A 122,736-nucleotide genomic window follows, 5' to 3' on the forward strand; every position below is an offset into this window, starting at 1 on the left:
TTCTTGAAGGTTCTTAGTTGCCAAGCTTCTATGAGTTAACACATGTAAAGCGCCTTAGAAGAGAGCTTGGCACACAGTAAATGCTCAGTAAATGGTAGCTATTATTATAATTAGGCTTCTATTTTCAAAGGAGCTTCAGTGCCAAGCTTCTGTGAATTAGTACTTCCCATCTCAGAGCAAGAGCCTGTGTTTCCACAAGGCGGTAATAAGCTCACCCTCTGTTCCCCTCTGACCTCATCCCTCCAGCTCTGCCATCCCTTATCCCTTCCAGCCACTCTTGCCTAATTGACATGTGGGGCAGGCTCCTGCCCCACCCCCCCTCGCCTAGATCGCTCTTCCCACCCGTGTGCCAGGCTCCCTCCCTCCCTTTCTCAGGTCTCTGCTTAGGTCTCTGTCACCTCCTCAGGGAGGACTACACTATTTAAAACTGCACCCTCTTCCAGAACTGTTCTCCCTTCTCTTCTCTATTTTTCTCCACAGCACTTACCACCATCCAGCATATGTTACATCCTTCTTGTTTACTTTTTGTTTACTATCTGTCCCCACCGGTGGCCCCTTCCCACCTCCATGTACGCTCCACGAGGACAAGGATTTTATTTTATTCACTGGTGTGTTCCCAATGCTTAGCACACAGCAAGTATTCAAAAGATATTTGTTAAATGAATTAATGGATGACGGTCCCTACCTCGCAGAGTTATTCTAAGGACCCGATGATCTCATGTAAATAAAATGCAGCACTCTGTAAGTGCTGGGAAAATGGCAGCTGTAATTATAATTAAAGTTCTATTTTTGTAAGTTCCTAGATGCACAACTTCTCTAAGTCAATATACATAAAGCTCTTGGACTGGCACTTGGCACCCGGGAAGCGCTCAGGAAGCAGAGCTATGATTATAATTAAAGTCCTCTTTGTGAAGGTTCTTGGATGAAGTGGCAGAGAGCACTAGCTGTCTTCCACAAACCGTTTTCTGGGCACTTGGCTAGACCGCCTTTCCCAGACTCCCTTGCCGCAGGCTGTGGCCATGTGACTAATCTCTCAGCAAAGGAACATAAGTGGAAGCACTGTGTGCCACCTCCAGGCTGGGGCCTCTAAGAGAACACGTGTACCTCTCCAGGCTCTCTTTCCTCTTCCTCTGGCAGAACCCAGGCCATGGACACCCAGCCATGACCATGTGAATGACAAAAGGCTTACAGGATGGCCTGGGTCCCCAAATCACCATATGGAGTTACCTGCCAACCTGAAACACCCATCCTGGACTATGATGTGAGCAAGAAAATTCTGTTGTGTTTGAGCCTGTGCATCACGGGGTCTATGATGAAATATATGGGAACCACACTGAACATATGCACTTAGTAAACGTTAATTATCTTGGCAACAACGATCCTTAGCTTTCCCCAAGGAGCCCAGGGATGGTGAGGTAAATGCCCAGGCACATGCCTTACACACTCGAGCTTACACACACACATACACACACACACACACAGACCTCAAATGCACACTCGGCCGACACACAGAATTTGGCTTTTATTCTGGCTTTCACACAACTACTGCTAAGACGACACAGATCGGTGGGACCCCATCCCTGTGACCACCGCGACCACCCCGATGTCCTCAGCCCCCTCCTCCCACCCCACCCGCCCCACCCCTCTGCCAAGCTCCCTAGGTCGGGGCGCTGCCTACACCTCACCCCGGGCATGCAGCATGAAGTGCCCGTGCAGCTCCCCGAGGTTGTCAAAGGAATCCTCGCACTCGGTACAGTGGTAGGCGCCGCCCTCCTCCTCCTCCTCCCCCTCCCCCTCCTCATCCTCCCCCTCCCCCTCCTCCCCCCTCCCAGCTGGTCGGCCCTCCCCAGCCCGAGGCGGCTCCTCCTCTTCCTCCCCGAGGGCCCTACTTTCAGGAGCTGGCGCTTCCTGGGGGGCTGTAGCGGGGCAGCAGAGCCGGCAAGGCGGGGTGCCCGGTGGGGCCTCCCCAAGGGCGGAGCGGCCACAGAGCTGGCAGGGCTGGGCTGGGGGGCCCGGGAGCTGGGCTGCACGGGGGGCCCGGCGGGATGGGCCCCCCCGGCCCCCCCCCAGGCGCTGCTTCACCTTGTAGCCGGGGTCATATTCGGGATCATCAGTGGTCTCCTCTTCCTCCTCCTCCTCATCTTCTTCCTCTTCGGAGTCCGGCTCTGAGAGAGTATATTCGGAGTCAGAGGAATGCTCGGGGCCTAGAGGGGGCGGAAGAGGAAAGACGGCGGCCTCAGGGGACAGAGGGCTGTGCCCGGCTGTCCGCTCCCTGAGCCCCGTTCAGACGCGCCACAGTATGGAGAGGGCGGCCCGGGCCCGACCCTGCTCTCCCCACAGATGGATCCGCATCGTGCCGAACAGGCCGTATCTGGGTGTCAAGCAAATGAACGTCTTGCAAGAACTGCACCTTAGGGGTTTAAAAAGAACAAAGTAGGAGACGTAGGAGTAATAAAAACAACAACGACAGCGTCCACTGCTATTTTAAGAACCTTGTTTTTTATATATTAACTCAACTAATCCTTACAACAACCCTGAGGGAGGTACTATTATCCCTAAGTGACAAGTGGGGAAACTGAGGCACAGAAAGGTTAGGCGACTCACTGGCCTCCAGTCACACAGCTAAACGGGGAAACAGCTAAATGTGGGTGATGGCCTACACTGGATCATTTTAGGGAGACAAACACTTGAACGGGTACTTTGGCAAATTAAAACATATACATACTCTGATATATGTGGTTTTATATATATATATATATATAAATATCTAGTTAAGTGAGTTAAAATATTTATTTATAAGTATAGATATATTACTGTGATTTCATGGCTATGGAGGACATGCCTAGGACAAGTTTAGGTTTAAAACAAAAAGAAAAAAGGGAAAGTCAATGTACAGGAAGGGTGACACCAACAACTGTTACGGGGGGTGTGGAGAGGGGAGCCCCCACTACGGTGGCAGCAAAATACCAGCTTCTACAGACGTGGTGGCAGGAGCCTGCCCAAAGCATCTCCTAGGACTGTGACAGCCTAGCCCTGAACCCACTGGCCCCCCTTCCTCAGTTTCCCCTGGCAGCGTACGGGAACCCCGTTCCCACTGAGCCGGCCCCACTGCCCCTTCACGTCCCTCAACTCCCCAGGCCGGCACCCACCTCAGGGCCTTTGCCACCCTTTCTGCAGGCGGACTAAGGCTTGATCCCTCCCCTCTGTCACATCTCTGCTCAAGTGTCACTTCAGTGAAACCCTGGTCAGTCTGTCTAACCAGCAATCCCTCCCTAGCACTCTCTACGCCCCTAACTCTGCTTTAGTTTTCTCCTCAAGGTATTGTATGCAACACCTGCTTATACATTTACTGCCTGTCCCTGAAAGCAGGGACTTCGTGTGGCTCATGACTGCGTCCCTAGCATCTAGAACACTTTCTTTGTGCCTGGCATTCAGTTTGACGGAGCTTTTCTGCGGCTTTCACACGTGACATTCCCTCTGCTGGGAATGTCTCCCGTTATCCTTTAAGGACCCAGAAGGAGGCCTTCCTCCCTGGTGAGGGCATCCCAGATCTCCTAACCCCAGGCAGCCGGTCACTTGTTTTTGCCCCCTGGCTGTCCTAGCCCCGAACCCTCAGCTCTGTGCCCGTCCAAAGTCCTTTCCCCACCAGACCAGCGGGCAGGCCTGCTCTGACTCATCGCTGGGTCCCCAGCATCACCCAGCTCAGAAGAACAAGTTATGTTTGCTGAGCGTCCGTCCTTCCCTGCAGCTCTCTCTGTCTCTTGTTCCTGCCTCTGTCCTGCTGTCTGTCTGCCACTTAACAAATGTTTCCCGAGGCCTTGGCGTGGGCTGGTCCCTCTGCCTGGAACACTGCTCCCCACTCTGTCTGCCTGGCGATCTCCTCCTCACCCTCCAGGGCCCAGCACAGGCTCTGTCCTCTGCGAAGTCACCACCCCCGACGACTTCAGGCAGAGGGTCTCTCCCCTGTTCCCTCCACCCTGGCTCCATCTCCCCTGTCGCTGTCCTAAAGGCTGTAGCCATCTGGGCCCCAGAATATCTCCTCCTTCAGGCTAGAAACCCCTCAGGGGCAGCTCTGACTCATCTGGGGTCCCCAACGGGACGTGTGGATTGAATGAACAAGGGTGGCCCGGCTCTCCCTCCTCCAGGCCTTCGCCTCTGCTCTTCTCCCACCTGGGGCGACCCTCTCCTTCTCGACTAGCCAACTCCTGCTCCTCTTTAAGGCTCCAGCTCCACGTCACCTCCTCTGTGAGGTCCTCCCTGACTGCCCAGGCGGTCAGTGCCTCTCTCGTCTGGGGTCGCCCTGCCCCCTAACACACACTGACAGCCTGGACAGTGACGGTCTGGGTCTGGAGACTGGAGACTCCTGGAAGGCAGGACCTGGGCCTGACCCATCTCTGTGTCCCTAGCAACGCTGAGCATAAGGCAGCCTGGGGAGGCATTTGCTGAACGGCTGCAAACCACAGACGAAACACCTCCAGCTTTGAGCTGGGGCCCCACCCCTCTTTCTCCTCCCACCCCTGACTTCACACCACCTCCCATCCAGAGTCTTCACTGCCCACTGTGACTTCATGAAGTTCGCCTGGGAAAGGCAATCAGGTGGTCACCCACGGCTACCAAGCCTTTTGTGTCCACCGTGACTTCCTGGACCATAAGCCCTTTCGCAGCCACCATGCCTTCTCCATCTGCGAGAGCTCGGAAGCCCAGCATGTCTCCGGCGTCCGTGGGACCCTCGATGCCCTCAGCGTCTCCCAATCCTCCTGCCTCCTTGAAGACCACCAAATCGGCAATGCCCAACAGCCCCTCAGTGTCCACCAAACCTGGGACCGCCCGTAACTCGGTCACGAGCCCGAGCAGTTCCGACTCTCCCAAATGGGCAAGTACAAAGGCAGCCCCTTGTAACCAGCCCAGCAGCAAGTCCCGAGCCCATGGCCAGGCCCGAACGCCTAGCAAAGCCAGCACTGACACCAGGGCCAGCAAAGCAGCAAGGCCAGCAGGGTAAGATGCCCCCGGCGCAGAGGCACCCACAGCCGAGGCAGAACTCCCGGCAGAAGGGGAGGCCGTAGCTCCAAGAGGTCAGCCAACAGGGCCAGCACTCCCAGCAGGATAAGAGCTAATGGTGCCAGACCAGGTATGCCCAGCAGGGTGAGAACTCCTACTTCCCAGCAAAAACAGAGTCGGGGGAAGAGTTACAGCCAGCTGAGAACCAACAACCGGGAAAGGAGTGACAGCCAGCCTAGAAATGTGAGCAGAAAGAGGAGCTACAGCCCCCCAGGAGCCTTGGATATGGAGAAGAGTTGCAGCCTGGCTGGAACCCCCGGTAGGGCAAAGAGTTATAGCCCCGCTAGAACTCCCTTTGAGGAGAAAGGTCACTGCCCATCTCCGTCATCATCGAGGAGGGTGAAGAGTTATAGTCAGAAGATCACCCCCAGCAGGGGATGGAGTTACAGCCCTACTGAAGTGTTCAGGAGGGTAGAGAGTTACAACCAAGGTAGTGCACCCAGCAGGCCCCAAAGTCACAGCCAGTCTAGCACCCCCAGCCAGCCCTGAAGTCGCAGCCGGTCTAGAACGCCCAGAAGGGCAAGAAGTCGCAGTAGGGAGAGGGCCCACAGCAGGGTGAGAAGTCACAGTTGGAAGAGAAATCATAGCAGGGCAAGAAGTCGTACCCAGTCAGATGGGAAGACATAGCCACTCTAGAATGTGCAGCAAGGGGAAAAGTTATAACCAATTTAGAACCCCCAAAAGGGAAAGATGTTACAGCGTCTAGAAGCCCCAGCACGGAGGGAGGTCACAGACGATCTAGAACCCACGGCAAGGAGAGAGGTCGCAGATGGTCTAGAAGCCCCAGCAAGGAGAGAGTCCACAGCCGATCTAGAACCCCCAGTAAGGAGAGCGGTCACAGCCACTCCAGAACCCCCAGCACGGAGAGAGATCACAGCCAAACTAGAATCTCCAGCTAGGAAAGAGATCACAGCCGATTTAGAACCTCCAGCTAGGAAAGAGATCACAGCCAATCTAGAACCCTCAGAAAGGAGAAAGATCACAGCCAAACTAGAACCTCCAGCAAGGAAAGATATTACAGTCGATCCAGAACCCCCAGAAAAGAGAGTGCTCTCAGACGATCTCGAACCTCCAGCAAGGGGAGAGATCTCAGCCAAACTAGAACTTCTAGCAAGGAGAATGATTACAGCCAATCTAGAACTCCCAGAAAGAAGAGAGACCACAGCCGATCCAGAACTTCCAGCAAAGAAAGCGATCACAAGAAGGAGAGCAATCCCAGCCGATCTATAACCCCCAGAAGTCTCAGCAGGAAGGGATCCCCTAGCAGGGCAGAGAGTCCTAATCAGAACAGAAAACCTAGCGAGATAAGGAGCCACTCCCCGTCAAGATTTCTCAGCGGAGCCCCAATCCCAAACCAGGAAGATAGTCAAGCCAACACCACCACCTCGAAGGCCATCTCACCTGGAGAGAGGTCCTCATCGTCTTCCTCCAGGCTGGCGTAGCCCCCAGTCTCAGCCGGCTCACGGGTTTCTGTCATGGCCAGGGGAGGGGACAGGAGACAGGAGCGAGCAGCAGCTGGGCAGTGTCCCTCCCTGGCCAGCTTTCCACAGCCACACGTCGGCCACAAGTCCTCTGAGGCAGGATGTCAGCAGGTAGAGAGGGATGCTGGACAGGGGAAGGAAAGGCCTGTGATGACTCAATAGACTTTTACATAGCATCTGCCTCCCCAGGACTCAGTGTGCTCAGTGTTGTGGGCAAGGAAAAGATGATCCCAACCCTGTCCTTGACTGCCTAAAGGGCCTTGACCGCCTACACAGCCTTCACTGCAGGCTCTGCCCCTCTGTAGGCCTTAATTTCCCCATCTGGTTCTCTTTCAATGGGGTGGGGAAGGGTAATATTCCAAATATTTAACAGCGAGTACCAACATGGGCACCAGTCAGAACTGAGAGGGGAACATGGGCCTACGGCAGGCATTAACCCTTTACTTGCTAGGCTGTGGGAAAGTCTGGGGCAGGGGGAAGAGTCCAAAGTGGCAGCTGGGGGTAGGGATTACTTGGAATAGTGGTGATATACCAACCAGTCTAGAAGTAGGTCCATATTTAAAAAACTAGTATGGTTGCACTGATTTGTGAATGTCAGCCCTAACTCTTTTTTTTCTTTTAATTTAGTTTTTATTTATTTTTGGCTGCACTGGGTCTTCGTTTCTGCACACGGGCTTTCTCTAACTGCGGCGAGCGGGGGCTACTCTTCCTTGTGGTGCACGGGCTTCTCATTGAGGTGGCTTCTCCTGTTGCGGAGCACAGGCTCTAGGCGCGCGGGCTCAGTAGTTGTGGCTCGCAGGCTCTAGAGCGCAGCAGTTGTGACGCACAGGCTTAGTCACTCCACAGCATGTGGGATCTTCCTGGACCAGGGCTCGAACCCGTGTCCCCTGCGTTGGCAGGCAGATTCTTAACCACTGCGCCACCAGGGAAGTCCCTGCCCTAATTCTTTATCAATTTACACCTTGGCAAGATGATGCCTAGGTTTGAGTCCTAAATCTGCCACATTCTAGCTGTGTAGCTTCAAACAAAGGACCTTTCTTCTCTAGCCTGTTTCCTTCTAGGTACAAAAAGGGCTTCTAGGGCTTAACTTACGTACTTGTAACCACATTGAGACATTATTATCTCCTTTGCACAGATGAGGAAATTGAGGCACAAAGAGAATTATCACACCAACTGGTAGGTGGGTGAACTACGATTTGAAGCCATGTCATCCTACCTCTCATAAAATGATCCTTTAGCGGAAAAGATTTTTTGAAGATTCAGTAGGCTCGTTGATATAAATTGGTGGTATGTGGCAGGTACTCCATGAGCAGTGGCTATTACCACCCGCAACCCCAACCCTCTATAAACCCCCACCATTCCAGACTTCTCACCTCTCCCTGTGCACAACAGGACTTTTCACATCTGTGGGTCTTAGTAAATCCTACAACTGCTGTCTGGAATGTGCTCCTTCCCCCATGTCTGCCTGGAGAACTCTTACTCTCTCTCCAAAGCCCACCTCAAACAGAAGAACCTCTATACTTCTCCTCAGCCGAACACCATCTCTGCCTCTTCCAAGAAGCCTTCTCTGACTCCTCTTTCTCTCCCTCTTCATCAATACTCCCTACACACACACACGCACACACACACGCACACAGCACTTCTTGTTCTCCCACTGCGCTCCCTGAGAGTAGAGAGCCAGACAGAGCAAGTTATGAAGGGGCTGGCAGCCTCAGCTGCACCTCTTATATACCAAGGCCTGTGCTGGGCACTGGCTAATATGGTGGAAAACGCATGATTCCCTTCAAACTCTAGGGGTCGAGTTTAATGCTGGGGACTAAAGAGAAAAAGATTAGGATTGAAGCCTGGAGGAGGCTGGGGCACGGGAAAGCTGGCATCAATGGCAGGTGAGCTTTCTAAAGACACTTGGATTGGGCTTTAAGGACAGAGAGGATTCATAACTGGCAGGATTGGGCTTTAAGGACAGAGAGGATTCATAACTGGCAGAGGAGAGTTCTCCTAATACCCTATTGCCTACAGGGCTCCATTTCATTTGGGAACTCTACTTTATGCCAGGACAGGTTGCCAGATTTAGTAAATAAAAGCATACAATACCCAGTTAAATTTGAATTCCAGATAGAGTCTTTTAGAAATGTACACCTCAAATACTGCATGGAACATGGGTATATTAAATAGTTCTTTGTTGTTAATCTGAAATTCAAATTTAACTGGGGGTTCTATATTTTAACCGGCAACCATACACCAGGGACAATCAGAACTTCCTATGGGATTAGCAGGAGACATTGCTCACCAGTGCAGCCTACCCTTCCCCAAGCCCACATCACACAAAGCCCATTCCAGAGTATTCCAGATATGATGTGGAGGCAGTCCTTGGTGCCTAAGTCCCATTCCTACAGTGAACATGGCGGCCAGACAGGCTTCTACGATCTTAGAGGGGCATAAATGAGGTTCTCTCACTACCATAACGCAAACAGTGCCGGAGACCCCACAGTGTCATGAGCCTACAGCAACCAACTCCCAAGATGCCGTGCGCGAACATAATAGGCACCCATTCCCACAACGCTAGGGAGAGGAGGCAAGAACAAAACCTTAGACAGGACCATAAGGCCCAGTCCCCACTGCTGCTGCAATTTTCCCCAGGATGCCTCGGGCCTATAATGACCACCTTCCAAGGCGCTCTTCGACGAAGCACTCCAGGCTTCCAGGATGCTCAGCGGAAGGTGTATGACAAAAGGCACGGTTCCCCACAAGAAGCTAGGATAATCCCAGAATGCACCAGGCCCATAACGACTAGCTGACAGACTCCCACAGTGCTTTAGGGCACGGCGTCCCATTTTCCCAGGATGCCCCAGGACGGCACGGAGAAGCGTTGGGGGAGAAAAGGGAACCTGGATTTCGCCCTCAAGCCATCACGGCCCAAGACTGCGGCCGGCTCCTCCGTGACGGGAGCCGTCACTCCCATCATGCAGCGGTGCCGTAGTGCCCGCTTCCCAGCATGCCCCGCGCACCTCCATCCCGGACACTCACCGGCGCTGGCGGCCCCAGCTCCGGCTCGGCGGTAGCGGCTGCACGCCCCGGCTTTGCGCCTGCGCTGCAAGTGGGGTAGGAGGGAGTGCGAGGGGCGTGAAGAGCCTAGGGCGCTTGCGCGGCGAGATAGACCATTCCTGTAGCATAGTGGGAAGAGGGGCTGAGTCGGGCCATCGACAAGGCTCGAGCAGGGGGTTCCGGGCCTTGCCCCTCGCTGTCCGGGTTTACTTGGTACAGTCCGCAGCCGGACGGAACGAGAAACTGCAAGGCTTGCGCGTGCGTGATCGATCATGAACGCGCCTTACAGAGAATGGGATGCGCTGGGGGTGGGGTGGGGTGGGGGTGCCAGCTCTGCCTGGATCCTGGACCTGAGGCCTGCTCATTTGCATAATCTTAGCGCGGGGACAATGGGAGGCCTCGGGCGATGGAAGAGCTGATTTGCATATTCCCCGGAGGGGCCATACTCCGGAGCGCATTGATTAGCATATGAGGGGCTTGGTGGGGGGGAATGGAAAACGCCGGGCAATAGCGCATGCGCACAGGGACTGCGGACTAGCGCGAAGCGGGCATCCTCAGTTCAGTCGGAATCAGTTTGCATCCGGAGAGGGGGCACAAGGGACAAGCCCCTTACCAACCCTCACAACCCTCTCCCCATAACCAGGATAAATATTTATTGCTCTCTTGTGTGTCAGGCCCTGTGCTAGAGGGCACTATGGTTTCCGCAGTGAACATAACCGGCCTCTATCCTGCTGGCCACCCAGTCAAAGGAAGGAGATTCACACATAATCAGAACCACAACCCGGAGTGGTCAGACTTGGGATGAGTAAAGCAGAGGAAGCTGTGGGAGCCACAGGAGGCGCCTGCCCCAGGGAGTCTTTCTGGCAGAGGGAACAGCAAGGGCAAAGGCCTAGGGGCAAAAAAAAATTGCTTGGTTGGAGGAAGTGAAAGCACTTTACTGTACCTGGAACAGAGTCAGAGAGGGGGAAGTCTCCTACAGGCGTCGTTAGGAGCTCAGTCTTTACGATGAAGGTATAGGAATCTATTGCAGAATTCCAGGCTTCCTGGACGTGACTCACATTCCAGTTTAAGATTCTCCAATGAGATCCCGTTACATTTAGAAAAAAATCCAAACCCTTTATCATGGCCCAGGAGCTATACACATGGTCTAACCCTGCTCACCTCTGACTTCAACCCCCATCCCCATCCAATCCTGTCTACTTCCACTTCCCCTCTAACACCCCAATCTCTTTACCATCTCAGGTCTTTGCCCTTGCTGTTCCCTCTGCCTGAAAATGCTTTTCCCTCTGATCTTCGGGTAGCTGCTCTTGTGCTCATCATTCATATCTTGGCACAGATGTCAATGTGACAGGCTTCCTCTGATCTTTTTAAGATAGCACCTCCAGATTGGCTTTAGAGAAGTGAGTGGGTTATGGATAAAGCAGGATTGGCTATGAGGTGATGGTTGTTGAAGCTGGGGTGACAGATGCATGGGGCTTCATTGTCCTGTTCTGTCTACTTCTGTATGTTTGATGTTTTCCATAATAACAAGTTAAAAGAAAACAGTACCCACATCCCCTTACTCTGTATTTTATATTAATAGTACTTATGGCAATCTGAAGTTAAGTTTTTGTTTTGTTTTGTTTTTTCCGTCCTTGCTGTAGTCTGGTTTCCTCATGAAGGCTTTGTGAAGCTAAGACCGGAGTCAACCTTTTTCACTTTGGGTTCTCAGTGCCTAGAACAGGATCAAGTTTGTGCTTAGTGCTAAGCTGTCTGGAACACCTAACATTTGCCTGTTTTATTCACCATGGCATCTCCAGCCCTTTGAGCAGCGATTGGCACTCAAGTAAGGTCAATATATTTCTGACTCAAAAATTAGAATCACTTGTCTAAAATGTAGATGAATGAATGAGGGGCCTGGAATGCCAGGCTAAGGGGCTTTGACTTGATCTAGAGATGAAGGGGAGCTAGGGAAAGACTTTTGAGCAGGGCAGGGACAGGTTTTGACAGGGCAAGATGTGAGTAATTGAAAGCTCCTCTGGAGATTGATGTTAGGGGTGGGGGTAAGCCAGGGGAAGGGTCCAGGCTATTGGGTGGGGATGGGGTAGCTCAGTGGCTACTGAAGAGACAAGACTTGGTGACTTTTGGCTGAAAGACTGACCAGAAAACAAACAGGTTTCTTGGAAGGGTGGAGGCGCCCTTGGAGAAGTAAGGACCCTCTCCTGGCCTACACCGTCCACCAGCAACCATCACCCTCCCTCCCTCCTCCCTCAGTTCAGCACCCCTCCCAACATGGTACAGCTCTGGGCAGAGGGACAGACACACAGCCACCCCAAACACTTGTTCTCTCCTCAGTTTAATGGTGGTTAGTGGGATTGCCAAACCCCCTCCCCGTTCCCCTCCCTGCCCCGTACAAAATGTGTGTGTGTTTATTTTTTTAAACAAGAAAAAGGGGGCAAAAGCCAGGAATGGGGGGGAGGGGGGCGCAATCTGATATTTTCATACAGATTTTTGATTTTTTTTAATATATTATATATAAAACCATAGAGAGCAACGCACCCTCCCCCCAGACTCCTTTCCCCCTCCCCGGGGGGCCTGGAGGAGAGATGGGGAAGGCCCCCCAAGGAGTGGGTGGACAGAGAGACAAATATGGAAGGGACAGATGTGGGGGAAGGAGGTGGAGGGAAGGAGAGCCCAGGAGCCTGGGGAAGCGGGGACTGGAGAAAGGTTGGGGCTGTCTCCCTCATCGCCCCCATCAACGTTATGACACAAAGACACAGAATCCCTGTTTCCACACCCTCCCCCCACCCTTACCCCCACCGTGCAAACATGGCTTTGCAAAGAGGTGCCCAGAGCTCTGTGGAACTCCTCCAATGGCTGGCATGGGGTCTGGGGCCCCCAAAGATATCTCTGTTCCCCTTCCCTGCCCACCCCACCCTTCCCAGAATCTGACCCCTCCCCACAAGACCTGGTTCTGCAGCCTAGGGGCCTTGGCCTTCCCCCAGTTATCTTCCCCCAACCCAATCCCTACCGCCCTCCCTGGACTTGGGGGTCTGGACCTTTGGCCCTTGCCCCCGTGGGGGACCCAGACCTCTGGGCCCTTGCTTCTGGCCCTTGCAGAGACCCAGGCATCCGACACCCCCATCCCTGCCCAAGCGTCTGAGGTGTTAGTGGTGGGGGGAGAAGCCCACCATCCCAGACTCTGGTAAATGTCTTTGCAGCTGGCAGTGGGGTGGACCCCAGCCCAGGCCCATGCCTGGGGTGGAGGTGGGGTCAGATGAAGAATTCTTCTTTCCTCTTGTGTCCATCGCTGCCATTGAGAAAGGCTTCTCTTGCTTCTCCCTGCTCATCCAGGCCACTGGCCTCATGGGTCAGATAGGAGCCTGAGGGGTGACAGACCCCGGGGCAGAGGCAACAGATAAGTGTGGACCCAAGAGTCAGACAGGGAGGCCGACAAGACATACCAGACGAAGGAAGAGAGAGAGACGGAACATACAGGGAGAGGGAATCAAGTCCAGGGAATAGCAAAACGGGGGCAGAGGAAGAGGTAAAAGCAGAATTAGGAAGACTCCAAAAGTTCACGGAAAGATCAACCCTTATCCGTTCTCTTGATAGTATCCCCTTGCTCCGCTCCCAACGAACTCAGCAATTAGAAATTCAAACGCATGGTCTTAATTCAGCTTCAACCCTTCACCTCTTTTAGGGTCCTGGACCAAAAGACCCGCCCCTTTTCGGGATCTGGGCCTCAGGTTTCAAATCCTGGATCTAGGTTCCTCGCCCTCCCGGCTCTACGCCCGCCCTCTTTCGAATCGGGTTTTAGGCCCCACCCCTTTCCGAACGCCACAACCAACCACACCCCTCGCTGAATTTGAGACCCCGCCCCCACTCACCCTTCTGCCGTACTGAGCACCAGACCATGCCCACCAGCACACAGATGATCAGAAACACCAGTAGCGCCAGGATGCCGCCCACAATGGCGTACGGCACCGACGTCTGAGCCTCTACCACCGCACCAGGGTCTGCCAAAGGGACAGGGGGCAGGCCCAGGTCATCAGAGGACGGTCCCAGCCCGGGCCAATCGCTGCCAATCTCTTAAACCATTCTGCACGCCAGGTCCAACCGCGCCCCCTTATGTGCCACGCCCCTCAAATCACTGCCACCTGGTGGCCCCTTCCCTTGGTGCCATTCTTAACGCTCCGCTTCCTCAAGGAATGCGTGTAGGTTTGTACAATGCCCGACCCGGCCCCCGAGTCATTTCGCTAACATCTACCTGCCTCCTCACCCCCCGCACCACCCCACCCCCCAGAGAACAGAAAGAACACATCCCTTTTCTTTTGACTTCAGGTCCAAGTCCCTCTCCATCTTGTCTGAAACGCTCCAGGTATTTAAAATGCTGAGCTAGGGCCCAACCACTCCAAAATTCCTGCCCCACCGTTATAGGAGCTAAACACATAACACTTATTTTGTGCTAGGGGCCTCCAACCGCTTTATATATTTAGCTCATATAGTCTTCACAACAACCCTATGAGGTAGGTGCTGTTGTTTATTTCCACTTTACCGATGAGGAAACTAAGGCACGAAGTTACCCGCAACAGGACGCTGCAGAACTGAATCTGAACCCAGACGATCAGTCTGGCCCCAGAACTATAAGAACTCTGTGGGCTTTTGACCCCCTGGAATCATTCTTTGTACAGGCCGGGGCCTCAAACACCATCCAATCCAGCCCGCCCGTTCCCAAGGCCCAGTCCCACACAGGACAGTGCGGACACCCCGGGAGGCCCCGTCCCTACCCTGAGCCCTGCCCCCAGGCCTGCCGCCGCGCGTCCTCACCGTAGACCACGAGCACATAGAGCGCCCTCGCGTGGCCGTGCTTGTTCGACGCCTCGCAGGTGTAGGTGCCATTATCCGCGGATACCAGGCCGGGCAGCGTAAGCGTCTCCCCGACTGCCTCGGCCCGCTCTGGCAAAGACTCATTACCGCGGTTCCAGCGGATCTGGTTTGGCCTGGGCGGGGGTATATAATGAGAGTTAGGGACGCAGGTGCCAGCACCCGATTCTGACGTCTCAGGAATCTAGACATGCCGCATCTCCAAATAAGAGGGTCCTTATTAGCCCTTTCCTTTCTAGAAAACCAACAGTCCTGGACCCAGCTTCCACCCATCACCAGGGTCTCAGGAATCCCAGCCTTTCCCCCAGCCCCTTCCACCCTGAGAATCCAGGAGTCCGGGACCCCACGGCCTCCTTCCTCACGATCTAGCTCCAGACCCCTCCTTTCTCAGGACTCAGAAGTCTGGGCCGCAGCCCCCCCTGTTAGCCCAGTCCCCTCTTTCCTGAGACACAGGTGTCCAGGTCCCCAGCCCTATTCTCCTCAGGACCCTGGAGTCTCAGGCCCTAGAGCTCACCTGGGGTTCCCCGTCACAGCACAGGTCAGCACCAGCGTGTCTCCCTCCCTCACCACGGCTTGGGAGGCATGGATCCGGGCCGTGGGGGAGTCTGTGGGCAGAAGTGAGATGAGAGAGTGGCTGTCCGGGTCATCATGCAGACTAGGAACTCCCCCGGCGACAGGCGGCGGGGGTTGGTACACTCCCTCCCCCGGATGCTGGCCCGCCAGGCACTTACACTGCACATCCAGCACGTACTGCGTCTGTTTGCTGTGTCCGGAGGGCAGCGCCTGGTTCTGCGCCTCGCAGATGACGATACCGCCGTCGTCCTTGCGGTCCACACGAAGCCGCACTGTGCTCGCCACGCTCCAGACCTTGCCATTTTCCTGGCTGCTGCTCACTCCTGCCAAGACCCGCCCATACACTGTCAGGTCGGGGGCGGGGGTTATGGCTCCGCCCACCGAAGGAGCACCCCACCCCCAAGCCAATCCCGAAGCAGGCTATTTGCCAAGCTCCGCCCCTTATCCACAGCCCTCGCCTCTACTTCTCCAAACCACGCCGTCCTCGAAAGAGGCCCACCACCCCACGTGGCTCTTCCCAAAGCTCACCCCTCTTTCACCCCACGCCCTCTCATCTATCAGTTCATTCAATAGCTATATATTGAGTGACTAGTGTCTTCTAAACCTGTGCACTCTTCTTCAGGCCCCGCCCACATATAAACCAGCCCTTCCCAAGCCATGCCTCCTGGAACCCCGCCTCTTCGTAAGTCCCGCCCTTCGCTGGCACCTCCCCCGCCCACCCCCATCCCTGACCCCAGGTAGTACCTTTCAGCTCCTTTCGGTCCCGGTACCAGCGCAGGACGGCGGCCGGGCGGGACCGTGGAACGAGGCAGCTGAGCTCCACCTCGCCGCCCTCCACCGCCTGTTCCCGGACCTCCACTATAGGATTCTCCGGGGCCACTGCCGCAGGGAGAAGGGGGCAAGGAGGAGGTCAAGGGAGGCACCAAGGTGGGCTCAAAGTAACCAGGCTGCGGGATTCCAGGGACCAAAGGGAACAAGGGTCCCAGATGGCAGGGGTCAAACAGAGGCCAGAGGTCAGGAAGGCCGGCCTTATTGACAGGGACCAGATGTCCAGGAGGTTAAGAACAGCCAGGGTCAGGTCTCAGGATAAGGGACAAGCAGAGGAGAAAGGAGAAGGGATGGGTCTGAGGAGGGGGAGGCCGTTACCCAGTACAGTGAGCGTGGCAATCTGGTGGTGGGTATCCTCCGTGTAGAGCTGGCAGAAGTAGCCCCCCTCGTCCTCCAGGCGCGCATCTGAGAGCCGGATCCGTACCCGGCGTGGGGAGAACTCCTCAAGCTGGAAACGCTCATCCTTCAGGGCTAGAGAGTGAACGACAAGAGTGAACTTGGGGCATCCTGACCTCAGAAGTCCCACCCTTTCTCCAGGAGCTTAGAGTGCAGCCCTCTGCCTCTTTTCTCCAACCATACGCATGCGTCTAAGGTGCCCACCTAGTTACTCCCTTGGGTACCCAGAACGTTTCATGCCCTCCCACCCACAGGACCAGGAGTCCAGGCCCCCGGCCCCCTCCTTCCTCAGACCCTGGAGTCCAGAGTCTCAGCTCTGTCCTCTGTCAGGCCCCAGCCCTCTCCTCCTTCAAGACTCAGGATTCCAGACCCCAGCACTCACCACGGGTACCATTGAAGAAGAGGGTCTGCCGGGCGGGGTTCTGAATGACAACTATAGATCCATCATACTGGTGCAGACGGCAGGTTATCTCGGCCACCCCACCCTCAGCCACTGTTACATTCTCTGTCTGTACTTCCTGGCCTGCCCCTGGACCAGCAGACAGAGAGACAGGATAGGAGACTCATTGAGGGGTGCAGTTCAGTCTTTGCTCTCTCCCTCTGTTCCTCGTCCATCCAAACCTCCAATCCCTCTCCTTTCCCTCTCACTCAGTTCATCACACCCAACACTTCCTGCAGGCTGGAGTTCGGGAGATGGAGAAAACCTGCCCCCTGCTCTAGAGGAGGTGCAGTCAAGATCCAGCGGAATATGCTCTAATGGGGGTAGCACAGGGCACGCTGGGAGCCCAGAGGAAGTGGAGACTAAGACCACCCAGGGAGAGGGGTGATCAGGGAAGGCTCTACAAGAAAGCTCCATTGGATCCACATTTTAAAGAGTGCACAGGGGTTCACCAGGTACGGGAAACTGCTATGTGTTCACCAAACCCCGTCTTTCACACCTGAGCACATGTTGTAACTTGTCTGTAGAGATGGCCACGATATTCTTCCCATCCCTGTATGTGCCCTTTGTGAGCTGGCTTTGCTGCTCTTCCCATTAACGAAGCACTCTGACCCTGCGAATCTGGGGAGGCCCTGTGACTTTCTTTGAAGTCAATATCACTTTGCTAGAAGTGATATTGTATGAGTTCTGGAACCTAGGTCTCAAGAGACCTTGCAGCTTCCGTGCATGCCCTCTTGCTGCCCTGACACTGTCAGGCGAACATGCCCGAACCAGCTTCCTTGAGGATGAGAGACCACATGGAGAGAGAAGCCCAGCCAGAAGCCAGCACCAACTGCCAGCCATGTGAGTGAGGCCATCCCAGACCACCCAGCCCCAGTGGCACCACCAGGTGACTGTAGCCACATGAGTGACTCCAGGTGAGACCAAGAGAAGAAATACCCGACTGATACAGTCCAAATTGCTGACCCCCAGAGTCATGAGCAAAAAGCATAATTGTTTAAAGACACTGTGTTTTGGAGGGTCTCTTAACACCGCTCAAGTTAACTGGTACCACACTCTATTAGGCTACATTTCCTAGGATCCCTTGTGCTTAGGTGGGGCCATGTGACTGATTTCTGGCCAATGGGCTGTAGGCAGAAGAGAGAAACCCCTCTTCCAGCCTGGCTCATTTCACTTGCAATCCTTCATACTGGCTGAATGCAGAGGACTCCCAAAAACCCAGAGGAGGACAGGATCACAAGCTAGAAGGAGCCCAGGGCCCTGACGTCCTGCCCCCTGTGACCTGCCTGCACAGGACTGTAGCATGAGTGAGAAATACACTTTTTTGTTAAGCCATTGAGATTTCAGGGCTGTTGTTATAGCAGTTAACTTACCCTGATTAATCCAACAGAGGGACGAGGTAAGGGGTTAGTGAGGGGGTGTTTCCAGCCAAGGAAACAGCATAAAGCTCAAAGCTGAGATTCATCAGCATCATCATTGTCACTGTCATCTTCAGAACAACAATAACCATGATAGCTTCTGTTTATTAGGCACTTCCTGTTCCAGGCTTTGTGCTAGGGGCATTACCTATACAATTTCCATTTAATCACCACAATACCTGAACAAGGGAGGCATTATTATCAATCCCCAGTTTTTTTTTTCCCCAGTTCCCATTTTATAGATGAGAAAATTGGTCCAGAGAGAGAAAATGACTTGGCCAACGTCACAGCCTGAGAGTGGCAGAGGCAGTGTCTGCCTCCAGATCTTTCTGATTCCGTAACCTGCATCCACATCCATTCCTGGTTCTCTGGGTGAAAAGTGTCCAGCATTGGTGAGGGGCTGTGGGATGTGCTTATGAAGGGCCTCAAATGCCAGGCTAGGAGATTAGCTTTTATCCTGAAGGTCAGTGGAGAAACTGAAGCAGGAAAGAGCCATGATCAGATCTGCTTATTTACCTTTAAATGCTGGACAACTAGCGCTTCATGTCTCTTACATACTGTCTCATTCATTCGAGCAGCGGGGAGGTTTTCAGGGGCTGGGTGCCCAGAGATGAGTCACATGAGGTCCCTGTCCTGCAAGGCCTTCAATATTTATGGGGAGGTAGACACAGATCACTGTAAAATCCCATCAGAAGTGTTACGGTCCCTGTAAGAGGGACAGGTAACCTGATTTTGGGGGCTGAGGGGCGGAGAAGATTAATTCTGGGGAGAGGAGGCAGAGACAGCTAGCTTCCTACCCAGCATCCATTCTTCCCTTTCTCTTTAGAAAAAGAACCCTGGTCGTATTTTACGGTTGCCCTATATCCAGCAGAAAGAGAAATTTCCCAGACTCCTTTGCAGCTAAGTGAGGCCATGTGATAAAATTTTGTCCGACTGGATATCAGGAGAAGTGTCATGTGATAATTTTGAGAGGACTTTCTAAAGAAAGGGGATAAGTCCTTTTTCCACTAGGTCACCTTTATGGAATTAGGATGTGATAGAATTCTGGAACCAAGAGCTGGAAGGTGCCTGGGTCTCTGGTGATGATATGGAGCTGCCATAAAAGGCCTGGATGCCTACTTCTGGCTTCTTTTACCTATGAATATAATCTTTGTGAATTTAAGCCACTATTAGGGGTTTATCTAGTCCTTCTCAGAGTATCAATTTTAACATGTCCAATCCTTGCCCCAAATATTTTCCTTCCCATGTTTTCTCAGTCTCGGTAAATGTCACAACCTGGTTGCTCAGACCAAAATACCTAGAAATCATCCAAGTTTTCACCCTTTCCCTCACCTCTAACATCAGCAAGATCTATCCATTCTATTTCCAAAATATATCCCAAACCTGTTCACCTTTGGCTACCTCACCTACCATCACCTAGTCCAAGGACACCATCTGTTACCTGGTCCTTCCAGAGCTATTCATGAGTCTCCCTTCTTCCCCACCTGCCTCCCCCCCAGGCCAGTCTCAACACAGCCAGAGTGTTTACAACACTCTGAAGGCTGTCCATTACACTTAGAATAAAATCTAGACCCCTTCCCTGGGTCTTCAAGGTGTTTGGTGGTGGCCCTTCTCTGACCACAGTTCCGACCACCCTCCTGCCACTCACTTCACTCTGGGCTCACTGGCCTTGATGTCCCTCAAACATGCTGAGCTTGTTCCCACCTCAGGGCCTTTGCACTGGCTCTTCCATCTGCCAGGAATGTTCTTCCCCCTTGATCATCCCAGGACTGCCTCCTGTTCTCATTCAGGCCTCTGTGCCTCAGATCAGAGAGGCCTTTGCTCACTCCCCGTGCCTTCCCCTCCAGAACACTTCCTGTTTCGTCACAACTGTTTTATTTCCTCTATGGAAATTTCAGTGAAATTATTTTATTAATTTGCATACTTGTTTGTTGTCTGTTTGTCCCTCATCACTCGAATATACACCCCATGAAGGCAGGGATGTAATCCCTTGGGTTTACTGCTGCACCCTAGTGCCTGGAAGTGTGCCTGGGGAGGCTGATGCAGGAATCGCACGAGTCAGGCAGGATCTCATTTCATCCTCACAACAACTTTGTGACATCACATTATTCTCATCTTAAATGCCTGGGTGGATCCCAGCTGGACCACTTGCCATCTGTGTGACCTGGGACAACTGGCTTAACCTTTCTGAGCCTCAGATGCCCTGTCTGTAAAGTGGGGATGATGCCAATGCCTGATTCACAAGGATTAGCCCAGGACCTGAGGCTCAGGGAGCCCTCTGTGCAAAGCTGCTGTTATTATAACCTCCGGAAACATGCCCATCCACCTGAAAACTGGCCCATCCACCTGAAAACTGGCCTGCCTGCACACTCTGGCACTTTAAAAAAAAAACCATCTTGAAGCCTATCCGTGGATCCTGGGCCTCAGGACTAGCCCAATGCTAGCCCCCCATTTTATAGATGTGGAAAACGAGGCTCAGGGGTCCCAGGCAAGTCAGTGGCAGAAACTCAACATCTCTTGGGAGCCCTCAGGACCTCTGGGTCTGCCCCCCCAAATGTATCCCCTGCTCTCTGCTTGAGGGTGCACATGGGGTGAGGGTGGGGGGCTTTTGTCTTATTCCCTCCCCCTCCTGAGGAGTCAGTAACCAACAGTGTCTGTGCCTGGAATATTAATGTCCTAGGATCTTTTGTTTCGGGGTTGGGGGGTGGTGAGGCAGGACTTTCTGGTTAGAGAGGGGCTGAGCTTGGGGACTGGGGCACTGGCCCTTTAAACTGTGTTGACAGCCTGGAGTCGTCATGGGGATGGTGCCTGGAAAAAGGGACTGGGGAGGGTTCGGGGAAGAGTGGCTGAACAGGTGATATGTAGAGACCCAGAATCCAGCACTCTTCTCCTTTAGACCTGGAAATCCAGCCCCCCCAGCTGCCTCCTCTCCCAGGATCCACGAGTCCTGGTTTCTAGTGCCCTCCTCCATCAGGATCAGGAATCGGGGTCCTCAGCATCTTCTTCCCTCAAATCCAGAAGTCCCAAGCCCTCAGCCTTCTCCCTCCTCAAATCCAGGATTCTGGGCCTCCAACCCCCTCCTCCTTCAGGACCCAGGAGTCTGGGGTCCAGACTACACAGCTGGTGGATGTTTCCACGGAGACTAAGCCGGGTGGGGGGAGTACTTCCTGGGTCCTGAGTCAGCAAATACCCAAGGGAGTCTCAAGGTCACAGTTCCGGGAAGGTCACAGCTACCACCTCCATATCCTCTCCCCAGGGGGCTTGTGGCATCATGCCTCCTTCCCCCACATCCTCCCCTAGGGAGATGGTACATCCCTGCATCCTGACCGAACCCCCCCTCAGCCCCCCATCAATGGCGGAGTCCGAACATCCTCGCACAAAGCATCAATTCTTCCCCAACTCAGCCTTGTGAAGGCGCCTGTATTCGCAGGACCTAGGCATCAGGGTCCCAGCCCCTCCTCCCTCAGAAACATGGACTGGGACCCCCAGCGCCTTCCTCTCTCAGGACTCAAGAGTCTGTACCCACCCCACCCTCCATCAAGACCTAGGAGTCTGGGACCCCAGCCCCCTTCTCCCTCTGGACCCAGGAGTTTAAGCTCCATTCCTCCCTCAGATCCAGGAGTCTAAGACCCCAGGCCCTCCTCCCTCAGACCCAGAGTCCAGGCCCCCCGCCCCTCTCCCCTCAGACCCAGAGTCCAGGCCCCCAGCCCCTCCCCGTTCAGACCCAGGATCCAGGCCCCCGGCCCCTCCCCCCTCAGACCCAGGATCCAGACCCCCGGCCCCTCCACCCCCCAGACTCAGGATCCAGGCCCCCGGCCCCTCCCCCGTCAGACCCAGGATCCAGACCCCCGGCCCCTCCCTCCTCAGACCCAGGATCCAGACCCCCGGCCCCTCCCTCCTCAGACCCAGGATCCAGGCCCCCGGCCCCTCCCCGCTCAGACCCAGAGTCCAGACCCCCGGCCCCTCCTCCCTCAGACCCAGAGTCCAGACCCCCGGCCCCTCCTCCCTCAGACCCAGAGTCCAGGCCCCCAGCTCCCTCCTGGGAACTTCTGACTCCAGCTCCACAGTCCTCAACCCCCAGAACCACAGCCCGGCTCCGCAGCCCGCTCGTCCTCCTCCTGTCTGCGAAGCAAGCATCAGGTGGGGGCGTAGGGGTGAGTCAGCAGCTCACACACAAAGTTCCCCCTGTGGTCCCCACGTTCCTGGGATACTTAGAGCTCCCTGGATTCCGGGCCTCAAGCCCAGCCAGGGGGTAGGGGAGTCCTCCGGAGGTTCCCCCTGGGTGTGGGGTCAAGGGAAGAATTCCTGCTTCAGGAAGGGGGTGAGCCTGCACTGAGCACCTACTGTCCTCTCCTCCACCCCCAGCACCCTCTATTTGCCCCCTTCCAGAGGAGCCCGGGCTCTGCAGCCGCCCTCTTGCCCCACTGGGTGCCGGCTGAGGAGCCTTGGTGCCCCGTTCCCAGAGGACCTATGGGCCCGGGGTCTGCACAGGCAGGAACCAGTGGGTGCTTGTGTCCTGGTGCCACAGGCCAATGGGTGCTGGCGCGTCCAACGGTCTCCCGGCCCCCCCCTGCCCCTCACCCCACCCAGAGAGAGAAAGCTGCCTTTGTGTTCCCCAAGACGGGGACAGGCCAGGCTCACACGACATTAACCCACCCCAGGCCCCAGCCCTGCTGCGTCTAAGGTCTTGGAATCCATCGCAGAACCTGACCCCCGCTCCTTGCTGGGGACTCCGGCATTCGGCTCATGGGTGGGTGAGGATCAGTGACAGAAGCCTGTTTTCAGAGTGGCTGGGCAGGACTTTAGGAGGAGGGAGGGCTGAGTCACTTGGGAGGGAAACACTCGGGATCAACAGACTCTCCCTCCACAAAGCCCCCCAACTCTTCATAGCTTCTTTATCTTCTCTTTGGATCTGGAGATCTGTTTCCTCCGCTCCTTTCTGTGCCATCCAGTTCCTGGCCTGGGGGTCTCTGTTTCTGCCTGTGGGCATCTCTGGGCAGGCAACCCATCTCTCTCTCGCTTCCTCTTGCCCACCCACCCTGGACCCCTTCTTTCTCTTGGCATACATCTCACCAGCCTCTGCTGGTATTCTTGGTAGATGAGGGAGTCAGGAAACAGAGAATACAGTTTTGAAAGGGTGTAAATGAACCCCATCTTCCATCCCCACTCCTGCTGGCTGGGCAAGGTGAGAGGGGAAGCGGAGTGACGAAGAGGGAAACGTGGGGACCATGGACAACTCCTACAATCTGGAGGCCAAAGCCATTCAGAGATAACCGGAGAAAAGGAAAGCATGAAGGGTCCTCTGAGATCGGGTACTCCAGCTGCCTACTCCATGCTTTACAGAAGGGGAAGTGAGGCTCAGAGCAGGAAAGGGCAGGGGCTGACCCAGAATTACATCAGAGAGGCCTGGCTCCACAGTGCTTCCCATGACACCTAGCTCTCTCCCAACTTGTTAAGTCCCACACCATTTTATTTAGAGAAAGTTTATAGAAGGGATTAGTGTACCAGGAAGCAGTGACTTTAAAACCAAACAAGGGACAAGCCTGTAGAGCTACCTCCCAGAAGTGCTGGAGAAAGGATGCTCGAACTGGGAAGTTGGTCATCTTAGGCTATACTCTGATTCTGAGAATCCAAATTCCCACGATTCTAAGCCATCAAGATTCTAGATGTCAGAGGTGTCAAGATTCAGGATCTCCAAGAGGTCAAGGTTTCAGAATTGTGAAGATATCAGGAGGCTAGAATGCTAATGCCAGCAAAGATCTAGAACTTTAAAGGTGTCAAGATTCTAAAGACTTTGGGATTCTGGAAGCCTAAAGATGTCAACGGTTCTAAAATACCCTCAGGTTCTTTGTTTACTGGATTCGTTGGTTCTAGGAGTCTATGAGCCTGGGTTTTAGTGCCTAACAAAGAAAGAAAGAAAAACAAAATTGGATGGAGATGTAACTAAGGTACCAAAGTGCTCATCTGGGAAATTGTGGCATGTCTGCCACAAAGAAAGGAGGTAATGGTGAAAGTTTTGAAGCGATGGCAGAAGACTATAAAAGAAAGCAAGGTGGAGGGTGACAGGTCCACTGTGCCCATCACCTTGCCCCGAGGAGAGGAGAGGGAGGCTCTGCCTCAGACTCGAGTGGGGAAGGTGTCACTTCACCCAACTTGCCAGAAACCTCTTCAGGGGTCCAAGCTGCAGTTCCTTTCCTTTCAGGTCACCGAGTTCAACATCCCCACTTTACAGAAAGGGAAACTGAGGCCCCGAGAGAGGAGGGTGCTTGTCATTGGCTACCCTGGCAAATGGCAAGAGCCAGGATTTAAACCCAAGCAGGCCCCCACCCCTGTGCCATCTGGTCACAGCTCCCAAATTTCTACAGGACATACGGCCCTCCCACTTCTGCTCAGCCACCTCCCAGTCATCCATTCCCCCCAGGAGTGACTTCCCCCACCGGGGACGGGGTGACCTGTGGCAGGTACCAGGCACACACAGTGTGAGAGCGTGAGTGTGGGGCTGACATTTCCTGACCTTGTCCTGGATCTCAGGGTCACCCTATCTTGGAGGTCTCCAGCTTTTCACTGTGCGTGATAAGGGTATGTGGAGGCCTCCCTGGAGGTGCTGGAGGGGGCTTCTCTGTAGGTCGTGGCCTGGGTGTGTGAACGGGTGGGGAGGGGCAGCGTTTGGAAGGCATTTGCTGAATCCACGTGTGTGTCCACATGCCAAGGTTCCCCATACACATTTTCCCTCCAGGGCCCTTCAGGATGCCCTCCCTGACTCAATTCCTCTTCAGGGGCACAGAGGGATAGAGAGATGGAGAAACGAAGGATGGCAATGGGGGAGCCCAGGGTGGAGGATGTAAGGGTAGAAAGGAGAGGCGGAGAGACAGGGAACAGGGAGACAGTGGGACAGAGAGAGGGGAGAGAGTGGGGAATGAGGGAGACAGGTGATAGAGAGGGCTAGAGAAACAGGAATGACAGAAAGGGGACAGAGAGACAAGGGAATGGGACACATGGGGGACAGAGAACCAGAGGTGACAGTAAGACAGGGACAGAGAAGGAGAACGGGGGCAGAGAGGGAGGGCAAAAATACAGGGGGACAGAGAAGGGAGTCGAGAGGATGATGGGGGGCAGGCAGAGTGACCCAGTAAAAAGGGACAGAGACCAAGGGACAGATGTAGGGGACAAAGACAGGATAGAGAGCTGGGGGACAGGGAGGCAAGGGGAAAGGGGGACAGAGAGGGACAGTCTTGGAGACTGAGGGACAGAGGACAAGGGTAGGGGGACAAGGAGAGAGACTGAGGGACTCAGAGACAGGCGGACAGGGGGACCCAGAGACCGGACAGAAGGACAGCGGGGCCGGCCCCGAGAAGGCTGGCTTGGGGTTGGACTGGGGGTCTCGGGCCCTTTGTCCCGCCGGGATCGGGGCCTGTGCGGGGTTGGGGGGGGCTGCGGCACGACGGCCGGGGCCCGCGCCCCCTCCCCCGCTCGCGGCTCCCGGCTCGCGGCTCCCGGCCCGCGCTGCGCTTTGTCCCGGGGAGGGGGCCCGGCCCGGCCCCGCGCGCATTGTTCCGCCTCTGCGGCCCCGCGGCCGCCGGGCTGTCACTGCGGCGCGCCCCCCGCCCCGGCCCCTGACCCTACCTGGCCCCGCCGCGGCCGCCCACAGCAGCAGCAGCGGCCACTGGAAGCGCCGGGCCCGGCCCATGGTGCCGCCGCCGCCGCCGCCGCCGCTGCTCGCTCCCGGCCGGCACCTGCACCTCCCGCGCTGCCCGCCCCGCCCCGCCCCCGCGCCCCGCGCCCCGCCCCCTGCCCGCCCGGGGGGCGGGGCGCCGAGGCCGGGGCGGGGCCGGCGCAGGGAGAGGCAGGGGGACGCGGGGAGGCCCCAGACAATGGGGGAGAGGGCGCCGCGAGAGGGTTGGGGGAGCCGGACTGAGGGGAGGCGCCGGAGAGCTGGGGGTCCGCGGGCGGGGGCGTGCAGGCGGCGTGTGCGAGCACGACTCTCGGCCAGAGAGTGCGGGGGCTGGGTGACGGCAGAGGGGGTGGGTGATGGAGAAGAGGGGAGCGCGTGCAGGGGGTGTGTGAGGGGGAGTGTGTCACGTGCAAGGTGAGGGTGCTGTTGGAAGGGTGCGCCACGGTGCGGGTGTGTGTGGAGGGGAGAGTGTTGAGTGAGGATGTGTGTGAGGCTGAGTGTCCAGGGAGGGGGAGTTTGGTGGGAAAGGTGAGCGTGAGAGGTGTTCAGTGGGCAGGTGGAGGTGCTCCGTGGACAGGTGGGTGGAGGTGAAGGCGGGGGCGTGCACGTATTCCAGAGGGGGAGTGTAGGTGAAGCTGTGAGCGTGGAGGGAACGGGAGTGGGCTATGGGAAAGGTGACTGTGAGAGGTATTCTGTGGACAGGTGAGTGTGAGGGTGAAAGTGTCATGTGACAGCCTGTGAGCTGAGCCACTTTGAGAGGAAGGCAGCAGCTTGTTGTCTGGGCAGGTCCAGGATCTCCCAGGGCAGGGCTAGGCTGGGCTGGGGTCAGGTCTCACCCTCCCTCCTGTCCTCACCAGAAACTCCGTGTGTCTGCATCATTCCCCAGAGGGAGAGGCTCCGGTGGACCCCTCCCAGGCCCTAGCGTCTAGCTTCCCCATCCTGTTTCTCTGCTTTTCCAGCCCCAGTCTCTCTTTGTGTCCCTGTCTCTCTATGTGTTCTCCCCGCATCTCTTCCATTGTTGGTGCTGACTCACCTCTCCAGACTTGAGTCCCTTCTCACTCCTGGGAGGTTGAGTCTCCCTGAGCCCACTTCTGTGGGACCTTGTAGACCTGGTGCAGGATTATCACCCTTAGGACCCAGGAAGAGTGAGAAACCATGGAAGGTAGGAGACCTCAACCTCTCCTACCACCGTTTGACAATCAGGGAAACTGGGATATGCCAACTATGAAAATCCTTGCTCTTTATCTCCATCACTACCAAAACATCCTACATCCAGGTCCTCCAACAGACTCCAGCTCCCGGCACCTCTTCTGTCTTCAGTGCCGAGTTCTCAGGACCCAAGCTCCTGTCAACCTCTGTATCCCCAGGACCATGGCTCCCAGCATCCCTTCTGTCCTTGGGACCCAAGCTCCCAACAACCTCTATGTCCCCAGGGCCACAGCTCCAACTGATTCCTTTCCTTTTCAATTCTCAGTTTACCTTTCTGTAAACTGGGGAAAGAGGTGTCATGCTGGATAATCTCTAGTCTTCCCAGGGCTCACATTCTCTGTGTTAAGATAAGTGGGAAAGAGGTGTCCAACCTGGATTTGGGATACTGGGTTAGGGGTTAGCTAAGGGTTATCTTTCCTCCCAAGAACCTATAGGTCCCCTGCTCGAGGCTTTAACCAATGTCTCCTGCTGCAGCTGCAGGGCACCCTGTGGGATGTTGGTTTGGTTCTCATCTGTCTTTTTTGGTCCCACCTTTTCTTCCACCTGACGTGGTCCTGTCCTTATCCTACTCCAGGGTACTTTATCCATCAGGGTTTTCATGCCAGTGACAGAAAATCCAACCCAACTCGGTTAAGAAAAAGAGGATTGTTTCACATATAAAAAAGTCTTGGGGGCCTTCCCTGGTGGCTCAGTGGTTGGGAATCCGCCTGCCAATGCAGGGGACACGGGTTCGAGCCCTGGTCCGGGAAGATCCCACATGCCACGGAGCAACTAAGCCCGTGCACCACAACTACTGAGCCTGCGCTCCAGAGCCCATGAGCCATAACTACTGAGTCCACGTGCCACAACTACTGAAGCCCACGCACCTAGAGCCCGTGCTCCGCAACAAGAGAAGCCACCACAATGAAAAACCCGCGCACCACAACGAAGAGTAGCCCCCCGCTCACCGCAACCAGAGAAAAGCCCGCGTACAGCAACAAAGACAACGCAGCCAAAAAAATTAAATGAATAAAATAAAAATAATAAAATAAATTTATTTTAAAAAAAAGTCTTGGGTATGACTGGCTTCAAAATGGTCTGTCCTAAGGGTAAATAGTCCCTTCATGTTGCAGGATGGCTGGCAAATACCTCTGGGGCCACACTTTTCCCTCACATTTGGAGAGGGGTAGAGAGAGAAAAAGACAGACTGAGAGAGTCAGACTGTGGGAGACTGAGCAGAGGAGAGACTTGAAGAAGCTCCCTCAGCAGAGTGAGGAAATAGTTTTCCTTAGAAGTCCCCCCAAAAACCTTCCATTGTGTCTCATTGGTCCAGATGATGCCACCTGCTTATCACTGAACCAATATCAATGACCAGGGGATGAGATTAAGCTGGTTAAATTAGATATGAGGCACAGGCTGCCCCTACCACCAGGTCAGAGGTGAAATTAGATTTCTCAAACAGAAATAGACATTGGGGAGACAACTGCTGTGCCTGCTATTCTGGGGGGATGGGTTGCACGCCATGGGTTGACTATTCTTGAGTTTTTGAGGTCTAGGGATGGTTCAGAGTCTGTTAGTTGTTTTCTCAGCATTATTCTGCAAGATAATTAAAATATATATTGGTCTCTGCCCCTGGTTCCTGGCACGGAGCTCCTGAAACCCTCGTAGGTACCTAAGTGATAAGAACACCAGGAGAATCTTTTGTTCTAATATTTAGTCTTTGACCCCAGTTCCCCACACAGGGATCCTGAAATCCTTGTAATTTCTTGGGTGATAAGAGTGTCTCTTGTTCTAATAGGTGACATTTGGGGGGCTCCTGGATAAGGGCTGGTCACCAAAAAGACCAAACTATGATTACAAGCATGGACTTTTCAGCCCTGATCCCCATTTTCTTGAAAATGGAGTTAATGATCCATGATGCCTACGTGATAAAGCCTCCATAAAAATCCCAATAGTATGGGGTTCGGGGAGCTTCTAGTTTGGTGAACACATGCAGGTGCTGGGAGAATGACATGCCCAGAGAGGGCATGGAAGCTGTGTGCCCGCTGACACATACCTTGCCCTATTCATCTTTTCCATCTGGATGTTCTTCTGTATCCTTTATCGTATCCTCTTATAATAAACTGGTAAAGGTAAGTAATTGTTTTCCTGAGTCCTGTGAGCCCCTCTAGCAGGTTAATCAAACCTGAAGAGGGGGTCATGGGAACTTCTGATATGTAGCCGATTGGCCAGGAGCACAACTGGACTTTCAATTGTCATCTGAAGTGGGGACTGTGGGACTGAGTCCTTAATCTGTGGGATCTGACGCTATTTCCAGGTAGGTAGTGTCAGAATTGACCAGAAGGTGTCACAGAGAATTGTTTGGTGTGGGGGAACGCCACCCCCACATTTGGTGACCAGAAGTGTTGTGAGTGTGGTAGTAGTGTGAGAATAAAGGAGACAGACACACAGGAGAAAGACATAGTAGGGAAGAACTGAGTTGTTCCCTATACAGGAGGAAGACTGGGTGGGTGTTTTTTCCTAATACACATTCCCTCCTCCTTTGTTGCTTCCTAAGAGAATCCTGATTTTGTTCAGGCATCAGCCTTTCTTTAATAGCCAGATGATGTGCAGGAAGCCCTAGGAGTAGGGTCTGAATATACTTTGCCAAATATTGTGGGTCCATGCCCCTTTCTGTGAATGCTATAGGCATGGGGGTATGAAACAAATCAGGCGAATAAAATGTGGGGAGGGCAAGTCAGCCTGGAAGTTTTGGGATAAGCTTTCTTTGTTTTAAAAAAGACACCCAAGAAGAGATGGCCCTTTGTTATTGCTTCTGAATGTGGGTGTGATGTCTGGAACTGCAGTGGCCATCTTAAGGCCATGAGGTAGATAAGCTTGAATGGATCCTTCAGGACATAATGGAAACATTGAATAAGTCAACCCAGGAACTGCCCTAACTCCTGAGCTCTTGTTCTGTGAGATAATCAATTTCCTCTTTGTTTCAACCATTTTGAGTTGGGTGTCCTCTTAAATACAGCCCTGCCTAACATATTGCCTGTGATTCACATAGAATACATGGAGGCAGTCCTGCTTGCAGATTAAAACACTGTAAGCGGTAGTTTTCTTTTTTGATTGCTCCCCCATCCTTGTGATAGGATCTCTCTCACAGAGGTTGTTTTCTCAGCTCTGGCCAAGTGGGTTGTTTACCATGAGAATTGCCTGACCAGTGGATGCCTGTTTACAACCTGAACAACTGTATGTGGTGACTTTGATGTAAACTTCCCTGGCCATAGCAGCGGAGGTCGTAGGCAGAGCCCTCACCCAAACTGGACCCCACCAGAGAAGAGTCTGTACGTTAAAATTTTAGAACCAGACAAAAGTAGTTCTTGACATTTCAAGGGCATATTTAGCTACTATGCTTGAAGCAGAAGGTAGTCTGTGAAGAGACAAAAATAAAGTGAAAGCCCAGCCCATGAGGGAAACCACACACTCAGGGTAGGAGAGAGACTGACACAGAGGGACAGAGAGATTTTGCAAAACAGAGACAACATTGATTTCACACAGCTTTTCAATTCTGTTTCTTGTCCCTGGTGCAGCCCAGAGACCTAGCTCTTGCTTGGATCTAAACTTCCGATAAAGCTGTCGTTTCTGCTTGAGTCAGCTTAAACAGATTTTATTTCTTGCAACAGAGATCCCTGAACAAAAACTTGGGAGCCATTAACTATGAGGTCCTGATCACAAGGTCTGGTGTAGAACATTCTGAGAAATGTATCTCTAGCCTCAGTGTCTGCACCATGGGACATGTATTTCCATCCTTTGATCCCCACAGTAGGGCATCATAGGAGATGCAGTCTTAGCCTCCAATCTCTGCCATAGGGTCTCCTGGGAAGTGCAGCCCTAGCTTCAATTTCTGCTGTAAGGCATCACGGGAAATGTATTCCTTAGCCTCCAATCTCTGCTGTGGGGTATCATGATGGATGCAATCCTAGCCTCCACTTGTCACCCAGGGGAGCAATCCGAGGGTTCCTAACCCACACTTAAACTCTCTCTATAAAACATGTACACCTATCTTAGGCAAGGAGGTAAGGAAGCCACCCCCCACCCCTCCCATTTCTAATAAAAACCTCACTCTGGGCAAACTTGCAAAAAACCTGACTGTATCTGTATTTTCTAGCTGTGTTTACAAGACAGGAACAAGAGAGCCTTAACCATAAGACATCGGCATAAGCTGACTGAACTTCAAAACTGGGATAAAGGTTGCTCTACAGCTCATTACCATCTCATTGTAATAATAAGATCTCTGCCCACCGGGCCATATTGGTTCAACCCAATTCCCACCCAGACACTCAAGGGCCGAACAAGGAAAGAAAAAGGCATGAACTACATTCTGGGAAATCACCACCCATTTCCATGAATCAGGATGACAAAAGACCCCCATCCCCAATCACCTTTTTCAGCTTTTTCTATAAAAAGCTTGTCCCCGGTTGTAATCAGAGCTTCCCTTCTCCATTCTTGGGCCATTGAATAAAAACCTGTCTTGCTGGCACCAAACTCAATTTCGTTATTGGCAGAACCTGAGCGGGAAAGAACATGTTGAAGGACGGGGTTGAGGTTGGGTGGGAGGCGGGGCCTTGGTTCTGTTAGGGCCCCACGATGGGGGGCCTCCCATCTAATTCAGTAACACAATTTCTGCTGTAGGGCATCACGGGAAAGGTGAAACTAGCCTCAATTTTAATTATGAAGCATCTTAGAAAAATGTCATCTTAGCCTCATCTCTGCCTTAGGGCATCATGGGAGATATAGCCCTAGCCCAGGTTTTGTTGTAAGGTACCACAGAAGATGTAGTCTTTCCTTCCTTCCCTCCCTCCTTTCTTCATCACCTGCCATGTCCTGGGCGCTAATCTAGGTACTGAGAATACAGTAATGAGCAAATAGAAGGGCTTGCCTTTTATGGAGATTCTAGCGGGGAGAGTTAGCAAAAAAACAGACAAACAAACAAGTGACTGCTTCAGCCAACCATTGCAGCATAACAAAATACTCCAAAACTCAGCTATGTAAAACCACAACCTCTTTATTTTGTTTCTGTGGGTTGGGAATTTGAGCAAGGCATAGTGAGATCAGTGCGTATCTGCTCCACAATGGACTGGGGCCAAAATGGGCTGGCTTGAACAGTTGGAGATGGATGGGCTGATTCATATCTGAAACCTTGGTGCTGGCTGTTGGCTGGTGGTGTGGGTTGAATTGTGTCCCCCCAAAATATGCTGAAATCCTAACCCCCAGTTTCCATGAATGTGACCTTATAAGGAAATAGGATCTTTGTAGATGTGGTAAGTTAAGATGAGGTCAAACTGCGTTAGGGTGGGCCCCTAAATCCAATGACTGGTATCCTTATAAGGACAGAGAGATTTGGAGACACACAGCCATATTCACAGGAAAGAAGTTCACGTGACAACACAGGCAAGGACTGGAGTGATGCAGCCACAAGCCAAGGACAGCCGGGGACTGTCGGCAACCCTCAGAAGCTAGGAAGAGGCCCGGAAAGATTCTTCCCCAGAGACTTTAGAATAAGCATGGCTCTGCCAACACCTTGATTTTTTTGTTTCTAGTATCCAGAAGTCGAGAGAATAATACATTTCTGTTGTTTGAAGCCATTGCATTTGTAACTTCGTAGTAATTTATCATGGCAGCCCTAGGAAATGAAAACAGCTGGGTTTCTTGGGTCTCCTGCACATTACATCTGCTGGGGTTGCCATGTCCAGGGTAGCTCCTTCACCCACTTGGCTGGTGCGTGGGCTGAGATGGCTGGAACATCTGGGGCTCTCTTCATGTGGCATCCACGCACGAGTAGCTTGGGTGTCCTCAGAGCATGGCAGTCTCAGTGCAGGAGGACTCTGACCCAGCAACCAGCTTCCCCAGGGTTGGACGGTTTCTGAAACCCCTGGCCCAGAGCATGGCATGGTGTCACTTCCACCACGTTCTCTTGGCCAAAGCGGCCACAGAGCCAGTCATGCTCAAGGGGTGGTGATATTGACCCCATCCCTTTAGGCGACCACAGAGACAGTTGGTGATATGTGATTTGAGGAGATCCTAAAAAGAAATCCTGGGCTTTCCTGGTGGCGCAGTGGTTGAGAGTCCGCCTGCCGATGCAGGGGACACGGGTTTGAGCCCTGGTCTGGGAAGATCCCACATGCCGCGGAGCAGTTAGGCCCGTGAGCCATGGCCGCTGAGTCTGCGCGTCCGGAGCCTGTGCTCCGCAACGGGAGAGGCCACAACAGTGAGAGGCCCACGTACCGCCAAAAAAAAAAAAAAAAAGAAATCCTGTCCCTCGGCGGGGAGGGAAAATTGGGAGTTTGGGATTGACATACACACACTACTATATTCAAAAAAGATGGGCTTCCCTGGTGGCGCAGTGGTTGAGAGTCCACCTGCCGATGCAAGGGACATGGGTTCGTGCCCCGGTCCGGGAAGATCCCACATGCCGCGGAGCGCCTGGGGCCGTGAGCCATGGCCGCTGAGTCTGTGCACCCGGAGCCTGTGCTCCACAACGGGAGAGGCCCCAAGAGTGAGAGGCCCGTGTACCGCAAAAAAAAAAAAAAAAAAAAAAGGTAACCAACAAGGACCTACTGTATAGCACAGGGAACTCTGCTCAATATTCTGTAGTAACCTAAATGGAAAAAGAACTTGAAAAAGAATAGATACATGGATATGTATAACTGAATCCCTTTGCTGTACACCTGAAACTAACACAACGTTGTTAATCAGCTATACTCCAATATAAAATAAAAAATTTTTTTTAAAAAGAAAAGAAACCCTGTCCTTCACCTGCTCCCAAATACCACGGAAAATGTCCTTTTTCTTCATCAGTCGTAGGGCTCCAGGGGAACGTAATTTTGTGTCTGTGGGCTTGCCTCAGCGAACCATGGAAAACATGAATTCTGCCATGGTACTCAGTCCCACTGAAATGGTAGTCCTGTCTTTTTCTCAGTTTGTCTGAGGGTATCCTAGGAAATATAGCCCAGCCTTTATCTCCTGCCCCCAGGGCAGCAGGGGAATGCGGTCCAGTCTCTACTCCTCACTGCAGGGCATCCAGGGGTCATCCCTAGTCATTTCCTATCTCAGAGCCCCCTAGGAAATGCAGACATGTCTCCTTAGAACAACAAAGTAGTCTGGACCTTTGGATGTGGGAGAAGAGACTGGAAGGTTAGTGCTTGGGTGAGTGAGTTGGAAGGGTGCATTTGGAGCCCAGAAATAGATGTGGAGGTGGCTTAGGGTGGAAGGCTGCATGGGACAGCTCCCAAGGCTGGGACCTCAAGTGCTTGGGTCCTACAATATGACCCCTAATTCCAGGATCCTGAGGAAAGGTGTCCCCCAGTCATCCTCTCTGGAGAAGGGCAGATCTGGCTTTGTTCACTGATACAAAAATCTTTATTTAAGTACAAAATATTAAATAAAACAAATATTAATTAATAATAATAGCGGCAACAATATTAATATCACAAGAGCTCTCGCCTGCTGGCCCGTAGCCTTCCTCTAGTTTTTCTCCTCTGATTCTCACAGTTCTCTGAGATAGGTGTTTTGGCAGCTGGGAAAACTAAGGCCCAGAGAGGGGAGCACACTGGTCTGAGGTCACACAGCAAGTCAGTAGGGCTGGGAGCTAAGGGAAGGGCAAAGGGGTCCCCTGGATCCAGCCAGGGCAGTGGGATTGTGGGGTTCAGGTGCAGAGGAAAGTACCTCCCCACAGTCTGGCAGTCATAAGCAGGGTAACAAAGAGGCTGAGGTGGGCAGGGCCAGGCAGGGGGGCACCCCCCGTGTGGGGCTGGGTAACCAGGGCTGGATGGTTACAGCCATTTCCAGTACAGCAAGAGACGCTGAAATGGGTGAGGCTGAAAGCTTCAGCCACATGGAGGCCTTGGCACCAGGAGGGGGCTGCACAGCCTCTTATGGTGTAGCTTGGGTTCCCCAGTCCTGAGGAGAAAGAAGACCATGTGAGACTCCCAGCTCTCGGGCCTGGGACTGGAATTCTCACTGGGTACCAGTGAGAATACTGGTACCCAGTGAGAATTACCCAGGTAGAATACTACCTCGTGGTGGGTATCCCCGGAGAAAGCAGCAGTTCTAAGTGTGGTCCTGGGACCCCTGGGGTTCCTTCCCTCAGACCCTTCCAGGGGATCTGTGAAGTCAAACTTATTCTTGTAATAATGCTAAAACCTCATTTGCCTTTTCTTGCTCCCACAAATGTTTTTTGCTCTCACAAGGGGTTTCCTAGAAACCCTAGGACATGTGATCTTGCAACAGACTGAACGCAGAAGCAGATATGAGGGTCCAGCTGTCTTCTATTAAGCCAGATATTAAAAAGATTGCAAAACGGTAGAACAAGGCCAGTCTTCTCGTTCAGTTTTTTCATTTTGGAAAATGTCTCCTTTTTTCTTTCATAAAAATATGTCCACATGTCGTGAGTTTTCAACGGTTCTTTTAAAATGAACAAATACTATAGATATGACTGACGTAAGCAGTAGTTTTTAAGAGCGTGAAAGAATTTTGAGAGCCCAAAGTTTGAGAACCTCTGGAATAAAGGAACCTGCCCAGAACTTCACAGGAGAGGATCCTGGGAGGTCCACCGGAAGTCCCACCCACCCACGGAAGTCCCACCCCCAAAGAAATCCACATTTCTGTGGCCCAAGTATACATTTCCTAATGAACAAGTCCTAATTTCTTACTGCGCTTTGCACCCTCCTGAAGGAAGTCCCACCTTCTCCAACAGGATGATCCACCTCAATTAAGTCCAGCTTCATGGGAAGTTACCTCTTGCAGAACCCCCCATCCACCCCATAAGTATCCTCTCCCAGCCTCCTAATGGCTCACCATTAGTGCCAGTGGCTTCCAGACATTGATTCATGGGGCCTCGGCAGTCAGTGAGGGAAGTCTCTTCGGAGGAACATCCATGGGTGCTGTTCCCCTCACAGCTGTAACACTGGAAGCCGTTCAGTGGCAGGTTTTGAAGCTCCAGGACTTGGAAGAAGACCAAGTGACACAGAAACCAAAGAAATTAGCATGAGCGGTTCACAGCATTACATCCCCAGGACTCCCAACTCTCAGCCCTAGATGTCGTGGAGCCCTCTTGTGGTCAGTCATTGGAACAGCATGCTCTTCTGGGGTGGGGGGGGTTCTCTAGGGCCTGCGAGAGAAATTCCAACCCTCAGCTCCCCACGAGCTCCCACCTGCCTAGACACAGGGTAAGACGAAACAGTCCTTGCCCTCAGAGAACTTACGATTTAGAGCTACACTGTCCCATATGGTAGCCACTAGCCACATGTGGTTGTTTACATTGACATTGAAATTAATATTAAATAATAAAAAATTATTGCTTATGTCAGTCATATCTATAGATATTTACTGCATTAGAAATGAAAACCAAGAGACTTTAAAAATGTATTTGTTCATTTTAAAAGAACAGTTGAAAACTCACGACATGTGGACATATTTTTATGAAAGAAAAAAAGAAAAAGGAGACATTTTCCAAGTATCAAGTGCTCAAAAGCCATATATAGTAGAGGCTGCCATATCCGACAGTACAGATACAGAACATTTCCATCACCATGGAAAGTCCTGTTGGACAGTAGTGATTTATAGAGACAGAATAACACAAAGGATCTAGATTATACTGAAGGGCACAGTTAGGGAAACTTTCCCTGAGGACAATGCTTTAAAGCTGAGACCTAACGAATCAGAAGTAGCCAGCCAGGTGAACTCCTCGGGGAGAGGTGTTCCTGGTGGAGGGTGTTGCATGTGCAAAGGCCATGAGACAGACACATGCTGGATTAGAGAGGGCATAGTAGAGTCTTTGCATTTCATTCTAAAAGCAAGGGGAAGGCACTGAAGTGATTGAGGAAGAGTGACATGATTTGATTTACATTAAACTGTTGGTGGGAATGTAAACTGACACAGCCACTATGGAAAACAGTATGCAGGTTCCTTAAACTAAAAATAGAACTACCATATGACCCAGCAATCCCACTACTGGGCCTATACCCTGAGAAAACCATAATTCAAAAAGAGACATGCACCACAATGTTCACTGCCGCACTATTTACAATAGCCAGGACATGGAATCAACCTAAATGTCCATCGACAGATGGATGGATAAAGAAGATGTGGCACATATATACAATGGAATATTACTCAGCCATAAAAAGAAACGAAACTGAGTTATTTGTAGTGAGGTAGATGGACCTAGAGTCTGTCATACAGAGTGAAGTAAGTCAGAAAGAGAAAGACAAATACCATATGCTAACGCATATATATGGAATTTAAAAAAATGGCACTGATGAACCTAGTGGCGGGGCAGGAATAAAGATGTAGACATAGAGAATAGACTTGATGCCATGGGGTGGGAAGGCGGAGCTGGGGCAAAGTGAGAGGAGCATCGACGTATATACACTACCGAATGTAAAATAGTTGGCTGGTGGGAAAACAGAAGCATAGCACAGGGAGATCAGCTCGGTGCTTTGCGATGACCTAGAGGGGTGGGTTAGGGAGGGTGGGAGGGAGGCTCAAGAGGGAGGGGATACGGGGACACGTGTATGCATATGGCTGATTTGCCTTGTTGTGCAACAGAAACTAACACGGTATTGTGAAGCAATTATACTCCAATGAAGATCTATTAAAAAAAAAAATCACTCTTGCTGCTGTGTTTAACATTGGCTCTAGGGTAGCAGGAGGACCAGCAAGGTCATTGCAACAATCTAGGTGAGAGGCCATGGTGGCTTGCACCAGGATGGTGAGCAGTGAAAGGATTCAAGAGGATATAGAAGCATAAAGCACAGGTCTTGGTGAAGCTTTGATAGTTTCATTGAATTCCCACAGAATCCTTCTTTGAGAAAGGGCTTGATAGGTCCACTTTTCAGAGAAGGAAACAGAGAGGAGGGGTTTCCCTTCAAGCAAGCAGCAGTCAGCCTGAGTGCACCTCCCCACACCAATCCCAGGCCTCACGCCGGGTCCCCTGCCCCTTACCTGGCCCCCCATTGCATTTGGTGGTGTTGCAGCACCGCAGGAAGTGGAAGGTGCGGTTGTTGTGGAAGCCAGTGGGGCCTGGGCAGCCAGGAAGGTTGCCACAGCCTCGGGAGTGGCGCTCATCCCCTGGACTCTCTGTGGGGGCAGAGGAGGAGGTCAGATTGTTGATGAGGGGCTGAGATTGGATTTGCCCATGGTAGCAGTCCTCTGTCCATCCTCTGCTTCATCCTTCATTATAGGACCCTCATGTTATTGGGAGCAGCCATATATCTAGCCAAAAGACACAATTTCCAGCCTCCATAGGTATAGTCAAGTGGCTAAGTTCTGGTCAACGTGATCTAAGTAGGAAGATTTTATGGGACTTCTAGAAAGGAGACCCTTTACAGAAGGAGGGGTGCCCCCCTTTTGCCCCTTCTTTTCCCCCCTCCTTCTTCCTGGAACTTGGACATGAGGTCTGGAGCTCAGGCAACCATCTTGGACTATGAGGCAATCTTGAGAATGGAAGCAATATGTAAGAAATGAGAAGACATTTGGGTTCCTGGTGACTGTGGAACTGTCCTAGTGGCCCTGGACTTCCCATCACTGGACTTTCTGGGTGAGTACTAACTTTCTACCTTGCTTAAATCCCTGTTATTTGGGGGTTGTTGTTTAGTGCAGCCTTGGGGAGGAACAAAGCAGGGAGGGGGAGTTGCTGGCAGGTTGGGGCTCACCTTCCAGGCTCTGGTGGGTTACCACCTCCAGGCACTGTTCTGCAGGGTTGCGGCATTGCAGGGTCCTGTCCCAGCCCCTCTCACAGCTCAGATCTGACGAGGCACAGGAAGCACATTCGAGGTAACGGCTTTGGGGAAAGGTAGAAACCTGACCTGTTTGGGGAGGATTAGGAGGGTGAGACTCCATGGGGAGAGTCCTAGAGACCCACGGTTGTTTCAGGAAATTCTTCTAGTACCAGTGTTTCCTCTTCAGCAACTAGTGGCCTAATTGGATGGGCAGCTTTTGCAGCCAAAACTTCTTCTGCTGGTCCATCAACAGCAAAATTGAGTTCAACAACCCAAAACAATAGCGGGAAACCTGCTACCTCAGCACCTAACCAGAAGCCCGTGGGTTTGACTGGTCTGGCAACATCATCCAAAAGTGGAATAGGTTCCAAAATAGCTTCCAGTAACAGCACTTCACCCACTGTACCACTGAAACCACCTCCACCTCTAACTTTGGGCACAACTGGCCTTAGTTGCTCAGTTAGTTGTGACAATGTTAGCAAAGTAGGTCTTCCCAGTCCAAGTAGTTTAGTTCCAGGAAGCAGCAGCCAACTAAGTGGGAATGGAAATAGTGGGACATCAGGGCCTAGTGGAAGTACCACTAACAAAACCACTTCAGAATCAAGCAGCTCTCCCTCAGCATCCCTTAAAGGTCCAACTTCACAAGAATCACAACTCAATGCCATGAAGCGATTACAGATGGTCAAGAAGAAGGCTGCCCGAAAGAAACTCAAGAAGTAATGTGGCCAAGTAGGTTTTTATATTATATTACCCTAAAGATTAAAATCTTATTATTAAGACATAAACTGTAGTATACATAATTTAATAAAAATCTTCATAATGAAAAAAAAAAGAGGACTCACTTGAGGACTCACTTCAGCATCAATTCTTCCTTATCCCACTCTTCAGCCAATCATCAAGTGCTGCCCATCCACCGCCTGAATCTTTCTAGAATCCATCCCCTCTTTTCCAGCTCCATGACCAGGTCAGACCTCCTTCAATACCAGCTTCCTCCCTGGCCTCCTGGTTTCCATTCTTGCCCTTCCCACCCCAATGCATCCCACACAGCCCTAGAAGAATGTTTCTAATACTCAAATCTGACCCTGCCTCTCCTCTGCTCAACACTCTTCCATGGGTCCCCAGTGCCTTCAGAATAAAATCCAAGAAACTCAGTGTGGCTTTCAAGTTCCATCAAAGACTGGGTCCTGGTCACCTTTCCTGCCTCATCTCCCTCCACCAGCCCCTCAGACTCTACACCGGTTTTCCTCAGTCCCCGAGTATACATGCTGACTCCTGCCCAGCCTTTGCATCTGCTGTGGTCTTTGCCTAGAACCCTTTCCCTGCTCCTTATTTTCCCTATCTCCTACTCATTCTTCAGAGGCCATCTTCTCCAATTTTGCCTCCTCCAAGAAGCCCTCCTTGACCTCCCAGGCTGGATTAGGTGCCTCTCGGGGTTCCCCAATCCCAGCCCTGCCCACTCTGGGTCATCCCCGTGTGGTAACAAGTCTGTTTCCCTCACTGTTTGTTTGTTTGTTTGTTTTTGGCCATGCCACATGGCTTCTGAGATCTTAGTACCCCCACGAGGGATGGAACCCGTGGCCTCTGCAGGGAAGCACAGAGTCCTAACCACTGGACTGCCAGGGAATTCCCTGGTTTTTTTTTTTTCACTCTTTTTGTTTGTTTGCTTGCTTGTTTCCTTCTATGGATTCAGTCCCAGGAGGGTAGGGCCAGGGCTGTCTTGGTCACTACTATGTCCCAACACAACCCAGCACAAGGCTGGGGCCAGAAAAGATATTCAATAAATATTTGTTAAATGAATGAATGAATGAACAATTACTTAAAACCCTTCTATTGTTCCCTGTGGTAGCCAGCTTCCAAGATGGCCCCCAGTGATCCCTGCTTCCTGGTATTTGTCCCTTGTGTAGTCCCTTCCCATAAGGAATAGAGCTGACCTATGGAACCAATAAGATACTGTGGAAATGATGGTGTGTGACTTCTGTGTTAGATCACACAAGACACTGAGATTTCTTCCTGGCTCTCTCTTGGATCACCTGCTCTGGGGGAAGCCAGCTGCCATGTTGTAAGGACACTCAAGCAGCCCCACCGTGAGGTCTACATGGTGAGGAACTGAGACTTCTGCCAAAGCCAGGGGAGCTGATCATCCATGTGAATGAAGCTACCCTGGGTGCCTTCAGATGACTGCAGCCCAGTGTCATCTTGACTACGACATAATGTAAGATGCAGAACCGCCTAGCTAAGCCACTCCCAGAATCAGGACCTTCAAAAACTTTGTGAAATAATACATGCTTACTTTTGTTTTAAGCTTTGGGGTAATCTGTAATGCAGCAATAGATATTTAATACACTACCCAATCATGTCAGAGGTCAAAGCCTCATTTGATTGATCTGTGATAAACTTGCCTCTCACATGGACCTTCCAGTCCAGGCCAAGTGGATGAGTTACTTTTCCCTGGAAACACCAGAGTCATCCCTCTGCCTAGGCCTTGGCTCACACCATTCCCAAGCCTGGCATTCCCTTCTCTTCGTGACCCCAGATATCCAAGTTTGAGTTTGGGCCAAGTCTTAGAGAAATTAGAGGGCTGTCTCAGCCAAGGCTCTCAACTGGCAGGTCAGCAGCTGTAATTAGGTGAATCACTTACCTCCAAAGCCAGATCTTCTCCACCCTCTCCCAAAAGAAAAATAACTAAAAGGCTGACAACCCACATCTTCTAATATGAACCACCATGAAAATGAAAACACGAACTGCCATCACTGCCAAAATAGCTGTCTCATACCACCCATGGGTCTCCTTTGTGAGCTCTTCTTCTTATGTCACTCTTCTAAATGTGGGTGATCCTCAGGCTCTGTCTTAGGCCCTTTTTTCATTTCTCATGGTACACACCCTCTCCCATGGGATGTTATCCATTGACACAGTTTTATCTCCACCTATCTGCTGGGAACTCAGAAATCTCTCTCCAGGTAAGACTTCTCTCCGAGCTCCATACCTGTATACCCAACGGCCTCCTGGAAGTCCCCTGGCTGTCCGTCAAACACCTGAATCTCTACCTGCCCCTAACAAGACTCTCCATCTTCTCCAAACTGCTTCTTCTCCTGAATTCCACGTCTCTGAGATGGCCCCATCTGGCCCCCTAGGGTAGAATCCTGGCAGACTCCTTGATCCTCCATATCTAGGCACCCATCTGATACTTCTACTGCCCTGTCTTCTGGTTCTGTAATCCTTTTGCTCTACTGTTTCTGATCTCCAGTAAGTACATCTATTGAGTTCTTAATTTTAGTTCCTTTTCTTTTTTTTTCTTAGTTCCTGTTCTTATTTCTGTTGGAATCATTTTAAAAATGGTTTCCAGATTTCTGCTAAAAAGTAACGTTTCCTCTATTTTCTTGAATATATTGATCATAGCTCTTTTAAAGTTCCCCTGTCTAATAACTCCAATATCTGATTCATGACAAGTCTGTTTCTATTGTGGGATTTTTCTCTTGGTTTCTGGTCAGTTGGTCCTTTCTGTTTTCTTCAGGATACCTTGTAGGTTTTGACTAGATGCCAGACACAGACGACTATTTGTAAAGGCTCTAGATGACGTTATCTTCTGCCAGAGAGGATTAGGTTTTCTTTCTGTCGAAGATCCGACGTAGGCATTTTTAGGGCTGGTCAATTTCAGTTTTGCCCTTACTCCTAGGATGTGGTCTCAGGGGAAAGCCTGAGACCTCTCTTTCCAACCTGGCAACCTCGGTCCCCCAGCGTCATATGCCTGCTGGAATTCCTGCTCAGTTCTGTAGCTTCCCAGATACTATTTTCTGTAGAGTTCCTTGGAGTCTCACCCTATGCATGTACGGCTTGCCAATGACTTGAAGGAAATTTGCAGATCTGGGGACTCCTTTTTCTGTAGTTCCATGCATTCCAGGATTTTACTTCTCATTTTCCAGACACTCTGGCAACCCCAGACTCCAACCTCTGCCTTGTCAGCCTAGCGACGATCTCTTTCTATTTGCATTCTAGTTCCCTTCCAGAGCAGTGAATTGGCAAGTGCACTCAAGGAAAAAGCCAGCTTGTCTGTGGAATTCGACTTCTGTGCTTCCCTTATTTCGAAGATTGGAGCACCTCAACTTCCTCTCTTCATTTGCTTGTTCTTGAGTGACTTTAATAATTGTTTATAATGTGTCCAGCTCTTATAACTGTCATTGACAGGAGGGTTGGTCTGATACAGGTGACTCCACATGACCAGAACTGCACAACCATCCCTACATCTAATCTATCATCACCTTCTGCTCATCTACCTGCTAAATAGCTCTTAAATCCATCCACTTCTCTCCATTTGCACAGCAGACAGACACTCTCTTCTTCTTCTTCTTCTTTTTTTTTTGGCCGCACCACGCAGCATGCAGGATCTTAGTTCCCCCACCAGGGAATGAACCCGCGTCCCCTGCAGTGGAAGCACGGAGTCTAACCACTGGACCACCAGGGAAGTCCCTACACTCTCTTCTTTATCTGGACAACCTCACGCACCTCCAAGTTGGTCTCCCCTCATCTACCTTCCCTCCATCCTTCCTTCCCTCCAATCTCTCTTCCACTCTGAGGTCAGAATAACGTGTCAAAAAATACAAATCTGAGGGCTTCCCTGGTGGCGCAGTGGTTGAGAGTCCGCCTGCCGATGCAGGGGACACGGGTTCGTGCCCCGGTCCGGGAAGGTCCCACACGCCGCGGAGCGGCTGGGCCCGTGAGCCATGGCCGCTGAGCCTGCGCATCTGGAGCCTGTGCTCCGCAACGGGAGAGGCCACAACAGTGAGAGGCCCGCATACCGCCAAAAAAAAAAAAAAAAAAGACGAATCTGATAGTGATGCTCTGTACTTGAAACCCTTTCATGACCTCCCAGTGTTCCCCAGATGAAGTCTATATGCCCCACCATTGCCTAGAAGGCCCTGTATAATGTGACCTTGCCAATTTCAGCAGTTCCTCTTGCCCCATCTCGTCCTTCTTCCAGCCATGCTACTTTCACCCTCCACTGGGCCTCTATATCTGTTGCTCCCTCTGTCTGGAAAACCCTTTCTACTGTCTTTTTCACAGTCTGACTCCTATTCATCCCTCAAGATCCAGCTTAGCTGTTGCTTCCTGTATAGGAAACCTTCCCTGACCTGAGTCAAGTATCTCTTCTAGGGTCTTACAGCCCCTACTCTTAGTTATCTCAGCCCTGGTCACTCTGGCCTCTGTTTCCCCTATCTCAGCCCTGACAATTCTGGACTGTGCTTCCCTATTACAGCTCTGACCTCTCTGGTCTGTTTCCCCTATCATGGTCCTGACTCCTTTGCATGTGCTTCCGCATCCCAGCTGCGACTAATCAGGGCAGTCACCGTCAGGTAATGGGTCTGCCTGCCTCACCCAGCCCCACCCACATACACATACACACTAGACTATGAGCCCCACGGGGGCAGGGCCCAAGGCCATCTTGGTCACTCCTGTGTCCCCAGTATCACAGAAGAACAGGATGTGGTTTAACCAACTATTCTAGTCATCACAAGCAGGGTAAAATGGCATTAGATATGGGGCTGATAGGGACTTCCTTGGCGGTCCAGTGATTAAGACTGTGCACTTCCGATGCAGGTGGCATGGGTTTGATCCCTGGTCAGGGAACTAAGATCCTACACGCTGCGTGGCACGGCCAAAAAGATAAAAGGGGGGAAGCTGATATAGATATATTAGTTATTGAATTACTGAATTGATAGCTGCTGCCCAAGAGGACCCCTGACCGCTCCCAACCCTCTCTGTATTTTATTTTTGGGGGCACACTGCATAGCTTGTGGGATCTCAGTTCCCCGACCAGGGACTGAACCTGGGTCACGGCAGTAAAAGCCCGGAATCCTAACCACTAGGCCACCAGGGAACTCCCTGCAAACCTGTCTTTAGAACTCTCATGTCCTCAAGATCCACTAAAGGGGTAACACCAGGCCCAGCAAGCGGCCTCCAGTTCTGACTGGTCAATATTATTCTGTGGCACTGACCAATATTGTTAAATATTTTCACTATTATCTCTGATTACAAGTATTATTTAGACTCAATTACAAGTGCTTTCCTTCAGCACATCTAACAGAGAGAGGAAGCCGGCATCCTCTCTTGTCATTTCCTTGAAGATAAACATCTGATTCAGTCCCCACCAACAGATGAAAGTTGGAGGTCAGGATAAATGAAAATCTAGTGGAATCAGGATGGATGAAGAACAAGGAAACAAACCCAGTGCAGAGGCATGTGCTCTGCTTCTGACGTCATTGTGACTAGACTGGCCTTAACCCATTTCCTTCCTCACCAGGGCCAGGAAGAGGAATCTCTGTCTGACCGTGCACCATGGGTCCATTCGCTCCCCACCTCTCCTCTGCTGTGAGAACTTGGGGAATGTGAGCCTTTCTGAGTCTTTTTCTTATGCCGACCAGAGCCTAAAGGCATGAAACCCAACAAAAAGCCTTACGGACGTTTCTTCACATTCTTATTTGTTGCCCAACTTATGAATCATTGATTCTAGGGAACTTTCCAAGCCCACGGCAGCCTGTCTGATTCCCTGCTATTTTGACTTCCTTTAAGAACTCTGAGTCTTTGGTATCTCCGGTCTTTGTATCCCTTGCTGAGCATCTATTGCTTGAATCATCTCCTGTCCCATGAAAAAAATTACATGGCAAAACATCAGTGAGATACCTCACCTACCTCTCAAGTGTGTGTGTGTGTGTGCGTGGCTTCTTAAAGGCAGGTGTTGCATCTTATAAATAACAACCACACACACACACATACACACACACCCACAAACACATATGAGATGGGGTAGGATTAGGGATGGGATGCGTTTGTAGATGGGAGCGGGATTGCGGACAGTTGAGATGAGACGGGGTTGATGAGGGGATAGGATGAGAGATGTCTTTGGAAGGAGGATGGGTTTGAGTTGGAGCGTGTTGAGGATAAAATGAAGTTGGGGACGGGATTGGAGGTGAGGTTGAGTTGGGGTTGGAGCCAGGCTGGAGATGTGTTTAGGATAAGGAAAGGTTTGGGCCGGGGTAAGGCATGGAGCTGGGGTTGGGGTGGCCTAGGATGAGGGATAGGACCAGGATGATGATGGAGGTTGAGCTGGGGATGGTTTGGGGTTGGGGATGGTGAGGGCTGCCCTACTCACCAGGACTGGGCTTGTTGCACACGTCTGACCCACACACGGTCTCTGTCAGGGTGATGATCTGCATGCCAGTCCGATAGCTCATGGTCCTGTTGGTCTTTTCTGGGTGGGTACAGCCTCTCTCCACCACCTCCAGCGCACCACCTTCTATGAGGAATGTCTCATTGTCACCCCAGAGGCTCCCCTGGGCCCAACCAGCCTCTGACACTCCTGGTTATAAGGTCACCCGCTCCCAGGGCTGATCCCCGCCAGGCCTCTCTTCTTGCTTGAGTCCAGCTCTCTTTTTTCTAGAGTTATGCACCCTCCCCCCACCCCCCTACACTGGAAGCCTACTTTCTTTTAGTGATAACACTATCCCTGGGACCTTCTGGATCCATCCACCCCCTCCCTCCCAGCTTGGTGATCTTAGCAGGGAGATACATCTGATAGGAATCTTTAAAGGAAAATGCTTCGAGCTTACCAAAAAGTATAAGAGAATGGTATAATAAATACTGTGGCTCCATCCCCGAACTTGATAAAATATTAGCATTTTGCTATATTTGTTTCAGATATTTTTAAAAAAAGAAACCAAGTTTCAAAGACAGTTAAAGCCTCCTGGTTACCTCCCTCCCTCAAATCCCACTTCCCTTATGCTCTGTCCAGAGGCAACCACAGGTGTAGGTAATTCTAACACCTCTATGCAGAATATATATTATTGTTTATTTGTATACCGTTTATGTATTTTGATTGTTAGATACTATTTCTATTAAAAGGTGTCAAACTCTGCAACATGCTTTTTTTTTTCTTTCAACCTTACATTTTTGAGATGTATCCAGGTTAATACCTGCAGCCCTAGTGCCTTCATTTGAGCTGCTGTGGGGTATCATGCGTGATTATACTGGAAGGTTTTTCCTCTGCTGACGACTGACTTCAGTCTTTCCAGTTTTCCATATCACAAACATTAGGGCTAAGAACATTCTTTGACATGTGTCTCTGGGTAAGTGTGGCCAAGGTTCTCTGGGGTCTCTACATTCCTAGAAGTCCAACTGCTTGTGTAGGTTATGTTCATCTTTAACCAGATATTGCCTATTGCCACGTCGCTCTGTTTGGTGGATGCACCAATTTACCCCCCTAACAGCAAAGCCCGCAGCTCCACATCCTCATCGACCTCAGTATTGTCAGATTTTTCTTTTTTTTCTTTTCTTTTTTGCTGCGCCAAGTGGTATGCCGGATCTTAGTTCCCCAAGCAGGGATCGAACCCGTGCCCCCTGCATTGGGAGCACAGAGTCTTAACTACTGGACTTCCAGGGAAGTCCCTGTCAGATTTTTAAATGCTTGTCCCTCTGGGGGCTTGTAACCGGTCTCCGTGTCTTTTTCATGCGTATTTCCCCGACTGCTCGTGAAATAAGGTTTCTTTGTCACTCCCGTTCCCTGCTCCAGCTCACCTTCCCATATGCGCAGGACCGTGGTCCTGCAGAGGTCCTGGCCGGGGGCACACTCTTCCACCCTGCAGGTCCCGGTACTCTTACACAGCATGCACCGCAGGCCCCAGGAGGCTGGGGGCAGAGAGGGGGAGAGGAGAGGTGTTATCGCTCCGCGCCAGGATCCCGCTCTCGCCCCCTTAAGCCCCAATACCTGGACCAAGTCTACAGGCCATGTGCACTCAGGTTCGGGCTCCACTTTTGCCCGCCCCTGGGTTCCAAGGCTGGTTTCCAGCCCGCTATACCATCTTTAGGCCAACGTTCTATCTCCATCCTCTACCCTAAAGTTCTTTCTCCGTCCATAGGTCCTTCCTAAGTCCAGCCCTCGCTCGCTTTCCCTTTAATTCTCTCTGAGCGCCGGGCCCATCCTGAAACTCCGACCCCCCACCTCTCCGCGGGTGTGGACGTTCTAGCCCGGCTCCCAGTTAGGTCCTTTCCTCCACCCCGCCCGCCTCGGCCTACTCCGCCTCGCGAGCTCTCCTAGGGGTGTTCTAGCCTCACCAACTCCAGCCAGTCTTTATGTTCTACCCCCGTTCCCGGTGCCCTCCACTAATGCCCACTGGCTCTCCTCCCCTCCGTAGCCTCTCCCCAGCGTTCTCTCTCCTCACCCAACAGTCCACACCGAGCTTCTAACTCCGCGCATGAGCCGTGCGGAGATGCTAACCCCACTACTACTGTGGCCTCCCCAGAAGTTCTCCCGCCTCCCACTAGCTGCTCCGGAACTGTTAGCCCCTCCCACTGCCCCACCCCGACGTTCTGGCCCCGCCCACTAGCTCCGCCCCAAGGCCTATCCCTGCCCATCACGTCTCCCTTGCGGTCCCTTCCCCGCTCCAAATTCGGAGTCCCCTCCGGAGGGGAGTTACTCATTCTAGGCCTCCCGCGGTCCGGAAAACTTTCCCAGTTATTTATTCGTTACCGAACCATCTCCCAACCCCTACCCCCAGCCCGGCCCTGCCGCACCCTGACAGCAGTTCCTTCTCAACTTCCTTTCATTTTCCAACCCTTTTTAGATTTTCCAGAGAAAGGAGGTGAGAAGTCTCGTTGGCTAGAGGACAGTGAAAGGGAAGGCGCCTCGAAGGAGGAGCCTTGGGTCCCCGGCCCCCCGCTCTGCGACGCTGAGCCTGACTTTCTTTAGACCTTTTGTTAAATGAGACGCTGTCCTCCCTGTCTTGCAAATGTGTCTGTGTGTGCGTGTGTGTGTGTGTAGGGGGGGAGGGGAGGATCTGATACAGGGGAGAGGGCTGTAGGAGCCCCCGCGGGTCAGAATCCCACTTACAAGGACTTGCTGTGTGACCTCCGACCAGTTAGTTAACCTCTCTGTGCCTCAGTTTCTCTGTAAAACGAGGTTGAAATAGTTCCTCCCGCCCAGTTGGAAATTTCAAGGAAGGAGCTTAGAAGAGTGCCTGGACTAAAGAGCGTACTCACTACATGGCGGCTGTTGTTAAGCGCCTTCGCTCAACGAATATTTCCTGAGCGTCTACTGTGTGCCCGGTACCTTGCCGTGTGAAGCTGCAGACAGCAGGAGAATTATTATTTGAGTGTGGGTGGAGGGGCTGCGGACTGAGCCATCCTCCAAGTCATCAGACTCTGAGCTCTCTTCCCCTCCCCTCCCCCCTCCCTCCCCTCCCGTCCGACCCGGTCCCCAGCGCAGAGATTCGGGCACCCAGCCCCTACCTGGAATGAAGGTGTGAGCTAACAGTAGCAGCACCAGCAGCGGGCGGCCCATGTCCGGCGGCGGCTCCTCTCCGCGGTCTCCCTGCACCTCTCAGTCTGGCCCCCGGGAGGAGAGAGTTTTGTGGCCCTGGGGGCTCCTCCCAGACGTTTGCGAAAGAGCGAGTCAGCTCCAGATGCGTGGGTCATCCACCCCCACCCACCTTCCTCACAAACTTCCTTTACCAGGAAGCGCCAGCGAGGGGTAGGGGGGCTCTGACTCACGCTGGCCGTGGACACAGCTGTCCCCAGACTGCCTGGGTGCAAATTCCACTTCTCTCTCTTCCTGCCATGGGACCTTGGGCAAGGGCCCTCACCCCTCGGATTAAAACTTGTCACCATGGGAAATTTGTGGCTGATTATTAGATAATATAGGTCTTTCTTCAGTTTTGTTAGGAAGGATAATGGTATTGTGGTTATATGGGAAAATGTCTTTATCGTTTAGAGCTGCACGCTGAAATATTTGGGGATGAAATAATACAATGTCTCCATTTACCATAAAACACATCAGCCAAAAAGTAGATATTGCTGTTATGACCATGGTTTTGTGGTTACGTGGAAAACTTTTTCTTATATTTTACAGAGATGCTCAGTGAAATATTTAGAGGTTGAATGTCATCGATGTCTGCATTTACCTTGAAATATTTTAGGAAAAAAGAAAGACAAAATAGAAAAATAGCTGTATCAATTATATCGAGGTACTTTATATGCCATTCTGTCTCCTCTGTGTTTGTAAACGTTCATAATAAGTTTTTTAAAAGGAAAATAAAGTGCCAAAGGTAAAATAGTCTCTCCCTCCTGGTCAGAGCAATTTAATGCAGTTGAATTAAATGCCTGAAACAGTCATTGGCCCACATGGAGGGCTCAACAATCTCTGTCAACATTTACTGAGGACCTACTTTGTGCCAGGCACTGATCCAGAAGCTGGGGACACAGCAGGAAAGTCCCTGCTGTTGTGACAATAGGGAGTAAATATATGTTATCTAATCTATTGCTGTCAGGCTGTGATAAGTAAAGTGCAGAAAAACAAACCAGATTGAAGGAGGTGCAAGGGTACAAGTGAGGCAAGGTTGGTTTTAGGCCAGGTAATCCGGGAGGGCTTTCCTGAGGAGGTGATATTTGGAGAGAGGCTGAAGGTAGTGAGGGAGGAAGTCCAGGCAGATGGTCCAGGAAGAATTCCAGGGAGAGGAAACTGCCAGTACAAAGACCCTGAGGTGGGAGCAGACCTGATGAGATCTAGGAACAGCAGAGAGGCCAGTGTGGCTGGAACAGTAGTAAGCTATGAGTAAGCAGTAGCTACCTCTACCACTGCAATAATGATTATACTATTGTTATTCTTACAAATGCATCAAAACCTTAAGCTAATCATTTTAAGATAAGGTAAGAAAAATCCCAAAGAAATTCTCTTTTCTAAGAGGTTAAGAGTGTGGGGGCTGACACCAGACTGTGAGGGTTCAAATTTCAGCTATTCAATAGCTGTGCTGCCTTGGGCAGGTTACTTAACCTCTCTGTGCCTCAAGTCCTCTATCTGGAAAGTAAAGCTAAGTGCCTCCCTCCCAGGGCTTGTGGGCTAGCGACAGAAAAGTGTACATCCAAGGCACTTGCACAGTGCCTGGCACATAGCAAGTGCTCAATAAAAAACATCACTGCCATTGTTATTGCTGTTGGACCCAAGTCTAGACTCTGGCCCTGTATTTCCTCTCTGGGGGATAGGGATGGAGGTAGAGCTGTCATGAGTCTTAGGATAGCTGTTGTCCTGCTGATGACAGCAGAACAGGACAGCTCCCTAGCTAGGTCACCCTGGGTCAACTGATACCCTCCTTGTCAAGTTTCAGTTTCCTCACGTGGAAAATGGGGTCCCTCTTGGGGCTGGCGTGAAGACTGAATGAGATATTAATGCATATGACGTGGGGAGATAGGAAGTCTGGGTGTTGGTCCAAGTAGGCTTGAGACCCAGCTCACCTACTTGCTCCTGGGCGACCCTGGGCAGATGGCTTCACACCACAGATCTTTGCTTTTCCCAGCATGGATCTGGGGTGGGTGGAGGCATCTCTCAGTGAAAGGTAGGTTCAAATTTGGGATCACATGGAGCTGTGTGGTCTGGCACAACCACCTCCTGGCCAGATGACCTCACTGCTCCGGACCACGATTTTCTCTTTTTTAAATTTATTTATTTATTTATTTATTTATTTATTTATTTATTTATTTATTTATTTTTGGCTGCACTGGGTCTTTGTTGCTGCGCATGGGCTTTCTCTAGTTGCGGCGAGCAGGGGCTACTCTTCGTTGCGGTGTGTGGGCTTCTCATTGCGGTGGCTTCTCTTGTTGCGGAGCACGGGCTCTAGGTGCGTGGGCTTCAGTAGTTGTGGCACGAGGTCTCAGTAGTTATGGCTCATGGGCTCTAGAGTGCAGGCTCAGTAGCTGTGGCGCACGGGCTTAGTTGGTCCGTGGCATGTGGGATCTTCCTGGACCAGAGCTCGAACCCGTGTCTCATGCATTGCCAGGCGGATTCTTAACCACTGTGCCACCAGGGAAGCCCCACGATTTTCTCTTTTATTTGAAGAATGAGAGAAATAACTCGGAGCCCTCCATCCCAACCTCAGACTGCTCGGGTCTCCCGATCTGTCCATCTGTCTCTCCCTTTCTGTTTCTCTGTGTTTTTCTATCTCTCTGTCTTGTTCCTTTTCTTTGCCTCTCTCTTTCTCTCTCCATCTTATCTCTCTGACTCTCTGTCCTCTATCTCTGTGTCTCTGTATCTTTTTTTCTGTCTCTCTGTCTCTGTTGTTTGTCTCTCTCAATGCCTGTCTTTGTTTCTTTGTCTCTTTCTGTCTCTCTGTCTCTGTCTCTGACTTGTTCTCTCTCTCTCTCTCAAGTGACACACACTGTGAGGTCCAGTGACGTGTCACAGGAGGGTGCAGGCAGGGGGCTGGGCTGTGCACACTCCCAGATAAGCGGCAGGAGTGTCAGCTCCTTCCTCCCCGTGACTCACCTGGGCCTCACCCAGTTCCTACCTGCCTGCTGGGCCCTGGGCGAGGCCCATGGGTTTCGGGGGCTTCCCGGGGCTGAGGAAAGGAGAATCTCATGCAGAGACAGAGAGGGAGAGAGATCGAGGGAGACAGAGACAGAGAAAGTGACAGGGAAGGAGAGAGAGTGAGAGAGATAGAGCCAGAGGCCAAAGACAGACAGACTCAGGGGAAATCAGAGAGGGAGAGAGACAGAGACTTGATATATACACACTACTCTATTTAAAATAGATAACCAGGGACTTCCCTGGTGGTCCAGTGGCTAAGACTCTGCGCTTCCACTGCAGTGGACACAGGTTCGATCCCTGGTCGGGGAACTAAGATCCCACAGACTGCGCAGCCAAAAAAAAAAAAAAAAAAAAGTAGATAACCAACACAGACCTACTGTATAGCACAGGGAACTCTGCTCAATATTCTGTAATAACCTAAATGGGAAAAGAATTTGAAACAGAATAGATATATGTATATGTATAACTGAATCACTTTGCTGTACACCTGAAACTAACACAACATTGTAAATCAACTATAGTCCAATCTAAAATTAAAATTTTTGCAAAAAGATGAAAAGGTTCTGAAGATTGGTTGCACAACAATGTGAATGTACTTAACACTACTGAACTGTACACGTAAAATGATTAAAATAGTAAATTTTATGTTACATGCATTTTATCAAAATTAATTATTATTATTATTTTTTGCGGTATGCGGGCCTCTCACTGTTGTGGCCTCTCCTGTTGCGGAGCACAGGCTCCGGACGCACAGGCTCAGCGGCCATGGCTCATGGGCCCTGCCGCTCTGCGGCACGTGGGATCTTCCCCGACCGGGACACAAACCCGTGTCCCCTGCATCGGCAGGCAGACTCTCAACCACTGCGCCACCAGGGAAGCCCCCAAAATTATTATTTTTTCATTAAAAAAAGAAAAGGAAAAAAGAAAACAGCAGCTGAGAGCCAAGCAAGAAACAGAGGGACAGAGAGAGACTGACAGACAGAGTTAGTGAGAACGACCTCCAATTGCCTTCAATGAGAGAAAAGTAGAGACAGATTTTTTTTTTTAATAAATTTATTTATTTATTTTTGGCTGCATTAGGTCTTCGTTGCTGCTCACGGGCTTTCTCTAGTTGCGGCGAGCAGGGGCTACTCTTCGTTGTGGTGCACGGGCTTCTCATGTTGCAGAGCACGGGCTCTAGGCGCGTGGGCCTCAGTAGTTGTGGCACGCTGGCTCAGTAGTTGTGGCGCATGGGCTTAGTTGCTCCACGGCACGTGGGATCTTCCTGGACCAGGGCTCGAACCCATATCCCCTGCATTGGCAGGCGGATTCTTAACCACTGCACCACCAGGGAAGTCCCGTAGAGACAGATTGACAGATACTCTGTGTGTGTGTGTGTGTGTGTGCGCGTGCGCGCGCGCACGCGCACGCGGACGCGCGCGCACATCCAAAACCCCCTCAGCCTCTTGCCATCTGCCTGAGGAAGTGACCCCCTCTGGCCCGGGCTAAGAGTGGGGGTGGGGCTTCAGCTGTTACCTCCCCAACTCCAGGAAGCCTGCCAGGTAACACTCGTGGGCTTTCCCAGCCTGGCCTGGCCGCCTCCTACCTGGGGGACATCTCCTCCCAGGGCCTTGGCTTTCCCTCTGCACAAACGAGGGACAGAAGAGGACTCCCCTTCAGGAGCAGCAGAGCTGGGAGACCCCTGAGGTCCGCACCCATCATTTTCCAGACAGAGGAACTGAGGCCCAAAGGGGAGACTGTCAATGAGGCTCTCCGTGTCTCAATTTGACTGGATGCCAGGGCTATGCAAGACACTGGTCTGAGTGCTTTCTCTGTATAACTTGGTGACTTCTCATGGTCGCCTGTTTTACAGTGGAGGAAACTGGGGTTCACAGGGGTGTGGTAGGCTGAGCCGTGGCCTCCCAAGATATCCAGGTCCTAAGCCCTGCAACCTGTGAATGTTACCTCATGTGAAAAAAGGGTCTTTGCAGATGTGATTAAGTCAAGGAGCTTAAGATGGGGACGTTCATTATCCTGATGATGTGCGTGAGCTCTACCTGTAACCACAAGTGTCCTTATAGAGGGAGGTAGGTGGACCTGTGACTATAGACAGAGTGGAGGAAAGCAGGGTCAGAGAAAGATGTTTTGCTGCTGGCTTTGGGGAGGGAGGGGCCACGAACCAAGGAATGCAGGATGTGCAGCTTGAGCTACTGAAAAAAGGCAAGGAGATCACTGCACCCCTACGGTCTCCGGAGGGAGCGCTGCCCTGTTAACCCCTTGGTTTGGACCCCTTAAGACTCATTTCAGGGACTTCCCTGGCAGTCCAGTGGTTAAGACTTCGCCTTCCAGTGCGGAAGGTGCAGGTTCCATCCCTGGTGAGGGAGCTACAATTCTACATTCTACGTGCCTCGTGGGCAAAAAAAACAAAACATAAAACAGAAGCAATATTGTAACAAATTCAATAGAAGACTTAAAAAAAAAAAAAAAAAAAAGAAGAAAGAAGACTTGGACTTCCCTGGTGGCGCAGTGGTTAAGAATCTGCCTGCCAATGCAGGGGACACGGGTTCAAGCCCTGGTCTGGGAAGATCCCACATGCCGTGGCGCAACTAAGCCCGTGTGCCACAACTACTGAGCCTGCGCTCTGGAGCCTGTGAGCCACAACTACTGAAGCCGGCGTGCCTAGAGCCCGTGCTCCACAACAAGACAAGCAACTACAATGAGAAGCCCGCACACCGCAATGAAGAGAAGCCCCCGCTTGCCGCAACTAGAGAAAGCCCGCGTGCAGCGAGGACCCAAGGCAGCCAAAAATAAAAATAAATTAAAAAATATAAATTTATATTAAAAAAAAGACTCATTTTAGATTTCCAACCTCCAGTGCTGTAAGAATACATTTCTGTTGCTTTAAGGTACTAAGTGGGTGGTAATTTATTACAGCAACAATAACAAATGAATACAAGAGGTTAAATCACTTGCCTGTGATGACCTGTAAGTACAGAGTCAGGTTTGGACCCAGGCAGTCTGTCTCTACCGCCTGCTCTCATAACTACCATGCTGAGTGTCTCTGCCTTCGGGGGACAAGAACCAGGAGCTGGAAGCCCCCAGCCTTTTTCCATCCCGTCTTCCACCAGCCCTCTTTGCCACGCCTCCCTCTGGTTTCATGATGCTGGGGTGACCTTGGGAGAATAGGGGAGCCAGAGGAAAAAAATGTACTGAGTTTGTGCAAAGAAAGGTTTTCCTGCCTCTGGCACTTAGCAGCTCAAGTTTCTCCACTTAGCTGCAATAGCAGAAATAACCATTGCAATCCAAGGGCTAATGTTGCTAATAGATAAAAAGCGCCTATCAGGGATTGAAGGGTGTGCCCCACCTCCAAAAAACAAGGAAAGAAAGAGAAAAAGATATGTTGAAGTCTTAACTCACCGTACTCACAATGTGACCTTATTTGGAAACAAGGTTGTTGCTGATGTAATTAGTTAAGCTGAGGTCACAGTGGAGTAGGGTGTTCCCCTCATCCAATATGATTGGTGTCTTTATAAGAAGATAGTCACGTGAAGACAGAGACACAGGGAGAAGGCCATGTTATGCTAAAAGCAGAGATTGGAGTTATGGGTTGCCAGCCAAAAACTACCAGCAAATCACAAGAAGGTGCCAAGAGGCAAGAAAGGATCCCCTGACGGGTTTCAGAGAGAGCACAGTCCTGCCAACACCTGAATTTTGGACTTCCAGCCTCCAGATTGTGAGCCAATACTTTTCTGTTGTTTCAGGCCACCCAGTTTGTGGTGCTTTGCTGTGGCAGCCACAGGACACTGATACAACTCCTATGAATCAATAGAAAAATTAGGAAAGGATGGAAGAAGAAACACAATGACTCTTGTAAAAATGACACTGAAATACCATTTGCATCAGCTGGCTCTTGCTAGATTACACCATCTCAAATTTGAGTGGCTTGAAACAGCAAACATTATGCCTTGAGATTCTGTGGCTTGGCTGGGCCCATCTTGGTCTAGGCTGGCTCAGCCAGGCCTGGTTGATCTTGGATGGCTTCACTTGTAGGTTGTCAACTGGAATGGCTGGGATGCCCAGAGCCTCTGCCATCCTACAGGAGGCAAGCTGGTTCGCACAGTGACAAAAGGGTTCTCAGAAGCAACAAGGTGATGACAGAAGCAGCAAGTTCCCCTTAGGCAGAGGCTCAGAACTCATGCAATGTTAATTCTGCCACATTCTATGGTCAAAGCAAGTTCCAGGACTGAGTTGAGGAGAGGGAAATAGACTCCATCTCTCTCTCCCTCTCTCTCTTTCTCTCTCTTTTTATTTTTATTTTTTGGCCACACCGCCCTGCGTGGTATGCGGGATCTTAGTTCCCCAACCAGGGATCGAACTCGCGCCCTCTGCAGTGGAAGCATGGAGTCATAACCACTGGACCGCCAGGGAAGCAAGGACCACCTCTTGATGGAAGGAGCCGCACAGAATTGATGGCCACCAGCATCCTACCACATGCCTTCACCTACGGACTGGCAACAATAAAACAGTTGGATGCTACACAGAACTGGCCAGTCTGTGGGGAAACGGACACTCCCCCACTGCTGGTGGGAGTGTAAATTGGTAAACCCCGTGGACGGTCATTTTGCAATTGCTCTCACAATTACAAATGTAGAAAACTTTTTTGATGTTGCAAAACCACTTAACCACTTCTGGGAACTCAGTACCTGTGTTCTTCTTTCACGGCAGCATCGTTTGCAATACCGAGTGATGGGAACTCACCAAACAGTACAAGAGGTACAATTATCCAATGGAAAAAAGAAAGAGGAGACTATGTAATTCAGGTTACATGATTGTCAGGTGGAAAAACCTAGGGGCAGAGCAGTGTGTGTCATATCCTGTTGTTTGTACATAAAAGGGGGGTGTGCACGTGCCCATATTTGCTTGGACATGCATTAGCGAACTGCTCTGATGTCCCCTCACCTCCAGCTTTCTAATTAAGGGCAGGGAAACATCCACCCCTCCCGCCCTGCCCCTCACACTCTTTACCCTGAAAGCCTCGTGTTTGTGCAGCTCATGGCCTGTGTACCCAGCCTGAGTTATCAGCTAACCTTTGAGGAGAGTGGCTGCTAGTCTCGAAGCACCAGGAGCCGCTCCCTCCTCCTGGACTCTAGGCTCCCTGGGGACTGTTTCTTCCCACTGCTCCTGGAGCAAGGGGCTCAAGATCCACCTGGGAAGGAGGTGGGCCTCCTCCCCAAACTTGTCCCTGCTGCAGCATCCTGTCAGGAAGAGCCACCTCCAGGCTCCTGTTTTTCTCCCTTAGGACTGGCACCTTCCAGAGAGAGCTCCTTGACTGTACGCCCTGATTGAGGGCCCTTCCCCAGAGTCTGGGAAGCCTGACAGTCCTGCGGAGTGACCTTGGATCGGTCGTTTCTCTCAGCTGGGCTCTCTTGTCTCAGCCAAGGGGGTAGGCCAACCCCAGCCTTGCCATGCCCGCAGCTAAATGATGATGATGATGATGATAATGAGATGATGATAAGATGATGCTGATGATATGGAGCATCTATTGTTCTCAGTGCCCTTCTCTGCTGCATCAGTTCATTTTATCCTCACAGCAGCCCTGTGATGTAGGTCTTCCTATTTGCCCTCTTTGACAAATGAGGAAACTGAGACTCAGGGGGGTGAAATGTCCAAGACCACCCAGCTTGAAGCAACAGAACTGGAACTTGAATCCAGGCCTTCTGATTCCGCAGTGCTCATCTGCCTCTGCATGGGTGTGTGGTTTCCTTGAAGCCTGAGCATCACTAGTATAAATCACCTCAACAGTAGAGTAGCCAACATTTATGGAGTGCTTACTGAAGGCCCTGGCTTGATGCCAGTTTAATGTCACCAGGGCAGTGACATATCACTCACCTTATCTGCTTAGGGACTGGTGGAGGCCTGATGACCTAACTTGTTTCCTTTCTGGGAAGTGCCAGCCAAGCTGTGGTCTCCTAAGATCTAATATGGATCCTGTGGGTGGGGCAGGGATCCCTGACCTAACCTCTGAGGTCAGAGACTGAGTTTGCAGAAGAATGGAACTGTCCATTGAGGATTAACAATTCTAAATTAAAATCATAGGGCTTGGGACTTCCCTGGTGGTGCAGTGGTTAAGAATCCGCCTGCCAATGCAGGAGACACGGGTTCGAGCCCTGGTCCGGGAAGATCCCACATGCCGCGGAGCAACTAAGCCCATGCGCCACAACTACTGAGCCCACGTGCTGCAACTACTGAAGCCTGTGCACCTAGAGCCCCTGCTCTGCAACAAGACAAGCCACTGCAACGAGAAGCCCGCGCACCACAACGAAGAGTAGCCCCTACTCACCGCAACTAGAGAAAGCCCGCGTGCAACAACGAAGACACAACGCAGCCAAAAATTAAAAAAAAAAATCCAGAATCGAAAGAAAAGGATCTCAGTGTTCAACACAAGGCCCCAAACAAGGGAAGGGATAGCCCCAGGGTTACTCCGCAAAGGAGAGGCCAGTGGTGGGGGGACTCAAAGCTCGTGAAGAGACATTCCAAGCATCGGGGCTGGAAGGCCCTTCGTGGGTGGTTGAGATGGACCTTATTCCCATTGAACAGATGAGCAAATCAAGGCTGCCCAGCAGATGCGGGGCAAGAGAGCAATGCAAGCCTCATCCAGAGGAAGGGAGCTGTCTTCCCTCTCCCCTCTTGGTGAAACCCAATGGTTATTTCAGTGGGGCCTGCCTTCAAATCCTGGTTGTGCCAATGTCCTCACTTTGTGGCCTTGGACTAGGCCCTGGACTGCTCCGAGCCTTAGTTTCCTTCTCTGTTAGATATGGAAACTCAGGGCTGATTTCAACTGTACCAGTTGTAAAAATATTGAGATACCTCCAGATTTGGTTGGTAAAAATCCGCTCCCCCAAGACCCTGGTTGCCTCCTAACCTATGGCATGTCTGGGTCCTCCCAGACATCCCCAGGTTCTACTAACTAAAAGGGAAACACCAGGTCAGTGGAGGGCACCGGGACATTGCTCTAGTAACGGGCCCGAATTGTTACTGCTGCATAGTCTGGCCTATACTGACTAATGCTCAAATATTTTGATTATGCTTCCTGGGGTTACTGGTGACAGCTTGTAGGATTATTGTAAGGATCTAGTGAGTTAACATCTCTATGGAATGACCAGCAAACCTATTAGTAATAATAATAATAATAACAACAACATGCCCATCATTCTTCTTTGGCTTAGCTGAGTAGCCTCCAGCTTGTCCTACATGCCCCTCAGGACTCAGTTTCCCCATCTCCACATTCCCTAAGCCCTTTCCCCCACTCCCAGTGGCCAGGATGACAGGTGGGCCCGATATCTCCCCAGCCTATTTGCTCTCCCTCTTCCAGGGCTGCCACCCTAGCCAGTGCCCTTGAATAAAAGGGCAGGGCACCTGGGTTCTGCTTCCTCCTCCCTGGCCTGGATCATGCTCTGGCTCCTCTCTCCTCTGGCGCTCCTGGGAGCGCTGGCAGCCTCAGAAGGTAGACGCATTGTGTGTGGTCCCTCAGAGAGGGAGAGGGTGGGCTCCAAGGCCACATGGGTGGTGGGAGTCTGAGTGCCTGCTTCTTGTGTCTTGGCTTTTTGTCCAACGGAAGCAGCTGGAGGGAGTGTTTGAGAGCATAGTTCTGGAGCCAGGCTGCCTGGGTTCAAATCCTGGCTCTGCCATTTCTTAGCTGTGTGACCTTGAGCAAGCCACTTAATCTCTCTGTGCCTCAGTTTCCCCATCTGTGAAATGAGGGTGATAATGACTTTGCCTCAGGGGGCTCTTGGGGGCATTCACTGAATTAATATGTTTGAAGAGATAGAAAAGTGTTAAATTCATTAACTTGAGATGTCTGGGTTTTGGGGGGGTTTTAATAAATTTATTTATTTTTGGCCGCATTGGGTCTTCATTGCTGAGCGCGGGCTTTCTCTAGTTGCGGAGCACGGGCTCTAGGCGCGTGGGCTTCAGTAGTTGTGGTACGTGGGCTCAGTACTTGTGGCTTGCAGGCTCTAGAGGGCGGTTCAGTAGTTGTGGAGCACTGGCTTAGTTGCTTCGCAGCATGTGGGATCTTCCCGGACCAGGGCTCGAACCCGTGTCTCCTGCATTGGCAGGCGGATTCTTAAGCACTGCACCACCAGGGAAGTCCCTGGGTTTTCTTTAATTAGCAGTAGTCTTTTGATGTTCGACTACCTGTGGGGTTTTTTGTTTGTCTTTGCAGAAACTCCTATATACCCTGGCTCCTCCCCTACCTTTCTGGAGCAGTCCCTCAGAACTATCTGAGAGGGTGTATCCCAGGCTTAAGTCCTCAGGAATGCCCGAAATAAAACATAATCCTCAACTTAAAAAAATTTTTCTTTTGTTTGAGGAGCTTTTTAAGAGCTTAGAACAGTATCAGGTCATAAGTGGCCCTGCCTGAAGGTGAGTTATTATTCATAACTTATTATTATTCCTTTACCTCGTCTGCCTATCTCCCCCCTGGTTCTAATTCTACCCGCTTTGGCTGGGAATTAAGTGGTCAAAACCTAGCCAGGACCTTGCTGCGTGAGACTCTAAGTACCACCACCACCACCACCCCACCCCGGGCTTCACTTTCTTCATTTGTAAGAGGAAGGTATGAGCCAAGGTCAGAACTTTTCAGACTGTGTGTCTTAGAGCCTTGAGGTTTCTTGGAAGAGCCTCAGGGGCCTCTTGGGGGTTAAGATGAAGACTCACTAGACATTGTCCTCAGCCCAGCTGATAAAGAGAAATGATGAAGGGAAATGACACTCGTATCTGTTCACTTCTGTACTTGGAGGGGGGAAACGTTGCGGAAAAAGAGTTCCACGGTGTGAACTGATAGATTACACGGAGACTATCCTCAGCCCCAGCTTGGAGGTGCTGATTCCAGCTCCCAAAGTTTGCCCACACTGTTTCGCCCACCTGGAATGCCATTTACTCACCACCAGGAAACTGTTCCTTCATCTTCTCCCAACAGTCCTCCCACCCCCAGCTCTTAGTTCTATTCTTTATTTTTATTATTATCCTTTTTTGGCCGTGCCAAGCAGCTTGCGGGATCTTAGTTCCCCAACCAGGGATTGAACCCAGGCCCTTGGCAGTGAATGGGCCGAATCCTAACCACTGGACCACCAGGGAATTCCCCTTTAGTTCTGTTCTTGAATTGTGCGTGAGAGTGTGTGTGTTTGTTCCCCTTTTCTCCTTCTCAAATCACAAGTTCTGATCACCCCTCTCTCTCTCCACAGGGACCTCCAAGAAGTGTCCAGTCTGCTCTCTGCCAGGAAACTGCACGGAGATAACCTGTCCTCCAGCCCGGAACTCCTGCTTGTTTAGCCAGTTGCAGCTGGGTGGGGGATCGGCCAGGGGGTGGGCAGGGAGGATGGGCAAAGTACCCAAAGTGGGTGGGCAGGGGTCAGAGGGGAGAGGTCTGGACCTTCCACCCTGGGACTGAAGGTTCCAAACTTCGCCTGGTAGCTCAGCTCACTGCCGCGGGGGGGTTGGGGGATGGGTGCTCTCAACACCAGCTGAGGCCCCAGATTGACCTACCTCTGGGCATTGCTGCAGAGGGGCAGAGGTCTGGGAGGGCTTGGGGGGTGGTGTCTAACTTCCCCTCCTCAACTTCTGTCGCTAGCAAATGGGACTCACGTCAAGAATGGGTCCTGCATGGCCCCTGGGGAATGCCGAAGAGATGTCTACTCCCTGACCTACGGCTCGAGTCTCTGGATCAGCACAGCCTGTTGTGAAAACAGCTGTAGCAGGCTTACCCGACAAGGTTGGTCAGCGGGACCTGGGGGTCACACACCCGGGTGGGGTGTCATGGGAACTTGGCCTTGGTTTCCGGCTCTGCCTGGCTGCCTGGGACAGGAAGAACCTCAGTTTTCTCATCTGGAAAATGGGTGTGAAATAACTTTGGCAAGGGGTGCATCCAGCACAGGGCTGGCATATAGTAGGCACTCTATAAATTGTAGCTGTGCTTATCCAGTTATTGGCAGTGGGGCTGGAGAGAAGCCCCAGACTCTTGTTTGTCCTTAGGAGAGGGGCTTCCCCAAAGGATAGTCAAGCAGAACAGAAATGTCATGGGTGGTGATGGGCTCTGGTCTAGGGTAAGGGGAGGTGCTCATTTTTAGGTGCTGACTTTGCACTTGTTCAACCTTGACAATGAGCATCTCCTTGCTGGCTCACTGCAGACCTGTCTCTGAGTGGTGATAAAGATCACTTTTGGTTGCCTGGTTATTTTTTCCAGAGAAGGAATTTTGTATTTGGCAGGTATAGCGGTGGGGAGACTTGAGACAGCTCCACATTCAGGGCTACTAGCCATCCTTCCAGACACCTGGGGTTTCCCTCCTCCTAAACTGTGCACATCAGCCAAATAAAATAGCCAAGTCCAAGCTGAGAGGTGGGCATGCTATTCAGCATATAAAATGCCAATTATGAGTATAACTGCATCAAACAAAACTCCTATGTGTAAAGAAAGGTTGAAAGGACTACCTCGGAATACTCTTTTATTATTATTAATTTTTTTAAATTTTAAAATAAATGTATACATATATCCATTCTTTTCCAGATTCTTCTACTGATCATTTTCATTTTATTTTTTGTTCTGTTTTACAATTTTTTTAGTATGAAAAATTCTTAGCATGATGTTTTTTTCTTAATATTTAAAAATTTATTAAAAAAACAAAACATAATGGTACAAAAAGGTTGAAAGTAAAAAAGTTGGAAAAGATATACTGTGCAAATATAAACCAAAAGGAAATTATATAATAACAGATATAGTAGGCTTGAAAGCAAAAACGTTACTAGAAATAAACAAGGGCACTTCATATCAACAAGACCAATTTACCAGGAAGTTTTAAATTTGTATTAAATTTTTATTTTATACTGGAGTATAGTTGATTTACAGTGTTGTGTTAATTTCTGCTGTACAGCAAAGTGATTCAGTTATACATATACATATATCCATTCTTTTTCAGATTCTTCTACTGATCATTTTTTTTTTGGTTCTTTAAAAAAATTTTTTATTTTATTTTATTTTATTTATTTATTTTTGCCACACCACACGGCTTGTGGAATCTTAGTTCCCTGACCAGGGATTGAACCCAGGCCCTTGGCAGTGAGAGCGTGGAGTCCTAACCACTGGACCACCAGGGAATTCCCTAAAAATCTTTATTTTATATTGGACTATAGTTGATTTACAATATTGTGTTAGTTTCAGGTGTACTAGAGTAATTGTCTCTTGGTAGACGCTGATGGCAGTGCTGTCTGTAGAAATACAATGTGAGCCATATTAGGGAATGAAAGCCTTTCTAGTAGCCACATTCAAAAGCACAAAGAAACAGGTGAAATTAATTTAAGAGTCGACCTTATTTAAGGCACCATATCTAAACTATTACTTCAACATGGAGATAATCAATATAAAATTATTAATGAGATATTTTACTTTCTTTTCCCAAACTAAGCCTCTGAAATCTAGAGTGTGTTTACACTCACGACGCATCCCAAAGGGAACCAGCCACAGTTTAACTACTTAATAGCCATGTGTAGACAGCAGCCATGTATTAATCAGCACAGTTCTCTACTTTTCTATATGTGCCAATGTTTCAGTATAAACCCATGTTAAACTGATATGTGGCTTAGTTTTGACTCAGGAAAAACATGCTTAAATGGCTTCCTCTTAAATGTTTCAGATCTCTAAGAAAACTCTGAAAACTAATCAGGTGGTGGAGTACCACTCTTTTGTAGAACACCACAATATCTTAAAACCTAAAATAACAGGATCACCTTTTCGTCACATTTGGAATTTGGGGTCTTTGAGGGAGGGCTTCTGTCTGTGTGGTCAGTGCTGTGTATTGAAAACAGGGGCTGGCACACAGTAGGTGCTCAAGAAATGTTTGTGGGATGAATGAAAGAAGCCTTGGGATTCAGCCTGAAGGTTTGTGTCAGACAAATGAACAGCGTGGGGCCAGCTCCACCTTCGGTTCTGTTCACTCTGCTCCTCGGAATAAATCTTCAAGGGCCAGAAGGGTGTCTGAGACCAGGCTGGTCCCACTTTGGAGGAAAATGCTCTGGGTTTTTTTGTTTTTAATTTTTGGCTGCGTTGGGTCTTCATTGCTGCGCGTGGGCTTTCTCTAGTTGCGGTGAGCGGGGGCTACTCTTTGTTCCAGTGCGTGGGCTTCTCATTGTGGTGGCTTCCCTTGTTGCGGAGCATGGGCTGTAGGTGTGCGGGCTTCAGCAGTTGCGGCTTGTAGGCTCAGTAGCCGTGGCTTTCAGGCTCTAGAGTGCAGGCTCAGTCGTTGTGGCGCACGGGCTTAGTTGCTCCACGGCATGTGGGATATTCCTGGACCAGGGATCGAACCCATGTGCCCTGGGTTGGCAGGCGGATTCTGAACCACTGCACTACCAGGGAAGTCCTGCTCTGGGTTGTTGTGAGTGGAAACAGCAAGAACAGAGGGCTGGAGGGGGAAAGGAGGACTGAGAGGGGGTCTCTCTCAGCCCCATCCTACCCTCACCACAACCGCTCCCACCAGAAGCAAGACCCGAAGCTCAGCCCAACGGGGTGAAGTGTTTTTACTGTTCTTGGAATAAGTCGGCCCCATGTGACTCCCTTTCGGTCATGAACTGCACCGGGGACCAGACTGTGTGTTTCACTCTCATTGGAACATGGCGTGGAGGTAAGGGTTCTCTTCAGGAGGTCAGTTGCATGGCTGGCCTCCCTCCCACCTGCACAAATCAGTGTTGAGGTTTATTTGCATGTATATTCTGGTTATCTATCGCTACTTAACAAATCACTCTCACCCGTAGTGGCTTAAAACAGCAACAATCATTTTACTAACTCTTACAGTTTCTCTAGGCTGGGAATTCAGGAAAAGTTCAGCTGGACAGTTCTGGGTCTCTCATATAGTTACAGTCAGAGGGTTGCTGGAGCTAGAACTGCAGGGCTGAGGGCAACTAGGGGCTTGATGAGCATCTCATACATGTAGAATCCAGGCTTTTCCATGTGTTCTCTCCACATTGGTTAGATTGGGCTTCCTCACAGCATGGCTGCCTTGGGGTTTTGTTTTTTTTTTTTGTATGGTGGCGGAGACTCCAATACACTGAATAATGCAGAAACAAGGCAGCAACTTGGGCTAGTTGGCCCCCTTCTCTCTCCATGTAATCTCCAAGCTTCTCTGTGTGATTTCTCCTCGTTGGTCAAATTGGGCTTCCTCACATCATGGCTGCCACCATCTTTACATGGCAGCTGAAGAATTCAAGAGCAAGTATTCCAACAAACAAGGTGGCAGCTGCATGGTCTTTAATGACTTAGCCTTGGAAATCACACCTTGTCACTTCTGTCATGCTTTATTGGTTGAAATGGTCACAAAAGTCCATCTGATTTCATGGAGAGGAGGTATAGACCCTCACCTCTTGGTCTTAAAGAATTTGCATATGTATTTTTAAATCATCACTATTTCTTGCAGATCATTGGAGCAGAGGCTTTTTGAACAAAAGGCTTAGAATAGAACCAAACTGATCAGAGAATAGACTAACTATGAAGGCAGCAAAGTGAAAGAGAGAAGTGGCCTGGGCTTCTGTTCCTGGCGGTCTAGCCTGGCAGACTAGATTCTCGGAAGGGTTTTCCTTCTGCAAACAGTGGCATGCTGGAAAGGTGGAGGTGGGAGGAGCAAAAATGGGGGGAGTGGCCCACTCCAGTGGAGAGAGGTATTTTATCACCATCAGTGTTTAGAAATGAGGGAATATGGTGATAATAAAAAGCAGATTGACTTTCAGTTCATTTTATTGCTGTTTTTAACTGCTCTGCAGACAATACACCCTCTTATAGCCTACTTCCAGGATGGATTGCTCCCACCACCATCCCCCTTGGTACCGTTTACAGATGAACTAGATGCTGTCAAAAAAGTTTTTCCATGATTTTGGGGGCTTATGGAAAGTTAGGGAAATTTCCAAGGGTCCCCAAATAAAACTAAAATGTGAGCAGAAATCAGAAGGAGATCAGTGAGTGAAAATGAAAGGCGCAGTGGCCCTGAGAGTGAATGCTGGTAACAGCCTGGTTTAAGTGACTAGGTCTTGGGTCCACAGCATGGTTGGGCAGCTGACTCTTTAATCCCCACATAAGCCAGGGACCATGGAAGGAGGCTGAAATGATCCCAAGTTGGTAGCACCTCTGGCTCTCAGTATAAGCAAAGGCAAATTGTCTCCAGGGAAAAGCCCCCAGGACTCCCACAGATTGACATCAACCAAATGTGAGCTCACAATCCAGAGCCCATGAAATGCACAAGGAAACAAGCCACCATGAGTGATAGCAGAAGAAACAAACAGCAGATAGAGGTCCACAGGGAACTCAGCTATTATAATTAGCAGCTACAGAACACAGCACAGCTATATGTGACATACATGAAGGAATAAAGTTAGAACCCTCCAAATGAGCAGGCAACAAGCGGTTGTAAGAAATGACCAGATAGATTTGAAAATGAATCATAAAGAACAATCAAGTGAGCTGGGAACTTTCAGACAGAGAAAGACAGACATCAAGTTGGGAAGGCTCAAGCTCTGAGTCTCCCCCTCAAGCTTCCCCCTGTTTCTGCAGGGGGCCCCCAAATCCTGAAGGGCTGTGCTACACCAGAGGTCTGCCACCTGCAAGCAAACACCACCCTGGGCCCGGAAGCGTCTGGATTTCATCTCATCACCAAGCCTGAATGCAACTACGTGTCTCCTACCACCCACCCAGGTGCTTTGAACCCTGACTTCCTGACACCCTACCCTTTCTGCCCTCTCTGGATCCCAAATGCCCTTCCCGATCCTATGTGTTCCCAGGGTATCCCCTCCCCCTACCATCATGCTCCCAGGGAGTGCAATTACCCATAGGCGTGTGCACGCGCACACACACACGTACAGACTCATACCACCTGACACCTGGAAGCAGAAAATCCCATTGGCATATATCCACACCTCCACAGACATCTACATTTACATCCCAGCACCCAAAACACACCTACAGAAGAGCATGTACTTCAAAACACGAACATCCTGTTGTGTAAGTGAGATTAGACATCTAAACTCGATTTAGATAAGAAATCTAGCGGTCTTCCCCTTTTCTTCACTTCCTTGCTTGTGAAAGAAGCCAGATTTGCCAATAGTCTTCTTTCGGCTTAACAAAGAACATTGACAATAATTTTTGTCTTCCAGAAAAGAGAGATGTTAATTGAGATAGTATTTACCAGGGCAACAGCTTTTTTTTTTTTTTTTTTTTTTTTTTTGCGGTACGCGGGCCTCTCACTGCTGTGGCCTCTCCCGTTGCGGAGCACAGGCTCCGGACGCGCAGACTCAGCGGCCATGGCTCACGGGCCCAGCCGGCTCACGGGCCCAGCCGCTCTGCGGCACGTGGGATCCTCCCAGACCGGGGCACGAACCTGTGTCCCCTAGCATCGGCAGGCGGACTCTCAACCACTGCGCCACCAGGGAAGCGCCCGCAACAGCTTTTTAAGTGAGACAACTGACCAGAATTACAGACATTTCAGACCAACAGAGAAAAATTTCAAACCTGGACAGAGCAGTATCCCGTCAGCTCCAGGGATGTAGAAGATGCTCTTCTTAGAAACCCGCACAGCAAGGACAGTTCTGTGATGAAGGGGATCTGTTTGCTGAAGCTGCAGGCAAAGCAGGAACATTCTCACCTTCACTTTCTCGGATTACCAGCTGCTAGGCGGTTTACTTTTCAAAACTGAGCAGAGGATTAAATGAATGATCATGATGAAGAAAAAAAAAGGAAAACTTGGGAGCTAAAATTTACAACGTGGAAAGGGAAAAAGGGCAAAATAGGATTACTAAGCACTGGAAGATGGGACTTGGAATTTTTGTGTGTACAGTCCCTGCAGGTATATAACATATCTGTGCAGGGACACATCAGTTGTCAGATCCAGACACGTGGACAGGGAAAGAGACAGGTACAAACACACAAACATACAAAAGTATAAAATATACACAGACATACTGAAACCCTTTACTAACATCCATATCTGTGTGCCAACATATATATCCAAGCACTCCAAACCTTGCTGGAAACACGGGCCCCCCCCAAACAGCCTCCTACATACACACGTAAACACAGACATGCACATAGATACCTATACACACAGGGGCCCATGGAAGCGGACACGCAAACATCCCCAGCCCTCCTCAGGCAATTCCAGAACACACAGAGTGCAACGTATGCACACACAACCACGTGACCACATGTGCACACAGAGAAACAGACCTGCATGATCCTACACATAAACTACATCATCGCAGTAGTGCATCCACGCAGCAGAGTCACAGGCATATAGCTGTGTGCCCAGAAATGTACACACACACATACACACACACACACACACACACACACACGTTGTCCTCCAGCCAGTTCATCTTCCTCTCTCCCCAGGTCCCCATGTACCGGCAACCCATACCAAGGCTAAGGTCACCATCTGTTTCACCTGCTCAGACCTCCACCACTGCACCTCTCTCCCCTGCACGGAAGATAGGAACCACTGCCTTCAGACAGCAGGCATCACAGGTGGGTGCCCCTGTGGACAGGATTGGGCAGGAGGGGAAGCAATGGGACCCGAGACACCCAAGACCTCTCCTGGCCCTCCTGTGTTTGCTGCCTTGACTCCAATCATGGTAGCCCTTTCCTGGCCATGGAGGACAGAAGCTGGTTGCAGTGGAGGATGTGAGCTTCAAATCCGATGTCACGTTTGTCATAGTTATTCCTGAGTAACCAAGCAGCTCAAGATGTAGAGGCTTAACCAGTCAGAAAGGATAAATAGTGTATAATTCCATTTACAGGAAGTAGCTACAGTAGCCAAAATCATGGAAAAGGAAAGCAGAATGGTGGTAGTTTCAGTTTTGCATAATGAAAAATTTCTGGAGATCTATCATACCACAATGTGAATATCGTTAACAGTACTGAACTGTACACTTAAAAGTGGTTAAGAAAGTAAATGTTATATTATGTGTTTTTTACTACAATGATAAAAAAAAAAAACTTCATGGCTTAAAACAAGGATGATTTTGGGAATTCCCTGGCAGTCCAGGGGTTAGGACTCGGCGCTTTCACTGCCATGACCTGGGTTCAATCCCTGGGTGGGGAACTACGAGCCCACAAGACACACGGCAAGGCCAAAAAAACCAAAACCCAAACCAAAAACAATGATTTATTATTTCTCACCACCTAGTGGGTTGACCAGGCTCAGCTGGGCTATTCTGCTCCAGAGGTGAAGGCTGAGGTCCAAGGGGTGTGGCTGCACTCAGCTGGGAACTCAACTGAGGCTGCAATGTTCAATACAGCCTCTCACCTTCCGAGGCCTCTCTCCATGTGGTCTCTCATAGTCTGTAGCCTAGTTGAGCTTCCTTACAGTATGGTGGCTGGCTTCTGAGCAGGGAAAAGTGGAAACCACTGGCTTCTTAAGAGATAAGCCCAGAACTGGCACACCGTCACTTCTGCCACAGTCTATTGATCAGAGCAAGTCACAAGGCCAGTTCAGATTTAAGAGGTGAAGAAATTGATTCCACCTCTTGATGGGGGAGTGGTAAAGTCATGTTGCAAAAAAGCATGTGGGATGGGAGAAACAGTTGCAGCCATCTCGGCATCTACTGCAACATTCTGGGCAGGGAGCCCCCAAAGTTCCCTGTCGATCTGCATCATAAAGGGAAAAACTGGACTCTTCTGTAAATGGGAAGAGGAATTAAATTAGAAACCAGCTCTTCTCTGGGATGAATTCCAAGATGCACATGAATAGCTGAAATAGGAATTCCAGCAATATAATTAGGAATAGTAAGGATAATGTACCAGACCAAGTGCTGGGCGTTTCTGGGGTCCTAGAGAAGTTTCTGGCTAAGCCTACGTGAAACTCAGGGACAGGTTGGGGAGACATTGCAGGTACAGAGTCACCTTGTTCATTGAAACCCTAAGGGGAGAAGGCAGGGGTCTATGCATCTTTTTTCTTTTTTAAACATCTTTATTGGAGTGTAATTGCTTTACAATGTTGTGTTAGTTGCTGCTGTATAACAAAGTGAATCAGCTATATGTATACATACATCCCCATATCCCCTCCCTCTTGAGCCTCCCTCCCACCTTCCCTATCCCACCCCTCTAGTTGGTCACAAAGCACCGAGCTGATCTCCCTGTGCTATGCAGCTGCTTCCCACTAGCTAACTATATTACATTTGGAAGTGTACATATGTCAATGCTACTCTCTCACTTCGTCTCTGTCTTCCCCCCCACCGTGTCCTCAAGAGGATTATATGTCTTGAGGCTCAATGACATCAAGTCCATGAGGGGGAATCTCAGACAGAGTGCATGCCAACAATGGCACCCAGAGGGATTTGGGGGGCTCAGTTGGGTGGTGGCTGGTAATTGCTTCTCCTCATGAGCCTGCCCTCCATATCTTTCCAGTCTTAGGTGCAAATAACTCTGTTTCCTGGAGAAACGGCTCCTGTGTGGCCCCCAAGGACTGCACATTTGACAACTCCATCTTTTCCTTGACCTACAGTATTGGTTTTGGCTTCTGGATCAACACCACCTGTTGCCAAGGCAACTGCCAAGAGCCCACTCCTCTCGGTACGCTGCCACCAGAAAGCAGTCAGATGGGTGGCCAAGGAGGTGGTGGGGTGACTTTGGAGGAGAGTTTGTCCTGCGTTGAAGAGGGCGTGCACTCAACACCCATTCTCCAGCCAGGCTATCCTAAGGCACCCTGACCCCAGTTCAGTGGGAAAGCCCATTAATGTCATTCCCTTGTAGTACAGCCTATGAGCGCACGAAGGGCCCTGGGAGGTCCTGAGAGTCCTCCCGGCTGACTGTCACTCTCCCCTACATAGCCACCCTGCCGGCCTCAGGCACCTTGAGCAAGTTCTTGTGTCCTACATGTCCTGGGGGTCACTCAGGGCCCTGCAACCACTTATTCTACATGCAGTGTCCCAGTGGGGAGACAGAGTGTGTCCAGATGAACCTGGTGTCTGAAGAAGGTAAGGTGTGTGTATGTGTGTGTGCACGTGTGCACAAGTGAGCCTGGGTGCACTGGTTTTGGATACAGGCATGCCTGGGTTTGGGGGTCCATCTCCATCATTGACTCTGTGTGACCCAAGCCACGTCATCTCTTTGAGCCTCAGTTTCCCCCTATGATAAATGGGGATGCTGGAAGAACACCTCACAGGGTTTTGTGAGTATGAAATTAGTTCATGAGAGAGGTGATGGAGTGGAGGGCATAAAGCAGGACTCTGGGGCCAGGCTGCCTGGGTTCAAATCCTAGCTCTTATGAGCTGGGTGACCTCGAGCAGGGGACTTTCTTTCTCTGTACCTCAATTTCCCCATCTGAGAAAGGGGATAATTATAGTCTCTTATCCACAAGACTGCTGTGAAAATTAAATAAGATAATCCATGAAGCTTCTAGGTGAGTGCTGTCCAAAAGAAATACAATGTTCACATGTGTAAATTAAAAATTTCCACTAGCCTTATGTAAAAGGTAACAGGTGAAATTAATTTAATAATATATTTTATTTAACCCAATATACCCAACAGTTATCATTTCAACATGCAAACGATATAAGACCTCATAAATGAGATATCTTACGTTCATTTTTTCCTACTAAGTCTTTGAAATCTGGTGTGGCTTTTATACTCACAGCCCATTCTAGTTCAAACCAGCCACATGGCAAGTGCTCAAGAGCCACATACAGCTACTGGCTACTGTATTGAACAGCTTAATTCTTGGACATAGTTAGGACTGTGTATGGCATTTCAGCAAATCTAAGATGTTACCGATGGGAAGACAGGAAGACAGCTCTATTCAGGAATGTTAAAATGTGTGTGTGTGTTGGGGGATGTGAATGTGAGTCTTGGAATTGATGACTTTCAGTGTTAGTGGTCATCATTGCTATTTGTGTATAAGGCTTATGTGGACTGGACAGACCTTCAATCAATCACCGTCCAGGGAACGGATGTGCTGGGGAACTTGTGTTTGTGCGCACAATGGGTGTGTGTGTGTGTGTTTCTGGGGGAGGGGTGATGTGACAGTGGGCAGGGAGGCTGGGCATGTTGGTGTGGATTGTGTTCTGGTCTCTGGGGGAGCTGTTTGTGATTGAGATGTGTGTGTGCATGCATATGTGTGTGTGTACATGTGTGGGTAGGTGTGCATGATAGTGGGTGTGGGACCAAGACTCACAAACATGGCTCTTTGAGGAAGGATACTCCAGCATACTCCAGGTCAAGATGAGACAAATACAGACAGTGCTGTGAGGCTTACATTTCTTTTTAACTTTTGTGTTATGGAAAAATTCAAAGATAAATAAAAGAGCGAACAGTTTAATAAGCCCCATGTACCCTTCACCCAATTCCGAGAATTATCCACTCATGGCCGATCGTGTTTCATCTCCACCTTGGCCCCATATTATTTTGAATACACACAGGTATCATATCACTTGACAATAAGTATTTCCACATATGGCTAAAACTTAAGGACCTGAAAATAACCAAGAGTTGTGGTGAGGTGTTTTTCTGTTGGTAAAATAACACTATTTCACTTTAGCATTTCCCATCAAGTCCTCAACAAACTGGTTACATTGGTATATTTACATTTATATATAAATACATCACATCCTATCATATTATATCGTATATGGATGGTTCCGAGGACACACAGGAAATAGTTGGGAAAGGAGGTTCCCTCCGAGGTTGGCTGGCTCCCATGTTCCCTTTCCCATGTGTCGAAGTCTTTTAGGAAGGCGACCCCGCGGGGCTGGAGGGAGTTTCAGGGCAATCTGCTCGATTGGAGGAACCCCCGGAATCTGGGGACAGCGACGCAGGGCTGGTGCCAGTGGTGGCGTGCGTATGCCAGGAGCGCGCGTGCAGGGGGACACCTCCCAGCACGCATCCTCACGTCCCCGTCCTCACCCGCGTCTCCGCAGGCGGCCGGAACCTGAGCGTGCGCGGCTGCGGCACCCGCGACCTGTGCCAGATCCAGGGGCTCCCGACGCTCCCCGGCCACCGGCTGGCCCACTCGCCGGTCTGCAGCACTACCCAACGCGCCGTCCTGGACTCCGAGTGCCACTCGGGCACAGCTCCTGGTCCCCGCCTTGCCCTGTCTGTGCTGATGGTGGCCCTGGGCACCGCGGCCCGCTCCTGAGCCATCCGACCCGGACCCCCCGACCCCCTCCCCGGAGCCCGCCTGCTTGTCCCGCTAGATGGCGCCCTGGCTCCCCTCTGCTAGGGCATCTCTAGGGGGGCCTGGAAGCTCCTGGTGAAAGTCAAAAACCAGGGGTGGGCCTCCTCCCTCAGGCTAAGAGGTTCCCCAAGGCTAGTCCTCTTTCTTCACGCCAGGACCCCAAAGGCTGTACCTCCTCCCTCAGGCGATGCTGTTTTTCTTCCTCAGATAAGAGAAGCCACCATGGTTACACATTCTCCTTCAGATTGGGGGCCCCAAAGACTAAGCATCCTTCCTCAAACTAGGGGGTCCCCATCACCAGGCTACTCCCTCAGACTAAGGCTGTATCTCTTCTCAGGAACATTGGGCAACAACTCCTCTTTCTCTCTCCCTCTTCAGGGTCTAGCAAAGTCCTGGGCAGTCAACCTGGGGCTTGAGGACCAAATACCGCCTCCCCCACCAGGCTTTTAGAGCAGCGCATTCCACCCCCGCATGGGCCCTCTTCTGTCTGGCTCAGTCTCCCAGCTGCAACCAAATCTGAATGAAACGCCTTGCACAATGCCGAGAAGCTTCTTGAGTTTCCTTTTTCTGACATTGCAGCCTCAAGTGGGGCCTGGATGTGGTCTACTCTCACCTCTGGGGCTTCTGGGACCTGAGGGCACCTGCAGAGGGCAATGTCTGGGAGCCAGAGTGGACATAAGATCAAATGCTCAGTCTGGAATGAGCGTCATTTTAGAGCAAGTACTGGATCCAAAGGACTGAGCAGAGAGGTAAAATCCAGGAACCGGACTTCCCTGGTGGTGCAGTGTTTGCGAGTCCGCCTGCCGATGCAGGGGACGCGGGTTCATGCCCCGGTCCGGGAGGATCCCACATGCCGCGGAACGGTTAGGCACGTGAGCCATGGCCGCTGAGTCTGCGCATCCGGAGCCTGTGCTCCGCAACGGGAGAGGCCACAACAGTGAGAGGCCCGCGTACCGCAAAAAAAAAAAAAAAAAAAAAAAATCGAGGAACCCACAGGAGGCAGAATGCCAGGAACATTTGCCTGCAGCTGAAAGAGTAATAGAAAGTCCAAGGAGGAGAACTGAAGCAATTCACTCAGCATTCATTTAACAAGCATGTATCGATCACAATGCTATGCATCAAGCATAATTCTAGACACCAGGGATATAGAGTAAACAAAATCCCCTGCTTTCAGGAAGGTTATGTTTTCGTGGGGGAGATCATAAACCTCTCATATGATATTCCAGATAGTAATGAGTACTCTGGAGAAAACAGTGCAGGGAAGAGAAGTGGGGATACTTCCAAAGGGGTGCACTTTTATGCAGGGTGGGTTAAGAGTGACATCTGAGTAAAGACCTGAGGGGCTGAGGGAGAGGGCAGTGCAGATGTCTGAGGAGTGAGTGGGGGGCATGCCAGGTGGAGGGAATGGCAAACACAAAGGCTTTGGGGTAGGAGCAGTAAGGAATACCTCATATTATACAGCATGACAGAAAGAATGGAGATGGACATACCCATGGGTCATTAATTCAGCCGTTCCAAGGAGTCATCGAGAACGTACTTTGCTGTCCTGCTGTCCTCAGCATGTTGGTGTTTGCACGATGACGGCCAGAGCTCCAGCATCAAGCCCTCTTACAACCATATCCAAAGCTGGAAGAGGTGGCTTTCCATATTTGTCTTGTCAGAAACCCCATCACCTAGCAGACATCTCTTACGTCCCACTGGCCAACCCCTGGCACGGTGATAGATTATTCTGAATGACCTTGCCTAATCAAGAGTCAGTCCCTGGGGTGAGCGTCCCCAGAGAGAGAGAGAGAGAGAGAGAGAGAGAGAGAGGGAGAGAAGCCATACTGCCTGTTATGACCTAGTCTATGAAGACAGGCAGGATCACTTCTGCCGTATTCTCTTCATCCAGGCTCAAGGAAAGGGGAGCTGGACTCCACTCTTGATGGGGAGTGAGGGGTGACAAGGCTCTAAAAGAGCATGTAGGATCAGAAATACTTTTGGAAAAATACAATCTGCCATAGGGAGTATTCCACTGATTAGCAACTGCAGGTAGCAGGTCCCACCCCTCACGCCAGGCAAACCAAAGGGAGGAGGTGGTGTTAGCACACCTAAGAGCCCCTTGCTGCTGTACTGCAGGGCAACTTGTGCTGGAACCATGGGTGGGGGGCTGTGTGGCAAGGTCTGGGGCCACAGAGGAGGCACCACACACAGGCACAGTTCCATAGATAATGCTACAGGCAAGGGCGGGGGAGGCTCTTTTTACCCTCTGACCTGGAGTGCTTCTTCTTTGCAGGAGTCAGGTGGCAAGGGATCCTGGGAAATGTAGTTTTCAAAATCCCCCAGCTCCAGCATTACATTGCAGAGAAGGGTAGATATGGAACTGAGGGACCATAGGTAAATAACAATGACATTAAACAGGCCCCTTCCTGCTCAGTTTCTTCATCTGTAAAATGGGAGTAGTAACTGTTCCTGAAAAGGCGAATGAATATAGAGTGCTTAGTAGTTAATAAGCATTCATTAGATGGCAGTTGTTAGAAGGCTACTTGTCTTAGTTGGCTCAGGTGGCCATAGCAAAATACCATAGACTGGAGAACTCATAGACTGGTGATCCAGTGGTTAGGACTCTGCACTCTCACTGCTGAGGGCCTGTGTTCAATCCCTGGTCAGGGAACTAAGATCCCATAAGCAACAAAGTGCAGCCAAAAAAAAGAAAAAAGAAAAAAAACCCCAAAACAAAAAACCATAGACTGGCTGGCTTAGCCAACAGAAATTTATTTTCTCACAGTTCTGGAAGCTGGGAGTCTGAGATCAGAGTGCCAACACGATTGGGTTCCGGTGAGGACCCTCTTCCTGGCTTAAAGGCAGCTGTTTTCTCATTGTGTCCTCACATGGCAGAGAGAGCAAGCTCTGGTCTCTCTTCCTCTTCTTATAAGGACACTAATCCCATCATGGGAGTCCCACCCTCATGGCCTCACTAAACCTAATTATCTCCCAGAGGACTTGCTTCCAAATATCATCATATTGGAGGGTTAGAGCTTCAATATATTAATTCTGAGGGGACACAAACACTTAGTCCCTAACATTACTTAAAGGAAAGAGGGAAGGAGGTAATATTTCTGATTAGCACTGTGTGGGTGTTAAACAGAATTAATCTTATTTAATGCCCTATGAGTTAGGCATTATAGACTCTCATTTTGCAAATGAGAGATGAGTCCTTGAGTCTCCATCTCAAGGTCAGCCATCAAGTAGCTGGACTCATCTATGATTACTGATTCATGTGGGTTGAAGTGTCATCAGGCCTCGTTTGAAAGAATGGGGATGTCCTTGCAGGGCCTCTGAAATGTGGGCAGAAGCAACAGGAGTCCATTCTGGACAGAAGTTTTAAGAGCCTTAAGAGTGGTTTGCTGTATCCCTGCTCTCTCTACCTGGATGACCACAAGGCAGAGTCCATCAGGCTGACCACCATGGACATGTGATGTGAGTGAGAAATAAACTCTTGTTGTTGTAAGCCACCAAAGCGTTGTGGGGCTGTTTGTTACTGTAGCTTCACCTGGCCTATCCTGACTAGTACAAAGGTCACAAGGTAATTAAAGGCAGAGTTGGAGTAGAACCAAATATCTCACACTGTTGCCTTGGGTAGGGTAGTGGTTAAGATCTCCGGACCTGGGAGACCTGGGGTCCTGACCCGGGTTTGTAGTGCAGATTCACAGATTATCTGTTGGACAAGGCTCATAACCTCTCTAGGCTCTGTGTTCCCATTTGTAATTGGGAGATATTTAGAGTTTGACCTCCCATTATTGTAAGGCATGTAAAGCTTAAGGACTGGCACAGTCTAAGCTTTCCATAGATGGAAATACTCATCTCCTGTGGTTGCTAATCATCATGATAACTGTACTATGATTTATCTGCATTGTGAAGAAGACAAAACTGAGACTCAGGCAGGATAAAGGACTGCTAATGAGTGTCAGCAATGGGATTTGAACCCACATCTGTCTGACTCCAGAAGATAAAGTTTTTTCTACCTTAAACATTAAGGAAATGTCAACATAGACAAAAGTGGAGAAAATACCTTTGTGAAAATGTGTTAGGGAAACCTAACTCAAAACTGGAGCTGGGAAGCCACAAAGTGAGGGCTCTCATGCACGTCACGTGTTGCCGCTTGCATAGTCCGGCAGGAAGAAAGAAGATTTCCTCTCTTGGTTGGCAACAGCGAGCTTCAGGTGCCTGACAACAGCAAGCCGTCCTTGTCTGCAGTCAGTGAGAAGCCACCACCACCTCAAACTCTCATTTTCCTTCAATGAACTTTTGCTCAAAACAACCCCTCCCCAACTTCCTCTTTTCTTCTGTAAAAGAATACTTTCCTCCTTTGTTTTCTGAATTTGCATATGGTTCTCCATGGTTTGCTTGTTCTGAATTGCACTTCCTCGGCTATTCCTGAATAACCTCACTTTTTGCTTAAATAAAATTGCCCTTTGTCTGATTAAGGTTGACATTTCATGGTGTTGATGCCGAAAGCTCAGCTTCTCTGTACATGGCGCCAAATCGAATCTCCGAGACGGAGTTTTGGGTGAAGTAGAAAAGGATAGCTTTATTACATTGCCAGGCAAAGGGGGACACAGCAGCCTCCTGCCTCGAAAAACTATGGGTCCCCACTTGGAGAGGATAGTGAAAAGTTTTATAGTGATTGTTCAAAGAGAGAGTGATTGGGCTTCCCTGGTGGCGCAGTGGTTGAGAGTCCGCCTGCCGATGCAGGGGACACGGGTTCGTGCCCCAGTCCAGGAAGATCCCACATGCCCTGGAGCGGCTGGGCCCTGAGCCATGGCCGCTGAGCCTGCGCGTCCGGAGCCTGTGCTCCGCAACGGGAGAGGCCACAACAGTGAGAGGCTCGCGTACAAAAAAAAAAAAAAGAGAGCGTGATCAGCTCGTGGACATTCTTCTGGTGGGTTGGTGGTGAGGTAAGTGGGAGTCGGCATCATCAACCTCAGGTTCCAACTAGTGTGGTGTCTACGTGCTTGTGGGCAGCATACCATCATTAATTGCTAACTTCTCCCACCTGGAGGGGGTTTCAGTATCTGCAAAACAGCTCTAAGATGTTGTGTGTATCTGTTGTTGGGGAACCAGGACCTTGCCCCAAGGCTGCACTATTGTTTCTCTCGACTGTTTGTTTCTCCCTTTTCTCGCATCCCCTCCCTTCCCTAATGAACAGCTGCTTGAATCTGCCCGTTGGAACTCAGGGTCATGGAGGCTGAATGCAGGCTATTTCCTGTGATCAAAGAAATGCGGGACACAGAAAGACTTTGTGCCCAAGAGCCCCACAGGGCCCTGCTAGGTATAAGTGTCATAATTGGGATCCTAAGGAAACAAACTCCTGAGGAACTAACAACCCCCAGAACCATGTGCGGTACCCATTTAAGCCCCTTGTGCTCTCTGCTTCTGTGAATCATCTTCTTCCTTTTGGTTTGGTAAGTCTTCTCTTGGATCAGCGCTCCCTCCTTTTTTTTTTTTTTTTTTTTTTTTGCGGTACGCGGGCCTCTCACTTTTGTGGCCTCTCCCATTGTGGAGCACAGGCTCCGGACGCACAGGCTCAGCGGCCATGGCTCACGGGCCCAGCCACTCCGCGGCATGTGGGATCTTCCCGGACCGGGGCACGAACCCATGTCCCCTGCCTCGGCAGGCAGACTCTCAACCACTGCGCCACCAGGGAAGCCCACGCGCTCCCTCCTTTTGATTGAGCTCTCTAACTTTATTCAGGATCTTTTTTCTCGAAGCCATCGTCTTTTTGGTGAGTATTTATGTGTTTTCTGAACCTCTGATTTTGAAGTATGGGATCCCAATCCTCTAAATTATCTCAGGAGGGTCCTCCTTCTGGGATCCTGGCCAGCTTTATATTTAAAAACTATGGTCCCTCGTCATGCGCATTTTATAGCTTTTTTTTTTTTTTTTTTTTTTTGGCTGTATGTGGGCCTCTCACTGTTGTGGCCTCTCCCGTTGCGGAGCACAGGCTCCGGACGCGCAGGCTCAGCGGCCATGGCTCACGGGCCCAGCCGCTCCGAGGCATGTGGGATCTTCCCGGACTGGGGCACGAACCCATGTCCCCTGCATCGGCAGGCGGACTCTCAACCACTGCGCCACCAGGGAAGCCCCGTCATGCGCATTTTAACTCTATGGATTAACCTAACCAGAGATAATTTAGAACTTCAATGACCACTACGGCGCATTTTTTGATCTCCCCAAACTTGTTTTTCTCAAAACTAAATTTGAAGACTGTGGATCTAAAATAAAACAAACGGAATGGGATGCCTATCTCTTTACAAAATACTATTCTAAATTGAGGTAAGTAAACAGTTGAAAGAAAATAAAAAGGCATCTTCACCCCCTTTACCCCCACTGCACTAACTTCCTTTTTGGCTACTGTACCTGCCCCATGTCCTTTGTACCCTCCACTTCCCCATTCTAATCCTCTCCCTGAGCTTCCCCTTTTCTCTGAACCTCCGGCTGTCACTTCCTCTCTTGACCTATAGGTTCTCCTAAGGTTGACGAGACTCCAAGAGATTTCCTGGTAAACTGCTACATGATTCCTTTAAACCGCTAAGGGAAAACTAAAATTAAAAATTAATAAGAAAACCTTGCCAAATTCTGGTAAACATTGGAGCTACACTATCCACTTTAAACCCCACTTAGAACCTGTAGATGCAATCCTTAAAAAAATCTGGCAGAAGCCAACAAAAGGTGAAAATTCTTACCAAGATCAGCTCTCCCAAATCTCCATCTGTAGTGGCCAGTTGAGATAGGAAAATAAAATTTCACGTTGTCCCTTTTTTCCAGGTCCAGACCCATTCGTGATCGATCCTTTCTCTCCTAGAGATAGCTACTGCCTCCTTGCTTGTCTTGTTCTGCATCTGAAGACCTTGGCTTGGCTTTCTACCTGCCTGGGACAAGCAGTTCTTGGTTCCTCCTTTTGGTTATCTTTAGGAGTGACTCTGGATCTCGGGAAGGTAATAACCTTTGCACCTTCTTTGAGGACACCTCTTGGGTCCATGGAGTTATTTAATACTTCCAGAAATATTTACTGTTTGTCCCAGCTAAAACCTGACAAGATATTTGAAAGGATTTAGTAACTTTATGATCAGAAATTTGGCCAATCTGGAAGCTAATATTCAGATTCTGATACGAATTTTCTTTTAAGCTAAAATATACCTGGGTGGTGGAGGAGAGCTTTAGCCATCTGAGAAGATAAACTTAACTTGTTCCAACTGTCCTTTTATAGCTAGTGTGCTTTGTATTATTGTACCTGATTCATGGCATAAATTTTAAAATGAAACTGTAAGGTCTCTGTTTGCATCTGTCTCTGTGCTTATGTGTGTCAATAAATGTGTTGTAGATGTGTGGGATTTTCTCCCTTTGGATGGTATCACAAAAATTAATGTGTAGGGACTTCCATGGTGGCACAGTGGTTAAGAATCCACCTGCCAATGCAGGGGACACAGGTTCGATCCCTGGTCCAGGAAGATCCCACATGCTGCGCAACAACTAAGCCTGTGTGCCACAGCTCTTGAGCCTGCAATCTAGAGCCCATGAGCTACAGCTACTGAGCCCGCGTGACACAACTACTGAAGCCCGCGCTCCTAGAGCCCGTGCTCTGCAACAAGAGAAGCCACCACAATGAGAAGCCCGCGCACCGCAATGAAGAGTAGCCCCCCATTCGCCGCAACTAGAGAAAGCCCACATGCAGCAACAAAGACCCAATGCAGCCAAAAATAAACATAAATAAATCAATAAAATTAATGTGTAAAAGAGTTCGATTTAACTGGCTTAAAGAAAATAAAGTGCTTGTATGAATTAAGTATTCATAAAATTTCAAGAAATATAGTAGAACTTCACCAAAATGCTTTTCAGGTTCATGTGATATGGGAAAATATTGTTCGGTTAAAATAATTTGATTAAAATTGACATGTCTTAGAGTTATAAACATGGAATGTAATGCAAACATACAACTTTTATTCTACCTGGGCTTATTAGTCAAATAAGTTCATATTGCAAAAATTTGTCAGCAAGAAAAGTAATTTGGTATGATGAAATTTTCATAAGTAATCTAAACATTGTTGTTAAAAATGAGTAAATTAAATAGATGTAAGTAGGATAAAAAGTCTTTAGGTGAATTTAAAAAATAGTTTCCCCAAATATTTTGTAAACTGGAACCTTAGTTTTGCTAAGTTCAGTTAAATAATGAGTTAAGTTGAATTTATTGAATATCCAAATCATCTCCAAATAGATAAAACACTGAAACATTTAATATATTTTTTAAAGATTTATTTATTATTTATTTAATTTATTTTGGGCTCCGTCAGGTCTTAGTTGCGGCACGCAGGATCTTTGTTGAGGCATGCGGGATCTTTTGTTGTGGCGTGCAGGCTTCTCTCTAGTTGTCGCGCTCAGGCTCCAGAGTGCGTGGGCTCTGTAGTTTGCGGCACAGGGTCTCTCTAGTTGAGGCGCGTGAGCTCAGTAGTTGTGGTGCACGGGCTTAGTTGCCCCGCAGCATGTGGGACCCTAGTTCCCTGACCAGGGATCAAACCCGCGTCCCCTGCCTTGTAAGGCGATTCTTTACCACTGTACCACCAGGGAAGTCTGTGAAACATTAAATATTGAACATAGGTTTATCCATTTGGGGCTTCCTTTAGACATTTGGGTTTATTAGTAAACATGTTTTATGCCACACTGAGAAAATTTTCTATGAGAAAGTTTGTTTCTAGAAATTATAAAAAGTATTTGTAAATTTGCCAAGCCACAGAATGCTGATTAGAAGAAACAGTTCATAATTGTTTACTCTTTTATTTTCACTAAAAATTAAGGTTTCTAAGGGTTAAGAATTCTAATTAATATATGCAATTAAAGCTACTGGAAATAATAAGAGAAATAACTCGGTATGCAAGAAAACTAGGATATGGGTTTTTTTTTTTTTTTTTTTTTTTCTTTTTGCGGTATGCGGGCCTCTCACTGCTGTGGCCTCCCCCGTTGCGGAGCACAGGCTCCGGACGCGCAGGCCCAGCGGCCATGGCTCACGGGCCCAGCCGCTCCGCGGCATATGGGATCCTCCCAGACCGGGGCACGAACCCGTATCCCCTGCATCGGCAGGCGGACTCTCAACCACTGCGCCACCAGGGAGGCCCGGGTTTTTTTTTTTATTGTTGTTATTGTTTTAGAAAGGGTGTGAGGTATGGAGATGAATTTTTGTTGAGGAAGATGAAAGTGATTTTATCCTAAAGTAAAGCTGGTTATTTTGGAAAGGGAAAGAAACTGAAATGAACATAGATATTTGTAGAAGATTCATGGAAAAGGAATCTTGGGAAAGGAATTTTATGGTGTGATCAAGCTGGATAAGATTGAAAAAATTTGCTATAAAGGTTTTTTTTTTTAAATAAGCTTTAATATCAATAGTGTACTTATGAATAAAACTGGAACTTAACTTTCTTTCATCTGCTAAAATGACAAAGTTTGCTTCTACTATTGGTCTGCTTCTGAGAGGAGCTTGTAAAAGGTTTTTCCTTACTTTTTAAGCAATATGCCTAGAAAGGAAAGATTTTGTGTGTTTTTGTTAATTAATTAATTTATTTATTTGGCTGCATCAGGTCTTAGTTGTGGCACGTGGGATCTAGTTCCCTGACCAGGGATAAAACCCAGGCCCTTGCACTGGGAGCATAGTCTTAATCACTGGATCACCAGGGAAGTCCCTGTTTTTTCATATTTAAGGAAACCTTTTGTCTTTTTTTAAATATTTATTTTTATTTATTTATTTATTTGTCTGCACTGGGTCTTTTGTTTTTTTTAATTGTATTTTTTTGGCTGTGTTGGGTCTTTGTTGCTGCGCATGGGCTTTTCTCTAGTTATGGAGAGCAGGGGCTACTCTTTGTTGTGGTGTGCGGGCTTCTCATTGCGGTGGCTTCTCTTGTTGCAGAGCATGGGCTCTAAGCATGTGGGCTTCAATAGTTGTGGCACACAGGCTCAGTAGTTGTGGCTCGCGGGCTCTAGAGCGCAGGCTCAGTAGTTGTGGTGCACGGGCTTAGTTGCTCCGTGGCATGTGGGATCCACCCGGACCAGGGATCGAACTCATATCCCCTGCATTAGCAGTCTGATTCTTAACAACTGCACCACCAGGGGAGTGCACCGGGTGTTAATTGCGGCACATGGGATCTTTTAGTTGCCATGTGAACTCTTATTTGCAGCATGTGGGACCTTATTCCCTAACCAGGGATCGAACCTGGGCCGCCTGCATTGGGAGCACAGAGTCTTAGCCACTGAACCACCAGGGAGGTCTGAAACCTTTTGTCTTAAGTTATCTATGACTTATAGCAATTTGGTAAAGTATACCCTTGTAAACAAAAATGAAACATGTACTTTCTCTTCCTACCTGATCCCTCCAAAATTTGGAAATTCTTGCATATTATTTTCATTGCAATATAGTTACTTATTTACATAAGTTCAATAAAAATCTGTTCTCCTTGTAATAGGACAATTAGAAACACTGGCTCTATTACCAAGGTGTTGACTGGAATATTATATTCAAGAGAGATATGCATAGAGTCAAATATGACCAAACAGCTTTAAGGAACTGCCTTAACTTTGGCTTGACTTCCTGGACTCGAGGGGTTTTTAGCATTTAATCTGAGATTCCTTATAAAAAGTTCCAACAAAGTAGTCTTAAAAAGAGATTATATGGTCAATCACTGTTCTTGCTGCATTTATAATCAGGGCAAATTTAATGCAAATAAATTTAGTTTTACTGTGTATCTTTGATTAAAATGGCGGCAGTTGTAGAGAGAGAAATCTGTCTATATTTCAATCCTGCTAATAGTCTCTGAGATTTTGTTATGTAAACCGGACTGGATCCTGAATTCGTCTAGTATCCTCAAATATCTGGCTATGAATCTCCAAACTAATGTTTCAGTCAGTAAGAACAAAGACTGCCCTTGGGTCTCCTTGGAAGAGACTAACCATATCTTCCTCATTACCTGGATGGCAGCCAAACTTCAGGGACTTGAAACTTGGATATACATCTCACAGCTGAAAAAGGCTCTGCCTGGCATCCAATCCTGTACAAATGCCAGAGACCTCCATATCAAATTGACTAGGAAGAGATGTAGCTGACATTGAGGTAGACTGCTTCCTCCCAAGATGCCAGATAAAGACTTCTTACTTTAGCTAAATATAAAACACTTCCATTCTTCTTCCCTTTCTTTCCTTTACTCTGGCATTGGTCTGGAAAGATAATGCCATTATCCGTTTCTCTCAGGCCATTGTTAAGGGAGATAACTGGGAGATAGCTGGATTTGTCATCAAAAACTCTGATCTGTCCGTGATTCTAGAGACCGCCCTGGTCCATTTCCCTTTCTCTTGTTAAACCCAAACATGGGTAAATTTTTGTCCAGGCTCTGTGTAAAGAAATGGACATAAGGAAAGAATAACAAGAATAAAACTCCCTGTTTGGTCTAGAGACCATTAAAATTTTACTGGCCTCCGTGGCTGTCACCTCTCCAGTCCTGAGCCACAGATTCAGGCGTGAACAGCTTGGAGACATACATGTCTCTGGGGTTGCCTCCATAGGGAGAGCCTTTCTCCCTTGAGTTGGACTTAGTGCCAATAAACGTATGATCAGAAATCTCTCCCTAACATTAGGAAAACTGGCCAATTCCACAGCCAAAGCAATAGCAGCCCAACAACCATTACTTGACTTGTTAACTAAAATAGTTTTGGACAATCACATAGCCCTTGATTACCTACCTGCTGAAGAAAGAGGCATCTATGCAATAGCAAGTACCTTTTTCACATGGATAAATGTCTCTGGAGAAGTAGAAACTCAATTACACAAGATCAGGGAACAAGCGCATTGGTTACAACAAATTTCATCTAACTGTTCATGGTCCTTTAACTTGTTCAGTTGACTACCCTCAGGTCTGGGTTCATGGTTCAGGATGATTATACAAACTGGATTTGTCATACTACTTTAAATTCTGCTTTGCATAATTATTTTAAAACTTTACATCTCTTGCCTGTCAAACCTCTGCAGAAACAATGCACTAAATAGAATAATGTTGGCTCAGTGCTTTGCAGTGAATTCGGTACCTTCCTGGTACTGAAGGACAAAAATTATTCTAATAAGGAACAGAAGACCCAACTTTTGATCAGCTGTGCTTTCAGAGAAAGATCTTGATCAAAAGGAGGAAATGTGAAAATGTGTTAAGGAAACCTAACTCAAAATTGGAGTCAAGAAGCTGTGAAGAGGGATTCCCTGGTGGCACAGCGGTTAAGAATCTGCCTGCCAATGCAGGGGACATGAGTTCGAGCCCTGGTCTGGGAAGATCCCATATGCCACGGAGCAACTAAGCCCATGCACCACAACTACTGAGCCTGTGCTCTAGAGCTTGCAAGCCACGTGCCACAACTACTGAAGCCCGTGCGCCTAGAACCCGTGCTCTGCAACAAGAGAAACCACCGCAATGAGGAGCCCGTGCACCTCAATGAAGAGTAGCCCCTGCTTGCTGCAATGAGAGAAAGCCTGTGCGCAGCAATGAAGACCCGACACAGCCAAAAATAAATAAATAAATTTATGAAAAATTAATAAATTAAAAAAATATTGCAGTAAAAATATCATTTATCTTGATAACTGAGTTTTTGGCACCCCCTTAAATTTTGCACCCAATGCCAGCTTATTGATCCTAGTCCTGACTAGTTCTGACCAAACTGCGTGACTGAGTGCAGAAGGATCCCCCACCTCATTTCTGGCCCCCTCTTGACATCCCCCCAAAAGCCTTGGATTCCCCCACAGGTAAAAGGTATATAAATCCTCACTGCCTAGCATGAGATCTGGGCCCTGATCACCTCTCAGACCTCATGTCCTAGAACTCCCTCCCTTGTCACTCTGCTCCAGCCACACCAGCCACCATGATTCTCCCCAGACACATCAGGCTCACTTCTGCCTCAGGACCTTTGCACGTCCATGCCCTTTGCCTGGAATGCTCTTCCTCCTAATGTCCACATGGCTTGTTTCCTTACTTTATTAAGATAGAAGAATGTTACCTTTTTAGATGGGATTTCCCAGACCACTCTATCAAAAATAGCACACTCCCTCTCCCAAATCATTTGGCTATTTAGTGGCATAAAACAATGATTTAATATTTCTCACAAGTCTGAGGGTTGGCTGGGCTCAGCTGGATGGTTCTTTTACTTCCACATGGTATTGGCTAGGGTCACTCCTGTGGGTCACTCCTGTGCATTCAGCTGGAGCTCAGCTGGGGCTGGAACATCCTAGATGGCTTCAGGCTCATCTCCATGGGGTCTCTGTTTCTCCATGGGGTCTCTACAGCAGGGTAGCAGGACCTCTATATGGTAGCTCAGGGCTCTGAGAAGGAGAAAGCAGAAGCTTTCCTCTTAAAGCCTGGGCCTAGAAATCCCAGAATGTCATTTCTTCTACATTCTGTTGATCAAAGCAAGTCATAAGTCCAGCTCAGATCCTGGAAAGGACAGAGACTCCCCCTCTTGATGGGAAGAGTGGCATGTGTCCACGGAGATGGGAGAAATTGTTGGCAGCCATAGTTACAGGTGGTCTACCAGCCCTCCACCCCACCCTGTACCCTTGCTATCTTGTTCTTCTTTTTTCTTATCACTATCGGACACTACCTTATTTTTGTTTATTACCTATATCTTTCCAAAAATATAAGGTCCATGAGGGCAAAGGCCATCTGTGTCTTGTTCACCAGTGTGTCAGTGCCCAGAACTGTGTCCAGATCCAGAAGGCAGCCAATACGTATTTGAATGAATGAATGAATGAATCCCTGGGGACACGCTTCAGGTTTCCCCAGGATGATGGCAAATGGCAGGAAGGTGAAGGTCATAATATGTAGATATTTCTAAGGCGGTGCTTTAGGATTTTTCAGAGACACACAGAGGAAGGACAAAGAGGAAAGGAGGATGAGAAGCGAGAAGGAGAAATGGGAGGAGGAAGAGGAGGCAGAGGACCGGGAGCTTCCGGAAGGAAGCACCAGGGACCGTCTTAGTCCTGGCTGTATCTCCAGCCTTGACCAGCACAGGGCCTGGCACAGAGCAGGTGTTCAGAAAACATGTGCTGAGTGAGTAACTTTCTCCAAAAACCCTTCGCTGACTTGGCACCTCAACACACTGCTGGGTCAGGCATCCCCTGGCTCTCGCAGCCCTCTGGGCCATTCCATCCCCACCTCACCTACTGTGGGTTGTCACGGTCAGGGCGTGGGTCTGTGTTCCCCACGGGACTCTGAGTCCTGTGGGGACAGGACTGGGGCTGTCTTGGCCACTGCCGGGTCCCGAACATCAACCAATGGGCCTTGGTCCATAGTAAACGTATATCGCACAAACTTCCTCCCTGCGGGAAATACTGTCTGCGTCATTGCTGTGTTCCCGGACTGGCAGATGCAGCATGAACACTCAGGAAACACCTTCATCGATTCTAAGATGCACCCCTTTCATCCCCCCTGAATTTTAGCAATTCTGAAATCAGGAAGAGTCACTGTCGATGGCGCTTTACAGCCAGGCAGCCATTGTGATGTAGCTGGCACTGCCTGGGTGTGATCATGGAGCTGCCTTTTCTTTTTTTTGTTTTTGATGGTTAGCAGTTTTTAGCAGTAAAGTTTTTTTGTTCATTTTTGTTTTTTTTAAAAAAAATTTTAATTGAAGTATAGTTGATTTACAATGTTGCATTAATTTCTGCTGTACAGCAAAGTGGTTCAGTTATACATATATGTATATATTCTTTTTTTTTCAGGTGGGAGAACAGAATTCTAGACCAGGTTAAATGAGTTACTCCATCTGACAGGCTTCACACACACCTGGCACATCATAAATGCCAGTAAGTGAACACTCAGCCTTAGTGTGTGAGCAAGTCAGCACACCTACCAGCCCGGGGGGTGTGTAGGAGCAGGGGTGAGTGTGAGTCACATCTCTGGACCAGCACAGGGACTGTTCAGGTCTAAACAAATGTTTGTGGAATGGCCAAGTAACTGAGTGAATTACTGGGCAAATGAGAGCTCCCTCTCAGCTTAGCGTCTTTGCATATGTTGGTTCCTTAGCCTGGATGCACCTCCCTAGCAGGCGATCTGGCTCCCTCCTACTCATCCTTCAGGTCTCAGCTCAGATGCCTGTTCCTCCAGGAAGCCCTCCTTGAATCCTGAGCTGGGTCAGGTGGCCCCTTGGTACTCCCACAGTCCTCTGGGGTCCCCCATCCCAGTCTGGCCCCATGTGGGCCATCACTCTCTGGGGATGGATCTGACTCCGCCACTGGACTATGAGTCCTGTGGGGACAGAGCCTGGGGCTGTCTTGATCATTGCTGCGTTCCCAGCACCTAGCCCAGGACGGGGCCTGGAGAGGTGCTAAATGTTTGATGAATGAAGAGAGAAGAGGAGACTTGGCAGACAGGCATGGGTTCAGCCTCTCTCTGGCTGGCGCTCTCAGGAGCTTGGAGAAGCGCCCCTGGCAGCGTGCCAGCCTGCATTGGATGCATTTGTGCAGGTGCCTGGCAGCTGTCTTGGCCCACAGTCACCCGGGGCTGCTACCATCCCCCTTTCCTCCAACCTGGAGCCTCCAAGGGCCAAGCCTAGCCTCATGTACTTCTGGGGCCCCGGATCACGGCTGGCCACACGGATTAGGAGCTGGAGCAGAATGAATGGATGTGGTGGGTTTCAGGGGATTTCATCTGTGTACATTGTCTGCATGAGTAACTGTGTCTCTTCCAGTCGGCAAGTTTGCGTGTGCCTGAATGTGTGTTGCTTGCGTGGCTGTTATATCTGTACGTTTGCCTGCGTTTGGCTTTTCTGTAATGACTCTGTATTTGAGGGTCTGTGTCTTTCCTTTCCCTTTCGGGCCAGGGTTGCGTGGCTGTGGATTCTGGGGAGGAAACTTAGTCTGTGTGTTTGCTGTCTGGGAATTTCTGAGAATATTTTTTCATCTCTTGGTCTCTGGGTTTGTGTGGTGGAGTGGTGGCCCCATGAGCAGCTGGGGGGTGGGGTCCTGGGCCCACCATGGGACCCCACCCTCTGACATCACCCTCACATTATTGTACCAGGGCTGGCTGACCACTAAGCTGCGGTTTGCTATTATAATGGATCCTAGCAATGGGCCCTGACCTTGTGCTAACCGCGGGGCGGGGGGGGGGAGCCCCACCAGCGGGGAGAGTGAGAGGGGAGAGAGAGCCTACAGGGCAGATGAGTGCCCCAAGGGCAGGGCTCTCCAGCTGGGCCCTGTTCAATCCCAGTCCCAGCTCCCTCAACCCTAAGCCCACCCCAGGGGCCACTGGCCTGTCCGCCCCTTGCATTGGGACCTGTCCTAGGATCCCCCTCTCCTCTACCCAGGCCATGCCCTGGGATGGGTTAAGGGGACAGGGCACAGGAGGGACTGGGTATAGCCTGGGGGAAATGCCCCGACCTGGGCTGGGGGATCAGACCTGGAGGGAACAGTGGAATAAGGACGGTCTTCTGTAGGAGGTTGGGTGCGGCTGGGGACGGGGGTAGCCGAGGAGAGAAGGGGGAGGCAAAGACGTGTGGTTGAAGGAAGAGCAGCTCTTCAGAGGGACCTGGGTTTGAGTCCCGGCTGTGCCTCTGAGCGGGGACATCCCTTGTCTAGTCTGAGCCTCAGTCTGTCTCCGTCCGATGGGGACAGTGATCCCTGACCTGAGCGTCTCTCCCAGGGTTCTCTGAAGAGTCTTAGTCAATGAGGAAGTGTATTTTAGAGGCGATGGACAAGAAGAGCGTGTGACTGGGAAGAGGGAGGCCAGGGAAGCTCCAAGGTGAGGAGGATGGGATCACAGGAGAGACCATCATGACAGGCTCTGAGAGGTGGGAGGGGACTTGGCCTAGCAAGGCCTGACAAACAGGGCTGGGTGTTTAATGAGACGCCCGGTGTGGGGGGCGCCACCCCCCATGCCTGGCTGCACCCAAGAATGTCTTCAAAGATGGCCTAGAGAAAGATGATGGGGCTCACGATGGTCACAGCAGCCCTGTGACGTGGCCAAGGTTATCTTCCATGGTGCAGATGGTGCAGGCGAGGCTCAGAGAGGGCAGGGACGTCACACAGCTCAGAATATTAATAATGATCAGAACAATGACGATGATGCTGATAACGCAGACCACCTGCTTTGGGTCGGACACTATCTTATTTGATTATTATTTTATTTTATTTTTGGCCACACCTCAAGGCTTTTGGAATCTCAGTTCCCCGACCAGGGATCGAATCCTGGCCCCCTGCAGTGGACGCTCGTAGTCCTAACCACTGGACCACCAGGGGATTCCCCGGGCACTATTTTAAGTGCTTTATATGTATGAACTCATTTCATTTTCAACAGCCCTAGGAGGTGGTTCGCTATTATGATCGTCATGATCCTCATGTATAAGATGAGGAACGTGAGGCACAGCTAAGGAACTTGCCCCAGATCTCTCAGCCAGTATGTGGTAGGGCCCGGATTGGATCCCAGGCAGTGTGGCTCCAGGGTCTGGGTCCCCTTGGTCATCACTTCACACTGCTTCCGATCGCAGCAGAAGAGCAGGGCTCTCTGCCTGGTTGGCAGGAGCTGGGCTGAAGCCCCTTCCGTTGCAGGTCTGGCTAAGTAAATTTCGGGGCCCAGTGCAAAATGAAAATGCAGGGCCCCTGCTTCAAATAGTTACAATTTTCATCAGTGTCATCAGAGTATTAAGCAAAGAGCTGGGCCTTTTAAGTGTGGGGCCCCGTGTGACTGCATGGGTATCAAGCTGCCCATAAAACGGTCCGAGTTCCTAGGTTATTCCAAAGACTTTTCAGCCCCTCAGTAGGCAGGTCAGTCATTACACCCATGAAGCGGAGAAGCAAACAGGCTCAGAGATGTGCCCCAGGCTACACAGCAAGTTAGTTTTGCCCCAGGCCACTCAGCAAGTTAGTGTCAGAGATGGGTTGGGAACCTGGGCCTACCAAACTCCAAAGCCCCCTACCTCGTGTCCAAAACGTACCCCGGGTTTTTGAGAAGGAGAGGGTTGCGGGGCTCCAGAGGGACTCCCCTTATATCCTCGGCTTGTCTGTCTCCCTGCCCCACGCCAAGGCCCGGGAGGCGTGAACGGCTCCCTTCTCCCTGCTCCCCCGCAGACGCTGAGGATCACGTGTCCGTCCGAGGCTCTCCCCCAGCCCCCGCGCCCTCTGAACCGCCGGTCACCATGGCTACTTCGAAGTTGCCAGCGGTGCCCGGGGAGGAGGAGAACACCATCCTCACGGCCAAGGAAGAGCTGGAGGCCCTGCGCACCGCCTTCGAGTCGGGCGATATCCTCCAGGCCGCCTCCTGCCTCCGGGAGTTGCACCCGGCTGGAGGTGGGCGTCACAGGCGAGTCCGGGGAGGCAAGTCGTCCCTCATTAACGCCCTCCGCGGCCTGGGCGCCGAGGACCCCGGCGCGGCCCTCACTGGCGTCGTAGAGACCACGAGGCAGCCCTCGCCCTACACGCACCCGCAGTTTCCAGACGTGACCCTGTGGGACCTGCCGGGGGCCAGCTCTCCAGGCTGCCCGGCCGACAAGTCCACCTGAAGCAGGTGGACTTCGGCCGCTATGATGTCTTCCTGCTGGTCTCCCCCCGCCGCTGCGGCGCCGTGGAGACCCGCCTGGCCTCCGAGATCCTGCGCCAGGGCAAACAGTTCTACTTTGTGCGCACCAAGGTAGACGAGGACCTGGCGGCCACGTGCACCCAGCGACCCTCGGGCTTCAGCGAGGCGGCGGCCCTGCAGGAGATCCGGGAGCACCGCGCCGAGCGGCTGCGTGGGGCCGGCGTGACGACCCGCACGTCCTCCTCGTGTCCAACCTCTCGCCCGCGCGCTACGACTTCCGCTGCTCGTGTCCACCCGGGAGCACGATCTGCCCGCGCGCCGTCGGCAGGCCGGCCTGCTGTCGCTGCCCGACATCTCGCTGGAGGCCCTGCGGAAGGAGGAGGACATGCTCCAGGAGCAGGTGCTCAAGACGGCCCTGGTGTTGGGCGTCATCCAGGCTCTGCCTGGGCCCGGCCAGCGGCCGCCTACGACGATGCGCTGCTCCTCTGCTCGCTGCGCGGCTACCACCGCAGCTTCGGCCTGGACGACGACTCGGTAGCCAAGCCGGCCGAGCAGGTGGGCAAACAGGCCGGTGACCTGCGCTCGGCCATCCTCTCCCCGCTGGCCAACGAGGTCTCGCCCGAGACTGTCCTGCGGCTCTACTCCCAGTCGTCCGACGGTGCCATGCGGGTGGCCCGGGCCTTTGAGAAGGGCATCCCCCTGTTCGGAACGCTGGCGGCCGGGGGGCATCAGCTTCGGCACCGTCTACGCCAGGCTCCGGGGCTGCCTCAACGAGATGGCCGAGGATGCCCAGCAGGTCCGCATCAAGGCCTTGGAGGAGGAGGGGTCCCAGCCTGAGGTTAGCCTGCAGGTGGCTGGTGACAACGGCATGGAAAAGCGGGCATCCGGGGAGGGGAGCGGCGAGGAAGACCCGCTCTCGACCTGCCAGAAGCTCGGCCTCCTCCTCAAGTACGTTCTCGACAGCTGGAAGAAGCGAGATTTGTTGGAAGACAAATGAAAGTGCAGCCCCCAACCTCCTGCCTCACCCACAAACCAAGCCTTATCGAAACCAACCAAACAGACAAAAAAGGCTGATGTGGTGAAAATGAGAGCTGCAGTTGCTGAGGGGCGGGGTGTGGAGGGCTGAGGGTGACAGGTGGGCCCAAGTCCAAGTCCTGAACCTGGGATAGGAATTGATCTTGGGAGGGAGACGTTCAAGGTATGGATGGGGGGGGGGGAGGGTCAGAGCTCTTTAACAGTCTCTCTCTCCCTGGTCCCCAAGTGACCATGAGGGATTTGGGGGCGACAGGACAGCCCGGCCTGGATCCAAGACAGGAGCCCACTGTCAACTTGGGTGGGTGGCTGAGTGGGCACTGGGGCCTGCAATCATGTCCCTTTCTGAGAACCCCAGAGTCCCAAAGGCCTGCTCTGGTGGGAGAGGGGTGGCCAACGCGTGCCCGGGCTCGGCACGATGGTGCCTAGCAACTGGGTTAAACAGAGGAGGGGGAGATGGGACATCCTGGGCCAGCCCTGCTGCCTGTGAGTGATGGTGGGGGTGGGTGGCAGGGAGAGGGGAGGCCAGGTGGCCACGGGAAACCGTGGGGAAACTGGGGGAACAGAATGAGAGCGGAGGTGGTGAGAGGGCAGGTGGGCAATTCTGTGAGCATGCAAGGAGGGAAGAGGCAGGGGCGCAACCGGCCACCTAGAACGAGTCTCATTTCAGAAAGATGGTGAGTGGGTCCGCGTGTGGATGTGTGTGGCGGCGAGCTTGCTGGTGTATCTGTGATTGGGAGGAATCTTGGTACGTCTCTGTGATTTGGATGCTGTGGTCTAAGACCGTGAATAGTTGGCTGAGACTGGGGTTCTGGGTCTGTGTGTGTGTGGCTGCGTGGCTGGGTGCAGATGTTGGGGATGGTGCTGAAAGGGCACAGGTCTGACAGTGAGGGCGCCTGTTGGGATTTCTGTGCGAGGCTTTGAATGACAGAGGGTGTGTAACACACTGAGTGATGGTATTAGCCTGGCCCAGGAGACCCTGGGAACCCAACTGGTTGGCACATCCTCTGGCTCTGTGCTTGGCTCTTTGGCTGCATGAAGAAGTGAATCTGACACCCTTATCTGCTCAAGCCCAAACTCACATGCTGAGTCAACGGTCATGCATGTTTAAAAATGAACCACCAGACTGGGGGGATTAGACAGGACAGGGGTTGCCCCAAGAGCATCTGTGGCCTTGGATGAGGGTCAGGGAAAGGTGGGATTTAGGTGCAGAGAAGGGCGAGTTTCCAGAAATTCAGAAGGCAGCTCTGGTGCTGTGAAGGTGGCCTCACTAATACGCCCTGAGGGTGTTCCAGAACGTGGTGATGGTTCTAGCTTCATCTGGGGGCCTCACATTACCCCTGACTCTGGGAAACAGACTAACAGGGTCCACTTTTACCTGGAGGATTAATGGCAGTGCCAGTTTTCTTTGCTGAAGGGCTCTGTGCTTTGCAAAAGATTCCCCTCTTCCCAGAAGGCCTCCCATTGGCTCTGCAAGGACTACTTGGGGTTCATGTGGACCTTTTGGCACCAAAGGAGGTGCGAGGGACCATGGTAGGGATATCCCAGACCCCCTAGATGCACAAGAAAGAAGATCCCTTCCAAATCCATTCTCAAAAACACAGCCCACATCCCTATACCTGTGGACCCTCAGACATCATCCTAAGCACAGGACTCGCCGACCCCAAGTGGCTGAGATGGAAAGTTCAGGCCTGCTCTCACCACACTGGGCCTAAGGTTAAGAGAGACAGCCTGGGTGACTTTTCTTTCTTTTTTTTTTTTTTTTTTTTTGCGGTACGCGGGCCTCTCACTGCTGTGGCCTCTCCCGTTGCGGAGCACAGGCTCCGGACGCGCAGGCCCAGCGGCCATGGCTCACGGGACCAGCCGCTCCGCGGCATGTGGGATCTTCCCAGACCGGTGCACGAACCCGTGTCCCCTGCATCGGCAGGCAGACTCTCAACCACTGCGCCACCAGGGAAGCCCACCTGGGTGACTTTTGTCTCCTGCTTCCAACTGGTGGCCTCGTCCTGTCCCTTCTGCCTCCATCTCTCCCTTTCCCACCTTCCATCTCAACCCCCAGCCCCTGTTCCAGCTGAGGCCTCCCCCTCCCCACCTAGGTCTTGCCCCAGCCCCTCACCTTGTCTCCCAGGCCCCAGTCTCATGCACCGTAAGGCCACGAGGGCTCGTTTTAAAATTATTTTTATTATTTATTTATTTATGGGCCACGCCACGTGGCTTGCAGGATCTTAGTTTCCCAACCAGGGATCGAACCCAGGCCCTCGGCAGTGAAAGCGCACAGTCCTAACCACTGGACCGTCAGGGTGTTCCCAGGAGGGCTCTTTCTAATGTCCACCTCGGACCCCTCCCTTCCCTGCTCAGAACCCTTCCATGGCTACCCACAAATAAAGATCCAGCTCAGCCCAATGTTCCAAGCCCGTCTCTTCCTGAACCTTGCCAGCAGTAAGACCCGGAGTCTTCCTAAAACAGCAGAGCTGGGAGGGCTCGGAGGAGTCATCTCTCCACTCCACAGGTGAGGAAACTGACACCACCCCCCCTCACAGAGGGGAAAATAAAGGCTCCAGAGGGGATATATCTTGCCCCACGTCACCCCGCAAGTCCCTGGCACGGCTGGGATTAGATGCCGGCACGCAATCCCAGGATGTAAACGTGGCTGCCCGTCCATCACACTGGTGAGGCCTCAGAGGCCTAGAGGCAGGACGGGGCTTGCCTAGGTGTGCCCTGTGGTTCCCGAGCACATGCACGTACTCAGGAGCCAGGCAGAGAGGATGAGTAATGTTTCCACAAATGCACTAGACCCGTCTCTCTTGCTAGTGCTGGAAATGCAGCACCCAAAGAGGTCTTGGCACGTAGTGGGGGCTTAGCTGTGCAAAGATTTGGGGGGGGGGGTTGTATGGCAAAAGGATCAGAGGGAGCTGGCCCATATCCTGGTTCTGGTGCAGGCTGTAAGACATTTAGCAAGGGACCTTTATCTCCCTGAGGCTCAGTTTTCTGCTCTGTAGAATGGGCACTTGATGAAATCATGTATATGGTTAGAACAGTGGCTGGCCCAGAGTAAACATCAAATAAACCTGATCTATGATTACCAGCAATGATGAAGATTCCAGATCTTAATCACTGCCCTTTATGGTTGATCCCAGTGCCTGGTGCATGGTAAATGCCCCCCCAACTTCAAGACTTTGAATTCCAGGACCAAAAGACCTCAGCCCCATTCCCAATATACCCAGGAATTAGCTGGAGGCCTTGGGCAAGTGATCTATCGTTTCAATGCCAAATATGGATAGGAAGGGAAGGAATCTTTTCTGGCTGTTTTGAGGATTTCATGAGATACTCCAGGAGGAGAAGCTGGTGGTGATGAATAAATGCGAACTTAAATAAAGCACTTAGCACCGGGCCTGGCATCCTGTAACACTCAGTGCTATTACTGGTGATGCCGCAAATACTTCAGGCTGAGGGATGTAGAGAAGAGAGGGCAACTCAGAGTGAAAATACTCCCTTACCTGTCCTGTCATCAAGTCCTGAAGACGGGGAGCTGGGGGTCAGGCAGCCCATGGCAAGCAAAGTCTTCCAATCATGCCTCAGCCAGTCCAAGATACTGGAGCTCTCGAAGGACACCAGGGCTCTGAAGGAGGCCTTTGAGGCGGGGGACCTGCCAGCAGTAGCCGCCAAGTTACAATCTACGCTTCATCCTCTGGAGAATGTCGGGCTGGACATTGGTGTTACCGGGGGAAAACGGGCTCAGGCAAGTCGACCTTTGTCAACGCCATCCAGGGGCTGGGGGGGCGAGGACCCCACCTCGGCCTGCACGGGTGTGGTGGAAATGACCATGGGCCCCACGCCATACCCGCACCCCAAGTACCCCAACATCGTCATCTGGGACCTGCCGGGCATAGGCGCACACGCCTTCTGGGCTGACAAATACCTCCAGCGGGTGCTGCCGGGCCGGTATGACTTCTTCTTCATCATTACGTTGGAGAGCTTCGCTGCCAACCTTGTCCAGCTGGCCCTTGAGATCCGGGGCGGCGGGGCAAGCGCTTCTACTGCATCCACTCCAAGGTGGATGTGGGCATCGCCGCCTCGTGCAGCCACCACCCCAGCTCCTTCTCGGAGGAGAGGGTGCTCATCCAGATCCGGGACGACTGTGTGCAGAGGCTGGAGGGTGAGGGGCGGGCTCTGGAGGGCTGAATTCTCTCTTTTTTTTTTTTTGGCCGAGCATCTTGTGGGATCTTAATTCCCCAACCAGGGATTGAACCCGGGCCCTTGGCAGTGAAAGCACAGAGTCCTAACCGCAGGACTGCCAGGAAATTCCTATCTATTTCCTTATTTATTTATTATTTTTATTTTTTTTTTTTTTTGCGGTACGCGGGCCTCTCACTGTTGTGGCCTCTCCCGTTGTGGAGCACAGGCTCCGGACGCGCAGGCTCAGCGGCCATGGCTCACGGGCCCAGCCGCTCCACGGCACGTGGGATCTTCCCGGACCGGGGCACGAACCCGTGTCCCCTGCATCGGCAGGCGGACTCCCAACCACTGCGCCACCAGGGAAGCCCCTTACTTATTTTTTTAATTTTTAGTTTTTATTTATTGTGGGGGGGGATGGATTCTTGAGGGCTTGCCTCCCCCTTCCCCAGCATCTTCCCACGGAGGCCCACAGTGGGGTGAGGGATTGCCCAGGGTCACACGGCCCCCATGGTGAAATGCTGCTTACAGCTGCCATTTCAGTCACCTGTGATGGAGACCAGTCACTTGCATTAAGGAAAAAAAAGGGTAGGTACTGGCTTACGTATTGGCCAAGTTAGAGCAGTGCAAATGCTATCCGCCCATGCCCACGCAGATGCTGGCAACACGTCGCGGCCAGCAGCTAACGTTTCTTGAGGGCTCACCAGAGGCCACGAACCACTTTCACCAGCTCAGTTCACCACCATGCCACCCCTAGGAGGTAGGTTACAATCATCCCTTGGTTTTACAGATAAGTACAGGAAAGCCCAGAGAGGTCTGGTAACTAGCCTGATGCCACACAGGGCGTAGGGGGCGAGGCTGGGATCTGAACTCAGGCAGCCTAGCTCCAGGGCTGACAGTCTTAAGCCACATGCTGTGTAGACCCAGCTTGCACCTGGGCAGCTCTCAGGACAGCTGGGTCGGCTTGGCGCGGGAACCCCCCGGAAGTGCTTTTGTCTCCTGCAGCGGAGGGCCTCAAGGACCCCAAGGCCTTCCTGCTGTCCATGTTTGCGTTGGGCAAGTACGCCTTCCGCCCGCTGGAGGAGTCGATGGTGAGGGGCCTAGAGAGCCACAAGTGGCACGCGTTCCTGGTGGCCCTGCCCATCATCTCCAAGCCCATGCTGGAGCGGAAGGTGGCTTCACTACGGCAGCACATCTGGCTGGTGGCCATGGTGGCCTGCGGGGCCAACCCGAGTCCCGTGCCGGGCGTGCCGGAAGTGGCCTGCGACCTGCACACACACGCTCACCCGCTCCCTGGAGGGCTACCGCTGCAGCTTCGGCTTGGACGAGGGCTCCCTCGTCAGGCTGGCGGAGCAGATGGGCCGGCCCCTGCACAAGATCCTGGAGGCGCTACTGGGCCCGAAGACCACAATCACCGAGGCGCTGGTGGTGGAACTGCTGGGCCAGGCCTCCGGGGATGCCTCGGTGTTCAGCCAGGAGCCCCTCAACGAGCCCATCCTGGGCTCCCTGGCCGCCTGCGGCCTCTCGTCACCACTGTTTACCGGATGCTCCGCACCTCCCTGGACGTGGACACCTAGAGCGTGCTGGCTGAGGCCTCCCTCGACAACCCCGAACACAAGCTCCCAGGTAAGTCCAGTCAAGGATCCCAGCCCTGAGCCTGGGCCAGCTGGAGGTGGCAGTGAGGGGCTGGGAGCACACAGGCTCCACCTGTGCCCAGGCTGGGTGGCACTGGGGGACGGGAAGAAACTCAGCGGCAACTCTCCTGGACTGCACCCGTGTGCTCTCGTGCTTCTGTGCCCTGGGTCTCACGCTCTCGCTGGCATTGCCCCCACCTTCCCTACTCTGGTGAACCCACACACCAACCAGCACTCCCCTGGGAAGCCGGGGGAGGGAACGGCACACGGGAGTGCTAAGTTCTGATAAGGCAGAGAAGAGCCAGCTGCCAGAAAGGGGTCCGCGCAGATTGGGGCACGGCGCACAGGATGCAGAAGCATTTCCGTAAGAGGGCAGTGAACAGCTCTCAAGGGCCTGGGGGGTCATGAAGGGAGGTTCCTGCCTAAGGTCTCAGCCAGCGGTGGCAGGGCCAGAGCCTGCCCTGGGCCTCGTGCCTCCCAGACCTGGGGTCTGCAGACTCCCCACTTCTGGCCGGACCTTCTCTGGCCTGACTGCTTTCTTTACTGACCTCTACTCTGCCCTTTTCAGCTGTGCTTTTTTTCTCAAAAGACCTCGGGATTCCCGTGACCTGGACACCAGGACTGTATACAGGGTATGTCAGAGGGCAGGGGGAAGCCAGGGAGACCAAAGTGGCATGGGGGGTGGTGGACAGACCAGATCAGCTGGTTGGACTGGAACCAACTGCTTTACTGAAGGGTGGAGTGGTACGATTTGAGGGTCAGAACTAGTTTGGGATTAGGGTGTGGTGAACAGACCAATCTGGAGACATACTTTGGGAAACACCAAACTAGGATGATGTACCCTATTTCCCTGAGCAGGTGAGGATAGGTACTAGATTGAACTGTATGGTGTATTTAATTGAGGGTAGGTTCTGGATTAAAGGGAGGGACCATTTCTCAGCAAGAGCAGTTGAGGTTTAGAGGAAGGAAGCCACTGTGTGTAAGGGTAACATCACGTGTAAGGGTAACATGAGTACTTGAACAAGGGTAGAACCTGTTTTGACTAAGGGGAAGTACAGCTGGCCCCCTGTATCCGAGGGTTCCACATCCGTGGATTCAACCAACCTTGCATTGAAAATATTTGAAAAAAAAATTCCAGAAAGTTCCAAAAAGTAAAACTTGACTTTTCCAAGTGCTGGCAACTATTTACATACCATTTACATTGTATTTACAACTATTTACATAGCACTAACTGGTGGATTAGGTTTTTTTTTTTTTTTTTTTTTTTTGCGGTACATGGGCCTCTCACTGTTGTGGCCTCTCCCGTTGCAGAGCACAGGCTCCGGACGCGCAGGCTCAGTGGCCATGGCTCACGGGCCCAGCCGCTCCGCGGCATGTGGGATCTTCCCAGACCGGGGCACGAACCCATGTCCCCTGCATCGGCAGGCGGACTCTCAACCACTGCGCCACCAGGGAAGCCCATGGATTAGGTTTTATAACTAGTCTAGAAGATGACTTACAGTAGATGGAAGGATGTGCATAGGTTACATGCAAATACTATGCTGTTTAATATACGGGACTTGAGCATCTAAGGATTTTGGTATCTATGGGGGGTCCTGGAACCAATCCCTTGTGGACACCAAGTGACAGTATACTGTATTGACTAATTGTATTTAACTAGGGACGTGTTCTATTTTTTAACGAATTGAGTTAGGCATTGCATTTAACTAGGCATTTCACCAAAGGGAAGGCACCGTCTTCAAGTGAGCAGAAAACGAGGGCCCTGTACCTTCCTCTCCATGGCACACAGAGATGGGAGGCTTGATATCACCCCAGGAAATAGAATACCCCTTTCTAGAGGCTTCCTCCGTAGCAAAGACTGGTCTTTAACCACCCCTGACAACTCTCTGACCTACCGTGGATGTGCCCACGGGAAGTTCATTCAGGCTCCAATGGGAGGCCATGGCTAACCTGCCCCCAAGGGCTGGGACCCAAAACTGGGGGGATTCCCAGGACAGCACACTGGGGCAGGGGAAGAAGATGAGCACCAGAACAGGCTTGCATGACTGTTTTTATTCCAGCCACCAGATCTGCCCCAATAAGGAGCTCCCAGACCCTGCCTCACCTTCCAGGCAGGAGCCCGGAGTCAGGGCAGAGGGACCTGCTGCTCCTGTCCCTGCAGAGGGAGGCCGACGCGGAGCCTGGGCTTCCTGGTGACCACTCCGGCTCCTCCCGCCGCCTGTCCCTGTGGGGGCTGATGATGGGCTACCTCGTCCAGGCTGGGGGCGGGATGTCAAAGTCACCCCCTGAACAACACTCCCTTGAGGATGGGGGACTGGCCCTGGACACCTCGTGTCTCCGGGTGAGGAAGTCACGGTCCCTTGTCCATCAGGCCTGCTGCCACTCTTCGCCCCGCGGGGAGAGGACGTGGGTGCCCCTCGCCATCCACTGGGGGCCCGGAAGGGGGTTCTCTGCGAGACATTCCTCCCCTTGGCCTCAAGCCAGCAGGCGGCTGTACTCCGCCAGGGCGGAGGACTTTTTCACCCCGTCCCAGATCCGGGCGGCGTAGTGGAACCTGTGAGGGGAGGTCAACAGTCAGAGCTGCCCTGGCTGTGGCCCCCGCATGACCGTAACGCCTGGGATACAGGGAAGATGCCAACGCCAATGCTAGGTGGCCTGATCTCCTCACCTCCCCCAGGGGAAGGGAAGCTGAAGTCCTCAAGTGCCCACCTCTGGGTCCAAACTGCTTCCCGCTCCACTCAGTGCTGGCCTTTGTGGGTAGGGGTCTATCTCTACATCCCTCCAGAGTCTTGTGATGATCAGAAATGTCTAGCAGCTGCATAAGCCTCCCACCTCCCAAATTCTCCCCTCCCCGCTGGGCCCTGGTTTAGACCAAAGAGAGCAGCAGAGCTCCTGAGTGGCTTCCTGCTGTGTCTGCACTCCCTGCCCCTTCTGCCCACAGCCGACTGCAGAAAGACCCAGGGGAGCCAAGCTGCAGCTACTTCTCAAGTTTCTGTTTCTCTGGAAAATGAGATGAGGCAGCCCCGGGTCTGTGGCAGCACTGCTGTGGGCTCTGGGCATAGAGAGCCACGTAGAGTCGGGGCTGGGGAGGAAGCGCAGGGCTTTGTGAAGGAAGGTAGAGAAAGCCAGGGGCAGAGGCTCCCAGTGGAGGGGGCTAGTGTGGGGCTGTGGGGCCTGGAGAACGCGGCTCCTGTGGTTCCCGACGGCTTTCCGCTTTCCTCTCCGGAGCAGCTATGCTCTCTGCACTCTGGGCCTCAGAATAAATCTTTAAACTTGACTGGGCTCACTGGCCCTCCTCCTTGCAGTCAAGAGACAGCCAACCACGGTGCACGACCTGCTACGTGACACTTCCTTCTCTGAGCCTGAACCTCCCCACTAGTAAAACCGGTGACAAGATCTACACCCTTCCGGCTGAGTGCGGTTCAAAATCACGTGGAACGGCAACAAGATGGTAGCGCTCAGCAGTGCTCCAGGAAGGGAAGCTGAGGTGTGGAGAGACCTCCGAGACCCTCAGCCCGGTCGAGGTGGGGCCCTCACGCTAACCTCCTCTGCCGAGCGCTCTTACCAGTTCTTCTCGGTGAGGATCGTGTGTGACAGCTGCGGCCGGGCCATGGACATCACTTGGCTCCGGAGCTTGCTCACCAAGGACTGGAAGCTGGGGTGGCCTCGGTACCCAGGGAGCAGGGAGAATAGCGGGCTGGAACTGGGTCCTGGAAAGTCAGAAGTTCGGAGGGGAGGGGAAGGGGCACAGCCCGCCGAGAGGCCCTTCCTCCCCGTCGACAGCATCCTGGCCTGCCGGGAGCGCCTCTGAGTTCAGCCCCGGCCCAGGTCCTCCCGTCCTTCCATGACTCGGAAACATGCTCCTACGGAAGGGTCTGAGCGCCTTAGGGACAGGCTTGAGTCTCCCCTCAGACCAGGGCGGGTCCCTGTCGCCCCCAGACCGGGGCAGCCTGTGTCTCCCTCTAACCAGGTGGGCCGTGTCTCCCTACGGACCAGATCCCCTCGAGGCGGAACTGCACCTGCTCTTGGGGGGGTTTCACTCTCTGCCTCGCTGTCCATGAAGGGCACCAGGAACAGATTGACCTCGGAGTCCAGGAAGTCGGGTGGGAGCCCAGGGAAGACGTTGCACTGTAACATGGACAGCGTACCTGGCGGAGGGAACCCGTGAAGCTGCAGGCCCAGTGCTGCAGGGCCTGGGGAGGTGTGCGCAGGGCGGTCAAGCTGCGGTCAGGGGACCGGTCTGGGGGCCGGGGCTATGGGACTGGATTGGGAGCCAGGAGGCCATTGGCCAGCTTGGGGGGTGGCTGAGGGACCCTCACCTTTGTACCGCAGGTGGGAGTGGGCCATGAGCTGGTCGATCATCAGGTGCATCTGCCGCAGCTTCCGAGGGCAGAAGTCCTCCCGGCGAGCTTTGTTCTGCAGGAAGACTGCGGGTGGGAGGAGACGGTCCGAGCTCGTGTGGTGCTCACGCTCGCCACTGCCGCTCAGACTCCCCTTCTCACACCAAAGACCGGCCCTGCCCCTGAGTTCAGATCACTTGTATTCACGTAATAAGTAACTTTCCTTTAGTACCAGGCCCTGTGCTGGGCAGTGCTGGGGACGCAGAGAAATGAGTCAGAGCTGGTTTCTGCCCTCAGGAAGCCCCCAGTCTGATGGAAAAGGCAGAAGAGGAAGATGGCCACGTGATCAGGAGCCTGGCAGAAAGACCAGGGGCTGGGCCAGGTGGAGGAAGCAGGGAAGACCCTGCCTGGGGTGTCATAAATGAGCCGGAGCTTTGCAGAAGAGCAGTGCGTCAGAGAGCAGGGCAAGGACAGAGAGGACCAGGGATGCGCGTGTAGGGGCCCAAGCAGGGTGACCAGGGTGCATGGCGCCACTGGGGCTGACGCCACACTCACTCCCTGAGCCCCGTGCCATGGACCCAGAAACAGGCAGGCTAGAGTCCTGCCCCCAAGGGGCTCCCATTCTGATCGAGGGGCCAGAGCTGGACTCGGGGGTCACGCCCTGATGGCCAGGGGGACCCTCAGAGGAAGTGGCAGCTAATCCTTTTTGACTCTCCTCACAACCCCCACAGGTGCTCCTCCCAGCGCCCCCTCCCCAGAGTACCGGTTTCCGCCCCCCACTCACCCCTGCCCACCACTGCAGCCCCCGGAACGCCTCTCACCCAGGTGGGGGTAGTACTCAGTGCCTTCATCGGAGCCTGACGAGCTGCTGGACTCATGGCTGGGGGACGGGGTGGAGGGCTTCACCATCTCTGCTGTCTGGAGGAACCTTGGGGTTTGGGGTGACAGGTTGCTGCTCTGCCGCCGGCCCCCCCCATATCCCACAGCCTGGGGAAGGAGGGGGCTCCCTTCACGGATCTGATTAAAGCTACAGCCACACTCAGAAAAATGCCACATACACACCATATTTCTCACACAGTTTTAGGGAACCCAGAGACAACCCTCTCAGACACTGATCCATGGACGCATGTCAACACGTATGTATTTTTTAACGAGTTTATGCCATCAAGAAAAATACTTGGTTTTTTAGAGGAGTTTTAAGTTCATAGCAAAACTGAGTGGAAAGCAAAGGGAATTCCCATGGACCGCCCACCCGCCCCAAACACACAGCCTTCCCACTTGGCAACATCCTGATGATCCTCCACTGACACATCGCTACCACCCGAAGTCCACGGTTTACATTAGGGTTCTCTCCTGGTGGTGTATGTTCTATGGGTTTTGACAAAAACCACATAAATCCACCACTTGTATCACACGAGTAGTTTCAGGGCCCTAAAAATCCTCTCTGCTCCACCTGTTCACCCCTCCCTCCCTCCCCCAACCCTGGCAGCCACTGATATTTTTACTGGTCTCCATAGTTTTGCCTTTTCCAGAACATCACAGAGTTGGAATCATACAGTATGAGGCCTTTTCAAATTGGCTTCACTTAATAATATCCATTTGAGGCTCCTCCATTGTCTTCCATGGCATGACAGTGCATCTCTTTTTAACACTGAATATTCCATCGTGTGGATGTACCACAACTTATTTATCCGTTTATCTACCAAAGGACATCTTGGCTGCCCCCGGTTTTGGCAATTATGAATAAAGCTGTGCAGGTTTTTGTATGCATATAAGTTTTCAGTTTATGCTATTTTAAAGTAATTCTTCCAAATATATAAAAGTATATATAAAAGTAAATAAAAAAAACCTGAAGTAAGGGCTAATGGGATCTGATAAACTATGGCCCTTCTCCTCGTACGGACATGCACACAAAGCATTCTGGAGTGACTGAGGGGGGCAGGAAGGGACAACAGAGTTGAAGGGTCCCTCAGACCAGACTGGGGTCCCTGATCTCAGGACTCAGCTGAGGGGGCCACAGGGCAAAAGGGCCTCTGAGCCTATAAGCACCTACTATGTGCCAAGATTGCGCTGGCACCTCCCTTCCAGGCCGTCCCTAAACGGGCCACAAATACAGTATCCACAATCTCCAGGGATTCACCTGCTCTGGGGAGCCCACCTGTAGACTCTGGCTTAAAACTGAGGCTCTGCACGGGCCAGCCTGAGGCCACACCCCACCACAATGTGAACTCCACAGGGCAGCCTGTGTCACCTGTTTGTTCATACCTGTATCCCCAGAGCCCAGGACAGAGACCAGCCTAGGTAAATGTCCGATATATTTGTCCTTTGAGTGAATTCCAACGGACGATGGTGGGAGGAGGGGGTGTTTGAGAACTAAGTCACTTAGCCCTGGTCACGACAGCCGGCTCCCCCAGCAGGTTGTTTTTTTTTACTGCTGGCCAGACCCTCCGCTCCCGCCCACCCCGGAGTTCCGAACACAAACCTTAGGCTCCCACTTAACCTACTGCTTCCTACGCACCAGGTACTGTGCTGAATGCTTTACATTCTTTAACTCACTTCATCTGCAGGACACCGTCTGCCTATGAGGAAGTGTGGAAAACGCAACCACTCGCCTAACAAGGACTGGGATTCAAACCCAGGGCTGCCTGACTCCGGAGACATCTGCTTCCTTCAGCTCGGCTCTCCCCTCCCCATGAGCTCCCGTTCCTTCCATCTGTCTGTCTGGGCCCCGTGCCCAGGGCTGCTGGCCTCCCCACAGCTACCTCCTGGGGCCTGAGGCCAAGAGGATCAGAGCCAGTCCTATCTGGGGGCATTTCTGGAACCTCCGGCTGCTTCAGGCAGGACTCCTGCCAGATCCCGACTCCCTCCCTCCCCTGCCCACCAGGGTCCCGCGGGAACGGCACCTAGGCCTGGAGGAGGTGGACCGCGAGGCTCTAAGGACCAGTTCCTCAGTATGCTATTCATTCAACAAACTTGTGTTAAATATCCACCTGGTGCCAGGCACTGTGTGAGCCACTGGGGCTGACATTCTAATGAGGGAGACAAGACCACAGAAAGGGAGACCATCCTGTCAGGGAGTGATACGTGCAACGAAGGAGAGCACAGCAGGGTAAGAGCGGGAGAGTCACAGGAGAGGCTGTGTTAGCAGGTCGGGGAGGCCTCAGGGGGACGTGAAGGACATGAGGGAGGGGGCCTGGCAGCCGCAGGGAGTGTTTCCAGCCGAGAGATGAGGCGTGCAGAGGTCCTGAGCACCACGAGGGACAGCGTGGGGCCACCACACCTCCGATGAAGGAGTGAGGGGAGTGCTGGGAGAGGTCAGGGCGGTGACCGGGACCACATCACGTAGGATCTTGTTAGCCATGCGTGGGGAGGACTTTGAATTTTACTCTGAGTGATGTGCACGGTCCGTGGAGGGTTGTAAGTGTGTGTGTGTGCTGAGAGAGGATTAGGTGGCAGTGATCCTCTCCAACTCACGTTTTCAAAGGATCCCCGTGGCTGCCGTGTGGAAGTGGTGAGAGGTGGGCAAGTGGCTGAGTCTCGGGGCCCCCGTCCCCGGCCTAGCTCCGATCCCGACAGCGCCTCACCTGTACAGACTGAGGTCCGTGAACCAGTCCTGGACGACAATCACCACGTGGCAGACCGTGAAGAGGAAGGCAGCGATCTGGAGTGACTGAGCGGGGGCAGGAAGGGACAACAGAGTTGAAGGTCCCCTCAGCCCAGACTGAGATCCCTGATCTCAGGACTCAGCTGAGGGGGCCACAGGGCAAAAGCGCCTCTGAGCCTATAAGCACCTACTATGCGCCCAGATTGCACTGGCACTTCCCTTCCAGGCCATCCCTAAAATGGGCCAGGTGGCAATGATCAGCCCCTTTTTACACAGGCGGATACGGAGGCTTGAAGGGGGGATGATTTTGCCGAGAGGCAGAACCAGGGGCTGAGCCAGGTCTGACTCTTGGTGCTGTCCTCCCCCTCCAGCTCTGGGGTACCCAGGGCTCTTATGAAGCAGAAACTAGTCTAACCCGTATCCACTACCGCTCCATCCTGGACCACCAGGCCTGGCTCGGCCCCCTCACCTGCATCTCCACGTAGGTGTGGGGCAGGCTGTACTCCGGAGGCAGCTTGCGGTCGTTGTTGATGAGGTGGTCCAAGATGGAGGGGCTCAGGATGGGCTGGAGCAGGAAGACAGCAAGGTGTCAGGGAAGGGCTGCGGGTCAGGATCCCAGGGGACACGGCCACCCAAGTTCCACCCGATGACGGCAGATACATCACCTCTCAGGACAAAATAATGTCAGATACACGGGCAGTTTCTAATTAGGGAAGAACTAGTCAGTGAGAGGAGGTGACAGAAAAAGTTTCAAAGCCGCCACACTTTCCCCAGCCCTCCTCCAAGTCCCCACCGCTCCCAAGTGCTGTGCGACCCAGAAGAGCACTCCTACTGCCGGTAAATCTAACATCCACTTGAATGAGTCATGTCCCTGCAACACCCTTATTTTGTTGTTTCAAACGCTTTCAAAACTTCACTAGGATAACCACTCAGGTCAAATAACAATGATTAATGTGAAGACTAGTGAGGATTTAAAAGGCTGCATCAGGGCTTCCCTGGTGGCACAGTGGTTAAGAATCCGCCTGCCAGTGCAGGGGACATGGGTTCGAGCCCTGGTCCGGGAAGATCCCACATGTGGCGGAGCAACTAAGCCCGTGAGTCACAACTACTGAGCCCAAGTGCTGTAACTACTGAAGCCTGCACGCCTAGAGCCCGTGCTCCACAACGAGAAGCCACCGCAATGAGAAGCCCGCCCACCGCAACGAAGAGTAGCCCCCGCTCGCTGCAACTAGAGAAACCCAGCACGAAGCAACTAAGACCCAACACAGCCAAAACAAACAAACAAAGAACTGCATCAGTGGGTGTAAAAGAGTCATCGGTGAGCTCATCACCTTTTCTTAAAGGAGCAACCCACTAAAAATACAAGAGGCTAAATTAGTGGATGATCTATCCACTTCTTCCTGCCCTGGGTGGGATTCACTTTAAGAAAGAAGTTTTCCCAAGGGCTCACTTTCTAAAACCCCAAACACTGCAGTGTTCCATTCTGTCTTTTTTCATTCATTCATTCATTCATTTATTGCTTGCTTGCTGCATTGGGTCTTCATTGCTGCTCGCGGGCTTGCTCTAGTTGCGGCGAGCGGGGGCTACTCTTCCTTGCAGTGCGCGGGCTTCTCGTTGCGGTGGCTTCCTTGTTGTGAAGCACGGGCTCCAGGTGCAGGGGCTTCAGTAGTTGTGGCTCGTGGGCTCTAGAGCGCAGGTTCAGTAGTTGTGGCACGTGGGCTCAGTAGTTGTGGCTCACGGGCTATAGAGCGCAGGCTCAGTAGTTGTGGTGCACGGGCTTAGTTGCTCCGCTGCACGTGGGATCTTCCTGGACTGGGGCTCGAACCTGTGTCCCCTGCACTGGCAGGCGGATTCTTAACCACTGCACCACCAGGGAAGTCCCTTCCATTCTGTCTTGTTCTAACTTCTGCTCTGCCCCATGGGGGCCCCGGACCAGCCCGCAGCTGGTTCAGCTTGGCACGAGGTCTCGGTGGTCCTGTCACAGGGCCTGGCACACAGGTCTCACACCACATTTGTAGAAGGTTTTCCACCCATCAATGTGTACGGTGGCCAGAACTTTGTTCCACTAACATTCATTGAGCATCAGCTGTGGGCCAGGCCTCTCCCTGAGGAGCTGCAGACCAGATAGGAGCGGGCACAGAATGCAAGAACCAGATTGTGGTAAGTCATGTGCTGCGCTGGGAGGTGCACATGGGTGCACATGGGCACCGGTGGGCGCTCAGAGGAGGGGGAGGCTTCCAGGAGGAGGCAATGCCCCTGCGGAGTCTTCAGGGAGGAGAAGGCAATAGCCAAGCAACAAAGCAAGGGGAGAGAGAATGTTCTAATGGTGACGAAGCTGACAGCCAAGAGTACTGAGAACCCACTTCATGCCAGGACTTTACCTGTGTTAATTCACTGACACCTCACAGAAACCCCATGAGGGAGGTAATGTTGTTTTTCCCGCTTAAGAAAACCGAGGAGTGGAAACGTTAAACAACTTGGCCAAAGTCGCAGAGCTCAGGAGCGAGACTATGGCGGGGCCTGGAGGTGTGTGTGGTGGGGCTGGTGTCTACATCAGAGAGGGGAGTCCAGGGTGTCTGATGGAGGCGAGCCGCACAGGCCCCGGCTGTCTAGCTAAGGAACAGGGATCTTGGAGAAGCTGAGGAAAGCTGCCAAGTAACGCAGGACAGGCCAGCTCTTGTGACAGTGAGGCGCCTAAAGGTTCACCATGCACCATCCCGTGCCCAGCACTCTGCCTGGACTGTTCCACCGACTCCCTGCAACCCTCCTATGAAGCTGAGAAAACTATCACCCGCATCTACAGATGAAAAAATGGAGGTGGGGGGGTTAAAACTTACTTCAAGGCCAGCTCTGGCTGTAGACTGACTCCAGGGCCCACACTTCCAACTGCTATGCTATAAGATTCTTTAGGCTCCTGTGTACACGATGGATGGGAAGGGAGAGGGGGTGAAATCTGACAAGAAGAGACTAAGGGCCAAAAAGAGACACAACTTGCCGAAAGGCACTAGCATGTCCGTGGCTTGGCCGGAGCCCCACGGAATCCAAGCAAGGTTCTGGCTTAAACACATTTGGGGATGAAGCTGAGTGCTGCACGCAGCAGGGTGGGGTGAGTGGGGGTCAGCACCTGCGTGTCCAGGAAAACGATCCGCTCCTGGGTAATAAAGAAGTCAATGCCACTGGTCTGGTTGCCCCCTCGTTCCTTCATTTCGGCGCTCTGGGCCCGGAAGACATAGGCCCTGTGGAAAGGAGCAGGTGGGGGCATTAGAGGTCAGGTTCTTGGCCTTTGCCGCCTCCAGAGTGTGGCCCTGTGAGTGAGCCCATGAGATGTGATTCCCCGCCTGCCCACAAAGCCTTCCATTCGTGGCCCCTGCTGCCTAGGGGGCTAGGTTTTATATCACATGACTTCATCCCTACCCATAGGTAGACCTGTTTAGTCATAACAAAATCAGTAGACCGAGGTGTTTAAGAGCAAGGACTTTGCTGCACCGCTGGGACTCAAACCCCAGCTCTGCTTCTTCCTGGCTGTGTGGCTTTGAGTAAGTTCCTTAATCTCTTTCTCCTCAGTTTCCTCATCTGTAAAACGGGGACAACAATAGTCTCAATCTCTCAGAGTGACTGTGAGGTTAATATACATAAAGCCCTTAAAAGAGTGCCTGACACATGGCGATATAAAATTGCTAGCTATTAATTATCAAGTGTACCTGCCATGTGCCAGGCATGGGACACACAGCACTGAATACTCTCTACCCCACGGTGAGAGGGTGCGGGGCATCCTGGCTCCCAGTTCCTGACTGGAGTTCCTCCCAGTTCCTCCCAGTACGCTGACTGGAGCGCTTTCCCTGCTCCCCCTCCTCAGCGTCTGCTTGTTCTCAAATGGCCCCCTGACCAGCTGATTTAAAACAGTAACCTGGCCCCAACGCCACCTCCCTATAACCCCTTCCCGTTTGATTATCATCTTCTAATGTGCTTGTTTACTCGCTCCCCATTAAAAGGCAAGCCCCACGGGGACAGAGATTTTTGCCACTTTTGTTTACTGTTGTAGCCCAGCACCCAGGACAGGGCCTGGCCCATGGTCAACACCCAATAGATATTTGTTGAACTGAAGCAGGGAGACCAGTTAGGAGGCTCCTGGCCTCCTCCAGGGGAGATGGCCGTGGCCTGGACCAGGAGATGGGCGTGGAGGAGCGGAGCAGATGAATTCTCAAGATAATTAGGAGGTAAAACTTATGAGACCTGATGACAAGAGGTGGTACCAGTGTCTGCCCGGTCACAGGCGGACCTGCCTCAGAAGGACACGTTAGGCCGACAGGATTCTAGCTCAAGTATCGGAGCCAACAGCCACAGGGAAGTTTTGCTAGTTGGGGGTGGAAGCTGAGATGGAAAGGATGCCAGCCAAGAGAGCTGCAGCTGTGCCAGAGCGGAGCCCAGTTGAGCTGAAGGCGTGAGTGAGCAGAGAAGAGTGGGGGCCGACCTGGGAGGCGGGGCACCCGCAGCTCTGGGTCTGGTGATGTATGTTCTCACCACAGGGGTCCTTAACCTGTTCCGGGTTTCCCTCAGGCCCCTCTGAGAGCTGGTGGGAACTATGGACACCTTCCCTAGAAGAGAAGCCTGACTGTACATGTGTGTAGAATCCTGCATATACCGTTCGGGGGTTCTTGGACCCCTGAGGCCCATCCATGGTGTCCAGGGTGACATCACCGACTTTATAAAAACCAAACTCCTACACTTTTAGATAACCCTAAGTGGCCACAACCCCTGCTCACCCCCCATCTTGATTCTTCCCTAATTAGACTGTGTTCCCTACCTTACTCCCTAATCCCTGCCTTTCCCTCTTTCCTTCCCTGCCCTCAGTTTGGGGCTCTAGTTCTCAAGCTCCCTCCTCCCCCAAAGGACTCCATCCTTTACCTTCACAATCATACCCCGTCCTTACTCAGCAAGGCAGGACTGTGGCTGGTCTAGAACCCACGCCCTTCACCCAGGTCTCTCATCCCAGTGTTTCCCAGGCCACATCAGCCACATCCTGTGAGCACTCGCTCTGTGCCAAGTTCTTGTTAACTTTTGCCTTCCTGATCTTGTCTCATCCTCCAAAAACCCACTTTACAGATAAGAAAGTGAGATACCAGGAGGCGAAGGGACCTGCCCAAGATCAGCCAGCTGGTGAGCGGCAGGGCTGAGACTGAGGTGAACCTAAATCCAAAGACTTAATGAATACACCATGCCAGTTCCTGGCTGGCCCTGTACCATTTGCGGGAACAAGGAAGGGAGGGAGGGAGGGAGGGAGGTACAGGATTGGTGTCCTTGGAGCTACACGAAAGTTTGGTCCAGACGGGTCATCATCCTCGTGTGACAGAGACATTGAGGTCAAGGTAGGGGAAACAACTTCCCAAACACCACTTGCAATATCCAGGCCCACCCTCCCCTGACCTAGGTGGGTGCCACCTCCCCTGCAGACCCAACGGCCCCCTCACCTCTGGTCCTCCTCAGGAGTGTTGGCTGACAACAACGACATAACCATGGACTTGCCTGTCCCCTGGAGGCCCAGGACACCAACCACCAAGACATCAGTCTGATCCAACAGGTACTGCGGGAAGATGCAGGAATGAGACCCTCAAAAATCTGTCGGTTGATGGAATGGGAGTGAGGAAGGGGCCCTAGAGACTTCCATGGCTCGCCCACCTACCTCTCAGATATAAAGAAAAACAGAAGAACGTTTGTGCTCCAAATCCCCTCAACTGGGCAAAGGGCGGGGGAAGGGGGGTATATGGAATGTTCTGGGCACAAAGAACAGCATTTGTGAGAGCTCCAAAGCAGAAAAGAGCCTCGCTGGTCAAGAAGGTACTAGGAAGTCAGCGTGGCTGGAACACAGAGGAAAAGGGGCGCCTGACTTTGGGGAGAAGGGGAGAGGCATAGGAACAAAAGGATGGGTGGAAGAAGCCAGGACTGGGTAACTGAGGGCCACTGGATCAGACTCCTGGGAGGCTCTGGGCTTCAGGCAGGCTGGGAAAACATGGGAAGGCATGAGAAAGGCAGCAGTAAGCAGGAAGGGGAGCCCAGCCCGTCCTGGCTCTGTCTGTGGGATTTAAGAGTCCTACAGAATCCTGAGACCTTCACCTCTGGGCTGCCAGCTCTGCTGATTTTCACCACCAGGGGGCATAAGAGACACTCCTCAAGGAAAACAGTCATGTCCTCAACGTGGCTGCTGCACCTTAGAATCATCTGGAGAGCTCTAAAAAAAACCCCTCTAATCCTGGGCGGAACCCTAGACCCACTAAAGCAGAATATCGAGGGCTAGCCCAGTTCGATATGGTTGACACTGACCACATGTGGCTACTTGAATTTAAATTAATTAAAATTAAACAAAACTACAAATCAGTTCCTCAGTTATTCGAGCCACGTTGGGGGATTTGTGGGTAAGCGCTCTATAGCAGGGCCTGGACAGCGGCTCTTTTTTTTTTTTTAAAGCTCCCCAGTTGATATCAACATGAGAGTGGTAACAGATGGGCCTGGTATGTTGTTAGTAAATCCAAGCTGTTGGAGAAGGAGAGGGAGCATACCTGAGAGAATCTGAGTAACGTGACAAGCCTGGGAGGAAAAAACAGGATGGGGGGAAAGGAAGACTGGGACACTGGAAGTAGATATGATGGTCCAGGAGTGTGAGGGGTGGACTACAGTGAGGGCTGTTGGGATGGAGGCGGAACCTCCGGGGGCTAACATTCAAACCAGTTCACACTGGTACTGCATGGGTCTCGAGCAATCAGGAGGAGGACTGGAGCAGGCCCAGGAGGCTGCCCTGCTGCGTGCGAGAGGGGGCAGGAGATCCCAGGGCCTCTGCGGTGGTAATGGGTCCCTTTTTGCCAACCAGTATCAAAGTATTTCAGCATTTTAACAACCAGCACAGCTGAGCTAGTGTAAGCCACTGAAATTCGGCCCAGCTAGGTGAGAACTTTCTGATCCATTCTCTCACTGCTGCCATTGCCCGCAAGCTGTCTAGTCTGGTGTGTTGCCTGCCAAGAAGGTGGGGGGCGGGGAGGAGGTGAGGGTGTGGGACCCGGAGAAGGTCGAGCAGGGAGAGAGCCCTGACCCCCCAGTACCTCAATGGCACTGTCGCACCAATTCATCTGGTCATCCACCAACTTGATGCTGTGCTTCATGCGCTCTGGGGGCAGCAGTTTGGCCTGGCCCACGACAGCTGCAGACAAGGACGTGCTGAGGGTCTGTGCGAGGGGGTTCCGGCTCCCAACCAGATCCCGCCCGGCCCCAACTCACGGTCCATGGCTGCCGGCGCGGCAGTCCCCATGCCCCGGTTCTGGATCTGGTACACAGGCTGTGTGGGTCTCTGCCCCTCCTTCTCCCCCTTGGGTGGCGCAGGGGCTGCAGGGGGTGGTGGGGCAGTGCCCTCGGGGGTGGAGGCACTCGCTGTGGCCGCAGGCCCTTTCCCCTCCTCCCGTGGCTTCATGAGGACAATGGGCTTCTCAAGAGGGGCTGGGGCAGGCGGGGCGGCAGGGGCCGTTGGAGTCGGCGGCTGCTTTGACTACGGGCGTGAGAAGGTTCCGGTCAGTGGAGAGATCCTTGCCCTAACCGCTCCCAGCCTCCCCTTCCAAAGCGTCTTCCCCGCTCACCCGCTCTGCTGGAGGTTTTGAGAGGATGATGGGGGTTTTCTGCATGACCGCCGCGCTCGTCTCTTCGCTGCCTTCCTGTGGCGAGGGAGGGCAGTTACTCAGGAGGGGCTCCCCTAGCTCCCCGGACACCCCTCGAAGTGGCAAGTACCATTCTAAACGCCTTCAGACATAAGCTCCTCCAATCCTACCAACAGCCCTGTGAGAGATACCTTTATCCCCATTTCTCAAATGAAGAAACTGAGATCCAGAGAGGTTAACTGGCTTGCCCAAGGCCACACAGTCAATTAAGCAGTGGAGCCAGGCCTTGAAGCCAGACAGCCGGGTTCCAGAACCACGCTGCCAGCCGCTCCCCTCAGCTGCCTTTGCTAGACAAGCCCAGGCAGAAGGCGCTGGGGCTCTGGAGCGAGAGACATCTGCATTCGAACTTGGCCTTGGCTTTTGTTGGTTGTGTGAACACGGATAAGGAACCACCCTTACTTAGGCCTGTTTGCTCATCTGGCGAATGGGGATAGGAATTCCTTCCTCACAGGACTGTTAAGAGGATGAAAGTAGACAGGACTCACAAACCGTGTGCATAGCACTGGGCACGTGGCAGGTGTGCAGTATCTAGAGCTGCTATCCTGACAGCCCTGCCGTCCCAGCCTCCGCTGCCCAGCCCCACCCAGGCTAGCCAAGTCAGCGGACTGATTCCCATGCCTTACCCTCTTCACGCCTCCTCTGTCTCACCCCCATCTGCCTAAGAAAGGGGAGAGACCTGAGTTTGAATCCTGTTCCTTCTGTGGTACCCTGAGTAACCCTGGGAGAGTCTTGACCCTTCACTAGGTCTGTTTCTTCACCCACATATTGAGGATACTTATTTAAATCCTGTCACTCACTGGCCTATGACAAAGGACAAACCAAAGGATATGAACGTGCTTTGCAAAGAACAGGTGAGGGTGAAGAGATGATGATGGGTAGGAGATACAGTCAGGAGGCACCATGTACAGCACTGGCGCCCGACGGGCGTGGGGGGGGGGTGACCAGGATGAGACCTGATGGGCCGTCACTAGTAGCGGGAGGAAGAGAATTGGCAGGAAGACGCTGAGGTCAGCAGGAGACATGGAGGATGTGAGGAGTCCACTGGCCAGTTAGGAGGCTGCCAGGGCTCAGTAGCAAAGTCAGAGTCAAAGACAAGAGATCTGGGAGTTGCTTGTTCAGGGACTGAAGCTGAAGGTGCAGGAAGATGGTAACATTCTCCAGAAAGATGTGTGTGGAAGGAGGAGAGACCGTGTGTTGTCACTTATGCTGTGACCCAAGGGAAGGAGTAAGAGCCAAACCCACTGTGAATCAATTTCCTTCATGTTTTTTGCAGTTTTATGGCTCAGAAACTGTCCCAACCATTATCTTCTTCCACTACTCCCCCCCCACAAATAAACAGCCCTTATAGGCGGGCAGGGCCCTGGAGAAAGAACCCGGGGGGCAGGCTCTGGCAGTGAGTCACCTACACACAGGAGAGGAGGAAGGCAGGACTGGGCCCACAATGAAGCTCCCGATTCCCGGTCCAGGACACTCTACAGCAGACACAGTGGTGCTGCGCCTGAGGCTCATGTGGATTCGGGTTCAAGTCCTGGCCCCAAAGCTTATTGACTTGTGACTTTGGGTAAGTCCCTTCCCCTCTAAGACTCATTTCCTCGTTAGTGAGAACTGGGTCTATCATAGGCTCTACTTCATGGGACAGCTGCAGGAGCTCAGGAAGACCCAAAGGACGGAAAGCACTCTGCAGAGCACCAGCACACTGCACGCTGCTCGGTAAACAAAAGAGGCGATCATTCCACAACTCTGGGAAACAGGAGCTTCTGGCACCTCTCAGCTCAAACTCCAATGCCAACTCCAGTCAGTGAAATCCAAAGTCCTTTCCAAGGCCTATCAGGTCCCACATGATCTGGCCCCCGTTTCCTCTCTGATCTCATCTTCTATCACTTCCCCTTCTTCATCCACTGCAGCCACACTGGCCTCCTGGCTACTCCTTGAACACACCAGATAAAGACCTCAGGGCCTTCGCATTTGCTGTTCTTTCTGTTTTGAATGCTCTTCACTCAGATTCTGTCAGGACTTGTCCCTTTGCCTCCTTCAGGTCTCTGCTCAAAAGTCAGCTCTTCAGAGAAGCCTTCCTGACTGCTTCATCTAAGACAGCCCCTTTATCACTCTGAGGGCAGTCCGTTTTGTCCACAGATATATCCCCAGCATCTAGATGAGGGCCCGGTGCCTAGCAGGTGCTCAATAAACATTGGTGGAATGAGTGGACACACGAATGCTGCCCTTGGGCCCAGACACTCACCCGTCTCTCTCTGTCCCAAGGTGCAGTGTAGTCCCTCTCCCGACCGCCAGGCCCGGAGAGATTCTGGGGGCCGCCAGGGCCTGGCTCCTTCCACCGCCGCCGCCTGTCTATCCCATAGAGCCCAGGCTGACTGTGCCCAGACTCAGACATGGTCACCTATGGGTAGAAAGAGATTGATTCCAGGATGAAGAAAGTCTCTCCCCACTCTATCTGGCTTACCCTGGACTATAAGAAGGCACTTCCTTTCAAGAGAGCTCTGTGGCTGTGGCAGTAACTGCCAGCAGGATCTCAATAGCCATTCTTCACTTCTTCCAAAGAAATAAAACCCTCAGTTCTGAGCTGGATACATGGCTATCCAGAATACACTCCTCAGCCTAGTCTGCAGTTAGCTGTGGCCATATGACTAAGCTCTTTCTGGCCAACGGTATGACACCAGAAGTGTGTTTTGGCAGCGTTCAAAAACTTTTCTTCACAGACACTGGCACCTGCCTTTTGTCCCTTCCTCCTACTAGCTGAAAGGAATGCGGGTGTGGAGGCTGGAGCTTAAGCAGCCATCGAGGTCTGTGAGGCAGCTTAACGGAAGGAAGGCATAAGAGACAAAACACAAGGTTCGGGGACTCCCTATTAACCTTAAATTGCCTATCTCTGGATGCAGTGACAAACAAATCCCCTTCTATCTCTTGTAGCCAAGACTATTCCCAACTGTTAATCACTTTGCTCAACATAAATACTAACACATGGGGGAAAGTCACATAAAAATGGGACATACTCTTTCCCAAAGTGCAGCAAAGCAGTTCCATACAAATCTGTAACATGACCCCCAGTCCGACAACTACCCTTTTGATTACCCAATACTGGCACATGTGGGGGTCGGGCACGTGTATTCAAGGACCTATTTTCACCGGGTGTCCCTCTACTTTCAGTGTGTTCACCTTCCATAACTGATGGTCTGCCATCCCTCACACTCCGAGGTCTCACCAGGGACATTATATGTCCCTCACCAGGGTCATTATATGTCATTATATGTCTCACATCGAAGACATTATAAAATGTATGGTTGCCTATATAACCCACTCTCTATCATTTAACTAGCTGCTCATAGGCCCCTAGGGAGTTTCCCCAGCTGTTTACACTTCATTCCAGGGAAGTCTCTTGAGTATGTCTGTTTGCAGGACTCCGAGGCCAACTGCTATAGCTCACGGGTCCATATCTGGTCTGCCTTCTGTTTTTGGAAATAAAGTTTTATTGGAATACAGCCACATCCATCAATTTACAAGTTGTCTATGGCTGCCTTCTTGATTCAATGGCAGAGGTGAGTAGCTGAGACAGAGATACTATGGGCTGCAGAGTCTAAAGAAATTATTCTCTGGACCTTTACAGAAAGTTTGCTGACCTTTGCTTAGCTCTGAAATGCCTTCAAATCATTCTATGAATCCCTCCACCTCCCACCCCAGTACAGTGACATTAAGAGGTCCTTGTGTAAGACTCTTTCCCCAGAACGGAAGCATCTGTTTACAGGATGCAGGAGTAATTTTGCTAGTCAGGTAGGGGCTTGTCTAGCTCCTCTGCCACTGCTCTACGTGACCTCTCCCCTAGCCACAAACTAGGTGGAAGACCGCCTTCTGAGACAAAGGAGGGCAAGGCCAGTTTACAGATGCTTATGCAAACTGATTCAGCACTTAAATGACTGTTTACAGTCTCCGGAAGGGCAGTCTCCTCAGAAATTGAGACTCTTCCCCCCCTTGCAATTAAGGTTCTATTTACACTTTATCCTGGAGGCCTCCCCTGAACTTAATTGTCTGTTTTCTTGCCTCAATAGGGATTCTGCTCCAGCACCGAAGTGTCTGTTTACATAACCCATGAGGACCTTCTTCCCATGCATGTTATTCTGGGAACTTCCACAGTATCTGAGTTTACTCTACAGTCCCCATGGCAAGCTCCCCAGAATTTAAGAGTGCACCTACAAGCATTTTGGGGACTCTCAATATTGTTTCCAGGCTCCTCTGGGGATTCCCCCCCCCACAAAAGTATAAAACCAGTGTATTTGTGTTTATTTACAGGACTCTTAAGGTGACCTCCCAGAACTACAAATTACAAATTCCCCTATTACAAATTATTTGGGGGGCTTCCTCAGTACTTAAGCATCCCTTAACACGCTCCTTTTGGGGGATCACCCAGAATCTATTTGCAAGTTATTTGGGGAGACTCCCAATTCCTAACTCCGTATTTATGGTCTAATGAAGCACTCCCACCGCAGAACTTGAGTCTATTCACACTATTTTTCTACAAGACTCTCCAGCAATTACATGTATATGTACAGCCTCTTATATGGGGTCTCCCCTGGAACTTGAGTCTGTGTTTTATTCAGGGGACTTCAGCATAATTAGGCACCTGTTTACAGGCCTCCCATAGGGAACGCCAGAACTTAAGTTTCTATTTACACTGTATTTAGAGGAATTTGGAGGACCTCCCCACTGTTTAAAAATCCGTTTGCAGGCCCTCTACGAGTGTCCCCAGGGCTCTGCACGTTATTGGAGGGATTTCGCAGTACTTTACCGCCAGTTTACAGGCCCTCACTATAAATGGCCTCCCAGAACTGAAAAATTTCCTATATACACATTATCTGTCTCCTGCCCACCCCACTCCCGCCAACGCGCTTTTTAACGGGTTGCTTTGACTCCGAACTCAGTTACGCACAACCGCCAGGAGTCCGAGCGACCAGTTAGCGGTCAAGGAGGAGCTGGGCCCCGAAACACGCCCCGTGCCCCGCCCCCCGCCGAGGCGCCAGCCTCGCGCAGGCACGCGGGCCCCTTACCTAAGGCGGCTGCTGATTGGTTCCTGGGGCTTAAGGGGGCGCGCGCTCTCCGAGATGGGGCTAGGGTGGGGACGGGGAGGTTCCACCGCAAGCCACCGGCCTGAAAATGGAGTCTGGGGACCCGGGAGCGTGGCGGGAGAGAACGGGTACCGCTCAACCCAGAACCGGTGGGGGCATCCCGGAAGCGGCACCGAAGGAAGGCCGGTCCGAGGGAGGAAGAAGTCGAGAAGATCTCGCGGGGCCGAACCGAGATCAGGTCTCGCGGGCTGCCGGCCCTGCGCATGCGCCGCAGGCTGGGCGCGCGAGAATCGAGCGTGAGCGCCGGGCTGAGCATGCGTTGATGTAGGTGGTTGGCTTCAGCAAGCCGGCGGGTTGCAGAGGGCAGCTGGGAGTGCGCGGCGACTCCGCTTCAGTGCGCGTGCGCATCGCAGGGGGCGTACGTGGGCTTTCAGAGAAGCTGGGGAAGTGGGGTGGGGCGGGGACGCCGGAGGCTTTGGGTTCGAGTACCGCTTCAGCTGTGGTGTTGGCAGGACGCGGTGGGGTGGGACGGCAGGAAAGAATTTAAGTGTCCCGGGCTGAGTGAGTGCTGAGTGAGTGCTGAGAACACAGGCATGAATCAGAACTGGCGTAGGCCCTGGAAGGGATCCCGGTCTGTGGAGGGAAACGGCTAGGGAATCAAATCACTTAGGAAAGGGTGCGGGTACGATTGGACCTTGAAGGGCAGGCAAGGACACTCCAGGCGAGGGAACCCTGGGAGAAAGGTCCAGACTGGCTTGGACTCATGGAGTTCCACTGGGGTGGGAGGTGAAGCAGCAGACATGGGCAGGTCAGATCATGAAGAGATGTGAGACATGGACTGGTGGGAATAAGAGCACGGATGAATAAACCCTTCGGGGGCTGCGGTGGAGGAGGGATACAGTGCTAAGAGTCGACGATTCAAACGCCTGCGGTGGGAACCCTGTGCGCGCCCAAGAGGAATACCAGGCGGAGAGTGAGGCCCGCGGAGGCCGCATGCGCAGTTAGCCCAAAGGGCTCCGCGACTTAGCTGAAGCGGGTGGTTACCAATGGGAACGATAGATGCTTCAAGAGAAGAGAGAAGGGTGTATATACATATACATATATTCATAGATATGTAGGTGAGTGGGGAATTTACCATTTTTCATTTAAAATTATATTTGAGTACCTCCCCGGAGGTCCAGTGATTAAGACTCTGGGCTTCCATTGCTTGGGGACACAGGTGGTCCCTGGTCGGGGAACTAAGCTCCCACATGCCGGTGGCGCGGCCAAACAACAACAAAATTATATTTGGACAGGGAATACATGTACATTCTGACAAAAGTCGAGCAGTCCATGGGGTAGACAAGAAAAGTCCATCTCCCCTCTGGTTCCCATATTCCATTCCTAGAGCACCGCTTCTCAGTTTCCTTCTGGAGCTACTGTCACAGCAAAGCATTGGGGTTGAGAGCTTGAGCCTGGCCAAGTTCCTTAACCTCTCTGCGTCTGTGTCCTGTTTCTACAATGGAGATGAGGGCACTGAATGATGATACTGGCAGAGTTAAATGGGTGACAGTGCCTAGAATAGTGCCTGGTGTATAGTAGCACTGTGTGTTGTCATTATTTTGTGGTTTACGATGACAGTGATAGTGACTGAGTCTGAACTGCCCCCCTCCCGTCCAGGCCTCATCCCTGCTGCCGTTTTCTCAGTACAGGTGGCAGGTGGAACCATTTCTCCAGGCTGTCACAGGCTGGGTGAAAACAACCATCACACAGACTGAGTTGAGAGTCCTGTTGTTTATGGATTCTCCAGAAGATTGTGGGTGTCTGGCAGAGATACACATGACAGGCCATCTTTGTGTTATGTCTGACATTATCCCCTTTAGCATCTTCATCTGTTAGGTCGAAGCTGTTTTTCTTACCGGAATTTCTCAACCCCAGAGCAGCCTCACAAATGCCAGTTTCACCTCTGGGCAACCCTCAGAGGTGGAGATTTGACTTAAGGGAAAAGAAGGGGCTTGGCATTGGACCATGGGCCCACTGTATACCGGGTTCTGCTTTATGTACATCACTGTAACCTTCTCCCCTCCTCATCTAACAGATGCAGAAAATGAGTCAGAGAGAAGAAGGGCCTTACTGAAGTACCCAGGGCCAGGAGGCATCAGGGCCGGGATTCAAACCCAACCCTGTCTCGCTCTAGGGCGAGCCCACATTTTTTCCTGGCATTGGGCAGCCTGCCTAGCGGTGAGTCAGTGGTGCAATCAGGCACCCAGAGAGCTGCCTTTTATATAAGTGGGATGGCGTGCTGTTGTGTGGATGTATCATACTTAACCATTACCCTATTGATAAACATTTAGGTTGTTTCTGAACTTCTGCTCTTACAAACATTTGCCACAATGAATATCCTGTACGTCTGACTGCATGTAGATGATAGTATTATCAATAGAATATCTTGTTTGAAGTAGAATTGCTGGGTCAAAGCATACATACACCGGGAATTTTAAGAGCTCTTTGCCAAACGATCTATTCATTTCTCAAGTCACTTCTCTGTTCATTTCATTCATTCGTTTGTACCTATTGAACGAATTATGGAACTCTAGTCATCTGCCAGGACAGAACACCTGCCCTCCAGGATTGGATCTTCTAGTAGGGGCAGCTGATGTCAGGTAAAAGATGCTTGGAAAAATCAGGATAAGGGAATTGGGAGTGACAGAGGTCACAGAGAGTGACAGGTGGTCAGGGAAGGCTGCAATGAGGTGACATTTGAGCAGAAGCCTGAAAGATGGTAAGGGAATGAACCATAGGAAGATGCTGAAAAACAGTAAGTGGAAAGACCCCGAAGTGAGAATGGACCTGGGTGTTCAAGGATTATCAAGACGACCAGAGTGACCAGAGCAGAGTGGAAAAGGGGTAGAATTATTTAGGGATATAGCTATAGAGAGGTCCAGGTTACATGGGGTCTTGTGGGCCATGGTAAGAGCTTTTGAATTTACTTCCAAGTGTAACAGGAAGCCTTTGGAGGGCCGTGAGCAAGGACCAGCATGTTGTGAGGTATGTTTTATAAAGATTTCTCTAGTGTTGTTCTCAAAAAGTAGTAACAGTGGTTCCCTGTGGGGGTGAAGGTTATAGGTAGATGTGGAGGAAAACATCTTAAGACTTTCATGTTTTTGAACGATGTGACTCTTATCTATGCACAAAAAAGTTAAAGCAGCGCTGGCCGCCATGAGGAGAATGGGCTGTAGCTGGGCAGCAGTGGAAGCAGGAGATGAGGAAGCTGCGGTCTCTTCCCTGGGCAAGAGATGATGATGACTCAGGAAGAGGGTTATGTGAGAGGAAGCATGAATCAGGAATGACTTAAAAGTTATCCTGAAGGTTTGGGCCTGACCCACTGGGTGAAG

General features: G+C 51.4%; 6 protein-coding genes and 2 pseudogenes across 14 annotated transcripts; 4 read left to right on the plus strand and 4 right to left on the minus strand.

Moving 5' to 3' along the window:
* Window positions 1-1,648: 1,648 nt before the first annotated feature.
* On the minus strand, window positions 1,649-10,620 carry LOC309794672 (zinc finger protein 428). Of its 3 annotated transcripts, XM_082606466.1 has the most exons (4): window positions 10,528-10,613; window positions 9,567-9,703; window positions 6,460-6,663; window positions 1,649-2,204 (listed from the first exon to the last, which is right to left on the minus strand). In XM_082606466.1, the coding sequence occupies exons 3-4, from the start codon at window positions 6,533-6,535 to the stop codon at window positions 1,675-1,677; spliced, it is 606 nt and encodes a 201-aa protein (XP_082462592.1). In that variant the 5' UTR covers window positions 6,536-6,663; window positions 9,567-9,703; window positions 10,528-10,613; the 3' UTR covers window positions 1,649-1,674. The 3 variants fall into 3 exon arrangements, with proteins under 3 accessions (XP_082462592.1, XP_082462593.1, XP_082462594.1); XM_082606467.1 differs by lacking the exon at window positions 9,567-9,703 and having other exon boundaries at window positions 10,528-10,620; XM_082606468.1 differs by lacking the exon at window positions 10,528-10,613 and having other exon boundaries at window positions 9,548-9,841.
* On the plus strand, window positions 4,670-5,764 carry LOC309795490 (annotated as a pseudogene). The gene has a single exon. The product of its transcript is annotated as an uncharacterized misc_RNA (transcript).
* Window positions 10,621-12,599: 1,979 nt separating the features above from the next.
* LOC309794862 (cell adhesion molecule 4) lies at window positions 12,600-25,791 on the minus strand (the record flags this gene model as incomplete). The annotated part of the gene is made up of 9 exons (XM_082606745.1): window positions 12,600-12,946; window positions 13,454-13,582; window positions 14,394-14,566; window positions 14,965-15,055; window positions 15,182-15,346; window positions 15,768-15,902; window positions 16,170-16,322; window positions 16,630-16,776; window positions 25,728-25,791. 9 exons carry the CDS (start codon window positions 25,789-25,791, stop codon window positions 12,837-12,839), a joined length of 1,167 nt encoding a protein of 388 aa, XP_082462871.1. The 3' UTR covers window positions 12,600-12,836.
* An 8,541-nt stretch (window positions 25,792-34,332) lies between these two features.
* Window positions 34,333-49,222, minus strand: LOC309794468 (urokinase plasminogen activator surface receptor-like). Of its 5 annotated transcripts, XM_082606003.1 has the most exons (8): window positions 49,008-49,216; window positions 48,759-48,842; window positions 47,298-47,408; window positions 45,877-46,020; window positions 38,667-38,819; window positions 37,957-38,091; window positions 35,809-35,955; window positions 34,336-34,911 (listed from the first exon to the last, which is right to left on the minus strand). In XM_082606003.1, exons 3-8 carry the CDS (start codon window positions 47,386-47,388, stop codon window positions 34,658-34,660), a joined length of 924 nt encoding a protein of 307 aa, XP_082462129.1. In that variant the 5' UTR covers window positions 47,389-47,408; window positions 48,759-48,842; window positions 49,008-49,216; the 3' UTR covers window positions 34,336-34,657. The 5 variants fall into 5 exon arrangements, with proteins under 5 accessions (XP_082462130.1, XP_082462128.1, XP_082462127.1 ...); XM_082606002.1 differs by lacking the exon at window positions 48,759-48,842 and having other exon boundaries at window positions 34,334-34,911; window positions 38,667-38,759; window positions 49,008-49,221; XM_082606001.1 differs by lacking the exon at window positions 48,759-48,842 and having other exon boundaries at window positions 34,335-34,911; window positions 45,877-46,017; window positions 49,008-49,219.
* A 7,585-nt stretch (window positions 49,223-56,807) lies between these two features.
* Window positions 56,808-73,211, plus strand: LOC309794801 (uncharacterized protein; the record flags this gene model as incomplete). The annotated part of the gene is made up of 9 exons (XM_082606686.1): window positions 56,808-56,826; window positions 61,299-61,400; window positions 61,685-61,825; window positions 64,581-64,724; window positions 66,641-66,781; window positions 68,474-68,605; window positions 70,487-70,651; window positions 70,909-71,055; window positions 72,994-73,211. Exons 3-9 carry the CDS (start codon window positions 61,717-61,719, stop codon window positions 73,209-73,211), a joined length of 1,056 nt encoding a protein of 351 aa, XP_082462812.1. The 5' UTR covers window positions 56,808-56,826; window positions 61,299-61,400; window positions 61,685-61,716.
* A 17,870-nt stretch (window positions 73,212-91,081) lies between these two features.
* LOC309794993 (interferon-inducible GTPase 5-like) lies at window positions 91,082-92,807 on the plus strand (annotated as a pseudogene). Its single transcript has one exon. The product of its transcript is annotated as an interferon-inducible GTPase 5-like (transcript).
* Window positions 92,808-96,389: 3,582 nt separating this feature from the next.
* Window positions 96,390-99,256, plus strand: LOC309794802 (interferon-inducible GTPase 5-like; the record flags this gene model as incomplete). The annotated part of the gene is made up of 5 exons (XM_082606687.1): window positions 96,390-96,780; window positions 96,852-96,998; window positions 98,021-98,271; window positions 98,315-98,641; window positions 99,239-99,256. The coding sequence occupies 5 exons, from the start codon at window positions 96,390-96,392 to the stop codon at window positions 99,254-99,256; spliced, it is 1,134 nt and encodes a 377-aa protein (XP_082462813.1).
* A 1,430-nt stretch (window positions 99,257-100,686) lies between these two features.
* Window positions 100,687-119,576, minus strand: LOC309795571 (nonsense-mediated mRNA decay factor SMG9). Its single transcript, XM_082608051.1, has 14 exons — window positions 119,345-119,576; window positions 116,530-116,685; window positions 114,213-114,287; window positions 113,860-114,124; window positions 113,685-113,782; window positions 112,062-112,174; window positions 109,718-109,829; window positions 107,063-107,158; window positions 106,574-106,659; window positions 103,811-103,917; window positions 102,969-103,076; window positions 102,669-102,797; window positions 102,215-102,359; window positions 100,687-101,203 (listed from the first exon to the last, which is right to left on the minus strand). The coding sequence occupies exons 2-14, from the start codon at window positions 116,677-116,679 to the stop codon at window positions 101,125-101,127; spliced, it is 1,563 nt and encodes a 520-aa protein (XP_082464177.1). The 5' UTR covers window positions 116,680-116,685; window positions 119,345-119,576; the 3' UTR covers window positions 100,687-101,124.
* Between the last annotated feature and the right edge of the window lie 3,160 nt (window positions 119,577-122,736).

The sequence above is a fragment of the Mesoplodon mirus genome (assembly GCF_964341445.2).
Source record: "Mesoplodon mirus genome assembly, chromosome: 19".
Classification (NCBI taxonomy): domain Eukaryota; kingdom Metazoa; phylum Chordata; class Mammalia; order Artiodactyla; family Ziphiidae; genus Mesoplodon; species Mesoplodon mirus.

Excerpts from the sequence above, each read along its gene's own strand:
- LOC309794468 (XM_082606000.1), bottom strand. The coding sequence starts at position 49,059 with ATGGGCCGCCCGCTGCTGGTGCTGCTACTGTTAGCTCACACCTTCATT. Across the intron at positions 47,409-49,007 it reads AGCTCACACCTTCATTCCAG|CCTCCTGGGGCCTGCGGTGC; the intron begins GTAGGGGCTGGG and ends CTCTGCCCCCAG. Across the intron at positions 34,912-35,808 it reads GGAAGCCACTGGCACTAATG|GACTGGGGAACCCAAGCTAC; the intron begins GTGAGCCATTAG and ends CTTTCTCCTCAG.
- LOC309795571 (XM_082608051.1), bottom strand. The coding sequence starts at position 116,679 with ATGTCTGAGTCTGGGCACAGTCAGCCTGGGCTCTATGGGATAGACAGG. Across the intron at positions 103,077-103,810 it reads TGAGTACTACCCCCACCTGG|TCTTCCTGCAGAACAAAGCT; the intron begins GTGAGAGGCGTT and ends TCCCACCCGCAG. Across the intron at positions 102,360-102,668 it reads TGAAACCCCCCCAAGAGCAG|GACCCAGTTCCAGCCCGCTA; the intron begins GTGCAGTTCCGC and ends CTGACTTTCCAG.
- LOC309794672 (XM_082606467.1), bottom strand. The coding sequence starts at position 6,535 with ATGACAGAAACCCGTGAGCCGGCTGAGACTGGGGGCTACGCCAGCCTG. Across the intron at positions 2,205-6,459 it reads CGATGAGGACCTCTCTCCAG|GCCCCGAGCATTCCTCTGAC; the intron begins GTGAGATGGCCT and ends CGCCCCCTCTAG.